General features: G+C 41.2%; 5 protein-coding genes and 1 long non-coding RNA gene across 8 annotated transcripts in view; 3 read left to right on the top strand and 3 right to left on the bottom strand.

Annotated features, from left to right (window-relative positions):
• The window catches only part of hnrnpub (heterogeneous nuclear ribonucleoprotein Ub), a 10,195-nt gene extending 5,927 nt beyond the window's left edge, over window positions 1–4,268 (bottom strand). The window contains exons 1-4 of the mRNA XM_020091742.2: window positions 3,595–4,268; window positions 2,084–2,198; window positions 217–296; window positions 1–69 (exon numbers count right to left, since the gene is read on the bottom strand). The exon at window positions 1–69 is cut by the window's left edge and continues 71 nt beyond it. Of these exons, the coding sequence (XP_019947301.1) occupies window positions 1–69; window positions 217–296; window positions 2,084–2,198; window positions 3,595–4,090 (760 nt within the window). The 5' untranslated portion in view covers window positions 4,091–4,268. The remainder of the gene's footprint in view (window positions 70–216; window positions 297–2,083; window positions 2,199–3,594) is intronic.
• A 2,643-nt stretch (window positions 4,269–6,911) lies between these two features.
• On the top strand, window positions 6,912–31,238 carry kif26bb (kinesin family member 26Bb). Its single transcript, XM_069515705.1, has 15 exons — window positions 6,912–7,695; window positions 7,887–8,234; window positions 10,896–11,372; window positions 12,979–13,100; window positions 13,208–13,379; window positions 17,647–17,856; window positions 18,281–18,374; window positions 19,974–20,245; window positions 21,050–21,227; window positions 21,378–21,516; window positions 21,698–21,857; window positions 22,027–25,138; window positions 26,396–26,565; window positions 28,931–29,081; window positions 30,003–31,238. The coding sequence occupies exons 1-15, from the start codon at window positions 7,645–7,647 to the stop codon at window positions 30,197–30,199; spliced, it is 5,853 nt and encodes a 1,950-aa protein (XP_069371806.1). The 5' UTR covers window positions 6,912–7,644; the 3' UTR covers window positions 30,200–31,238.
• Window positions 17,866–53,141, bottom strand: LOC109632458 (uncharacterized). Of its 2 annotated transcripts, XR_011239473.1 has the most exons (6): window positions 53,034–53,141; window positions 50,320–50,559; window positions 29,985–30,195; window positions 28,917–29,060; window positions 26,404–26,495; window positions 17,866–20,124 (listed from the first exon to the last, which is right to left on the bottom strand). It is a non-coding gene; the product is annotated as an uncharacterized lncRNA (long non-coding RNA). The 2 variants fall into 2 exon arrangements; XR_002202920.2 differs by lacking the exons at window positions 17,866–20,124; window positions 26,404–26,495 and having other exon boundaries at window positions 28,367–29,060.
• Window positions 34,434–52,499, top strand: cnstb (consortin, connexin sorting protein b). Its single transcript, XM_020091744.2, has 11 exons — window positions 34,434–34,737; window positions 38,389–38,921; window positions 40,509–40,618; window positions 42,716–42,746; window positions 43,960–44,046; window positions 44,167–44,275; window positions 44,977–44,998; window positions 45,096–45,165; window positions 46,197–46,477; window positions 50,027–50,171; window positions 50,327–52,499. Exons 2-11 carry the CDS (start codon window positions 38,834–38,836, stop codon window positions 50,533–50,535), a joined length of 1,152 nt encoding a protein of 383 aa, XP_019947303.2. The 5' UTR covers window positions 34,434–34,737; window positions 38,389–38,833; the 3' UTR covers window positions 50,536–52,499.
• A 369-nt stretch (window positions 53,142–53,510) lies between the features above and the next one.
• On the top strand, window positions 53,511–61,666 carry sccpdhb (saccharopine dehydrogenase b). Its single transcript, XM_020091523.2, has 12 exons — window positions 53,511–53,743; window positions 54,744–54,856; window positions 54,987–55,067; window positions 55,210–55,339; window positions 55,649–55,698; window positions 56,154–56,284; window positions 56,922–57,039; window positions 58,412–58,531; window positions 59,480–59,536; window positions 60,475–60,586; window positions 60,848–60,929; window positions 61,061–61,666. The coding sequence occupies exons 1-12, from the start codon at window positions 53,539–53,541 to the stop codon at window positions 61,155–61,157; spliced, it is 1,296 nt and encodes a 431-aa protein (XP_019947082.1). The 5' UTR covers window positions 53,511–53,538; the 3' UTR covers window positions 61,158–61,666.
• A 10,103-nt stretch (window positions 61,667–71,769) lies between these two features.
• Window positions 71,770–104,485, bottom strand: snap25a (synaptosome associated protein 25a). Of its 2 annotated transcripts, none has more exons than XM_069514817.1 (8): window positions 104,344–104,485; window positions 89,852–89,995; window positions 88,245–88,286; window positions 83,511–83,559; window positions 80,147–80,264; window positions 75,124–75,243; window positions 73,091–73,235; window positions 71,770–72,125 (listed from the first exon to the last, which is right to left on the bottom strand). In XM_069514817.1, the coding sequence occupies exons 2-8, from the start codon at window positions 89,921–89,923 to the stop codon at window positions 72,057–72,059; spliced, it is 615 nt and encodes a 204-aa protein (XP_069370918.1). In that variant the 5' UTR covers window positions 89,924–89,995; window positions 104,344–104,485; the 3' UTR covers window positions 71,770–72,056. The 2 variants fall into 2 exon arrangements, with proteins under 2 accessions (XP_069370918.1, XP_019947508.1); XM_020091949.2 differs by lacking the exon at window positions 80,147–80,264 and adding an exon at window positions 79,808–79,925.
• Between the last annotated feature and the right edge of the window lie 282 nt (window positions 104,486–104,767).

The raw sequence follows: 104,767 nt of genomic DNA, 5'->3' as shown, positions 1-104,767 counted from the left end.
AACTCTCCATTGTGAGAGATGAGGCACTGTAACGGTCCCGTGACACCTTAAAGTGCAGGTCGCAGTTGTCTGGTGCACAAGAAGAAGAAAAACAACGAATTCAACCATATGTATCCAGTGACAGTAAATTCAATTTACTGCTGTCATACCATTTGACTGTCATCTAAGTTTCAGCAAATACCATTTTGGACCTATTTTGGAATAGAGTTCACTTACAGGTATCCAGACAGACTTTAGTGTCATCAAATTCCTCATCTTCCTCCTCCAGAGGCGGCACAGGAGACTTAAATGAGGCCCTGAAAAGAGACACCAACCAGTAAATTAGAGGATTCATATGTCAGAGTGACTGCATGGAACATAAGAGATTTCTTGGGTATCACTTCCTGAAAAATATTGGGGGAAAGAAATGGAGAGAGACTAGGGGGGAAACAACATAAAGTAGAAAACAGTAAAATGAGCAAGCGAGCCTCCAAACTGTTTACATAGTCAGCTGTAATGTGGGCCATGGCAGACAACACTTACCTTGCAGAATCCAGCGAAATCTAAAATATGAAAGATACATAGAAAGAAAACACCTTCGTACTTCTGAATGGTGAAAGTGATAATGGGGAAAGGTCTGCTTTGATTTTTACTGTGCTTGTATTTATAGTCTCCAGGATTGCAGTGGGTTAGTCACAGCAATAGTGGTTGTGGCTATATTTAACCTCCCATGTGTGGTAAGCCAAATCAAACTGTCACAACTAGCTCAAACTGACCCCTTTAACTGTGCAGTGCAAGTTTTCACCATGCTTAGAAACTTGAAATGAGCAATAACAGTGCACTGAAACTTTGTAGCTTGATGTTATTTACCCAAATCTCTTGGGGGAAGTTTAAGAAACTACAAAAGGGACATTTCAGCAACACATCAGAGCTGTTCCACCTCAAGCAATGTTCTCACATTATCAGGTGGAGTATTTCTTTAGAGGAAACATTTTGATGAGTGGTGAATAAATGGTGTGCAGGGAGTTTTAGTAGCTCTGGAAAATATATCGTCAGATTTGGAGAACATGGTCAGTGCAGCCTGTACATTTGCTGCTACGCTGTGGCCATGTGGATGGCCAGGGGAACTGGGTCCACATAATTAACATTTTTGAATCAATTTTTATTGGGGTCTTGGGGAAAGAAATTTGATACGGAGAGAAAACAGGAAAAAAGTAACAATACTGTGGTGTCCTAGAATTTCCCCCAAAAATACTCAAAAAGCGATTTCATTCTCTTCCCGTCGTTTCTTACATTAAGTCTAAAGCGCAATGGAAACAAAACACTGACCAATAAATTAGCACATGTATGTACACACGTACACTCAAACGCCCATGCACACCATGCATGATGTCACCTGTGCAGGGGTAGAAAAGAGCCTTTCAAATACACACATCCATACTATCCCACCATGATAACATACACAACATGATACATGAGACAGAAATAGCATTTTGAAGTCATACAACCAGTGAGAAAAAACAAAAAAACAAACAAAAAACTAAACAAAAAGGACCATTGCGAGGTAAAACGATGGACGGTCGATAGCGAGCTCCTCCTTGGAAGTTCCAAACGTGGGGATTTTTGCTACATCCTTGTGTGCTACCTTGCAGCAGTGGACCCCTCCTCCCACACCTCTCGGCTATTCCTCCCTCCCCGCCCAGCCTCCATTCAAAAGTGCACATCTGCTACTTTCCTCAGGGTTCTCTTTGAGCAGCCTTGATTCACCTTGAGGACACAATGGGCTTTCCAAAACAATAAGTGGCAGAAGGAACAGATGTGAAAATTCACAGAGACTTGATAGATGCACTTCTGCTACAGAATGCAGTCCATTATAGACACAATGTGAGTGGGTAAATGGTAAGGCTCTTTATGTACTCAGGAATGACCCTCAAAACATGTGTGTGAACATAGGGCTGTTAATAAATAGTATAATAGTTAAAAATGAGGGTTTTCCTATTGATAGTTAAATGTGCATTGGCACTTAAAGCCAATACAGTTCAACAAAGCTATGGATGGCGCTTCAGGGATGCTGAAGGCCATTTTTGCTCTGTCCCATCCTTACCAGCTGTATTTGTTCTCTTCAATAAATTCAAAGTAGCCCCTTCCATGTTCCTCCCGGCGTCTCTTAACACCCTTCTTATTCTTCTGATCAGCATTCGTGTCTTTGTCCGCATCCCCTTTGAAAATAGAACAAAGATATAGAATGAGGTGCTCCTTTTTGTGAGAGAGGTCGGACTGGCAGTGGGGTTCTGGCCCACAAAGCCCGTTCATTAGTTACATTGTGTCGACCACAATCAACAATATTAAAGATTATTAAGAGGTAACACCTCAAATGTACACTTACACAATACAATCATATTTCATAAATTGTAACAGCACTAATGACCAGATGGTAATTTTAAGCTGGTCCAAATGAACAGTGGGAACAGTATTTGCTGGGGCTGGAAAAACAAGTCTCTGCAAAGTAAAGGGACTTTAATCCTGCATTAAAGGGCTTAGAATAAACTAATTTCGGTAAGTCTATTTCACTGTGGAGGACAAGTCTAATGTCTGGGACAAAAGCATCATGCACGGAAATGTGGAAACCTACTTACACCTGCCCCCTCCTCCCCATATGTAACCTAGATTACTAAAATGGCTGATCGTAGTACATCTATATTTTATACTGACCCAACAAGATGACTTTTTCTATTCAAACCAAGAACAGTCTAAACACGTGCTAGCTACACAAGCAGAGCCTGCCCCATCTTCCGCACAGCTGTGGCTCAGCTAGTTCAAGTGTTCCCGGCACTTCTGCATTCAAACACGCAGACTTGCTCACAGTTTGCCACAATCATCGTGTGTAGGAATTTGGGCCTAATTGAAATTTGGCTTTAAATTGCTATTTTCTCATTGGAGCGACGCAAATGTCCACTCATATCCTGGGATGATTGACATGGCCGATCTGGAGGCGGCATAACGACACTATCGCTGCAGCGGTGTTTAATATTTTACCGTCACGTTCTGTGATTTAAAAATGATGCAGGTAGTGAGATCTGAAACGATTTCGTGGCCAAACGTCATTAAGAGCAATGGGAACCATTGAACTAGCTAACCGGATGACGAGCTAGTTAGCGCTGCACCACAGACACAAAGAAAATAACGTTAGCCGGCAAGCTAACACGCTAACCAAGCGAAACGAAAAGCCAGACTGAGCTAAATAAATTTGTATCCCACCAATTCCTTAAATTAATTAATTAATTCTTGCTAATAAGGCGAGAATGTACGTGATATTAATAGTTTAATGTTGCAAAGCTACTGGCGTTAGCTAAACCGAAACGGACCGATGCTACCTTCCCGCTAGCTAACCGCTAACTGTTTCGGCTAACCGCTAACTGTTTCGGCTAGCCCGGTGAGGTCACGCTAGCTCTAGCTTAACATGGACGCTCTCCGTTGTATCGCATTTAAATCAGCCATCCCCAGCCGGCTCCCTCCCGCGGTAGCATTAGCGCTAACGAAATAGCAGAAAAAACGCAAGCCAGCCTCAGTCCATCCAGCCAGACACATTTTCAACCATCGTTCCAGGCGACTCACCCTCTGCAGCCTGGTCCCCGGGCTCACCATCCTCCGTGTCTATTTTCTCCATGTCGTCCACATCTCCCTTGAGCATGGGATCCATCTCGTCGTCTTCGTCCGCGTCCTCTTCCCCTTCCCCTTCGCCCATTTCTTCGTCCTCGGCAGCGCGATCACCATCGCCCCCATTCTCTGGTTCTGGCTCTACTTCTTGCTCTACTTCTTCTTCCTCCTCCTCCTCCTCTTCCTCCCCCTCGTTGGCCTCCATGCTTTCTTCTACCGGGCCCTCGCCCTCTTCTTCCTCTCCCATACACTCCTGGTCGGCGGCCTGGCCGAGACCCTCGCTCGCCGCGGCTTCCTGGTCCAGCGGGGAGTCTCCGGCGAAGGCCTCGTCGTCCAGCGCGGCCTGCAGGCGGTCCATCAGCTCGGCCTTCAGCCCCTTGTCCGAGAGATTTCGCTTTTTCAGCTCGTCCTTCAGCTCGTTGACTTTCAGCTTTTTCACGTTGATTGAACTCATTGTGACTATTTGACGACGATCTATTAAATAAAACGAACAAACGCGACGGAGAAATAAATTAGATGACTGCTGGAGCTCAACACTGCGCCAAATGGCAGCCGCTGTCCGAGCACTGTTTCCCCGGCAGAGGAGCTGAGGAGAGTGGGAGGTGTGGGGGAGGAGGTGACTTCCTCTACCGTAATTACCCAGAGTGCAGCGCAGCGTGGCTTATGTAGCGTCACGCCATCTGTCACCCGCTGCTGGAGCGTTTATACAAGCAGAAACAAAAAGCATCGTGGGGAAGAGAGAGAACCAGCGAGGAGGAAGATGATCCGAGTCCATACATGTGTTTTCAAGTATTAACTTCAAGATGCATTATTATTATAATCATTATAATGATACAATTAGGATCTACCAAGAGGGACAATCAGGTACTGCGTACCGTAATGCACAGTATTATTAATCAGATTCAGGTTTTATTGTCAAGTAGGTTTTATGTTTGTGCTGAGTATTAATATAAGAAATAGATATGCACATGTTCATGTGTATATGAACATTCGATTTTGTGCAATTGAGCGTTTAACACATGATGTAGGAAAGGGTTAGGGTTGAGTTAGATTAGATGAGATGAGATGAGTTGAGATGAGATGAGATGAGATGAGATGAGATGAGATGAGATGAGATGAGATGAGATAAGATAAGATAAGATAAGATAAGATAAGATAAGATGATCCTTTATTGGTCCCACTATAGGGAAATTTACAATATTAAAGCTGCAAGAGTCAAAGATAGGCATCAGTAAGTGATAATAAGTAAAAACAAGAAAATGATGTGCAATGTGAGAATATGTGCAGTGAATGGATACAAGTAGGGATATAATGTACATCTTGTAAACATTTTGTAAAAGTAATCTCCTTCAGGAAACACATTTTGAATGATTGATGTTCCACACATTCCAACAGCTTGCCATCTTAACATAATGGTGTTATTCAGGGCAGCCTAACTAAACCTTTACTGTAACAAAACTCTCAGAGGAATATAAAATATGTCTTGTTATGTACATTTTGTTCATTTCAACTGATATTACAACATAAATTTAGGCTGAGGCTACTGTTGACTGTTGGCCACATGTTGTCTGTCTTGTTGTAAATATTGTTGATATGCTCTGTTGCAACATCTCATGTGACTTTCTATCTTTTCCCCGTGTTAAAAACTTTAGTTTTTTAGGAAGTTTGCCCTCATATTTGTGAAGGTTAAAGACAGATGCCACACCTTGTTAAGCCCTATGAGTGCAATCATGATGTGAATATGAATAACACATATAAATCTTAAGTGATTTTGTTGCTTTGGCAAATAGGCTTAAATGTGTTTGTTTTTTTCCAGAAAACATAGATTTACTTTTATCACCTCACTGATAATGGCTGATGACTTGACTTGAACAACAAATGCTGTGAATTTTGAGACTGTTTTTCAGTTGATATGGAACATTTTGGTAGATAATTAATTTATGTCATTAGAGAGGCACTCAAAGGCTTTCAGTGCCTTTTGGAAAACACTCGGAAGCAGATTTGGTGTTTGTTTTTTTCAAACAACAATTTTCTTTTAAAATAATTCAATAAAACCAACTCTATTCATGGCAGTTTTTACCCCCCCTCCTGTACTTATGATAAGGAATATTAAACATTTCTCCTGCACATTTTCTATAATACAACCAAATTACAACTCTCTAGACCTTGTTGAAAATGACCACATTTTTTAAAATCTTATTTTATGTTTATCTTTTCATACTGAGAGTGGCTGATGGCCATATAACTCCTCTCTGTCTGCAAGGGAAATACCACATTTATAAGTAAACATAACAATAAATACAACACATGGTTGGAGATTATTATACATCCCTAATTAATGTCTGTAACTGAAAGGCACTAAAAGTTCTCAATCTATTCTTTTGAAAACACTCATTATCAAATTTCCTGTTTTTGATCAACTGTTTCCTTTAAAAAAAAAACTTCAACTAAATCTAATTTACTCATGACAGTTTGCACCTCCTTCTACTTCGCTTGTGAAAACAGGTTTAATGTCTTCTGTGTGTAAGACCATGGAGAAATGAAAGCTTCTGAATATTTAGAGTTTGACTTAAACTTTAAAGTGAACTCTACCACATCAATCTTGATCATTCTGTTTCATTTTAGTTCTTCTGGGTGCCCCCAATGTAATAGGAGTGCAATACCAAAGTGCTGCAGTGGCCCTTTTATCTATTTTCTAATGCAGCCTCTGCTTAATCTTAAAGTTTTATATCTGATATTTCCATGTTTTGCATACTTTAATGAAACAACTATCCTTTAAATACATTTCTCTTCACAAGTTCCCATTTTTATCAAACAACCATCATTTCCAATGTGGCCTCTGGTGTAACAATAGCAATAATTTCATAGGTCACATTGTATGAGCTCGATATCGTCACCATGATGAAATAATTCACTTGAACATTTTCTGCAACTGACAATGTTAAAGTACAAGTACTGCACAATATATTTTCAACATGCACCATTTTACCAGCTTTATTGTCTATCTATCTATCTATCTACCCACCCATAAATCTATCTATCTAATCTTTTTACTCTTATTTCTATATATGTATTAATATATCACTTGTCTTTCTACTAATAGTGTTTCTCTCATTTGTTTTTGGCACTTAAAGGTACAGTGTGTAGAATGTAGTGATATCTAGTGTTGAAGTTGCATGTTGCAGCTGAACACCCCTCACCTCACCCTCTCCTCCCAAACATGAAAAATAACCTGTGGTAGCTTCAGTTGTCATAAAAACTCAAAAGGTGTTTAGTTTGTCCAGTCTGGACTAATGTAAAAAACATGGCGGCCTCTGTAGAGAGAGTCTCCTCAGTGTAAATATAAAGTATATAATATAAAGAAAACTACAATTCATACAATTTAGATGAAACAAACTAGTGAAAACATCATGAGGATTATTCTACATTAAATTGCTGCTAGTAGTTCCCTTTCACCTAAATCTTACACACTGGACCTTTAACATCTTATTACTCGTCTGATTTTATACTTATTAATAATCTAATTTCTTCTCTAGTTTTGTATATTCATAATCATATGTTTTATTGCGTTTTGGAGATGTCCAGCACATGTCGTTGTACAAAGCAACGACAATAGAGGCAACCTATTCTATATTAATATTCTATTCTTTATTATGAAAGGAAAGAAATAATGAGTGAAAGTCCGTCATCAGCTCCCTCCTCCCTGCTGTTTGTCTGAGGACTTGCTCCTTACTGCCTCCCTGAGGAGGTCATAATAAAAAGACAAGTCTGTCCATGAAGTGTCCTCCAGTGCGCTCCCTCCTCTGTCTCTCTCCCCACTGGTCCACTGTCACCACGCCACCTCTCTGAGACACAGCCTCCTCCAGCCTCTTGCTTTGACTTATTTCTGCATTTTAGCCAAACATGGCTGAAGTTTTTTCCCTTTACATCCACGGAGCGCTGGGGAAATTAGATAAAAGCGCGCCCTGCCTTTGTTCGGGACATCTTTTTAAATATTAACAAGTTGTCATGTCATCTCTGACTGGGAGAGGAGCGCGATCGGGCAGAGGAGAACACTGGGTGAGTCTGATTTATTCCTTAGATTCACTCTTTCTTCACATTTGTAAAAGCCTGTGTGGTCTATGAGGACTTTTACATAAGAATAACATTGTTGCACTGGTTAAACACATTTGGGTGTGGTTACACTTAGCGGATGATAATTACGCACGGCCGATGCCCACACATCCTCCTAATAGAGATGTCTTTCTCAGAGCTCAGAGGTCCAGCGTCACTGTGACACACTCGGCTTTCCTGCCAGCGTTAGAGGCAAAGACCGTCCCGCTCCGGAGGGCTCCGGGGGCTGCAGGAGCGACCCGCACCGGAGTATGTGCCAGAGAGCGGACGCCGTCCCCTCCTACAGGTCCCTCCCCGGGTCGGTGGGGGACCGCATCAGAAGCACGATGTGGTTCGGTGCCGGGACCATGTGCAGAGGCTCCGTGTCCGGGGGTCCCGGCAGGACCGAGGGGAAAGTTGCGTGTTGTGAGAAGTGCTCAGCGACCCTGGTCTCTCTGAAGAAACAAGCTCTGAGTCTGGCTGTTCACCATCACTTCTCCTGCAAGGTCAGTGATGGAGCCAGTCACCGGAGCAGAAATGCACCAGTCTGCTGTCTCTGAGCCGGGCACTAATTGATATAGATTTTTTTAAATAGTCAGAATGTTGTTGTTGGAACTATAAATAAAGTGAACCCATGGAGTTCTCAGCAGGTGGAGGTATAGCGTCATATTTGACCAAATAATAACAATGCAAGAACAATCTACATCAAATATGAAGCAGAAAGGCAGCAAAAAAAATTAAATTACCCACGCAGCAGGAGTTTTTATCAGAAGCAAATATTTGATTCAATATAGAGCCAAATCACAACATCTCAGGACACCTTTCTGGTAAAGGTCAAGACCTTGCAAAATTATAGAGAAACCCAGCAGTTCCCACAACAAGCAGCAGAAAACTCTCTTGTACCTGGAAGAAACCTCTGGCAACCAGACACAACGTTGGCGGCCATCTGCCTGGGGTGAATGGAGAGAGACAGAATGGGGGAGAGAGGAGAAGTGGGTGGAAAAGAGGGGAGAGAAGAGAGAGAGGAAACGAGGCACAGTTGTGTAACCGTCATATTAAAGCTATTAAAGTCAGACTGGTTGATATTTATCGCACCAATTAATAATAATAATAATAAAGGTTGCTGTTGAGTAGTGTCAGATCTGGATCCTGCAGCTCTGGAGTCAAAGATACCTGCAAAAGGCAACAATGTGAATATGAAATGTAAGTATTTGCTCGTCTGCTATTATATAGTAAGCTGAGAATCTTGAAAAGGAATATTCCTACTTAGGCTGTCAAAATTTGTAACGTTTTGTAATTATTTAAAGAATATATAATTTTCAGACATTTTACAGATAACAAAATCTAATAATCCAAAATAATGAAATAAGTGATGACACATGTACATTTTTTTTAAAAACTGCAACTACACATTTCCTGAAGATATGTTTAAGGCACATTAATGTCCATGTGGGAACGTCATTCTTTATTGTGCAGCCTGTGAAAGGAATGCATGCCCCCACACTCCTGCATCCATCTGTACATTTGTCACCACCAACATCCATCAAACACACTCCAATCGACAAAGTAAACCATTGCCATTTCTGCGTGAGCGGTTTCAAATGGGCATGAATATTTCATCTCAACATGCCTGTGTCATCTCCACCGGGGGGAGCCAATTTATTTCCGTCCTCCTGAGTGGGACGGGGCACAGTAACAGTTAGCGTTGTGTTTTTAAGAGAGAAAGTGACCACAGTCCGAGCAGCAGAGAGAGAGAGAGAGATGGTATCCTGTGGCCACAGACATGGTCAGAAGAAATGTGATAAGCCAGCCAGCTCCTCGCAGCTTTATTGATTGAAGCATGGTTTTTCAAAAGCATCATGGCTCTGTTATGTCTTCTATTAGAAGGGTTTGCAGCCAAGATGGAAAGTCCAGTCTCCTATCTTACCACTATAGCATATTTCTGTTTTAATATATTGGTCATCAATTCTCTTTATTAAATGCAACATACACAAACGTGAAACTAAAGGTTGCAAGTGGTAGAATTTCACAAACAGCACTTGTGGCTCATTAATGTGTGGAAGACGTAAATGTGGTCCCTGATGTTTCAGCACTTTTTTTTGAAAGACTTTCTTTTATATAATAGTTGAGAGCTCCTGCTGTACTGTATTCCTCTGGGGGAATATGGGTCATTGGTGATGAGCCGGCAGGATGGATGTGGGAGGTGGACGGGAGGGGCTGGGTGGGTGAGTGAGTGCATTGGATGTTGGCGTCAAGGGCAGACCAAACAGGATGTGACACAAGAATGTCCAAGATGATGTTTTGTGTTTGGATGTTTATTTTTGTTGGATCTGAAAGTCTGAGTCCAGGCTAGGAGCTCAGATGCAAAAAAATTGATTTAAACCATTTTAAACCTCAGACTTTTCTAAATTAAATTGTATTATCTTCAATCTACGATGATATCCAGAATAGCTTTCAACTGAGAGACAAAACTGAAGCTTCAGCACAGCAGGAGAACTTCAAGTATTAGGTGCTAAATCTGTATAAGACAGAAAGACGTGCACAGCCAGTGATAGATATGTTTAGGAGAGGTGTTCTCAGAAGAGCTTGACAAGAATGTCTCTAACAGTTACACATTATCATTAAATTCACTCTGCAGAATAATAACTGCCAAACCCTCATTCACACAAAATACTCCACCAATGTTTTATTTTATTTCACCAAACTGTCTTGTAGCTGCAGGGAGCAATTTACTTTTCACATGAACAAATATTAGTAGAAAAACAAGCTTCCCTAACCGTTGCTGCATCAGAATATGTTGTTCTCCATGAATTTGTGCTTAACAACTGATTCTTGATTCATGGCACGTTTCATTTGCTTTAACAGTGAAGTAGGTTCAATTCGTGCTTACTGCACTTGTGGTAATTACATGGGTGGTATCAACAGTACTGACACCATGATTACTTTGCTAAGTGCTAAGATTGCCAGCAGCATCCTCCCATGACTCGATTTCCATATGGTCAAGCCAGATATCAAACAAAGCAAATTCGATTTTTAAGCTCAAATGCTGGATGTATGATCACATGATATTATGTGAAAACGGAGCTTAGGTCAAATAAAGTACAGTGTGAAATGTTCAACACCTACGTCTGATTTACAGTCATTGCCTTCTTTTTTTCATTTTGCAGGACTCAAGTGACCTGTCAGTGTTTCTTAATGACAACCTTCGTGTACATAGTCGCTCCACTGCTGAGTCTCGGGACAGAGAGAGGGAGCAGGGTCAGTGTTCAGCCTGTGGTACAAACCTGAACCAGCTCAAACATGAGGCCATCCACCTGGCTCTGAGCAGGGGTCAGTCATTAGCTAAGCCACCCTTTGAGCCCAGCCTCAGCACCGGCACGCTGCTGGGACAAAGTGAGACAAAGCGCAGCGATAGGGCTCCGAGGGAAGCTGACATGGCTGCGTATCAACCATACGGTCGGACCCACAGTCCTCACACTCCGCAGAGCCCCAGGACGCCTCAGAGGACCCCTCAAACCCTCAGACGGAGGGGGCCCAAGCCCCCCAACTCTGATATGGACCGCTGGGTAGAGGAGCAGCATCACCTCGTTGCTTGTAAATCTGTGTCCAATGCTGATGGTGTCACCATCCACTCTCTCCATCAGGTACCCTAAAAGCTTTCTCCTGCCACTAAATCACAACCCCACGTGTGCACCCCCCTTTTAATGAGTTATATGGGTAAAGTACGTCCTTACGGAAACATGTGTCAGCAAGGCAATGATTTATAGAGCCTAATCAGAGCCTATTTAGATCCCATGGCTGAGGACGTTGTTTAAAAGTACTTTTGCTAATGGAATGGAACTGGGCCATGATTTAACCCTGTCATAAAAGCCAGCAAGTCAAAATGTACTAGTGATCAATAGGGGGATGGTCATATTTAACAGGGTGGCTGGTGATATGCATTACTGTGATGGAAGCCCTGCCTCCCCTGTCCCCAATGAAAAGGCCTATAAAGGGAAAACTGTGTTATATGATGTTGTTGGTTGAGGTTTTTTCAAAACTCCTGATTCCTATTGACAAAAGAAAATAGATTGTTCTATGTTTCATGTACTAAAACTGTGACCTAGTTGTTAAAATATACAACAAAACATTTCCTAAACTGCTTCCGATGCAGACAATAGTTTCAGTCACAGCAGCAAGATGCATATCCATGCATAAAAGCTGACCTGGGTTAGAGGTGTACATGGTCCTTAGCTGATGGCTCATTTGGACTGAAAAAGGTCATCAGAGCAATACCGTAATTTTCCTGTTATTCTTAATCCACTTGTCTAATCAAATTTATCAAGATCAATACAGGTTTATGCAGCAATGGTGAAATAGTAGGAGAGTAGTGAAAGTAGAGAGGAGTAAGGAGAGAGGAGACAAAAAAATGAGGCTTCAGGAACACTGGATAAGAGAAAAGGAAATTAAGTGCTTAAGTTGACAGGCAGGAAAACGGTGGATGATGGAGCAGAGGGAGGAAAAGGAGAAAACAAGAGGCCGTATAAGAATGAAAGCAGAGAGAAATCAGGAGGGAAAGGAAGACAAAGTGAGGCTAAAAAAAGATAACAGCAGAGGGTTATCTTTCAATACTTCATCTTTACAGTCCTCCTTCCAGTCTCATTCCAAACAACTACTCTAGTTCTACTACGGCACAAATTGGTAATGCTGGATGTTATTAAAGATAACTGAGCAGGCATTATTATCATGCCCTAAAAATGGCTGAGACATTGATGAGATGTGGAGTGGTGCAATAGAGCAGCGTAATACAGACATGTTGCTTCTGAGGCCTGCGGCGCGGAGCAGTGACTTCATGTTGAGCAGCAGCAGATGCATGCTGAATGTGTCACACACACACATGGACACAGTATTATGAATGAGTGCAAAACACAGTGTAGAGCTACAACAGTATTGGAGTGGCTTTGTGTGTGTTTGTTTGTGTGTGTGTGTGTGTGTTTGTGTGTGTTTTCCACTCTGAGTGACATTTTAAACCCAGAGAGGAGTCACTGCTGCCATCAGAAACAATTCCTTACACTCCACTATCCTGGGCTGTAATATGACTTAATGGTGCATGTTTAACCCAGTGATGTTGTGAGCCTACATGCCCTACTTAGACAGACACACAATGTATTTCTCCCTAGAGTAATTCCCATGATAATACCCCCTTTTGGTGTGCATGCTGGAGTGCAATTACAATTTGGGATTTTTATAATGAGCCTAATCCCCTAGCAGGCTGCAGATGATCCAACCCTGGGCTGTGGTGGAGCTGGGACCGTGCAGACGAGCTCGAAGATCCCTCACATATCCAGGGTGGTGACCATCGCCAACACTGCTGCAATGTCCTTTTTGGCGAGGTAAATATATCTACTGTATATGTGAAATAAAAAAAATATGCAGCCAGTCTGTGCTGGTTTCATTACAAGTTTCCTACTGCCTCCCCTCCTCCCCTCCTCCCCTGCAGGGCGGCCGAAAAGCTCAACCTGACGTTGAGGAAAAAAGGCCAGGCTTCTGATCCAGCTCCAGCACATTTCTCCACCTGCTTCAGGGAGATCATCCAGAAAAACCCACCACCCGTCCCCTCCTGCCTGCTCCAAGCTGCCACCAGAACCAAAGACTCACCCAATGTTGGCAAGGTAGAGCTGCGAATTCCTGTAGACGTACATACGACTGTAATTCTTTGCAACTATCTGATTTTAATTTAACGGAGATGAGTTAAACATTATCAAACTAAATGAATTAAAACAATAATGATTGGCTGATGGGGCTCAATTTCAAATGAATGCAAGGGCAGCGTTTATACACAAAGGGTTGCTGTAGCCTAACCAATCATGATCTTCCATTACCCCCCAACTTGAACGTTTCTGCATCAAACCCGACATCTTAACCTGAGGGTTGATATTTCATCACTACACAGATTCTATACTAAATGCTGATCATTTATCATGCAGTTACTGTATGTTCAGAATCGCACCTTATTTATTTAACCTTTGCTTTCATTGTATCAAAAGTGGGAGCCTTCAGCCATTAGCTGTGCTTTCAAAGGTCAGCACTGCTTGGGTTTAAAATTCAACATATTCGAGCTCTTGACTGTGAGCAGCACATCACTTACATCAGAGCAGAACAATTGCAAGGAGAAAAAAGGACACCACATGCTCGATATAGGAAAATACACAGGCATTCAAAATATGAATAAAATAAAAATAATTAAATTAAATACAGTATCGTCCCACTAACAGTCACTTTGAGCTCCTTTTCCACTCATCAAACCCTTCAAACCCTTTTTTAAAGTGGATTTACTCCCACGTATACCCACTTATTTTGGTGTCGACAAAGTATTAGTGCAAGTACAAGTGCTTGCTGATACAAGTAGATGTATCGTTAGAAGACAACTACAGTCACTTCCCTGTCATGTGGTGTTACCTGGGCCACTTTGCATCTTGTATTGCCACATGTAAACAATAGAAGCGGTCTTGATTGGTGGTGTGTCTTTGAAAGACAGACAGACTACAGCCACACTCACAACCACCACCTTGGAAGTGTTTTCACCACCTGTGTTGCGGAGTAAAGACATCACAGTCAATTTGGATGAGATCCTATATCAGTCCTCCCTCACGATATACACTGTAATGTGGTGCTAATGTCTCCATCTTGTTCTTCCCCTCTCCTCCTCGGGGAGAAACTGAGGGGGAATCAATATGGCTGCCCACCCTCCCCTTGTCTCATCATAGATGGACTCTTGGGTTTAGTCTAGAGTTACAGATGAGGGCTCAGATAGACCCCGCTGCCAGCCACACCTGCCGGAGCACTCAGCTCTGTGTGCCTCTGTGTGCAGGAAGATGCATGTGTGCGAGAGCGGAGCAGGATTTCTTTTCTGTGCCTTTGAATGGGTCTCTTGAATAATTTAACCCTCATAAATAGAGTTTGACACATGTTCAATAGGGTTGCATAAGGAATTTGAATTATGAGGAAGGGAGAGCAGAAAAAAAATCTGTTGCAGACACTGGAAACTTCATGTGGCAGATGGAATATGGCTGTCAGGTTTTTAAATTGTCAGTGGCGGGTGATGTCATGATGTAATGGGGTGCCGCTGTATATCGACTGCATGTTGCTGTGCACAGGGCTATTTGCCATCTCGCTGACCTGAATCCTGATTATGAATTACTTTGTAATTTGTTTACATACTGTAATACAGCTCATTGTCTTTACTGAGGTAACCATTGTCTTGTCCTCCTTCAGACTAAGACCTTCGTATGAGTCTTGTTAAATGGCTGTCAGAGTCAAGGTCTAATTTAATTTAAAGCCTTAAAGCCTCCTTAAAGACCTGAAATTCTTGAGCTTCCTGCAGAGAACTGCATTAAGGAATTAATGTCATGACATGCGGAAATATAAAGCAGGAGGTTTGCATCACTGTACTGCTGTAAGTGTGCAGCTTCTGCACTCACAGGACCAACTAATATAGTAAAAATATATATATATATATTTTAATATATATATATATCTCAATGAAACATTAAACAACAACACACTGCTCATTTTTGTATTTCTACAAATCAATTGATGGGTTAAGCCAAAGTGTCTCGATTGCCATCCTGGTGGCTAGCTCAGTATGGGTCATACAGCCTGCCTCTTCCATGTTAGTGGATGGGACAAAGGTCAAAAATACACATTGTTATGGAAGTTTTCTGGAAGCTGGTGAAAGGAGAACTCAAACAGCAGCTGGTGTCTTATACAGAATATTTTAATGTGAGACCAGAAGGTGGAACAATACACAAATGCCACCACCAAGTCTGAAGATGTCTCCCCCAGCCTCCCCATATCTCTCCCCTACTTGTGTCACTCATTCTAACAGCACATCCATGAATGGCTAGAATTTCTGTCACTCTCTATGTTACATGTCCTTATATCTTTCCAATGATGTAATACACTAAAGGGTTATAGTTGATGAGAGTTGAAGTTGGTGCCTCTCTGTCTGGGGCATCTGAGTTAGATATGAAAGTCCCTGAGCGTAGACACAGTGTTCTGTTGGTTGGTCCTTTATCTATAACCTGACCTTGGTACTGCTTAGAGAGAGAAGGGAGTATCTGTGGAATTAGACAGGCACTCTTCTCCTTTACAGATATAGTGTAATAAACAATATTCCTAATTTATAGTGGCATATACAGTAATGTATAGTTCCGGTAAGCTTGGTTTGAATTAGTTTATTATGAAACATCACGACATGGTCATCATCATTGAAAGCTGAGACTGACTCACGATTGGTCGAATACGTTTCTTTGGGAACTCCATCCCCTGAGTACTACTGGGCAAGATGACAGCATTTGTATTCAGGATATTTTGGCTTCATTTCTGGATAGTGGAAGGAAGTAGAGATGTGACTTCCATCTTTACAGACAGTCTATTGCTCAAAACGAATCCTTTTTAAACATTTACTAGTTTACCTGCTCTGCCAAGGCTTCTCATGCATAAAATAATATCCCAGCCTCTCATACCTTTACAGCAGGGGCACAAGGTTCACTCTTTCATGCAACTAGATTTGATGTCAGGCTCTGGAGTAAAAACTCCTTCAATGTTTAATACACTGTAACTGACTTTAAACAAAGAATGTGCAGACTTAGCTGTATACAGTCTGTATATAAGGGTTTTCTTTAGTAATCTGTGTCCTCAGTTGACAGGATGCAAAGACTGTGATGATTGTAATGGTTAAATCTCCCTGAATTTGACATGAAGATATTTTTGAACTCATTCTTTATTCATAAATTGCATCCCGCTGGTGTTTATTTTCAGGAGGTAAAACTACATTTATGGCACTCACACTTAGCTGAATGCATCCCAGTCTTCTTCAGAAATCACTTACATACATGTTACTCTGTAAAAGTTCACTTCTTGCATTTAATAAATACATTTTCAGAGTAGTTTGAAATAGTTCCTGTTTGTTTAAAGTATGACTACAGGAGTAAGTTAAATAGTAGTGCTCATGCTTTCAACAACCCTTGTAAGAGGAGTTTAGTCAGTGTTTCTGAAATCACTCAACACATGTAGAGAGTTTGACACTTTTAGTGCTGAACGAGACTTGTTATACACTATATAGTAGATTTATGTACTGTACAACTGATGGTCAACAACTTAGCAATATATACCATCAAGCATTGTACTTGGCCTGAATGAAATAAAAATATTTGACAGAGGGAGTGGTGTATTATTTAAAATCCAAATTGTGTCATAAAAAGAAATGAATCATAATCCTCAGATGTAACTCAAAGCAAGGCAGTGGCAAACACAAGCAGCACAAACTAAAATGACACTAGCATAACTCCCCCAAGGCCGAATAATCTTACACATGATTATCTAGCTCTAAAGTATAAATATAAAAGAAAAGTAAAAGTGATCTAATAACCTTAATGATTTATTTGCCATAAAACATAGTTAAAGTGAAAAATAAAAAATACTAACCTAGTTAAAGTGGGCAGTGTCAAATAATTGAATTAATTACTCTACTGAGTGTAGGACAAATCACATTGTGATCTATTGCGTACTTATTAAGTTGACTTCTTGTCCCGGAACTTTCATTCATGAATCAAATGAGTGAACAAATACACCTTTCGATCTGCTTAAGGCATTCAAAGGGATTAAAGTTATCTTATTTCATTCACAGGGGACCACAGTTTTCATGACAATCCTTCTCATAGCTGATGAGACATTTCAAAATGGACCAAAGTGGTGGACATATAAACAGTACCATTTCTCGAACCATGCCACTTGTGCAGCTAAAAAGCAACAATGTATTCTTTAAGCAATCCTAAATTTGCATTTACCCAACATACATTTTTTTCTGGGTAGTTAATTATACACTAACTGTTAATCTCAATAATCCTTCTCTTTCCCATTTCCTTTGGAATACAGGTCAAAGTCGTGCTGAGGGTGAGCCCCACACCGCCAGGGGGCCAAGGCCAACCAGCTGTTCTCCAGATTGACCCATCCAGGAAAAGAGTCACCATAGTGGAACCAGTCAGCAAAAGCCAATCACACACTACACTGATACTAGGCAGGAATGGCAGAAATCAACTGAAGACCTTCAACTTTGATGCTGCCTACCCTCAAGAGTCACCCCAGGTTTGCGTCTTCATCCGGATTACTGATAGATATTATTTAAAATCATTTCTAATTGTTTATGCATGTTTAATACACATCTATCATAATGGATTTGTTCTACACTGATGGTGAAACACGAGTGTCTCACATTCGGTGTTTCCTCAAGAGTTAAAAATGTATTTTCCCTCTACACACCATGATTAGTTTGCTCTTTCTGTCTGATGACCTGAAAACTGATCTGGCCTGGATAACCACCACAATTATGCAGTCCATCAATTATATTCAACCTTCTTCAGGCTCCACTTACAGTATCTGAGCCCAAGGGAATCTGCAGAATCCGCATGCATCCCTCCCTCTGCTTCGGCTCTTTCATTTCATTGGATGCACTTTCCCAGTGTGGAGATGAATCATAAGATGCCTGCTGTTCTTTGTTCTGTCTGACCAGGCTGAGGTGTGTGCTGGCGTCTTGGCTGACGTCATCCGCTGTGTGCTCAGCGGCAGCGATGGATGCATTCTTGGTATGGGATGCGCCGATGTGGGTGAGTAATCGGTCACTGCGAGAGGCCACGGGTTCAAATCTGAAGATGGGAGCCTGATGCTTTTATCTTTGCTCAGGGGCTAATGTGCCCCAACTCCTCCTCCACCCCCCGTCCCACCCCTGCTATCATTCACTCTTTCATTTTCACTTAAACTTCACATCTCCATTTTGTCCTCCTACCAATCTTCATTCACATGTCCAGTCTTCTCCCGTGATCTATTGGTCCTCTATCAGTGGTGACCAATGCGTGTTGCCATCAACTCTTCTTCCTAGTCATTAATCTTTCACCTGTTACTTTGTAAATAAAAGCCTGTTCATTAATTATACAACACATGAGCGTTTTCTTTAAAAGCTCCCCATCGCCTGTTAGATGTTTCAGCATACTGCCAAAAACATATGCAGTAAGCATTTCGTGGTTTATTTTATTTTGCAAAACGACTGAGCTCAGAGGGGACTGTAAACAAAATGGACTGCAATTCGTTGCTATTAGAGAGATGGAACCTTGCACTTAGCGTCAGGGAAGGGGTTTAATACATTTGCCATACGTGCACACGCTCACACACACACACACACACACACACACACACACAGACACACACACAGGAGTAAGGACAGGGTCTCCTTGGAGCTGCTTTTTCACATGACGCCACTCTCCGTAAATCTGATTGAATTAGTTGGCAGAAACAGACTACATGTGGCCCACAGCCAGGGGATATCAATCTCCTCTACCGAATACTATTCTCTCTGAATAACAGCGGGTGGCTCCTTTAATTGGAGTAAACCTTATCCTCATTCAATTAGAGTTTGGATAAGACAAGACTGGATATAACATTACTCAAAACTAATGTGGGGCAAAAGTGCAAGAGGAGGAGAATGGCACCAATCCAAAAGAAAGTGTTTTTAGGTATGTTTCGGCCTTTGTACAGTATATCTACACTCTTTGCTTAATGTTATATCTTTTTATATGTTGTATTTTGTGTGTACTGTAAATACCCATGTTTCGCTGCAGTCTAACAAATATGTTACTCAATCATAAAATGTGTGTTTTAAGTGCACATACCGGAAATTGGCAAAATCAGTATATGTCTTGTACTGTGAATTGCTCAGTTCATTATGCACTTCACCTGTTGTCCATGCAGACTCTTTGCCTCAGCAAAGAGACATGTGCTGGTGCTACCAGACTCTTTCCTGCCATACATTTTAAAAGAGGATATAATGCTTGGGTGGTACACATAACACCCCCTCAGGCTCCACTCCCACAATGCATTATGATGGTGACAAGATAAAAACCACTGACGACCAGGCCAATTGTACCTGCTGGAACATATGGCCATAGTGCAGGTTCAGCTAGAGACCCCAGATAAACTGCAGATTAGAATGTGGTCGGCTTCCTCTGTTTCCTAAAAGCTTTACATACACTAACATAGTGTGATATTTGGACAAAGTGTCTCTCTAACATAAATCACATAAATAATAATCAATTGAGTTTCAACTGTGTGTGCACATTTTATATGGTAGTATGTACATGTACAGTAAATGTACTCTGTGTATGCACTGTATGTTACATGAATACCTCTACTTGCACTGTTGTGTGCCTCAGGCTCCTGGTCCAGCACGGTGGGGAGCGATGAGAGCATCCAGAAGCTCGGCCTCATTCCCTGTGCCATCTCCTGGCTGTACAGTGCCATCGAGCGGCGGCGAGAGAAGACCTGGACGGATCTGACAGTATCCGTGTCTGCTGTTGAACTCTGCTGTGGAGAGGAGGACACACTGAGAGATCTGTTGGGGGAGGTTGTTCCCTCAGTGGGCAGTATCCAGGACAGCCCAAGAGCCCGTATTAGACTCCAAGAAGATCCTGTCTACGGGATACAAGTAGGATGAAAAACATTTTCTAATTCTATTGTCTCTGTTCTACAGTCCGTATGTTTCTCTGCCCCTTTGGTAATCATTATCATCACTGATTATTATTAGCATCATTTTTAAAACTCTAATCAGCCAATCAAGCACCACATCTGGAAAACAAAGAACCAAGGCCATACTTTTTTATGCTCGACAAGTCTTTTTCTTAACTGGCAATGCGTCAAAGTCTCAATTTAAAAGTTAGCCCCAGGTAGGCCGAGGTATTATTTTACAGTGACCTCTTTGAAGCAGGAAATGTGCCCAATTGTCCTTTAATTTTCAGTAGGTAGCAGTGAAATCATGACTATGGTGTAATTACTGATTCCTGGGATCCCTTTAGGTTAGACTTTAGGGTTTGATCTCAAGCCGTGTCATAATTAATGTCCCTTTTTAATTAAGAGTCTGTTTGTATAGTGGTCTACACCATATGTAAGAAGATAATGCTGGTAATGAGTGAACCCTATTAGATTACACCTGATTACATTATGGTTGAGCAGCTCTCTCCTTCCTCGTACTGCAGTTTGCCAATTACAAGGCAGTACCTCATTTGTGCAAGGGTGGGCTTCTCTGTATTTCTTCAATTAACATGAAATCTACTGGAAGAAAGGAGGCAATATTCTCAAACCTTCTGTCATTGGGATACATTTATATTAACACTTCATTAATTTAATAATCTGGCTTCAACACAAGATTGAAGACAACAGTAGAATACATATGGCAAACAATTATGTCCACAATAGATTTTTTTAAGACTTTTTCCTTCTCTTTTCCTTCCAGCTACGTAACCACAATCGAGTGAAGGCCCCCACTGCTGAGCGTGCAGCTTCCCTCCTGGATGCAGCTATTGCAGCGCGTCGGCACAGTGACTTCATTACTTACCTGTCCCACACCTCCATCATGTTCTTCACGCTCCATGTCCAGCCCCCTCGTACAGAAAGCAGTACTATCGGAAAAGGTTGTAACGATATAACACCACAGATTTTTATTTAACCTTGAATTACTTACCATAGTTAATGCTGAATTTTAAAATGTAATTCAGTTTAACGTGTTATAATTCACATGCAAACTTTATTTGTTAACACTCTCCTCTGATCTCCCTCCTCAGGTTCACGGGGCTGCACGAAGTTGACAATGATAGATGTGTGTAGTGGTATGAGGGGTATGAACAAAAACAAACCTCCTCATTTTGAACTGGGCCCTGTGGTCTTGTCTCTACTAAGTGGACATAAAACAACCCCCAGCAAGTAAGACATTTATTTACTATCTTGACAGTGAACATTTCTAAGTAGTCCAATTATTGCCTCTAAACCCATTTAATACTGGCAAGACTAAGGCATTTCAATGGCAACTACAACAGCAGTAAAATAAAAATAATTGATCCATCCTTTGGGTTAATGTGTGGATATTTGCACCGTCTCTGAACAGGGGTAGTAAGCTGACTATGCTCCTTCGAGAGTCCTTGGGTCATATAAATTGCCACACCACAGTGATGGCTGAAGTTGCTGGTTCATTGGCACACCTTCAAGAGACCTTCTCCCTCATCCAGCTGGCGTCTCACATTCGCAGGACACAGAAAAGGACAAAGGTATTATAAATCATAGCGCTGAGTGCTTTTTCTCAAGAAAGGGAGAATTTTATTTTTTTCATTCAGAGCCATGTGAATGCTTCAATCGTACCTCAAAAATGTATTCATCATTTATGTTCTGGGTATTCCTGATACAGATCTAACTCCATGATTCATCTTTATTCAACAGCAATCCACCTCATGCTCTCCTTGTGCGAGGAGTTTAACTCGGGAAAAGAGAGGGCCTCAGTCCTTCTCCCTGCGGGCCTTCCACTCCACAGATGAGGTAGATGTTGACACCCATCCTTTCCGTCTTCGTGGTGAACTAGATGAACATTCCAGTAGTGACCAGTCCTGTGACACAGTCATCCAAATAGACTCCAATGGCTTCATCCGCTCTAAAGCTGCCCCAAGACTGACACAACCTGAATTTGTGCCCATCATACCTTCTTTGCATCCCAACAAAGCTGACTTGGATGACCCTGAGTTTACCGCTCTCCTGCAAGAGCTTCTGAGAATTCCTCAGCTGCAGGGAGAGAAGAAGGAGGAAACTGTTCAAGGACACATTGAACTGCTCAAAGCAGACATTAAGCCACCAGAGAGGGATTGTCTTAAATGTGAAACATTTGCTGAGCTTCAAGAGCGTTTGGGCTGTATCGATGGAAGTGAGGTGATATTGGATGTGCTCAAGTCTTCTGCAAAAGACCCTTCTGTTAACAACGTCACAACCAAATCACAACCCCAGAAAGAAGCAGGGAAGCAGATGGACACAAAATCATCAGAAACACCTCAGCCATTGAATCAGGGGTTAGGCTGCAGTCAGACATCTGATGGAGAAAGACAAACAGATGCAGAAAGTTTTCAGAGAGAGGATTCAGGTCTGTATGATTGTGAGGAGTGCAGTGGAACCAGTTCCAGTGAGGAACTCCTGAATCAAACTCTCAGTCTGAACATGACCTGTCGCGCTGAGCTTCCCAACACTGGAACGCTTAAGTCAGGTGATAAGTTCCCTGCTCAGCAAGGTATTGCTGTCACAAATCCTCCTCAGCCTTCAAGAAAACAGGAGAGTCCTGAGAGTGCTGACTGGTTCAAACCAGACAAAAGGACCTCACCAGTTGGCAAAAGCTCCACCATATCTCCTTCCTCCTCCTGCTCCTCTTCACACTCCCTGGCTACCAGTGTTATACATGGGGATGTCTTACCTAATTGCCCCACAGGGGATGGTAAGGAAATGAAGGCCACCATCACAGTGACTGTTCAACAGCCACTGGACCTTAAGGGTCAAGATGAACTTGTCTTCTCAATGGTAGAGGAGGTTACCATCAGTGGAGCATTGAACAGAGGGAGGACAGGTGGAAATATTATTTGTATTAGAGATGCTGCCGAGTCACAGGCACGTACACAACGCTCTGCCTGCTCACAACCAATCAGGATAATTAGCAATGTTAGTGAAGAATCTGTGGCCACAGGTTCCTCCACTTCAACTGGAGGCTCTGTTGTGCAGCCTGTAGCCACAGAGGCTAGCAATGACAAAACCCAGTATCAATTCAGAAGGGAAAAGGGGTTCTTGCCTTCATTTATTAATCCCATGTTGATCAATACAGATTACAATTTGGATGTTGGTAATGGAAATGAAAATATCCATAATACTAACACAAGAGTCAAGTCAGGGTCTGAACTTAAAAGAAATAATGTCAAATCTCCAGGAGATCGGAAGACACTTGAGAAGACATATGGCGTCTTTGCCTCTGAGACACAGATCAAAAAATCTGACAAGGTTTGTGACTCACCTTGTAGCAAACTTTGTTCAGATCCAATGGTGATGGAAGATTCAGCTTTCTACAGTGAAACTGCAGATGACAAAATGTGTGGAAAGAGACCAAGAAACACAGACAGGAGACACCCTAGAGACAGGGAACATGTTTACTCCACTAACTCTATAGGGTGCTCAGAGGGGGGAAAAATCATCTCCAGACATGTTGGAAATGCACCCAAGAGAATTGGTGTTTCACCTGGTTGCCAGGAAACTGCCCCTGCTTCCTGTAAATCAGGTAGTTTGCCTAGAGGCTGGCAAGATGCCAACCACCAGGACTGTCACATGGCCGACCACCGCAGAGACCCAAGGCGGGTGACATCATCCACCCCATGTAGCCCAGGGGTAACTCTGGAGAGGAGGCAGGGCAGACAGAACTCCTCAGTGAACCACAGCCTCCAATTCTCCTCTCCCTGGAAATATGGAGCAGAGTATAAACAGGAAGCATGTAACACCTCCAGAAAGGGTGTTGGATCTTTGCTCGAGAACTCAAGTCTAAGAATGAAACATGATGCAGTAAGTGGGAGGCTTCAGTCCCCCATTGAGAACAGTGGCAGGCTTTTCAGTGCCAAATTGGAGCAGCTGGCTGGCAGGACAAACTCCCTTGGGAGAGTCCCAAGAGACTTCCCAACTCTGAACAGAGGCAGCAGTAACACCTCCATGAGCTCTAAGGGGAGCTCCAAGGGAAGCATTGAAGGGGCTTGTAAAGGAGGTAATAGAGACAATAATGAGGGACATTGTACTTTACCAAGAGCAAGCAGGGGTCCCAGAAAGACTCATCGGTCTGATGCAAGTCATCACTTCTCTTCTGAAAGCCCTGTTCCTCAGTCTGCCAAGCATTCTCATCACAAGCTCTCCGCTGTTGGGAAACTTAAGATAGCTTCCCCCAAAGTCCGTCGACTGTCTGCCTCCAGCATCAAGAACCTCGGTCTGTCCCACAAAGGCATACGTCAGTCCACCAATCGCAGTGCCAGTCTTTCCCCAGACAGTAAAACTGTTAGCTTTGAGCGAACATCCTCCTTTCTCTCTTCTTCCCCTCCACAGTCTTTTCACTCCATCAGTCGGACTCCAAGCCAGAGTTCCACATGCTCGTCCACAAAATCTGTCATCCAGGGGTTCATCAACGGTCGGCTCTCAGACCTACTCAAGGAAACGGCCTCCAGCCCCACTTTAGGAGGAGTGGACGAAATGACCAGTCTTCCCTCACCATACAGTCAGATGACTGCTCCCCGCACGCCCGATCACCTGAGTGGGCATGCGAGTGATACCACGAGTGTGTTGAGTGGTGATCTGCCACCTGCAATGGGGAAGACATCCCTGTATTTCTCTCACAGGAACAGTTTGGTGAGCAGTGGCTACGACAGCATGTTGAGGGACAGTGAAACCACGGGTAGCTGCACCTCAAACAGAGACTCCGTCAGTGACAGGAGCAGCTCTCTGCTTAGCGTGGCTCGCAGCTCCCGATCGTCTCGGAGGAAAGGCAGCACAGGTAAAACATCTGGAATAACTGGCCTTTTATGAAATGTAATCCTCAATGTTCTCTGCTTGAAATATCATTGTGTTGATGATGTTTGGGACATAACTTTGTTAGTTTATAATCAAAATATTTAGCATCTTAGCACAAAGCATTTTAAACCTAACCTTTATTGGCTAATTGCAAGTGCAAAAACACTACTGCATCATATTTGATTTGATAATTTCTGATGGTATATTCTGATGCAAATTTCACTGTGGTCAAAAGATTAACAAGGAAAAGATGAATATAATATATGCTGTTTTAGATGACAAATTGTGGATTAATCTTCCATTTGTTTTTTGATTTTCATGATAAGACTAGTGATCATGTGTTTTTACTCTGACCACATAACGTTTTAATGTTATGTCTACATTAACTGTAGATGACGCACATGTACTCAGACCTTGTGTAGGAGGCCACATAATTAATACATGAACCCAGAGACGGCACTTACTGATGGAAGCATAACTGCAGAAAATTGTGTTTGGCTGATACAGTGAATTACAAACACGGATCTTTGCATACTATCATTTCATGATAATGGAATCATACAGAGAGGAACATTTTCATAGCATTTTTGTTCAAATCATGGTTAACAGTGTTTATACTGACAATGGGGCCGACAAAGATCTAGCATATGAATTAGAAGTTAATTAGGTAAATGAATTCTGCACTACATTAGTATTAAAAGATCCGCTGCACTTCCTGAACTGCAAATGCAGTAATTCAAAAACACACAAATTATGTGTCCTGCCTTGACTGTATTATTCTGGCTCTGGCGAGCTGCATTTGCCCTCGGGCAAACTGAAGTGCGCATGGTCTGGGTGTTGAAGGGAACTCAGGGACACATGCCTTAATTTATCATTTAGATTTATTCATACTGTGTCACATGATGCTTTTAGTGTAGACTGGTTTTTGACATAATTAATGTAGCAGCTCAAGAATACTCTTGTTCCAGCTTCATTCACTTTGTAGATACATGAGCACCACAAGCAGGATTTTTCATATGTAAAATATGACCTTAGAACAAAACCACATAACCTTACTTACCTTACCTATCTATTTTGCTGAATTTCACTTGATATAATCCCTCAAAATTAGATATTACTCCAACAATAACAATAGTTTTACTGTGTATATCTGCTATACTATGTATAGGAGAATGTTTCACAGAGGAAAAGAAGAGGAAAAAAAATCTTTAACTGCTATATCTGCCTCACCAAACTGTAGGAACTCACCAGCGTCGTCCTTCCCAAGATACAGCCTCATCCCTAAGACGCTCGGCTAGTGGTCTGCGCTCTCGCTGGGTGGATCTAGGAATCCCAGAGGCCTATGAGATCAAGGTCTATGAGATCGACAATGTGCAGAGGATGCAGAAAAGAGCAGGTGCTGGCAAACAGGTGCTGGGTTTCTTTAGGATTTTCTTTGGAGGTTAAAGGACATTTCATAATATATGACCTTTATCAACCTCAGCCAGCGACCCATGGAAAGATCTGGTAAACCAAATCTCTGCCAAACTTTTTCAAGGGTCTCTAAAGCCCTGTCTACAAACAACTGCATTTACAAAAAGTATTTTTTTCTTTTGCTGCTCGTTGCAAAAAGTATTGCAGAAAACATTCAGGTAGTTTAGTTAGTTTAGAAGGCTTCACCTCTTATTTCAGTGTGTTTGCTCCTGTTGTTCTCAGGTTGTAGCAGGTAATGGACAGAAATTAGTCAAAATTCAATTCAAAATGAATTAGTTTTAAAGCATAGTTCCTTTTTTTTGGTACATTTTTCAGTTAGTCCTCAGTTAGAACTTGACAATTAACCCAATTCGATTTGATAATAATTAGATTTAGGTTTAATAGCAGATTTGACATATCCCTATCAGATCACAAGGCCACCTTATAACAGTGCTGCTGCCATAATGTCATATATTACATACAAATGTTAAAAACATCTAAACACTTCATTGTTGCATTTTAATACTAAAACCATAACCTCATTTGAATCCAGCAATATTGCTAAAGTTCTGTGTGTTACCACAGCTTGTATGTAGACAAGGTAAAACATTGCTTTAATTCAAATATCTTAAGCACAACTCCAGTAGTGGATTTGCCTGAGTAGTTTGGGGGCAGTAGCTGCCTGAAACCTAAACATCACAAGTGTGCCTCTTTGCTTGCTTGGAAAAATAATCTGGTTGGGGAATTGAACGATTTCACTATGTCACAGTGTCCTTGAGAAAGGCACAACTCCAACAGTGGCCTCAAAGAAAGACTGTGGTCATACTGGGCAGCTGCCATACGGCTACTGTAATAAGGCACCATGTTGCTGAAAAACAGCGTCCTCTGGGAATTCACCCCGGGTAACTGAGGGTTAATAGTTTAAAGATTCCACCTTGCATGCTGAGTTGAATCGTGCTCGAAAAAACAAGACCGGGTGCATATGGTGACGTAATTTCCCCATGACGAAAGGTCTGGCCTCAGGAGACTACTCCCTGTCTCCATCAGTCTCAGACCTGGCAACTTTGATACAATTTTAATGACCACATGGGGGGAATTGGGTCAATGCTGCAGCTACGAACAAAGAACACTGGAGGTAAAACCAGTCCAACTCACTGTAGGTTAATTACATTTTTTAAATAAATAGTACATATGTAACATACATAACATATTACCTATATTTTATAATATTAATAGGTGTATGGGGGGGTTATTTTGTGGTATAACAATAGTTATACCACTGCACTTACTATTACATGCTAATATTTGAGACTTCTTTTTTAGTTTTCCTTTAAAAATGTGCATTTACTAAAAAAGTTCCCTCCTGTGTAATGAGGTTAGTATGATCAGAAGTAATTTTAATCTAGTACCCTGCAGAAATATCTGGATTCACTCCCCAGATGTGCCATCTGTGCCCTCACATGATGTTTACAAGGTGGTGGTGATGTGTGGAGAGATATAACAAAGGGGATGGGGGGGGGGGGGGGTTACTGTTGTTGATGCTACCTCTAAAGTGCATTTGTGTTGGTGTGTGTTGGTGTGGAACAGAGGTTTTCAAACTGTGAGGCCGGAAGGGAAAGGAGTTGAGGGTAAAGGAGGTGAGCCGGTGTGAGTCAGTGATCTAAAAACGCTGGGAAATTGGATATTATAGTTTGCTGATTTGGTTTGCCTAATTTTTTCCCCTTTTCTCAGAGTCTAAAGTCAAATCTGAACACAAAGCCATGATCCACATATTTTTAAGATTCAGTTTCTCTACATTTTCAAAGGACATACATTCATTTCATAAATATGGTCAGAAATTATAGAACAAGACAAACCCTCAGAGTATCAACTTCAGAACCATCCAAAGAATCATGACATTTTTACATCTTCACTATCAAAGTGATCCAGAGATAGTGATTATTCCAGTGGAGTAATCAAAACAGGAACTGCTAATAATTCATTCTACAAACTGTTCTTGAGGTGGGAATAGATTTGTCTGAGTAATATTTTCCAAACTATTTAAATATTTCAAAATAATACATTTCAAAAATCCTGTCTTGCTCTTCAGAGAAAAGTTCAGACTTTACTTGTTTGCATTGGTCAGTCTGGGTAATGTCTGTAGATTAGAGCTGAGGGGTTTGTAGATGGAACAAATGTCAAATCTTGCTGGCTTGAGTTTATGGATACATGACAAAGTGTCCAGTATCCAAGTACCCAGTTTATTTTTTTGTGTTCCTTAACTATTTTGCGCTGTGTGAACAAAAGGAAAAGACATGAAATGTGTGTACCTATGTGTTTACAGGGCCCAGCATGCTTCAGTGCCAAGCTGAAGTTTTTGGAGCACCGTCAGCAGAGGATGTTAGAGGTCGGAGCCAAATACAACAACCTGAGGAGAGAGCTGGAACAAGTCAAAGACCGCCTCATGCTGGAGCCTGCAAAATGGAACCGAGAGTGTCAGTGGAATTATTTGTTCTTGGAAAAATAAACAATAATATTTTTCTCCTGAAAAGCACAGGAGCTCAGTGCAGTTGTTTTATCATATTCTTTGTATATCTGTATAGAATTCTGTCATCCAGGTCATGGTGTCCTCAGGAGTTGCACCTATGGGTAACAGGAGCCAGTATCCTATGAGCACATGTTCAACTCCTGAACACATCCTTAGTAAATGTGCACAGATTTTACTGAATGCAAAGTAGAGACAGCTGCAATGTTTAACATAAATAGAATGTCAAAATCTCAACCTCTCAATTAAGGCGGAAAAAATTTGATTATTATTGATGATTTTGCAATTAAATCTATCAAATAAAAAGCATGCAAGCTCTTATAAAGCCTATAGAGAAACATGTTCGATAATATTTTGTAGGACTCATTGTCCCAAAACCAAAAGATATTGAATCAACCAGTATATATGAAAGAGAAAAGAAACAGAGGGGGAGGGAGGAGAAGCTGGAACCAGATACTGTATTTGTCATTTTGAAAAATGACTGAAATGAGTAACAGTAATAATAACATCAGTGAATTGGCAAATAATGAGCTTGTGGTATCACAGCATTTCCACAGGGGGCAGCATACTGCCATTGCTGGTGCTATATCCTATTATTGGTATTAAATTAAAGTTTTATTATATGTGTCTTGAAATATCAATAATTTGGGTAGTTTCATACCAAAACAGCATATATGTTGTGGATGTGGACACATCTCAGCATCCTGTGCAGTGTTTGTTAAAGTTACTGATATCATAGAATAATCCCATCACACCCTACAGAGTCACCATGGCTACAGTAAAAGTATAGTTCCCCTTTAACCTTCCTATAATGTTGTCGAATGCTTTACATTACAAACGGCTCCAACATTACCTCACTGTCCTCTTTCAGTTGACCTGTGGCAGACGTTCGAGGTGGACTCCCTGGAGCACCTGGAGGCCCTGGAGGTGGTGACGGCTCGCCTGGAGAACAGAGTCGATCGCTGCAAGGCCAACGTCATGATGGTCACCTGCTTCGATGCCGCCGCCAGGAGACGCCATAAGAGACGGCGAAAAACGCCAGAGCAGAGAACCCTCAAAGGAATCTGAATTGAATGGCGAGAACAGAGAAACATTTGATTAGGCATCTCTTTCCCTCAGACTCTTATGTATCATCAATTTATTTCTATTCATTCATTTATTATATTACACTGAAATCTTTGTGCCACTGACTGTCTTGTCGTTACACACACTTTATGTTCTTACCTACTCCATTATCTTTGGTAGCTTACTGTAAATGAACCCAAAGAAACAGAGTAGAGTCTTGTGTTATGAACACATTCACATGGGGTCAAAGGTTTAACTCTACAGCTTACAAGAATTAAAAAAGGGCTGACACTTGAACCATTCACTCTTTAGAGGTTCCTGCACATCAGACGGCTTAAAAGATTCACTCCTGTCACCTCAAAGAGTCAGTTTAACTTAGTGCAGCATCTAACACTAACAAGACATTTATATACGAGCTAAGGTGCTAGGCAGAGGAAAAAGTAGCCTCTCCTCTGTAAGAATCTGCTGAGAATTTAAAACATCAAAATTTAGTTGTTAAGGGATAATTCACCCAAAAATGCACTCATCATCTATTCACCACTGTGCCGATGGAGGGGTGGGTGAAGTGTTTGAGTCCATGAAACACTTTTGGAGGTGCTTAGTGACAGACAGCTACGCTGACCAATCATTTAATTTGGTTTGAACTAGTCGTGCTTATTTATTGATGGGATCATGAAGATAATTTCAACAGATAAGATAAAAATTGTTTCAGAAACAAATTACCATCCCTACCTATAAAACTGTAAAATATACTTAATATTGGATTCTCTTGCAGAGGCTACCACGTCTGTGTACTGGAGGCCCCAACGTTATGCACTTTTTGTAATTTATCTCATTTCACTTAGTTTCTGGTAAATTTGATACATACATGTACCTCAACGTCTTCACATAGATCTCAACTACACGCTGACACTCACTGATATGTTACAGACTTAGAATCCAGTTCACTGCACTTTATTTGTCCATGATCTTTGTGTTCTTTGAGTTTCCACTGATCAATTAATCAAACTGAGTAATTAAAATCTCGATTTTAATAAGACAACATTCATAACTGTGTGATTCATTTGAACAAGAATTTATGTTTTGCAGCAAAACGTCAACCCGTCTCAAGCTAATGAAATGATTCTGCCTTAAAAGTTGTTCTCTTTCTTATGAAGTTTGGAGTTCACGGTTATTGAACAACTGATGTTCAAAAGGGTAAACCATGCTAACCTGATGTGTAAATAGATTGTGGTGATGAAACCCATTATAAAGATAAAACCATATTTTAAATCTTTTGAAATGTCAAAAATACTTGAAGCCTGGTCCAAGCAGTTTCTGAGTAAGCTTTGACTCAATCAGTGACTGAGTCAGGCTAAAAGATGAGGGAAGGATTGAAGATTGTGATTTTGTGAGGATTTCTCCCTCTCTTCAGAAGATGAGTATAGTCTGTGATCAATAAACTGCTGAAATACATTAGTAAATGATCGGAGGCCAGAATGAAAAAAATGTGGCTTCTGCTCTCAGGCTAATGGAGGAGTAATTTCATTAAAGTCATAACGTCATTCTATCTGAAGAGCCCGGCGGCTCTGAGCCGATCTGGACCTCTGAGCCAATCAGAGACGAGACACTGATGCATAGTAATCAATAGACAATGTTGGGTTTTCTACCTGGATCGATTTAAACATACAGGGGAGACACACACACACACACACACACACACACACACACACACACACACACACACACACACACACACACACACACACACACACACACACACACACACACTGGATGTTTGTCTTGTGAATGTGATAAATCAGCATGTTGTATGTTACTGTTAATGCATGAGCTCAGCTCTTTCCTGTGTTTGTAGACGGTGCAAAAATTAAAGTTGTAAAGATGCTTCTGCTCACAGTTCCATCAGATGTTTGTCTGTATAAGCGATCAGTGTGTATTCAGTTTGTATGTATGCATGATTGTGTATGAGTGTGTGTGCACAAAGAGTGAAAATGATGTTGTCTTGTTGTGATCCAAAGCAACAGGATGACTTTTCATGTCATCCAGAGCAAATGAAAATGTGATGAGGAAAAGCAGAGTTCAGCCCTAAAGCGTCCCAATTATAAAGTCAAAGTCAAACTCAAAACACACACAAACACACATACAAACACAAACACACACACATAAACACACATCTTCCTTCCTTCCTTCCTTCCTTGACTTAGCCCATCCTCTCTTTCTGCTCCACTTCCTCATCATGCAGCCTGATCTGAAGTTCCTCTGTGTGTGCTCAGATTTGGAAAAAGGGAGGACAGGGATGAAGACACAAACAAACACTAGGATTTGTACAGAAGCCATGCAGCAGAATGTCCAGGGGCCGATTAAACCTGAATAATGCATGAGTGTATTTTAAACATGAGGAGAAGAAACATCATTTCTCATTATTTGGAGGAATGTAAGCATCTGGAAAGACAAATTGAACTGCTTCAGCCAGTTCAAACATTTAAATATACTTTGAGATAAAGATGTGGGAATCACATTTATGTTGTTGTATATGGGAGAGCAGAACGACATCCACTTATTTTCCCAACTGACCAGAGGGTTTCTTTGTTTGGCTCTGTCAGAATAAACAGATATTAACTCCAAAGATATTCGCTGTCCTGTCTCCCTAGACTCTCGTTAGATTTTAGTCTCAGAGTTGTCATTTGATGCTCAGGTGACTAAAATGGTGCATTTCTGCTTTAATCACTTCAGACAATTAACCAAGATCAGGTCATTTCTTTCCTCTGCAGATTTGTAAAGGTCATCTGTGATTGTATCTCCTACAGACTAGACTGCTGCAGTGTTCTCTACTCTGGTATCAGCAGGTGAAACTTACAAACATGCATATGTCTCCTGCCAGCCGGTTAACACATATTAAAGGAATTCTTGCTGCTCTTAACCAGCTTCCTGTACGTTTTTGAACTCACTTAAAGATTTGAAGATTTAACTGAATGGCCAGTCATCTGCTAACATGATAAACCTGATGGCTGCTTGAGATCCTCTGGCCGGGCCCTGCTAATGGTTCCTACATCCAGACTTGTCCCCAAAGGTGACCTTCCCTGTCTCTGCTGTCCAGACCCTTCAGCTGTGGGACTCCCTGCTGGGAGATCTCAACCAGGCTGCTCCTCTAAAACTCTCTTCTCAAAACTCTCTTCTATCACATGCATGGCTTTTTAATAACTGTTGGAATCTGCAGTAATTATTTAAATGCACTATAACTATTTTATATGTATAGATATAAGTTTTGGTTCTTGCATTTGGTGTAAAGAATGTTGTTTTATTATAAATTATCAGCATCCTAATATAATTTCCCCCTTTAGGATTAAGATGAAAAAATGATCCAAACCTGTTAACACTATTAAAAATCTAGTTATTACAACCCCTCAAAATTTCTGTATGTCAAACATTGTATAATGCACACAGTAACAGTAACTTTACTGTTTCACAATCAGCTAATTACTGGTTCAGTTCTATGTCATTACTGGAATACATGCTTGACACATTTGAAGAAATAAGGATTGATGAAAAAAATACTGCTACTAAACTAGTGACATTTGTCTCAAATCACAACCTTACTCCATTCATTACTGTGCAGTGGACATAATGACATCTAATTTATGCATTAAAGAGTTGAAATAATACAGCTACATAAATGTGATTTTTTTTTAAATTAAACTGACCAAATGGCGCACTCCAATTTTTATAGGGTAGGCCTACAGGTGATAGATACAGCTCTGGAAATGATTAAGAAACCACTGGAAGAAGATCCGTTTTTTACATTTTACATGTGAGTTAAAATAAAATGAATATATTTGTTCTGTTCTTTAAACAATTGACTACCTTCCACCAGACACTGAAATGAAATGGCTGCAGTATGTCAGGAGTGATCTCTTCATATAGAGATATATAGAGATATATAGATAGATACACATATACATATATCGTGAGTGCATGATGACAATGAAGAGGAGGGAGGAGAGGGTGATTCAGCTATAACAGGATATGCACCACCGTCATTAAAGTGACTGATCAGTCTGCAGACATGTAAAGGATTGAGATGTGTTTCATTCTGTTGATCTAATGTAACAATACAAAGCACAGACTTTGCACATTTTGTATTTTTCCCTTTGTAATCCTGTGCACGGTCTTTTCAGTTTAAACTCACCATGTGACCGCCTCATCTGTAGTTACATAACCGCTGACACAGCGCCAGGAGCCAGTGTGACACATCTGCCACAAGATGGCGGCCTCGGCCACATGCTTCGATCCAGATAAATAAAAAAAAGAAAGCGGCCACCTCGACGTGTAGGAACATGTAGGCTATCTGGCAATGAGGGGGAGGCGAGAGGCAGGAAAGGAGCCCGGGATCGAAGCGCAAACAAGCGGTAAGAGAGGCTGTCAGAGGCGGACAGATGCCGGAGAGAGGAGCCCGCTGTAGGAGCCTGGAGGACGGGCACAGAGGGAGACAGCTCCCCGCTGCTGCTGCGGAGCGTTGATGTCCAGAGGAGAAACATCCAGCAGTGAGTCCATCTCTCTCCTCCCTGTTTTATTTTGTGACAGTAACTTAGCATGGTGGAGGTTTGTTTCCTTGTTTAATTTACCACAGGAAGACGGCAAACAGAAGAAGTGATGGAATTATTAGAGACGATAAATAAACTGGATAATCTGCTTCAGACACGCCGCTTGTTATCAGCTCACATCGTGTTTACACCTTGTTCATACAGTTACATCACTGGCGCACTCATTCATCCTGACGGTTAATTGATGGCGTCAGAAATAACAAACATTAATTGATCGCGAGGTGCTGCGGTGCACGAGAGCGTCAGCTGCACGCGCCGTCGGTGCACGTGTTGACTTGGCCCCGCGCACAGTCGCGTGGGCGCGCACGCACGCACCCTCGACCACCCACTGGTGCGAAAAACAAATCGAAACAGAAAAAAGAGGAAATGAACGTAAAGCAGCAAACGACAGTCTAATAAAGAGGAAGACCTGTGAAGCTGTGATCACGTGTTAATGATGGCGGTGTGAACACAAACACAAGTGACAGCTGCTGACAAGCCTTCTGCAGCGAGCCAGGGGCGGATGCAGAGAGTGCATGGGCCAGGGGGGCACTGGCCCCAGCTGAAATCTAATTCGCTCCTGAAGTGCCTCTGTCCTGTCAGTAGACTTTGTTTTTCTCAATAAACGTACTAACAATAGCAATAAGGTTCCAGGTTCAAATCTCAGTTCAGCCAGCATCTTTATGTTTTCAGATATGCACTGAACTCCACAGTTCCTCCTTATTTTCTAAGATGCATTTGTGAACACAAATGACTGAGTGAGACTCCACTTTCTGTGGACTGTCTCTGCCTGGCCCCCAGTTGGCAAGAAAACCAGGAGACATTGATGTTCGAGCACACTAGGGGATCCCCTGGGTTCACCGCAAGCGAGTGGGGGGGTTGATGACACTCCTGACACGTGATTGACTCAAAAAAGAAATATCTCCCGGTGAAAAAAGTATATGCAGCAAATGAAATATATACATTAAAGATTATGTATTTGTCATGATATTATTTTACAAGGGTAAATGTGATACATTGCTGCTCTGATTTTTCCATCGTAATTGTTGTTTGATTATGGACTAAAGAGTTTCCAAACCATATGGCATTATTCAACAATAAGCAACGATATTTACTGCAATGGATTACTACAAAGTTTAAAGAATTAGATGTTCTGTCCAAAGGTAACATCTATATATCACTGTTAAAGCTCACCAGTCTACATGATGTATCTTGTTTGTTACCACCAACATGGATGTTAGTTTGTTTATTTGTCAGCAGGATTAATCAAAAAAGTATGGAGCTGATTTTCACCACACTGGGTGGAGGGATGGGACATGGGCCAGGAAAGTAAACATTATATTTTGGGGCAGGTCCAGTTAAAGGGACAGAGCCAGGAATCCTAATTGAATCACTTTACTTGACATCATCAGATGGGACATTTTGGGATTATGAGCTTGTATAATTTAGTACAAACAATCATCCTTCCATGTTGTGTAGAAGCTACGCAGACGTGTAGGTTTGTTTGGCTCCGGTGGACGTATGTGCTCTGCTGAGTGCATTTCAGTTCCACCCTTAAAAAACAGAGTTGTGGTTACACCTAACATTATGTGATGAATTATTTCTTGGCTGCATGGGTGCAGTGACTTCCTACATGCAGTGACTTGTTTGTTTGTTTCTGGTCTCTATGCTAAGCTAACCGCCTGCTGGCTCCGGCTTCCTTTTTACTGTGTAAATATGAGTGTTATTGATCTTCCCATATATTTCTCAGCAAGAAAGCAAATTAGCATATTTTCCAAAATGTCAAACTATTACTTTCTCTGTAATGTGATAGAGACTAATGGCTGCAGAAATGTTTGGCCATTGAAGAATTCTTTTTTGAGAGTCTGTCAAAGATTATTATTAAAAGCTAATAATCGTTCTTGTTATTACTCTTGTTTTAAATATATACAAAAAGTAAAATTTGATTAAAATAAAATACAGAACTGAATAAATTTCATGCTTGGAAAAAGACATTTAACTTAGCTTTGGAAAATGGGCAGCAATGAATAATATTGAAAAGGCCAAATATATGATTGCTTTTTTATCACATATTGATTTTAGGAAAATAGGTACAGTTTACAGCATCTGGTAATTTATAGGAGAAACCTCACAAAGGCAAAGTGTTGTAAGATAATTTAGCACAGTCCACACAAATCTTCATCTTCAGACTCCCCTGCATCATTCTTAATTTCATGCTACACATCCGCATGAGTCAGCCTCTGTTCCCATGCAATGTTTGTACTTTGTGTCACATTCCATGTTGCAGAATACAGAACATTCACATGACCACTAACACGCTGTGTGAACACAGCATCTCACAGCTCTCATGCCCTGAGACCACTCAGGCTGAAAATGTAGGTTTCATGAGGCAGAATTATATATATAAATATATGCGGAACATGTCAGATGCTTGTCTCACCTCTACCAACGCACAGAGATGGTGTTTGTGAACACATTTCTGATCTGGCTCCCACTGGTGAGGCTCAAACAGACGCACACAGGTGTGAATCTCTGAAGCCATAATTGAATGGAAAATAAATATTTAACTTGTGAAAACAGAAGATAAAATACACAAAGCCTTGACAATACTTTGTTTGGTATTCCTGATAATATTTACAGTGACAGGACTGGTCAGGGGTTAGTGACTATGCTTTAAAAGAGCAGCCCTTCTGATAATGTCAGCCCTGTGACAACAGTTAAATCCCTGTGAAATGGCCTCAGGCAGGTCACTAAATCCCCTCCTTGTCAGGTATTGTTAGTCTGAATGAAAACATCAGCAAATGGGCTGTGAATAGAGACTTAATTTCACGTGTACAATTTTACTTCATGCAATATGTGGTAATATATGGTTTTATAAGGTGTCTTGAAGATGAAAGTTTCCTTTTTGCATCACACAGAGTTTAGTTTAGAGAGAAATGCAAGTTTTTACATCGGGTAGAAACAACTAAAGCCCCTTTTACACTGGTCAAAAAACCCTCTAACATCTGGCTTTTGTCTGCAACGGAAATTAATTCAATCAGCATTCACTCCTGGGTCAAATGATTCTGCTGTGGTTACAGGTTTTGAATCGGCTCTGATGGGTGCGTTTGTGACGTTGAACATGAAGCACCAAGGAAAAAACAGATAGCTTTGGTGAGCTTAGCACAGCATCTAGTGCCATCAGTAACAGCTATAATTAGCATCTAGCTCAAAGCACCAGTGTCTTAACAGTCTCACATACATTAGATGCTACCATGGCTGTTAGGGGTGTAACAACTCTCCAAATCCATGGTTTGATTAAGACTTCTACATTGAAAAACGCAAATGAGACTTTACATAATTTAAAAACATCGTTATAAATAATATGTATCTATTTAACATACTCCTTGCTAATCATTCGACTATACTACTGAATTATTATTTTCAACCAAGGGTTATACATAATGGAGCACTCTACCATGCCTCAATGGACAGTCATGGTTCAGACACAAAGACAAGCCTTTCAGTCATTTCTAACAGCAATGCTGCTTCGCTTCTCTCCCAGAGCATTTTGCATGCATGAGGCATATGTTGTGTTCCCTTTTCAAAATGTACCTAATTTTTTTCTGACAGGGAAACAAATCTACACCGAAGAGAAAGCGGAAATAAACGCCAGTGAGGACGGCAGAAAGTCAGGGAGAACTGGGAACTATAGTCTCCTCAACTCAGCCCTCGAAGACCTCAGTGGACGTTTCAAATCTCTCTGTTCTTGGCCACCCATGAGAGGCGGTGGAAGATTAAATCACATGCTCCTTGAAGAGTGATCACAACCAAACCTTCTGAGACCTCACTCTCAAGTATTCGAGGAAGCCTTTGAAACCTTAATGGAAGCTTAGAGCGGCACAAACTTTCCTGAGTTATTCGCTTGTCCAGCTCAAGGGTAGTGTTTGACAGAGGAAGTATTTGATGCCGTTTTACTAAAGGCCTTCATCGAGAGACCCAGCCACTGCCCACTGCAGGGTCTCAGAAGCCTTTGGGTGCCACTGATCTGGAGAAGACTCTGGACGTGACGGAGGTGATGGGCAACAAGAACAGCAGCTTGCCAAAAGGTTCAGACACTGCGCTTGATCAAAAAGAGGAAGAGATGTTCATCGAGAGCACCACAGGTAAAATACTTATTCTTTAAAATAATATATGACTGTTGTGTGCTTTTTATGTTTGTGCACTTTAAGGAATCTACCTTTTGCTTCACTGTCTTCTGATGTGGTTGGAAATGACTATAACAAATAAACAGTATGATTCATTCACACCTCATTTAATTAAATGTCTTGCAGAGCTGTTATCTTTAAATGACAGTAGACTAACTTAATTTATCTCTTTGCACAGTAGAGACTCAGTAGATTAATAACCAACCTGCAGAGAACTGACTGAAAGCTGATCAGCTATCTGCTCCCACAAACTGCTGTACTGAGCCAGAAAAAAAAAACCACAAGCTTAAGATGATCAGGATGATACTAAGCTGTAAGGAAGCCCAGGCCTCTTCTGATGCGTATGATGTACTATACAGTTGGAGTTGATAAGCTACGTTATGTAAGAGTAGCACTGTATGGCTCCAGTTACGTTGCTGTTGCGTCATTGCAGATGCAACCAGAAAAAAGAAGAGTGAAACGGACAATATCCCCAGAATAATGTGCTTTTGGATATCAGAATAGAAAAAGATCCTCATTTCATAGAAAACCTCCATCAAAGACGTCCCTTTGAAGCTACATTTATTTATTTAGAAACAGCAGTAGCCACAAAACCTGGCTTCTCAGTAGGCGTCCTCACAGTGATGAACAGTAATGACCAATTTTGGCAGCATTAGCGTTTCAGTAACAGCAACATGTAAACAAACCTAACATGCACAGTCTGGTTATAGAATCGCTCAGTATGCCGTCTTAATTAACACACGCACTTTGCCTAGGATAGAGACTGTTCTACTGGTGTTTCTGTAACTGAACTGAGCAACATCATACTACAGCTTCCAATAAAAACATTCAAAGTATTTAATCTGTACAATAAACAACTATATATTGCAGTTTTACAGGTAGTTATGTGAAAGTGAGTGAGTTACTGGTGTCTTGTCAACTATAGTCAGACACAGACACTGGGCTATTCCATTTTATATAGTCTCAGTGCACAGTCACACATGTGAGTGTAGCAGTGGTGAACCTTCACCTCCTGATCACTTTCAATCTCTCCATTTTGGTGAACTTTGACCCAGGACATTTGCCTGTATTCGCCTATGTGTGAGTGTTAATCTCAAACTAAGCCAACAGGCTGCTGGCTCTAGCCATATACCAATCAACTGAAATCCTCTGTTAGATCTGTTATCTCAACAGAGACGTCAGGACCAGTCCTTCACAGAGCAGATATGTTTGCTGTAGCAGAAAAACATTTCTATTTGATGTGACATGGATGTCACTGTTTGTAACGCAGGCTCTGTTAGGATGCAGGATGTGGGGTCTTCAAGCCAAAGCTGATATTATATCATGCTTGTTTCCCCCAGACTGAGGAGTACTCAACTGACCATTATATTGAAAGTACTATAATGTACAGCATACACTTCCATATATTGTGTATTTCTATAACTCATGATTATGTCAGAAAAACACAGTAAAGATACTGTGATCAGAGTTTACGCATCAAGACAAACAATAAGTGAAAAGTCTTATTCACATGTTATTCTAGTGTGTTTGTGCTTTATTTTCCAGGAAGTGTCTCCAGAGATGGAGCGCTGGGCCTCACCCCTGAGCTGCTGGCCTCCCTGCAGTCCCTCGGAGAAAACAGTGACTACACTCTGCTTCCAAACTCTCTGCACCAGGTGTGTGTGTGATTGTGTGTGTGTGTGTGTAGATCTACTTTAAATGTTAGAGAAAGTTGGATGACATTTTTTCTCCTATATCCAGGGAGAAGATACCTCTTTTAGTACAGCCAGATACCTGAGATACACATAATAAATCCTGAGCTGGTATTTCTCAGACATATATAAGATTTGATTCGATTTTTACCATCATTATACAAATGCAACATGAAATGAACAAAGTTAGAGACTGAACGTCTTAATCATCTGCTGTAAACTTCATTGTTAAGAGGACATCAGCAGTTACTGAGGCAGAATATGACATTTATGCAACCGCTGTGCAGGTGCAGAGATTTGAACTAGCAGCCCTCTGCTCCTTTGTTCGTCTCCTGGCGACTCTCCTGCCTCAGATCACAATTACAGCATTCAAACAGACACACTAATTAGAGGTGTGATAAATATAGTTTGATTGTGTCTCTGTGTTTCGCTGGGAGGAATCACACAGAAAGATCAGTGGTTTCGTGAAGCGTGTGCAATACTTTGTAGGCTACGATTTCCAGACAACACTTAGAACAATGTGATTAATTATCTCAGCTCTTCTAGAGCCGTGAGAGATTTATAGTTTGGTTTGTGTTGCTGCCAACTGCAGTAATCACGGAACAAAGACAAAGCTGTTCAGCCTCAAATACTAAGAAAGGAAAAGGAGAGGCAAAGCACAGCAATCAGGGTCTGGCTAGTTTGACAGAAGCAGTTATATGGAACGTTTCTTGTAGCATGAAACCAAGTCACAAGAAGTTTGTGTTGGTCGGAGTGTTAGCACATATGACAGATCACTATGTTCACTTTGTAAGACCCCTTTTTATCAGAAACATGGTCAGTGTCTTTCATACTCTATCAGACATGTAGGTCCATATTTGGTCATAGCTGCTTATGCCTGCTATTGCTGTGTACCGAGTACTTCAAGACCTGAATCCACTACACAACTGACTTGCAACGGGGGGGTTATAACTCAGGAAAGATAACTTGATATTTGATAATTACTTTAATAATTTTTACTTTGTGTGGTTTGCAAAAGTCCGGGGTCACCTCATCACTTCATGTACGCCTCCGCCCATCCTGAGCCAGGATTAATCTAGATATTTAGCGTGCTGGAAATCGAGTCTCTCGAATCGCTTTGAAGATTTCATACATAGTGATTGGCGACTTCGGATTTTGCTCTGGCAGGGCCAGTTGCAAAATTTGTTGGCTAAAAAAGTATGTCTAATGTGAGACTCTTATGAGACTCTTTTATCAATAAGCTCAGTGAAAGGTAGGGAAGTCCCAATAGTGCTCCTTGATACCCATCTGAATTTTTACAATAGTAGTAGTAGAATGTAGAATACCATGTCTGCTATGCAAGATAACAAAAAAATGTTCTGGTTGTTTTCATCTATGGACATTGGATTCAACAAGAAAATGTAATTATTGTTCATATTCATCCTGATACATGTGACCTACCGGCCACTGAGGAGACAAATAAAAACCTTCTGGTTTTTAAGCTTTCCCTGATGCATACTGCATTTTACATCACGAACTGATAAAACGAGAAATCCAAATAAGGCATGTTCTGCTGTAGTGAAATTGTAATGGTAATTTTTCACATTTTATAGCACAAATGTCTAATCAATCTTGCTGCAGCCTGAAACTACCTGCTATCTGAGAATTATAGTGATATCTGAGGGGGAGAAACTACTCTAAATCATGTGGTCGACTGGGTGAGAGGAAGGAGAAAAAGTGTGCTGATGGGAAAGAAATCCCATAGACGCACGCTAATCCGCACCATAAGTAACAGCATGTGACTTCATGTCTCAGGTCGTCTGCCTCCTGGCATGACGCTGCCATGTGATCCCCAACTTTGAAGGAATTTGGTGAATTAAAAAAAAGACTATTTAGAGTTTGACATCATTTTCAGAGCACAGCAGCAGAGTTTAAGATCACCGTGTGCTATGATTTTTCATGTGTCGATGTTTCACACTGAAACTCTCACATAATTTGTGTTAGTTATTTTAAGCCACAGCTAATGAATCCTTTATTCAGTGTGAATTTACAAACTGTCTCTGTTTACCTTTTTCGTTTCAGATTGCAGAGGCCTACTCACTCCAAGAAGACTGTATCCTTTCAAACGCACTGTGACCTAATTTCTGTGTTTATAGGTATTGTAACATTTGCCAATCATTAGATTTTTCCAGCCAAGGCGTGACTGAGCCAGAGTGGTACTTTTGAAGAAAGCAATAGAGTGGTTTCTATTCTATGGAGACAGTGTTTCCATTTGTGGTGGCTGGACAGTGGTTTAGCTTCAAGGCCAGTCCTGGTCTGATGAACACCAGAAGGGTTTCAAGTTTACCCTAAAAGAAGCAATTAAAATGTTACCACTAAATGAAATATTCAATGAAATATTAGCAAGATCATAGGGATTTTTTTTATTTTGTCAATCGTCTTTATCGTTATCATTTTCCAAGTTTGTTTGTCCCTCAGTCGCTGGGTGTTTCTCATACTTTGGCTCAAAGCCCTGAGGGTTTGCAGTTGTAGTTTCCTATGGTTCTGTTTGTGCCGTTCTCCTGGCAACAGCTGAACGGCTTGCTGCACAGAGGATGGTATGAGTTGATGTGTTTACGTGTAAGAGGTAATAGGAGAGAAAAAGACAAACACAGAGAGGGAGGGAATGCTCCATGTACAGTGAAGGATGTTTTCAGAGATATAATGAGACAAATGTCTGAGATGTCAGTAACTTAACTGTATTGCTGCATTTCCACAGAAGGAACTTTCCCCAGGAACCAGGAGCCTTTGCAGGAGCTCAATTTAGACCAGGGTGCAGGTTAAGATCCAGGGAAATCCAAACATGCCTGATTGGTTAATTATTCCAGCATAATACAGCATTCTCCACAATAGCTTGCAAAATCTATTCAAGTCCTGCATTTCAGGTGTTTTGAATGTACTTCGTCACTGGTGCTCGTCTCTTTTCTGAAGTATGAATTGAATCTCCTCCATCTGTATTGTTCTTGCAGTGACGCTTGATTTTTTTTTAGCAATATCGCTATATTATATATCCACACACATTATCAACAGGTCACACTCCCAGTTTTTGTCATTGAATGGCTGCTGGTGAATCAATGCCTCAGTCCTACAGAAACACCTACCTTTATAGAATAAATATAAATATAACACCAGTAATAGACTGAGAGATGCATGTTTCTTTCAAATTACACACTAGGCTGTGAATTCTATTGGCTGTGGCAGCAACCTGTGTAAAATCTCTCTATATAAAACTGTAGATGGTCAGGGACATTCGGATTGAAAGTGTCTTTAACTCATGATGCTTCCAGACCAGTGGGCCATTCAGTTCCTACAGCTTGAGAAGCTCTACCATGAACGTCTGCTCTCCAACATTGACGCCCTGCAGGAAAACTGGGGTATTGCAAACATCTTTTTCTCGCCTTTGTGAAATATTACCACTGATCATAACCTACATGCAATTCTGTGCTATCCAAAAATAGAGTGTGTGTTTATTTTGTATGCACTTGTGTTCTCAGAGAGCCGGTGGAGAGAGAGGAACCCTGAGAGCAGTTTACCTGCAGAGACAGACGCCATCAGTGTGAAACACATCGAGACCCTGAGCCAGATCTGCAGGACACATCCCAGGTAAAGCACAACAATGTCTGATGATCCTTTTCATCAGAGCTGAAGCAGAGATACATGGGAAAGGAGTCTGGATTCATCAGGAGCCGTTTTATCTATGATCTGCCCCAAAAGTTCCCCCACAGGGTGTGGTTGGACACAGCAGGAGACTTTCTGCACTCCAGAATTTATTCAAACATGTCCACATGCCTCTGCTCCATGAGCTCAACCAGCTATAGCTTCCTCAAATTCCTCTCATTCCATTCACATTCTACTTGACCTAGATGACCAGCTGACAGAAACCTTTTAGCTCCCATTTCCTTTACCGTAATCGACTGTAATCTTTATTTTCCTTGAAGACATACAGAGGAGTCGCAGACTGATCTGGCACATGGATAATGCATGAAAATGCACAGTGGTAATTGTTGGGAAATTCAATATTACTGACAAGACAGGAACGATTTGTGCAGGATAGTCATTTCCACCAGACAGAGACAAATGCCGCAGGTCTGGATGCCAGACACTGCACCTGTGCTGTGACTCAGTATGTGATTGTAGCCCGCAGTTACTTTTGTACAGGTGGATTTGATATAGCTGGAGAAGAAATTAAAAGCCTGAAGAAGACCTGAGCTTTTTAATATGTTAAGTTACAGAGCAGTATCCTTGTCTGACCTTCCTCCTGCTGTCTGTGTGCTCTTTCCCTGTCTCTGTCTGGCATCACTCAGACCATCCATCAATGTGGAGGAGGTAAGACACAGAAACATTCTCTGTCTACTTTGCTCATAGAGCAATCTCAGACTTTTTCTAAATGATAAACTAATGTTATCTATGTTTGATTCAACAGAACAGTCTCAATACATTGCTGAGAGAAATACAGATCAAGCACCAGACACTACAATCCTGTCATGATACAGGTATGTTTAACACACACACACACACAAAAGCTAAATACTAATTGCATGCCAACAATACCACAATGCTAATACGAACTTCCTAAGTACAATCCATGTTTACAATTCATTTTGCATATTAGTATTCTGATGTTTACTAATTGTCACTAAGGACAATGTGCAGCAGATGCTGACGAGTCATTCGTTTTGCAGCTATTAAGTATTAATAACATTTTACATTTGACTTAAAGATGATTGAACTATTTGAAGTCACGTTTTAAACAGTTTTCACACCTAACTTGTTTGGTCCAGACCTTCAGACTCTCAGGCTCTAAGCTTATCTGGACAAGCCAATAAAAACATTTTTTGAGACCAAAAGAGTTGGTCTTGGTACGGATCAAACTGAGCCACGGTTTGGTTCATTTGCGATGGGAAAACACTTTTTTGGATAGTTTGAACCAAAAGCAGTAGGAAAAAGGAAGCAGAAGACTTTGCGGACATTCATTTGGCTCGTAGTGTTGAGTACTGTGTATTAGCTTGATGATGTGGGTAGTAATACCATAGTAACACAGTGGCAACGAAATTAGTGAGATGAACCAGTTCATTCATTTTCCGAATTGAAACAGAAAAAAACAACTATCCGCTGAATCGATAACACGCCGACCTCTACAAACCACTCAGTGGCAAGTGAAGATATCTGCCCACGTAGGTGATGAAGACAGGACATACGTATGTCATACAAAATCCTTTACAGCTGTTTTATAGCTAAATTGCAATGTAAAAACAGAACTCATTTGATCACACATAGACAACATAACAAAGACACCAGCCTTGGTTTCGAGTGTGAAAAACGCTCAAAATGGTGTTAACATGATGATAATCTGAACAGTATTCAGTTTATTGGTTAAATTTAAATTTAGACAGGGGGGAAGTGGAGTCACATATCAAATTACACATGAGCTCTGTGTCCATACATAGAAAGTTCAAACACAGGTCAGGTTTGAGTGATAATCCATAATCAATAGCCAACGTCCTGTATTACTGCACCATTCTAGTCGACAATCCTGAAACATCACACAAGGATGGAGAACAAGAGCAGAACGTGAACTCGGGATCAGTGCCAACCTCACCACAAACAGGCCGTGAGGAGGGAGGTGGGGAGGAGGATGGAGAGGAAGACAAGGAGATGTATGAGGAAGGACAGGAAGTAGAGGAGGAGGAGGAGGGGCCATGTGCGGAGACACCAGAGGAGGATGAAGAGGTCAAGGTGGAGTGGCCAACAGGAGTCCCCCAGGCCTCGGACAAGGACCTGGCCAAACTGTCCCACGCAGAAGGGGTAGGAGTCCAGTCTTTTCTGCTTGTCTTTCTTTTTCTGCCTTCATATTGTTATTGGACTGTTAGTGGACATTTTTATATCAAGTGTCAATGCAGTGTGAGCAACATGGATATCAGATGAATGTGACGGGTATAAATAGCTTTTCCTGCTCTGGATCCTTGCACCTCTCTTATCTTTCCTTCCTACTGCTTTTCCCTTCTCCTCTCCATCCAGCATCTCATACATGCATCTGTCCTTCCTTCCTTCCTTCCCCTTGCTGATCTCTTCTGTCTCCACTGTGTATTATACTTCCAGCCTGGACTAAATAAGACTATTTGTTTAAGTTTCCCAGTCTGACCCACATCTCTTTGTCTTTGCCGGGACACTACCACAGAGGATCTCTGCGCTCACTTAGTGACATCATCATCAAATTATTTTCTTTCAAAAACCCCACCCATGTTCGCTGGTGTGGCTTCACACTCGGGATGTCTGCTCTGCCAAAAAAACCCACCACATCACTGAGTCAGCGCCCGAGCAGGAGGGGCCTGGTTCTTCTTAGATTTGGGGATGAAATCAGACCTTTTCCAAATAAACAGCACCAGCTGAAGTCCTCACAATGATGGGGTCAGGTTTATGGCTGTTATGTAATCCAGCGGAGGTTTGACTGGGTGGGTCATGGGTGGGACTCCTTTCTTTGTAAATATCAGATTTTATGAGGGTTTTGCTGTTATTACTGGCACCATTTCCCCCTCTCTCTTTTTTAGGCTTATTACAGGTTACAAAACCCATTTTAAATATTACATACAAATTAAATATTAAGACCTGATCATTTCCAGTTTGCCTGAATTGCAAGGACTGTGAAAAGTCACTATAAATGTGTGAAATTTTTGCAAAACATGAAGGAATACTCTTATTTTTTTAGTTATTTCCTTGTGTCTGTCCACAAACAAGCCTTTTAGTCTGATGGTTCACTGCTCGTCCACTGCTCAGTCGGATGACACAGTGACCTGCTGGACAAAGCCGAGGCACAGGCAGCAGCATTGGTTTATGGGCTGTATAATAGATCACTTTGTTGACAGTGTGATATGCGAAAAGGCCACGGCTTGTCCTTTCGGTTGCCCTGGAATGGGCTCTGAGAGCACAATAAGTCATCACATATGGGAAAGACTTGTTCTGCTGTTGCAGACGAGTCATGTTTATGATGCTTTGTGGCTTTGAATGTTTCTCATAGTTCAGTCTGTCAATATCAGCTGGCTGGAGAACTTCAGTCACATGGGGTGGATCCAGAGGTGGGGCTGGAGGGCTGTAGAGCTAACAGTAAACAAGGCCACTGCAGTGACCCAGCTCACTACCTCAACTAATGTTCATGCATAAATACTACCTGCACTTACTCATAACACCTTTTTGTGAATTTCTTTTAATTAATTAATTTCACCACAAATCTATAATAACAATTAGTATTTTCAAGCCCTCTGTAAATGTGACAGATTATATCAGATGGATTCAGTGACTCTGTGGGTTACAATATTGGTCTGCCAGGCAGTCCACCAGACATTAGTGAACTCTTCTGACTATAATTGGTTGGATTGCTGTGACATTTGTGCCACACATTCATGTTCCCGTCAGGATGAACTCTAGCGACGCCCTAAGAAGCTGCTCCCTGCTCATGCTCACAAATGTGACCATATTTACATTTAACATAATTTAACATCATGTTCATCCAGCGACAGCATTAGGTACCTTTTTTAATTTACGCTTTGGTTTGTGACTAAATACTTGAAAAGAATAGACATTGCAATAATACTCAGCTGTACTTTGTGTTTACTTGTAAGAAAGTGCATGTTAACAGACTGAGTTAAGATGTTTTAGCATTTCGCTCAAAACACTGCTTTGCGTAAGTATAATATCACATTTGGATCTGATTATTCTGATATGATCATCAACCCGGGGCTGTTTACTCGGGCCTGTGTAAAGACTGGTTGCAGTTTTCTTTCTGAAACTGTAAAAGTGACCTGCAGTAATCGAGCCACAGCAAGAGCAGCTGCTCAGCCAGCCAATTCAGTGCAGCTCGTATCAGTACAGAGAACCTCAAACTGGAGAATCAGTTGTCGTTGAAGTGAACGCGCTGTTGTCACGATTGAGGTCATATATGTTGATAAATCCCGCTGTCGCCTGTTTATTCAAAGTTTATAAATAGTGAACATATCGCCTGTCCAAATCTGCCTGGGATGCTCACAGAGTCGCCTTTGTGCTCGTACCTTCCCACTTATCTATGGAGGAGCACCAGAGTTTACGTCTCAGCTGGGAGAAAGCTGCTCCCCGCTCACAAACATGACTTTGTCCTGACAGAGTTCTCAAACCAGGAACATTTACATTGAACATCACAATTTTCACAGACCTATACAGAGCTGTGCCTCAGAGTGCCCTGAGCAGTAGAACATGATGCACTGACGGGCCTCTGTACAGATGGTATAACCCACTGACCTCACTGAATAATTGACCTATAAATTATGGCAGCAGATGATCCCGACAGCTTGAGTGAGGACTCCGTTTGACTAGTCAGCAGATGACCACACTGTGTGTTATTGTTCCTGCTTCAGAGATTAAGATCACGGTCACGGTTTCTTGTCAAAAAGAATCTCTTGACGATAAAAAACAATGTTTAAATTCAAGGAATTCCTCCTTAGTTTACATACTGAGTTTACCCAACTATACTTTACAGCAGAAATACTGAACCAAAGTCAGACCGTGTGTTTATGCTTCGGTGTTGTTACACCTGTACTTCTGCAGATCTGTGTTTACTCGACTCAGCCAACTTTCGATGGCTCAGCTCCCGTTCAGCTAAAGTGCTGCTGCTGCTGCTCTTCTGTTGACTGATACCAAACATGCACTGGACATTGTCCTATTAGTTTGCTGATAGGTCACTGTGCACCACTGTGTGTTATGGTTTACTTCTTTACATTACCATGTGTGCTGTTACCCTTCTTATTTAATTAATATTCCTTTTTTTTTAAATGTTTTACAAGCTCTCCTTGTTTCAGACATTGAGTAAAATGAGCTGGTCTTCAGTTCAGAGTGGAATGTTGGTTTTATGGCTGTTGTCCAGACCCTCTTGCTCTGAGATGATGGCAGAGGAATTAAAGTTAAGGAGTTGCCTCCTGACCCCCTTCGGCCAGTTCCGCCCGAATAATCCGCAGTACCGGTCATTTATTTGTTTTGTCAGGTTTAAAGCAGTTTGGTTTGGATAAACAGCAACTCTTGTTTTTGGTTTCCTGCCTGAAATTGAGGTTTTATGGTGCAGGGATTGGGAAGAGGTCGACCTGCAGGTCAGGGATCTGGTTTCCCTCATCTTGGCTCAGTGAGACCTGGGATGTCCCCTATACATATAATTGATTTCATTTGTTTTTGACCAACCATTGACAATAGTAGAAATATAGAATATCACCACACAGAGCTGTAAAGTTCTACTAACAAAAGATGTTGGAACAAATGTCATACCAGTCCTTTACCAGCCGCCGTCGATTAAACAAGAGGAAAACACATTTTTTGTTTTTTCTATGGTTTCTGCAGAGTTCCTCCCCTGATGGTCTGGTCTCCATTCTGAAGAGGAGGAGAGCGTCTCTGGATGGACTCCCTCCCCCCAGTGACATTGCTACTAAACAGAACTCCAAACGCAAAGTTCGCTTCAGTGAACCAGAGGACGGCATCGAGCAAGGTACAGTTCAAGTCACCTGTCATCTAAATGCATTCATGACCAGAAACAAATATTAAGTATAGAACCACGCCAGCTGCAGGATGTGAGATCACTGTGCTACGTCAACTGACTTTATAAAGACGTATTAACTTTGAGTTGTATTTCTTACTTCTCAGATGAGGTGGGTGGAGACTCCTGCCTGATCCTCCTGCTGCTGTGTCTGGTAACCGTGGTGATCAGTGTAGGTGGGACCGCTCTCTATTGCACCCTGGTGGACACGTACTCGAACATTTGCACCGACTTCACTCAGAACGTCAACTTCTACGTCATGAACGTACGGAGGTTCTTCGAGGGGCTCGGTCACTGGCTGCCCCTCCGGACTTAACGCGGACGCTCGCAGACGTTGGTGCTGTAACAGACAGTGCGAGACACAGAGCGTGAGCACTGCACAGACATTCATGTGAGGCTGTCATCCAGAGCGTTTCAAGTTCGATTCCTTCCCCAATCACTGGACTTGTGTCTGAGCATAAGAGACTTGTACATTTGACCAAACAGTCTGAGATGTACAGTATGTGTCAGTCATCCGGTGCTCAAAGCAACACCAAACAGTAACAAACCAGATCTCTTCACCTCAGAGGACGTGAGGATGAGTACATGTTGATGAAGGTTGAAACAGCTTGTTTACTACAGTCTGAGTGGAAGCTTCATCTTCAAACTGAACCTTACAAGAGGGCTCCCAACTCTCAGCCATATTTATATTTGAACACAAGTACTTTATCTGTGTAGTAGTGTTTCCCTCAGAGTTTTTCTTCTTCTGGTGGTTTTATTTGTACAGAGAGAAGCTGTCTTTGGCATCATTAGGATCATTAGTGTGTGTCGTTTGTTTGTACCATTAACAGACCATGGGATTTTCGTTTGGATTTCATTCTGCCATTACTGTCTGCTCTTTTGACCCATCTCTGCTAAATGTGTTCATCAGACGCATTAATTTTTTTTTTTAAAACATCAGATTCTAAATATGAGCCTTCATGATCCTTTCACTGAAAAGGTGTTTACCTCAATACAAGTGGCTACTCTTAACATTCCTCTGATCACCTGACAAAGAGTATGATATGAAATTATAAAGGCATAGTTAGGTCAGTGTCTTATCAACAAAGCACAGCATTAAGTGAAGTAACTTACAACAAAATACATCATGATTAGCAATATGCAAAACAGTAATTCAACAGATGCTCACTCACCCTGTGTTTATATTTTCATCTTCATCATTTAGAGTGTGTTTCTAAAACTCCTGCTCAACAGTCGTCTCTTGCTGCGTGCTATGATATGAGCAACTATGATATTAAAAGCCCAATGCAGTGAGAAAACGCATTTTGATTGTGTGCACACTGTGGACACTAAATCTCAGAGAGCATAAACATCCATGAAGGCTACTTTATCGCTATATTGCATCATCTATTGAGATGTGATACATCTGCATCATTATGTGGATCTGCTGATCATGATCCCAGATATTAGCTCTCTATATATGCTTGATTTTTCTTGAGGAATTTACACTAATGTCTATACACTCCATATCTCTCAATGTAAAAGAACATTTAAAATAACTCCTGGATCCACATGGATGGAATACACTGTAAATGCTATGGGGTCTTCTTTGGTACTCATCCCACCCCTCCACCAGGTTTCAAGAAAATCAGTTCTGTTGTTTTTGCGTAATCTAGACAGAAATTAAATCCTGATCTCCTTGGCGGAGGTAATAAAAGGTCAGTGTATATCTTAGATGAGCGTTAACATTTATTCAAAACTTTATCTAAATGACCCAGTGAGTTATGAGCACAAGGTGTCTTTTATATGCACTGGGAGTTTAATACCTGGTTTACATAAGTTTTTATTATTTTTATTTCCTGGTTTGCTCAAGTTACACAAAAGAAAAACATTCATTATTTGAATGGATGCAAAATGAAAATTTCAGCATGTGTTTTTTTGAACTGATTTCTACTCTCCTTCAGAACTCCAGATGTTTTCAAAGTAGTGAATATTACCTCTGTATTGTCACTGTGTATATTGTTTACCAGCAAGTGTTGCATTATGCAATACATCTTTATATGTTTTAATATCTATGTTCAGTTGTGTCCACAAGGGAAATTTAAAAATATATTCAGATTTTCCATTGTGTTTTCGGTTTTAAGGTTTGTTTTAACCTGGGCATGGAAAAGACTCTCTCACATCTGTATTAAATGAGTCTCATTTAATAACATGGCACCAAGTAGAGTGCATTCCTCCACCAAGGCCAAACAACAGTCCCCTTAAGTTCAATCAAAGTGCATTAAATTTCACTTCTCCAAACATGCCTGGTTATTTCCCATCAACACCCATGAATCATTCTCTGAGAAATCACGATGTTGAAAAACCTCCGATCTAACAATGTTAGAAGCAAAATAAAAAGAATCCTGTACAAAATATAATAAACACAAACAAATGCAGAAGAAAACAAGCTCCATGGCAGTGCTTATCATTAAGATCGTTTTTACTAAATATTAAACTTTTTTTTCTTGACACAAGATTCCAAACGTGTAAAACCGACCTTTCCCCACAGGAGGCCGCTGTACACCTCAGAATGAACGGCCATTTTCTCTGCAGCCAGACCGAGCACATGGTTGGTAAAGTTATTAAAAGACTCGTTGCAACATATGAAACATAATTTACATTCCGTATACTTCATCTGATAATGCATTCTTGCATTTAGCGAACGTTTTAGCATCTGATCGCCCCGAGGTTGTAATGTTCAGTAAATAGTGGGACAACAAAGAGGCTGAATAAATCTAAATAAACATGTAAATGTGTGAGTGTTGTAATATTAATGAAATAAAGTCCTCTCACCACAGCAGCTGTGATTGTTGCACCAGCAGGTGCAAACACACGCACAACACATCAGCCAATCAGCGCGCACACAGGACCGGAAGTTCCGTCACCGGGCGGGACCTTGAACAGATTGTGCTTTCACGTGCAGTCGGAATAATCGGAAAAAGCAGTTCTCTATTGGGTGATATCACACGATTGTGATCTCAAATCGAAACAACAACTCACTTCCAAACTGTATAAACATCTCTGACAAGCACCTTACACATCTTTAGTCAATACAACATTTTTAAATGCGTGTGTGTTGATTATGTATTTGCTTTTCACACCCGATCCCTTTTTTTGCTTTTATTTATATTGCAAACATTAGGAAAAGGAGTAATTTTGTGATTTAAACTCTGCAAACACGTGGATATATAGTCTTTCTTCAAAACACATGACCACACACTAAAGTTTGAGCAACGACGATCAACGCGGGGGAAGCGGACCCTCAGAGGAGCACGCGAACGCACCAAAAAGCAAAACAATGGCGGCGTCCGTGAGCTCCGGCTCGCACAGGCCTCATCACATCGTTGTGTTCGGGGCCACGGGCTTCACGGGCCGGTTTGTGGTGGAGGAGGTGGCCCGCTGCGCCGCAGAGAGAACCGGGGGTGGCTCGCTGAAATGGGCCGTGGCCGGGAGAAGCAGACAGCGGCTGGAGGAGGTGTTGGAGCGAGCCGCTGACAGGCTGTGTAGGTGCAGACATGTCTGTTCAACAGACTGACACTGTGAAGGTTCACTGCGGACTGACTGACAGTCTGTGCTGCGTCTGGTCTGCTCATGTAGTCAACACTACAGTGATTTCATGTTAATGACACGCAGCTTTAAGCATTTAGAAAACAATGTATTTTTATTATATCGGATATTTTCAGCTCGGTTCGTAATAACTCAGAAATAAACTAAGCTTAAAGGGTAACAGTGTGTGTGTTTTATAGCTAGAGTCAATACTGACTGAAGAACAAGTAGATTTGCTGTATGCACTTACAAAAAGATATCATTCTGTTTTAATATCTGATATTTTCTACCTTGTTCACAATAACCCTGAATAAAATGTAGTTCAAAATTGCTTTGCTCTCAGTTCGTTCCTGAGAAACCTGCCTCTCAATTTAAAGGCCATGACTGTGATGATGTTTATCAAAATGCACTGGAATCACAGACTCTGGAGGTTTATTCTTGATTTCCTTTCCTCACATATGACTGTACTTTCTATAATGCACATTCACCGATTGATTTCATATGCATTCACTTTAATTATCCTTCTTATTCACAACAACTGGTTTAAAGCCCCATCAGACTTAATTTACGGGCTGACTCTAGCTCCTTCCTCACCTGGAACACTTTTCTAATAAGAAGACAGGACATCTCTATTACAGATGGACTCCTCTTGTTCTCTGGCCAGCCTCTGGCTGTAATGATTTATTAATGTGTCTGTTTCTTGTTTGGTTTTTCTGTTTATTCTGTTGCCTGTGTGTACATTGTGATATCTGTCGGGATCCCCTCTAAACGAGACGGCACATCTGAAGGGGTTTATACGAATAAATACATTTGAATTTTGAATTGAAAAATGCTTTTCAGATTACCCTCAGTACAAAGTGCTTCAACAGTTTCAGTCTGATGTGAACACACACCTTTTAAATCAGGTTTAAGCTGTGTGTTATATATGTGAAGGATTTTCTCTCCTGTTTTTCTCAGCCATGCCCGAGGTGAGGACAGACACTGAAATCATCGTTGCCGATGTGTCCATGGAAGAATCGCTGGCCGTCATGTGTCAACAAGCTGTGGTTGTTCTCAACTGTGTGGGACCAGTAAGTATTCAGTTTTGTCAGGGGGTTGAAACAAAGGGAACGTAGAGATGATCTTTGACATGTCACATTGGAATAAAACCCACAGCACTGTGATCATGTGTTTGAAACAATGCTGTCTCTGTTCCTGCAGTACAGATTTTATGGTGAACCTGTGGTCAAAGCTTGCGTAGAAAATGGAGCTCACTATGTCGACATCTGTGGAGAGCCTCAGGTAGCGTGTCTTTAAATGTCTTTCTATATTTCTCAGCTGTTGGTAAAAAAATATGAATACTTGCATCTGTTTGTGTATGACGTGCAGATACAATGTAAAACATTTGTGTTTTTGTGCATTGTTGGTCGTCCAATGTGAACAGTTCCTAGAGCGTATGCAGCTTGAGTATCACACGAAGGCCTCGGACAAAGGAGTGTATGTGATCGGCAGCTGTGGCTTCGACTCCATACCAGCCGACCTGGGGATTCTCTACACACAGAGGCAGTTCAAAGGTAGGAAACAGGAGACATGTCACAGAGGTCAATCATTCAATGTAAAAATCCCCAGCAACTAACCACAGAAAGAACACTTCAGTGTTTTCAGAGACTTGTGTTGATTTTTATATCGTTCTCATTTAACACATGCAGAATCATCTACTTGTACATAAATACTTGAATGATTTTTGATATATCAACAAATAATCACAAACTGGTTTTGTTTTGTTGAATACAAACAGTTACATTTTGTTGAACTCACACATTTGATTGTATTTTCTTATAAATTCTGACCGCACCTTATTTTTCATCCATGTCTGATTTCAGGAACACTGACGGCTGTGGAGAGCTTCCTGAAAATCAGCAGTGGGCCTGAGGTAGTCCTAACAACTACTGCCTGTGCACTGCATGATGGGAAATGTAGTTTGACACAGTTTCTTCACCCTTTTAAAAAGTAAAGGGATAGCTTCTGAGCCGTCATTAGAAAGCCACGGTTAAAGATATGACTAATTGTGGATAGTATATTTTAGAAAATATCAAACAGACATAAAGCTGAAAACATTTTAAAAATAAAATATGGTGTTTAACTTTACTTTGACCAAGTTTCACAGAGATAATCTAACAGAGGCCCCTGGGGTAATTGAGAGAGTATATATGAGAGACCAGATGCAGTCACAGGCGACTCTGATATTCCTTCATATGACAAATAGGTCTATATTTCACTCGTAAGTAATTTAACTTGCTGAAACTCTGAGGTGACTATTATCATTCAGTGTTGGTTTCCTGCAGATGACACCACGACAGAATTTTAAGTGCTCTCATTCCTTACCAGGGGTCGTGTGGTCATGACACCACTTGGCAGTCTGCTGTGCACGGCTTCGCAGACAGCGGCTCTCTTCGCCAGCTGAGGAAGAAGTTTGGCCACAAGCCGCTGCCTGTAGTGGGAGCCAAAGTCCAAAAGAGGTAAGATTATCACCAAGCAATTACTGTCTGGCTAAAACACTTCACTTTGAGTAATATCAGTTTTATTGGAATGTGGGGCTTGGCCAGCAGTAAGTTAAGAAAAGTGATGTGTCATGTTTCCTCTGCACAGCACAGAGAGATTTACCCTGTGAAACGAATACGTCTTAATTTTTATTCCTGACCTACATTTGAATAATTTGATTCCAAAGTGATTGATGGGAATAATATTTAGCTGAATAACTTCATTTAAAATATAGTGCAGTGTGAGCCAATGCAATCATCAGAAAATAAATGTAAGTTGATGAAATGTAATTGCACATAATGTGGTACAAATTCTACCTTAAAAAATTGTTGAGGTTTTGGAATGAAAACCTTCATCATCATCAAATTAGTTTAGTCTCAGAGGCTGAAAGTTGTAATTTGCAAACTGTTCATTTCTGTGTGGCTGCGACTTATAGTCAGTGAGATTTTATTAGAATGTGGGACCAGGCAGTGACAAGGAGAAAGATTTAAAGGACCATCAGTGGATGAAAAGAGCTCCAGCACTACTGTGCTGATGCTGCAGGGAGAGTTTGATTTGGTGAAAGTACACCACTTTGCTTTCTCTCTGTGAATTTGTGTGTGTGTGTGTCTCCAGGGGTTTTGTGTTTTTCAGTAAGGAGATCGAGCAGTACGCCATCCCATTCATGGGCTCTGACCCCTCCGTTGTCAAGAGAACCCAGCGTTTCCTTTACGATGAGGAACAACGGTTACCAGTAAGATTACAACGACAACACAGTTTCTCTATTTATTAGAGTGGTTGTTAACCCTAGAGACGTTTCCTTGTAAACACTGTTTACACTTGAGGCCTGCAGAATGCATTTGTGTCCTCATTAAACATTCAGCATAACTGAAACAAATATGTATCATGGATATTACTCACTATTTACAAGGTAACTGCACACAGTAACTTTGAAGCATGACTTAACAATTGAGAGAAGAATTACCGACATTTTCCTCTTGTGAAAACAGAAATTCATAAAAACCGAATTTCACTTTCCCTCAATTAAAATCACAGAGGAGTTTTGCTGCTTCCCCCTTTTTGTTGCTGTCTGGTATTAACAGTAGCTCATGGTTTGCTAATGTTTGCTGACTTCACATTGCTAATGCTGCGTTAGTGAGATTACTTAGTCGGTTTCAGAAATCTGCATTGTGATTCAGTAGCAGTCGTGTAGGAACTGGTGCCGGATTTCCACCCTGCACATCATCATGTGTTTGCGGTGATGTTGATGTAGGTCAAGTGCACTGTAAAACAATTCTATGTCCCCTGGCCAAGACAGTTCCACAAACTACACCTGCAATCGTTTTCTCCGAGATAAGAGATCTGATTGTGCCTTCCAACCCTGAGGCCCCATCACAGCACAGTTTACTACATTTCCATGTCATCAATAATTTGGCACGACCTGTTCCAGGCAGTGAATTGCTGCTTGTATCTCAGTATCCTGAGGAACACAGATATCGGTACGCTGCATTAAGTGACACAAAAAGGTTGAATATTTACAACACCTTGTCCTTCTTATCATAAATAAACATTATATAGTACGTGGTTGACTCTGCATCCTGCTGATGAAGAGCCAAGTGTCTGTATCCCTGGTGTACCTGTAACTAGGTCAGCCATTCCAGCAGCTGTCACTGTTTTGATCACAGCCAGAGACACAGTCGTTAATGAAAATATCTCATTATGTTGTTTAGAACGCCATCTACCAGCGGAGTGGAAATCTGATGACTCATCCGTAGTGATTCATCACTTTCCTCCCCGCTGCTCATTACTCCCTGCGACATCTCATCTCATCTCGTCCTCTCTCTTCCCTCCTTTATTTTCTTCCTCTGTTTTCTCCTCTCACCAGCTGCAACGTAACAAAGTGTGACAGGGTTTGAATACTTTCTGAATCCGCTGTATCTCCCTCATCCGCTGTATCTCCCTCACCACCTGCCCCCCCCCCCCCCCCCCATTTCACTTTCATCTCCTACCTCCTCCCCCTTCTCTCTTGGCGAACCACCTCTTATCTTTCCTCTCTCTCTGTCACCTTTAATTTCCCGTTCTTGCATCACACATTCTCCTTCTCCCTCTGCTGCTTCCATCCACAGCTCCAGTACAGCGCCTACGTCGGGGTCGGTGGCCTCTTCTCTGTGGTCAAGTTCTTCTGTGGCGGCCTGCTATTCTGGGTCATGGTCAAATTCAGCCTTGGCCGGAAACTCCTCACCGCGGTAACTACGTCATTATTGTTCATCTCCTGTGGTATTAAAGGGAAAATTCGCTCATCCAATACAATTGAAGTAACTGGGGATCGATTCGTCAAATGTAAAAAATCAACAGACAAAAAACAGAAAATGCCTCCATACTGTTCTTGTGGTGTCATCCAAGTGTCCGCAAGCCCCAACATTCAAATTCAACTTGAAACTAGGTCATTTACGCTAAGTTTTTAGCCTGTATGTCCACTGATATCATCCTCTGAGGTCACATTCGCGCTCACACACCAGAAAACCAAACACACGGCACACAAGCTCTCACCAAAGGTTGGCCTTGGTACGTCCGCTAGCTTAGCCAGTTCCAGTAGACGACTTTGAGGCTTAAAACACAGTGTAAATTACGTCGAATATGAATGTTGGGGCTTGTGGACACTTGGATGACATCACACAAGCAGTATGGAGGCATGTTCATTTTTTTTGCTGTTGTTTTATTATGTTTGAAGGAGTCACCTTGGCTGCAACACTGTTTAACCCTGAGACTCCTAAATTGTTCTGTGGACTCAAACACTTCACCCACCCCTCCATCGGCATAGTTGTGAATAGATCATTTCAATTTTTGGGTTAACCATCTCTTTAATGGTCCAAAGCAGATGTGTTTGGGAAAGTAGCACTTTGGATGTGGACTTGATATAATGACAGTGACAGCTTCAAGACACTGACTTAAAATGGTTATTCCAGCATCTAAATGTGGATGAATGTCACTGGAAGGTGTCAGTGTTTAGCTGAAAGGCTTAAAAGCTGCTCGTGTTAAATTCAGCAGCAGAGTGAGGTGACTACTGTGACGCCTTCAAGCAGAGAAATGATTCAAAGCAACTTGGATTATACTGTTTTAATACCTCATTCTAAACCAAGAAGAAGTCAGTGTGTTGAACATCATTTGATTTCATCTTCTTTTCTTTCCCCAAGTTTCCATCCTTCTTCTCCTTTGGCGTGTTTAGCAAAGCTGGTCCAACCATGAAGCAGGTAAGGAGGTTATGTTTTAATCTGTGGTAGTTTGCATGTTTGTTTGGGTGTTAATCAGCAGGATTACATGTTGCAGGTCCCAGACAAGTAACCATACAAACAGTTATCCTGATAAACAGGTCACAGGAGCAGAATGGACAACATTAGGCTGTTTCTGCATTGACTCCTCGTGGCAGTATTTAATTTGTGTTTCCATATTTGAGACCGCCCAATAAACATCTCTATAGCAAGCTTTCTGCTCAGTATATAATGATTAACATATAAGAAATTAACTGTAATGTTACTGGAGCTCTTGGGTTTCAGTCTAAGACTAAGAAAGAACCAGATATTCACAAGGTAACAAGTGAAGCCTTCATGCTAACAAGGCCTATAGACAGACAATTCTTACGAGAGCCTGCAGAATTATCATCCATTGGAAATGGTGAAACATTAACAAACAAATGTGATCACATCTTTTGTGTGTGTGTCACATATGCAAAAACTGCTCACTAGATTTTTCTTTAATGAAATTAAATGGAAGAGTTTACCTATGGCCAAAGAAACGATCGGACTGAGGATTTGTTTTTTCATTTTCTTTAATATGATGAGAGGGCGTTAGTCTTTGTGGAGGAGTGCACTCTCTGAGCAGCCTTCTTTTAAGAATTTATTTTCAAAAATGTGTGGTATTTAAATAATCCTACAACAGATGGTTTTACAGATGTAAATGAAAGTAAAAAACGGTTTATTCATTTAACAGCGGTGGTAAAAAGTGTATGATTACAGCACAAAGCACAGTGGAAAAAATGTAAGGGCTTTCTTCAAAGACAGTATATTCAGTAACAACCATTCTATTTATTTACTTGTTTCTTGGTACAGTGTGTTGTGCTGTCAAACACTGTTTGATTCTCCATCGACTCGTCAGCGTCCTCTCTCCTCATTCGTCTCTCTGCCTCTCTCAGATTGAAGACACCTGTTTCAGCATGACGTTTTTCGGGGAGGGTTACTCAGAGAACACGGACCCCTCGAAGGGCCGACCCAACGCTAAGATCTGCACTCAGGTCATTGGAGCAGGTAACACTAAACGACGCTAAATAAGATAATGTCTGTGTTGATGGTAACAAAGGAGCGTGTCTCAGCTTGGGGACTGTGGCTTAGAAGTTAGAGCGGGTCGCCCACTATCCACAAGGTCTGTGGTTCAATTGAAGTGTCCTCGGGCCAGATACTGAACCATAATGGCCCTAGTGTATAAATAGTGATAATATAGTATTCTTAAATGTCCTCGTACTATCGATGCAGTTTTCACATCTCTTACTCTCCATGTTTTGTTGACAGAACCTGGTTATGTAGCCACGGTGTCCGCGATGGTACAAGCAGCTGTGACCTTGCTGAATGAATTGCACTCGCTTCCCAGGAGGTCAGGTTTTTATTTCTTTCTTTTCTTCTTTCTCCCTTTGACAAAACTGAGAAGATTTGTTCTTTCTGTCTTATCTAGTCTCTTCTCTCTCTCTCTCTCTCTCTCTCCTCTGTGTCTCTTGTCATTGGCAGGGGGGGGGTGTACACTCCAGGAGCCGCCTTCTATAAAACCAGTCTCATCGACCGCCTCCAAACCCACGGCATCAAGTTCTCAGTCAGAGACCAGTAGCCTTTCAACAGTAACCAGTGGCCACAGTAAATGTCGCAGCATGTACCGATACAGAGTATTGTATTTGTCCTGATATCGACTGGGGATGATGTAAGACCTTTCCTCCAGTCAACATGATGACGTTTTACTGTTACTGTCATTTTTCATTTGAGCTGAGCCTCTCTCAGAAGTGTTGTTCGAGCAGCAGTTAGCAGAACCATGTTATTTAATGTCAGCTGAGGCTTCAAAAAACTCCTTTTCCTCTTTGTGTTCACCTGCAGATCCAGACCTTGTGTTTTCTGTCTCAGTGAATGAAAAAAAAAAGATAAACTCTCACTCTGCTGCTGCTTCTACATTCATATCTCTACATTTGTCCACAGTTAAGGAGTTTAATGCAAATGTAAAAATGTAACATGTGTGAAATGTGGTTTTATCAGACTATTAAGATAATTTATGAATCATAGACAATATGTACATTTGTACTTGAAATGTATAAACAGAGCAATAAACAAGACCTGCACAGTGTTCAAGAGGATGTTTGGACCAGTTTTCTCACAGTACAGACACACAACTGGAAGTCACCTCCAAGGTGTTTGAGAATGATTGAGCTGTAGGACTTCTAGATCCAGACGGTTAAAATGGAGATGGCTAACGAACAGGACATTGTGGTGGTTGTCAAATGTCATAAGGGAGTGGTGATAAACGAAGGGTTTCCAAGCAACATCAAGAAGAAGAAACAGGAGAAGCTCGGAAAACAACAAGGGCTGAAATATGAGCTCGAGATGTGAAAAGTGAAGGCAAAAGTTGTGCCAGTGGTTTTTACATATATCATGGTAGATATCATAACAAGTACACATATAGAAATAGTAAACAAATATAAATTCATATAAATTCACATCATCGTAATAGTAGATTAGCCAATAACATTAATTATCTAAATAAATTAAATGTGTGATATTTCTATTGATGAATATGTTATTGTAATAGTTATATTACAGATATTGTTTAATTGCCCAACCCCCAAACATTGTAATCTTCATATGCAATTTAAGTAATGTTTTAAGCATAGCAAACAACTTTAAATAAAGGTCAGTGGATTTAAGTTGCTCTACAATGAGACGTGGTCAAATTGTTATTGACTGTTTTTATGTGATATATGAGGATTTCATCATATTCAAGGTTGAGCCAATTTTCAGTTTCATGTGTTTTTCCACTGAAGATTTTCTTTGCTCCTGTATGCTCACACATGTAGAATCATGTTCAACACAGTATTCAAACACATTTAAACTTGGGAATAAAATCACTGAGGCTTCTAGAAACCCATCATTTTCTCCGACCACCAGGTGCCAGTGTTTGCTCTGCTCTCCAGCCCTGACAAATATTTACCCTGCACAGCCCTGCACGACAGCAGAGGTCATTTCGTGCCTTTGAGGACACGGAGAACGGGGCCTGGCCTTAGTCAAACAGACGCCATTAAAAAGCTGGTGAAACTGGGACACGGCCATGAGAAGGTTGTTGTGAGGAAGCAGACACCTCCGATGTGAGGAGAGGACGTGAAGGTTAAAGAGAGCTGGCAGCTTCTCTCTTTTCTCCTGGATGTGAGTCATTGAGAGTCCTCTCTCTGTCTCATGTGCCTCCCTCCCCCCTGCTGTCAGCACCACTCCAATAAAACAGCTCTTTCACAATAGTAGCACAAATATACAGTACACACACACACACACACACACACACACACACACCAGGTCTGTGTGTCTGCTGACTGGAAATGTCACTGGGCCGGTGTGTATGTTAAACAGTCTCTAAGTGCAGTGTGATGATGGGTGGGGGGTGTTTTTCTGTACAACAATGAGAGCGGAGGGGAAGAGATTGCAGTGGTTTTCCCATTGCGTAACACAGAGCGGCCCCACCCCTCTAGCTCGGCCATGCACGTCTCCGGTCCGCCATTGTGGCTGTGCAGAGATTCATGTCAGGTCTCTCACCTCAGCCAGCTCCTCGCCACTCTCCTCCTCCTCCTCCTCCTCCTCCTCCTCCTCCTCCTCCTCCTCCTCCTCTCCATTTGGATCTATCTTCACAGTAAAAGTACAATAATTCAGAATATCCAGCAACAGACCACATCCTAACCCTCCACACCTAAATGGGTGAACAGTATAGACAACACACACGTCTATCAAAATAAGTGTGTCATAAAATGTAAAAGATTGGAAGAAACATTCCTGTATCTAATTCCAGGAATACTCTTTGAAAAACTGGACATAGTGTTTCTAAAAGGATTTCACAATATTAAAGGGGAGACATATGACAAATTAAACTATATAAGAACATCACATGCTTATTTACAATATAGAAAAAAATCATTAACACTAAAAAGCATCACCAGATTCACAACTAGGGTTGCTGCTGTGTTATTCTAAGCTGGCTTAGTAGATAAATAGTTTTAAATATCCTGATTGATTTGCCTTTAAGTAGAGTAGCAATACTGATCGTTAACAAATATATATATATATATATATATATATATATAGTCATTAGTATAAATATTAGAAAGTCAAAAGTAAAAGTACTACTCATTAGTGACATATTTATGAGCAGCATTTTACTGTTGCATTTGGTGACTGTAGAGCTAATTTTAAAGTAACTTTAAAGTATATAAAATGCTGTTTGTTACTTTTACATATGCAGTATTTTAGATTTGCTTTTAACTTCATCATATGAATATTTCATGCATAAGAAATTATGAGAACAATAGAAATCTTAAAGATGAGGCGGATGTTGTTCAGTATAGTAACACAGTGTTCTGCTCTCCTACATCAGTATCAGCCTCTCCCCTTGGTAAACACACTTTTGGTTCTGTCTGATGAGTGTGTCACACTCATGATGTGTGTGTGTGTGTGTTTGAAGATAGAAGATATATCTGTCTTCACACAGGCTGCAGTGGGATGAGCTGCTCTGACTCTTCCTCTGGTTCTTACAGTAGTGTGCGGTGTGTTTTCTCTCTCTCTGAATCTCTCATCATGTTTCTGCTTTGTTCTCCGTCTCGCTTTGTTTCTCTTTGGCCTCTTTTCCTGCTTCCCTCGAGTGAGACGCTCTACTGCGCTCTTCAAAATCTCACCGTTAATTCACATATTAGGACTATTTAAAGCCACCTGTCATCTGCTCAACTATTTGTGGTCATTTAATTAATTATGCGTTTGTTTTCTAACATGTACAGTCGACATTAAAGCCCCAAAACAGCCTCTGATGGCATTTACACCAAATCTCGCAGCCCTGTATGTTTCATGATCATGTTCCGATACCTTTAAACATGACTTGCAGTATTTTTTAACCTATAGGCCCAATGTTTTTAACTTTGTAAATGAGTGGTACTTTCAAAAACCTTTGAAATCAGTCCAGTAGATCATCTCCACAGTGCGAACGTGCATGAAATTTCCATTAAAAGTTATTCTACTCACCAAGAAATGGCTTGAATAGCTGTTCTGGGTCTTTGCTATAAGTCTGGCAACATTACACATCGATCAAGGACAAGTCTCACAACCGTGCAGCAGCTCGTTGTCCCTCCTCTGCTCTCCTCTCTCTCCTCATTTGCTCTTCAGTTTGACGGAGCTCCTCTTTGGTTTTCTCAAACAAGTAAGAACGACCATCAAAGGTAATTTAGACGGTCTATATTTACACAGAGAGTTTTAATTACTTCTTCTCACAAGAATAATGAGTAATAGAAATAAAGATTACTACAAATATTACAAAAGACTGACACACATTCATCAGACCCGTTCATGATTGATTCATGAGCCATTCAACAGATACAGTTGTGTTGTTAGTGTTTCCACTGATTCACTTCTGTCTCTGCAGTAAACACTTTCTCCAGTTGAATCATTTATTAAAAGTGCTGCCCTCAGTGTTTTGCAGATGTCTAAACAATCGTCTGGTTCAGTCTCTGTGCAGAGTGTAAACATCTGGTCATTCTAGCAAACATACATGTGTTCCTCGGGAGACGTCGATCACATTGATTTATCGTGTTGTGGATTTGTTCCATTGAATGCTGCTGCTGCTCAAACAAGTGTGGTGGAGCTCATCTGTGGTTTCTCAGCAGTTTCTAGTCCATGATGCTGTTTGTTAGATCTCATGTTTTCATCAGCGTGAGTAGTATTGAACTGTGGAATACCAGTACATAGATTCAGGTGCAGATGTCAGCTACAGGTCAGCAACAAACGTGTTTGTGTGTGAGGATGTACTTTTCTTTAAGAAAGACTCACTCAAGATATTAAGCTTTAAAACTGTTACTATCGTTTGGAGGGTGCTGTAGTTTCTGTCTAATTCAAAACTGCGGTTCAAAGAAGACAATAATAATGCACAGTTTCACAAACTGAAGCGTTCAGCCTCTCTTCACCACCACAATAAGTTCCATACAGCCACTTATTAAAGGTGTGGTGTCCACAGACACTGGTGTGTGCAGTGTGTCTGTGGAAAATCATTGATTGGAGATCACATGTGCATGCCTGTTCCACATCTGTTCCTTTGTGTGTGTGTGTGTGTGTGTGTTCCCGCAGACTTTATTTGCTGACTACAACAAATCTGATCCCAGACGGTGTCAGGAGGCTGCAGACGCTGCTCAGAGCAGAGAGAAGACAGGAGGGATGAGTGGAGGAAACATGCTGATTAAAAAAAAAGAAAAGAGATGGTGCTTGAGCCGCCTCTGAGAGGAGGGAGGGGGTGGAGAGTCTGGGAGAATCCGAGGAGTGTGAGAGGAGAGCAGGATGATAAATGAGGCCTGAAAAAGCCGGGGTGTAGACAGTGATGGTACTGCTGGAGCTCAGGGGTTTGCCTGCAGACAAATACAGTATGAGCATGGTTTCACACTTACACTGCAACCTTAAGTTTAAATCAACCTGAACTCATCTCCAAGAGGGAACAGCCACACAGTACATTTATGCACACATTTCAAATTGCACACACTCATAAATATCAGTCTCCCAAACATGTATAATTGATTTTTTCATTAAGATTATTATTATTATTTTCTGAGAAATCAATAAGATGTCGCAAAACGCCAAATCTTACTATGTTGTGAAAAAGAATTTCTGGATCCTGATCTACACCAAAATCGAATGGGTTCTTTCTTGGGTTGTGTCCCACTCCTCCACATGGAAATCAGTTGAGTAGTTTTGCTCCACTAAATGCAGATGAAAACACACTTTCAGAGACTGCGTAGTGCACGTACCACACACACAAAGCACCGTGACGAACATTCACACACATCAAGAACTGTGATTAACACACAAACTCTTGTTACTCTACCTTCTGCACAGTCTGATGCTGCTACCTTTGTTGTTTTCACTCTATATTTCTATATATTTTTACACCTATATATATATTTATAGATAAATCCTGGCGTGAGAAGCCTCTTACGATTTCGTTGTACCTGAGTATGATGACAATAAAGACTTTGAATGTAAGGAAATCTTTTACATTTTGAAAAAAACGTGTGCTCCTGCTGCAGCTTTGTGATGAACCTGTTTACCCCCCACGATGCACAGTGTTGCATGAGTCAAAAGTGCTGCATCAACCTGCCTCCCTGCCCTCATGTGTCAGCACTTTAAGGTCAAGCACCTGTCTCATTTTGCCTCCGTGCATTCACAGAGGAGTAGCTTCGTGGCTAAATAAAACAAACTAACCTACGGAGCAAAGACCAGTGTGAGATGATGAGGCGCAGTTTCTCCAGAAACCAGAACAATCCATTATGTTCTTTACTGTCCCCTGGTCTCCTTCAAGGGTATTTTTGTTATACTGCTGAATAATGGATGAACCTCAGAAACAGAGAAGAGAGGGAGAGAGAGAGAGAGAGAGAGAGAGAGAGAGAGAGAGAGAGAGAGAGAGAGTCCTTGCGATTGAGCAGTGTTGCACCATTTGTTTTCACTGTCTTGGCCTCCTCATCAGTGCGGTTTGATCTGAAACTAAAGGAATCAGCCTAAAGAGGAAGGTTTTTAAACTAGCTCAACGTACTGGAGTAATTAGGATTTTTAATAACATGACTGTTTCCTTAAAAGAGAGGTTTCCCATTTGTATTGTCTTGATTGATGATAGCATTTTCTGGTGTTTTCCCTCCATTGTTCATGTAATAATGGCTTCATTAGCAAAGTTTCATCTCACAAAACAGAGCAGCACAAAGGAATGATACGGAAGTCGATGACTGGCTGCAAATTCTCCAGAGGGAGATGTTCTGAAATTGTCAGGTCTACATGTCAACATGCGCCACCTGCAGGAAATAAAAGTAATGGCAGAGTGGAGACCTGCAGACCGTAAATAAACGTGACCTCTTTCAACAAAACCCTTGCTGAGGTTGGTCGGTACAAACTCAAAAACACAAGACAATACCATGAGGAAATATTTAAGATTTCACATCCACGTCCCTACAGTCTGAGATCCTAGCAAACATAAAGGTCCCGCCAAACAAAAGACTCACGAGCCAACTGATCACCCTGATGAACCATCTATAACAAACTCCATCTGAAACTACTTCCTGACTTGACTAACCAAGTTGCACCATCCTGTTTTATAAGTTAACCCCTGACCTGACAATAGGGGCATCTTTTAAAACTAAACTGTTCTGTGGATATAATGATGGAGGAAATCAGCATTATCAACAACGTCATGTATGAGTGCGCGGTTTATATTTACTCTATTTTCAGAGGTTATGGGACTCCAAGGTGGTGAGGTAGGGGTTGGGAAAGGAGTTTGGTGGTGTATATTTTTTATATTGAATCAAGTTCAGACCTGAAAAGAACGAGTTCCACTTTGTATAACGAGTCTCAATCCAATTGTTTGCACAGTGACGGACTGATTCAACCACAGAAATGCTCCGGAGACATTGTCTTGAATTCACAATCCCTCCCTGTGACAATTTCCCTCAGAGCTGAACCCAAGTGCAACACACCAAACACAGGAGCAAGTTTAAAGGGTTTAGGTGAGGAGGGAGGTGTGGAGGGAAATGTCAGTTTGAGTTGGCAGTGAACAGGCAAAGCACCAGGCAAAAAAAGAATTGTAAAAAAACCACAGAAGCAAATTGAAACACACAAAGCAGCTGACTAACTGACAGACGAGCAGACAACCTGGTGACGAGCGGCTGCAAGGGTTTAAATACACTGCAGGGTGAGTGTAGATGGGAAGCAGGTGTGCGGTGAGGAGGGGGAGGTGAAGGTGGAGAGGTGTAACCAGGTAACGCGGAGGCAGGACCTGAGACTGATGAGACACGCCTGCCACACAGACTGAGAGACAAAGAGGAAGAGACAAACTCAAAGGGAATCACAGGGAAGGCTGAGATTGTGGCCATGGCCGTAACACTTCAAAAACTTAAGGTTCATCTTCAAAGAGGAAGTGTTACATCGTCAAAATCTAAATTGACTGGGTGTGTTTACTCTCACAACAGAAATGTTAAAGTCCCACTCCAGTAACTTATTGCACCTCCTAAAACTTGTTGGCTCCTCAAAATAACATAATCAAAACGTTAATCATGGAAAAAAAAATCTTACAGCCATCAAATGGCTTAAATGTAACTCTATACCTCATTTCATGACTGGGATCAGGTAATATGGCTCCACCCCTGCTCCGTCTCCCCTCACAGCTCATCTGCAGCTCAGGAGCCTTTTCGAGCCAAAACGCTGAGATTCCCTGACAGAAATTGTTCCGCCATCCGTGACATGAGTCTGCATTCAAACGAGGGTGGAGCGACAACTAAACAATTACTAGAGTTGTGGGGACCTAACACAGTCACATTATGGACATGTCTTCCTTATAGAGACACAAATCAAGTCCCCAGAATTTAAAGTATCACATTTTAATGTGATGACTTTAGGTTAGGTTCAGGTCAGGTCAGGGTTTGGCAAGTAGTGGTTATGACAGATTAAGTGTCCATGAAAGAAATGGAAGTCAATGTAATGTCCTCTGAAGCCACCGAGACATGACTGTGTGTGTGTCTGAGAGAGAAAAGTGTTGAGGAATGTATTTATCATATGTTGATCATTTATACAAATCAGAAATATCAGAAATCCACTACCAACCAATGTTTATAGCCCTAACAAGAGGTTGTTTATCATCGAGCCATTTTAGGAGGAGGTAATGAACATTTACCACTAAGACACATAGTTCTTTGTAGGTACTTATAAAGTTTTAGTGTTATATATGATCTCTCAAGGTGAAATGCACCTTTATTCTATAGTCTATACTCTTAAAAGCAAATTAGAGAGCAAGGGGTGACTGTTGATTTATAGTTTTTATTCTTTCTCTCACTTTCAGAGACACAATTTTTACCTCCAGCAGAGAGCAGATGTTATGTATAGTTACTCTGTTCATCCCTCCATCCTTCAGTCCTTCTGTCCACCCATGTTCACGTGTTGTCGTCTATGACCAGCAGATCTCGAAGTAAAGTGACTGGACTGATATTAAGTTTGGTGCACACACACACACACGCTCCCAACAGAAATAACGTTTTGATTTTCTGTTCGTAGCTTCTCATTCATCAGTGTGTCTCTTCCTTTGTCATTGCAGAGGTTAGATGTTTTTTGGTAGGTCTTATGCTACACAGCACTAACAGTTGTTTGTTTACCCATCTAACAGAAATGCTGCTAGTTCAGCATTTACACTTTGTTTACTCACCAAGAGCTCTCTCCAGCAGTGGAAGGAACATATTTCTCTAAAAATGTCTACTTTGCTTCTACTAAAGTTATGTGCCAAGACCAAACTGAGGTCGTAAGTTATATAATCAAGAACTGAAAACATTTTTTTGTTTGACATTTTGGCAAATCTGCATTTTTCTTTAGTTTTTTTTCTGGAGTTAGATGAGAAGATTGATGCCACTGTCATGTCTCTACAGTAAATCACAGAAACAAGCAAGACAAAGAAATGCAAAACATACAGATGACTATTTTCTAGTAAGTTGATGTGAGGATAACTTATAAGTTAGTTTATGAGGTTTCTGTATTTAGTTAAAATGGTTCAATTGAATGTTGAAAAAGAGAGATACTGCATATCTGATTTCAAACAAAGGCCACTGCATTTGAGCATAACTTGTAATTTGTTTTAAATTACCTCATGTTAATTGGATTCTCTACATTTCAGATGACAAAGATGATAAATCCTAATTATTTGTCCTGGTTATTTAAAGTATCAGAAGCTTCTATCTTCATGACTGTCAGTGAATTAACCATTTTGGTGACATTCCTGGACTTAAGGTGGACTGTCTGCCACATCCGTGATTATCTACCATCTGATTATGTATGAAACGATTAAACTGAAAGATATATTCTGTAAAAATCACCCTGGGATTTACAGAAAGAGACAAAAAGCCTCTGGACTCAGAGGAGCAATAAAGACAGACACGGGTGCGACTAGGGTTTATTACTTTTAATCAATTCAGCTAGCTACAAAATGTCCACCACTTCACACACTGACAGGATACAGAGAGGGAGTCTTTAATATTACATGCGTTGAGGACATCAATCTCACAGTTTAACCTATTGTGTCATTCAGGTTTAGGTATTTAATCACCTTACTCTAACTACTCAACATTTTGGCGATTTGGTGTGCATAGCTCTAAAGTACAGAAGCAACAAAAAACCCTTTTGTATGTATTTTTTGTTTCAGAGTATAGTTATCATTGTAATTCAACATTATCAGTATTTTACCAATAACAAACCACACGGGGGAGAATAAACTTACAGATACAGTCTTCTTATAAAAGTAAGGTCTCTCAGAAATATGCGTCTTTGCTTTACATTGCAAACGTTTATTTTTTTTCAGAGCATCCAAAACCTATGTTACAGTACACAACCAGTCCTTCTCTTTCAGCACATAATCAACATCTTCATCACTGAACTGCATAATCATTTAGAAAACAGGTCATTTTTTGCAATACAACCCCAAGTCCTCGTATTTTTCATCTTTAACTCACTTTTTTGATCCCTTTTGCATTATTGTACAACAAGATGGTCACAGTCGGTAAATATATCGAGACAGAAAGAGTGGCACTATTGCAAACTTGCAGGAGTATGGAACGATCAACTGTGTCCTAATACTGAGCATGCGTTTTTGTCAATTTGCTACTGCCATGTTATCATTTTTTATATATATTTTTCAGACGAGTTTTATTTATAAGACTAAAATCTACCATTTGTCATGCAGAGAACGCACAATTCACATCACTTGGAATGCAATGTCTAATACAGCTACAGAGAGTCTAGTTGCACATTGTCTAAACAGTAACTCAGTATGAACAGTATGATTGCGATGAAGGAAAATGTACCATCGACTGCCTTTGATTGTAAGTGCTCTTTGCAATGCCCTTCATCTGTACCGTCACTTAGCAAGTTCTCACTCGTGGTTTCCCATTGGTCGTCTCCCTTTTTTTGTGACAACACCAAAATAAGGAGCATGACAGTAGCCTAAATGGAATGACACAGTTTTACTAGGACGATACTGAGATACTGAAAAGGAAAACGAATAAAAACAAACAGCTTGTATAGCATTCCTATAATATACTTGTCATCCAGAGCAGTGTACATATATATATATATATATATTATATATGATATATGATATATGATATATAATAATATATGATATATATATATATATATATACTTTGATAAAGAGAATAAAAACTTCACAGGTGAGCTAGAGAGCCATCAAGTCAGCACTATATACAACCTTTGGAAAGAATGATATACGGAGTATAAGAAATCATCTTTTTACGAGGACAATCATCTTGAAAAAGCTCGACAGACGACACAGAACAACATTTACAATGGGGAAGGGAGGTGATATGTGCATGTGTGCAAACCTAGAAGGTCAATACCAAGATGAAAGCAAGTCAGCGCCTGTCGATGTGCGGCGCGGGACGCCGGGGACCATTACGCTGCAGGCTCAGGGCGTTTAGCCACTGCCCAGCATCTTTGTGGCACGCTGGTTGGCCTCGTCAATCCTGGTTTTGTTGGAATCAGCCTGGGTGAAGGAGAGAAAGAGAGAGGAGATTATTGTCAGTTTGATCCATATAATATAAGACATGATTTTTCCATGTATCGTCAAACATTTTTAAAACCTCTGTTTGACCTGAGGGGTCTGAAGGCCCCTGCTGGAATGTGCTAGATTAGATGTATGAACCTTGAGACTCTGAATCCTCATGAGGATAATGGGCATCTTAACTTGAATCAGTTCCATCCCATTAGGTTTAATACTGAAATGTTTCTATTGTCCTTTTTGTTTTGACTGTCGTCTCTTTCAACAGATCCATATTGAAATAAACTCATATATTCAAGTAAGGACAACTGAGGCTCACAGAGTTAATTCTTTTATTCACGTTATTATTTTTAAAACCTAAAATGATATAATGTTTTGGTCCAAATATTTTTGTTCCCATTTCCAATGTTCTTTCTGAAAGGGGTTTAAATGAATTTTCCTGCTGCTCTCTATATGATTGTGGAGGGAAAATGTATTATTATTAGAAAAGCTTATTATTTTAAATGAGGTGTCATAATAATGCTAGTGACTGCTGGTTTTGAAATCTTTCCATCTTATGATTAAAATATTAGTAGATTTAAATCTTGAGACATGATGAAGAAAGGAGGATCAGGGGAATCTGTGACGTGCACTTGTCTCTTAACAATTAACAGGACTGAGCAGCGCTCATATTTAACTGTGTGTTGTATAAAGGTATAAATACAGTCATCCTGTCTTTGATAAGTCAAGGTTAAATAATGTTGCTCAATAACTTTTGTCCTAATGCCAAATTATGATGAAAAAGAAACTACTATCAAATACATTAAGTAATTACAGTCAGGGGAAATTATTCTGTATGTGACATCCATCTTTACAAAATGCAATAAATGAATCAATGCTATGTTTATATGTATGCACTGTATGATAAATATAAAAAGAGCTGTTAAATCTTGATCCTGTCGTGTGTGTACCTTCTCCATGATCCTGTCGATCTGGCGATTCTGGGTGTCGATCTCGTTGCCCATGTCCAGGGCCATGTGGCGCAGGTTACCGATGATGCCGCCCACCTGCTCGAGGTTCTCGTCCATCTCATTTTCCCGGGCATCTTCTGTTACCCTGAACAAACACAGTCACAGTTAGAGGCCATGTCTGCATGAACACCGGGTCACACACACGGCACATATTTATATGTTGACCAGGTTCAGAAAGGTGTTGGCTTTTTCCTTTGTGACGTTCTCATCCATATTTCATCCATATTTTGCCTCTGATCCTCGGAGGAGCAGAGTCTGACCTCAGACCAGTCATCTGGACAGAAGGAGATTCCTCTGCACAGCAGTTTATATTGTCTTTTTCTGCTTAGTTCTCTCATAATACTTACTTTAACATGGATATTTACAACAAGCATCATGTTCAGTAACTCCATTTACAATTTTAAATAACTGATACAGGCTTAAACTGTAAAAATCTAGAATGGGAAACACCACAACATGTTTTGGACTGCAGTGACACCACATATTTTACTATGATACCCAGTACAGGTCAATTTACAGCTATATGAGCCTCACACACCATTTTGTTTATAGTGGAGAGGATGTAGACTGAGATAAGACTCAACCCCAGAGATTCATTACTTCACTGATCTGCCACGACTAGTGTCTGAATAAATAATGTAAACTATGATATCAAATTGTATATATATAAAAGACTGATGGTATCTGGGATAAGGCAGACTAATATAATACGTGCAATCATTTTGGTTAGCCAAAACATTGAATAGTGGTTAGCTGAACTGTAGCTGAACTGTCTCAGTAGCTTGTTGAAGCAAATTAAACAAACCACATCTCACCACAGTGACACGTTAGCTGAGAGGAGTCAGTGATGTAGAAATAAGCCGAATGAATTAATCTCTTCAACTCCTCATTTCCACTTAACTGCAGCCTTCTCCTGTGTCCTTTACTCAAGTGCACTGGCTGTTCTGACCTGCAGAGGCCATTTAGTTAATGCAGCACACCTACCCATCGATTCTTATGTTCAGTCCTTTGGCAAAAAGTATTTCTGAGTGATGTCACTATGTGAGTCGTGAAAAAAACTGTTAGATAATTAAATTCTTTTAGGTTTAATTACTCCATCAGAATTGATGTATTACCTTGTTCTTTTCAGATTTCAGACAGAGGACACATTAGAGTCAGTACGCCAAGACAAACCAGCACAAACTGTCCGTCACAAACCTTGTGGACAATATTCTTGGTGTTCTGGTTACATTACAGGACTTTGCTGAATTTGCTGCTTTGATGCTACATTATGTTTTATATTGTGCTAAGTTGACGGTGTAATGTCATTGGTTTACTATGATGTATTAACTTTGCGTAAGTAATTTTCCATTCATCATACTGGAGGGACTTTAACTCCATTAACATTCATATGAATATATCAGACATAGAAAATCCTGTCCTATATCTATCTGATTATAATCTTCTCTGACACTAAAACTAAAATACATTTTTGAAACAGAAAACATCTAAAGGGAATATGTAATGGTGTAATGATGCTGCCATTATCCCTAATGATTATAGTAATTATACATGTGGTAAAATATGCATATACAAGATTTATGCGCACCAAATTTTATATTACAGCTTTCTAAATTCACACAGTGTCATTTTAATATATTTTGCTGCTTTTGCGATGACCCTAAAATCCACATAAAGGCATTAAATAGAGATAAGAGGCAGAGTCAGACAGAAAGGGGACAGTATTAGATGAAAACATTAGAATATACAGTTGTTTTTTTTTTCTGCTGTTCGTCCCGTGGAAAATAAGTTCATTCTGGATTCACAAAGCTCACTGGTAAATGTGTTGTGTCTCATTTGTGTAATACAAGTAAAAAGTGAGGTTGTTTGGTTGGAAGTTGTTATTATATTGGGGGTTTTACTGCCTTTACATTTACCTCCTTCAGTCTTATTCATCCAGTTTTGTGCGTATCCACTTAAATCGTCAGACTTACCTGCGGATGAAGCCTCCGCTGATGGCCATCTGTTCACGCTCGTCCACCACGCGGGCGGGCTGGCTGGCCACAACCCCGTCCTGATTGTTCCCCCAGGCCTTGCTGGCTCCGCTCTTCATCCTGGCCACCGGCAGCGATAGGGAGGACGAGGAGGGACAGTTACTCAACTGTTGGACTGAGCGACCTGTCATTTTACCTCAATAACCAGGCTGGCTTCCTATTAGTCGAATATCTACAAAGAAAGCCTTGGATTTGAGGTACTGCAGCAGCATGTCAGTATGTAGCGTGATTGATCATCATGCATTCAGCACAGAAATATATGGTGGGGACTAGACTAAGTCAAGCAAAGCATAGCAGGCATGGACTGGTTGGTACATTGGGTTTGATACAGGCTCATTCTGTAGTTACACAAGAATTATGTGTGTGATGTTATATTTTTTATATATAACATACTGCTCAGAATCAGGCAAGCCTGGTAAGCCACATCTGTGTGTACTCTATAATCTAAGCATGCATTTCAGTAGCTGCAACATTTAGGATCCTATTGTTCAAAAAAAAGAATTTGTAACCATCCCCCCCGTCACTTCTGTAATGTTGCAATGATAAACCCCACCCCCACTCCCACAGTTAAATGTCCCAGTGTGACAGAAAACAGAGAAGATGAGCTTTTGGCAGACACACAACATAGAGTGTACAGGACTGTCACATTGTTGGGGGGGGGGGGGGGCGACGATTAATGTGGAGAACAAACTGCGAAACGACTTAAGGGAACAAAATAAAACAAGAAACTGGAGGGAGTCAACAGAGAGTAACACCATTATTAACTGTTCCTACATCCAGCGACCTGTGTCCCCACCCCCCTAAATCCTGCCCTGGTTTTGTCGTTTTTACACGTCACTGCCTTTCTTCCAGGTTCGGGCCACTGGACAAGCTGCGATGTCAGGCAGCAGTGAGGCAGAGGCGTGTGAGCCGAAGCTGGAATCTGTTTCTGTTTCAAGAGCAGAAAAGTGGACAAATACAGCTGAGCTAACACAATACACAACCACAGCTCGGCCGCGTGGCTTCGTCAACAATCAGATTCTGCATCTGTTTTGGCACAGAGTTGGGAAAAAGAGGAATATTTAACTGTTAAAGATTTTTAATTCTTTAGTTGCTGTTTTAGTTTGATTTCCACAATCTATCTCCAGAATGTTAGGCACTTTTTGAGGCAGAACATTCACACATCTATAAATGTTATTTTATAAGATGCTGTCATTTCTTCTGCAGTGTCAGTTGATGAGGTTAGTTTAACCTTGGAGGGCTGTGTGGATGTATTCAAGCTGTATCAGGGATGGCGATGGCTCAGCCTCCTACACTGCTTTTATTAATAGAAATGGACTGAGGCAAAGCTTCACTGAGCTCCCTGTCCCTGCTGACACACACCACTGTGGTAAACACACATGCTACCCTTGCCTGAGTCCTTTCCCTTTCTACCTACTTTGTTTTTCATTTTTTCTTTCTCGAACAGCGAACCTGTGACCGTTTCATTTCCCCTCCTCTCGCTTTCCTTTCATTTGATATCCAGTTTGTTCTCCTTTGCAGTTTGCTCCCCTTCAGTCTCGGAATGGATATAATGCACTTCCCTAATCACTTTTGCTGTGATTGAGCCGAGATGATCTGATTAGATGCTACGAGTACTGCAGAACCCATCATAAAACTCATTCTATCGAATCCATTCCCTGAGTGACCTGCGTGTTGAGCTATCTACCAATCAAACCCACTGAGTGGCACGCAGACAGCTACAATCAGAAGGCATTAAGTACAAAAAAATCCAACAGTCAGCTAATTCTGATAGACAGCCTGCACGCTGCAGGGATTTAAGAAATATACCAGCATGCATGATGGGATAACGTCTCACTTTCTGAGAGGTGGTGGGGAAATATTCTCTTTATCAACTCCAGCATCAATCTTTGTGTGCATCCAGTTTGAGTTGACTTCCCAGCAGGCTGTCATGCCTCTATCTGAAACGCTGACCTACATGTAAGCGAGTTCCCTGCAGGAGAGGGAGCTCAGTGAACAGCAAAGCTGAACAACCAGTGCAGGATGAAGTTATAGCACAGCGCTCTGCAGGAGAGGCGGCACTGCAGAGAAACTGCAGCAGAACCAGAGGGGGGGAGAACAAGGCAGCGGTGGGCTGTCACCATGCGGAGCTGTGTTCAGACGAGGGTACCACGCGCATGCCACATGCGCAGTTGCTTGATGTACCCATTTTACAGAACAAACATGTCTAGCTCCCAGAAAATGTCCCACTGCGCATGTGCTCTAACCCAGTTTCCAGCTCCTAGGAACAACACGATCACTCCTGTTTTTTTCTCTCTTCCTTTGGATGTGTCTTTGTTTTCACACAGTGTTCTCTTTTCTCTTTCTCTTTCTCATGCAAGGGTCACAATTGACAATGTATGTCTCTATTATTGCTTTAATATTTTGGACACTGAAACGCTTGCTAAATATATCACTTTTAATATTTTTGTTTTTATAAAACATTTTTTCTCCCCTGGTAGTCTGACCTTTTCAAAATAAGACAAGGCTTTTGTGCAGCTCGTGGTAAATAAAACATTTGCTCATCATCAACATCACCAACATCATTCCATCGTTAATATCGGCATCAGGATCTTAGCATCTCCACGTGTAGCATTGCTGTTATGAGTTGCATCGTCATGCATGCATGAGCATTCAAAGGGTCATGCTCGCCAGTCATTCCATGTCATTGGCGCTCAGTGGTTCAGAGATGGCGGTGGGGGGAGAGGGGGGTTAATAACAAGGTCTCATTTCCTGCGAGAAAGGTGAGGATCTACTGGATGTTAAAGCGGTGCGGTGGTGGTAGAGATCATGCAGATGAGGAGAAGTGTCAAACAGTCCTGGACCAGGCTGACCAAAGACATTTTGGAACAAAGATCACTGAATTACCAGACCAGGGTCAGGACATAAAATGATCTGAGTGCCAAGATGCTTTGGGAGCCGCAGCCCTGCTCTTTTAGAAGAATCTAATCTGTTAGGAAGGCCAACAGCTGAAGTTATGTCATTGTAGAAGTACCCATTGTCCCATCACTTTGCATTCATACTAAAAAACACTCTTCAGGAGGAATCAAATGTTACAAGAGGGACTTCTACAATGACTACACCTGCATGTATATGCCTCCCATTATAAAGGCGTTTGGAGAAGTGGAAGCTTAGAGAATAGGGCACTTGGAGAGGGGCACTTGGTAGAAGGGTGTTAAGAGAGGCACTTATTGATGAACCATGGCCTTTGCTGAGTGGAGGAGAGCTTATGTGGAGGACTGGACTTTTTGAGCTTGGGTTTATAGGATTTGGGCCTCGTCAGTCCATTTGCACATTGCACAAAGGCAGCAAGAAAAATATATACAAGTTTGAGTGTGTCTGTAATTTGGAAGCATAAACGTTACTTCTCAGAGGCCAATCAGGTAGCGATGGCTCTGATGGATGGACTCAGGTTGGCAGGTCATGGTTGCCAGTTGTTGAGCTATGAACTATGGGATACTGTATCTCAGAAGGCCAATCCAGTGGAGAGTCTAGTAAGAAACCCAAGGCTACTGCATGTGCCAGCAGATATCTACAGTGTGTGTGTCTGCGTGTACTGTGCAGTTGCATTCAAGTCGAACTGAAATTAAAAATATTCTTCGCTTAGTAACTACATCTTTTTGGGTTGAATAGTCTTTTGGTCAAATTTGTAACCATCAAAACAAAAGAAAGTTCATTTAAAAATGAGTTTGATTAGAAGTTTGATTGATTTAACTGCCTTGATACATCTCCATTACAGGAAGGGGGGACATTAACTTTTGGCTTCATTTCAGCACTGATCATTTGACAGCTAGAGAATCTGTGTGAGCAGATACTGAAAATCCTTTGTAAGTTCATCCCTACTGTAAACTGAGCACTCCATATTCTACGTAACTCTGTCAGGAAGCAAGTTAGTTACTCGTAATAATCATTTTATCTTTCTAATTGTGAGTGAGTGTTGTATTGAGTACGGACAACAATCAATAAAATCAATAAAAGAAAGAGACATCTAACGTTGGGTGGACCCTTCCTTTTTCTAATGTGTGATGAATATAAAACTCAATATATAGGAGCTGTCTATATTTAGCAGGTACTGAAAACACACAAAAATCTGTTGAAAAATGAAATTAACATTAACAAGTTAGCTTGCTAGCTTCCACTTCCACGAGGAGTTAAGAAACCATCCTAGGATCCTGAGGACATATGCTTGAAACTGATACCTCTTCTATACCAATCTTAGCAGGTATACGCAAGTGGTCATGTCCGGCTAGCTGCCTAGGTTGTTTTGAGAAATAGAAAATAATGTACATTGGCTTCAGTGTCAATCATGCCTGTCCTGACATGGAAAGTGAAAACAATTTAAATTTCAGTTCGACTTTAGATATGCTATGCATGTGTGTGTGTGTGTGTGTGTGTGTGAGAGAGAGAAAGTGTATCATATCCTCCTGTCCACAATCATATAGCTGTAAAAGGGCCAGAGTCAGTGGCTATTTGGAGCTGGAGCAGAGCGGACTATTGGCTGATGGCCACCGTGATGTCACTTCTACCTCTGTTATTTTTTAATTTCTTAGATATTTAGTCTCAGTCTTTTGAATGGCAGGCAGGCAGGCAGGCAAGCAGCACCTACTTGTTACATGGACAGGAGCAAAGACCACAGAATTTCCCTAGATCGTTCAAATTCTTTTCTGCATCCTTCATGTCCTTATTGATTTGGTCCATTCCCTCCTCGATGCGCTCCAGTTGCTCTGATTAAACACAAGTCATTTATCCCCCACAGAACGAAGCACGAGAAAAAAGAGAGGGAGGAAGAGGAGAGGAAGAGAGAGATAAAGAGAAGACAAAGGAGATAAGACAACAACTTCAGACACTCACTGTGACAAAATAAAGTAAAACAACAAAAAAAAAAGAGGAAAACTGGACGCCACCACATATGTAAAGAACCTTGAGGCACGTTGTCAGTACCTACTTGTTACATGGACATATGAAAAGCCCACAGCATTTCCCTAAATCTTTTAAATTTTTCTCGGCTTCCTTCATGTCTTGGTTGATATGGTTCATGCCATCTTCAACACGATCGAGTTGCTCTGGTCAGGACAAAGGGATGACAGTAGTGGAATGAATTTCATTGACTGATTGACAGAAATATGAGTTATTATGAGCAGTAATTCAGTCGTGTGTGTGTGTGTGTGTGTTTGTACCCTGGTGTGTTTGTGCATGTGTGAACTAACTTTCTACTGAATGTGTGGATTTGGTGGCATAAAATACAATTTTGTGCATTCACTGTTTTTTTTTAGGCCAGACAAGGTAATATAAAGCACAACAAATCAAATAATGACAGTGAGTATAATTTCTCAGTTTAAGTGGTTTAAAGTTAAAATATTAACTTTAAGGAATAGTTTTGCATTTTTATGAAATATCAGCATTTGCTTCCTAGCGAGACAGTTAGATAAACATGTGAGTAGCACTCATTTCTGTAGCCTACGCTAAATAGGAAGCAAGAGCCAGCTGCCAGATAGCTAAGCTTAGCATAAAACTACAAAAAGGAGGGAAGAGCTAGCCTGGCTAGAGCCACCCTCGCAAAAGGCAGAGGCAGATGGCCCCAACTAAAATTGAATTGGTCCCTGAAGTGCCCCTCTCCTGTTAGTTGACCACCTATGAAAATTGTACCTCCTTCATGGCCCCCGGATTGGAAAAACTTGTCCGAAGTTCTTAAAATCTGCCTTCTAGTGCCAGCTCATAGAGTGGGAGTATGTTGAACATAACAATATATAATTGAATATATACAGAACAAATATAGATGTTTCTCCGGTCTTTATGCTAAGTTTGGTATTTGCCTAACGGCTCTAGTGTCATATTTAATATACAAATGAGAGTGGAATCTCCCTGCTTAGCAAAAAAGGAAATAGGTGAATTTTCTTAAAATGCCTTACTATTCCTGGTCCAATGCTAAGTGTCAATGTGCAGTCCAAAAAAACTAGGATCTGTGCTCTATATTCAACAAATATGTATATTTTAAAATGTCATCAGACCAAAGCAAAGAAAACTCCCTTGTGAGCTGTTTACTTGCGCTGTGCATTACCTGACAGGTCTGTTTTTTCTCCGGTTGATATTTTTCACTGTCTCCTGATCTACAATCAGATTGTCATGATTAGGATGCTGAGTTAAACTTGTTCCTTTTTTGCTGTGAGGACAGCCAACTAAAAACGAATGTGCCCTTGTCTGCTAATTTGAAAACAATACGGATATATATGAACAGGTTTACATTTGCTTTATTCTGACTGAGCACTCACTGCTGTGGATCAAGGCATGAGCATGGTGTTGGACTGTTTCATAGTTATGGAACTCTTTAAAAGGCTGCTTAAGATTCTCAGATATCAGTTGTGGTGATTTACATTGCCTAATGTTGCTGCCACAATCAAGATGATAAAAGTGGTGTGTGTAACTAAAAACTGCCTGTGTTGCTTTGTCTGGTTTTGCATGTGGTCAAGAAGATGGAACAGATTTTAAGAATGACTGAGTTCTGGTTTATGAGCGTCAGGGCCTTCGTCAAGCTGATGTGGTGGATGGTGGGTTGGTGACGGCTCCACAGCACAGAGGATTTACATCCTGATTAAAGGAAACACGGTGCACGCAGAGTGTGAAAGGGTGAGGCACAGTTAAATATGGATTGAGAAACTAGTTCATTGACTTCTTCAGATTTGTAGAATCCCCGATTGGCATGCATTTTATGTAAATATATTCAACTAAGAAAGGAAGTGGGTTAATGGCACTCGGCATGCAGCGCTCATTTGATAGTTAAGAAAACATGGTCAGCGGCTGCAACTCTACACTACATTTGATTTCACCCGAAGTAAACGTCTTCACTCGTCAATAACTGTTTTCCAGCATCAAGTGCTTCACATCTCACATCTTTCTGCCTACACTAAAGTCAATAACACAGGGTCAGAGGTCAGCTCAGGCTTTTAGCCTCCTGCATGTTCAGTGAGCTGTTTCAATTGGTTTCGGAGTAGTGATCCTGTGAGTACAGAATACAGGAGGGTAGAGCTCTCATCCCTCTGAGCAACCAACCATGTTGGTACAATTATGGTTCCCTCCTACAGGATTGGTGAATTGGTCTTACAAGCCCCCAGCCAACTGGAGAGCTGAGGATCCGTGTCCCCCTCAGAGACAATCGAAGCTCAAGATATATTTTCAATACCAACTTTAATAGAATGAATGTTACCTGATTGATGTTACACATTATAAAACATTTAACCTAAAGTGGGTTCTGGGTTTGTTTGCTCATTAACAAACTGCATGTAACCAGGGATTGTACAAACTGGTATGAACTGACAGAGAAGTGAATATTTTTGTCTTTACCAGCTAAATCGATCGTTTCTTTTAAATCCACCTCTGGTATTTTTTAGATCTCTGAAGTGTCAGCAGTGTGGCAGGAACCATTCAGCTGTTCTCTGGCCTGTTTGAAACCTGTTGTGAGTATTAAACAAGTGGCCTCTGTCATAAAATGGAGCCTGTTAAGACTCATTCATTAACGTTGGGGTAAAATATAAAGTGTGTTGGCTTTGAATTCAAGGTTACTAATTCTGTGACACCAACATCCCAACAATTTTCATTAGTGATTTTGGAGACGGTTACAGCACCGACAGATCTCAGAACAGCCGATACATCGCCCTGCCACCAGCTGCCACAGGAACAAACACGCTAACCCAACTGGATCATGTAAGAGATATCATTTTTCTCGCTGATGAGCTGTCCTGTTTTGGCACTGCAGTGAGTGGCTGGCATTAAATATATTCCTCACTGGATTTGTTCATGTTTTGGCACCTTCAATATTTCTACTCGCTGTCTTTTGTTTGGCAATGACAGTAAACAAGCTGCTGGCAAATCAAATGCAGTTAGGCAAATCAAAAAAGGAGAAAACAAGTTAGCAAAAGGAAACAACGGTTAAAGGAAGCTGAAAGAAAGAAAATTCCCCAAAGTTAAACTGGTCCCCTTGAATGTGTTAAAACCCAAATCAGAAATAGTTACTTAAAAAAAATAAAAATCAGGAAAAAATGAATTAGTTTGGCAATGCATTTAAATAAAAACAATTAGGCAACTGCATATGAAGCAAATTCATTCATTCATTCATGTTTGATAACATTAACTTTACAGCAACATTTCTATCTATATATAACAGTGTCACTTGTGGTGCTGCTAGAATGTGAATAGCATTTAATGTGTTTTTCTACATATAGAATCATTATACCAGCTTTATTTAATGTGAATAGCTCATTATTAATAACTATGTGGTGTAACTAAACTCGCCACCCCTCCTCTTGCAGACTTACCTCCCTGCTCGTCCAACATAACCAAAGTCCTGATGCCGGCATCTTTGCTCTACTCCCCAAGGACAGGCAGGTGTGAAGGAGGGGTGCAGGGAGGGAGGGAAAACAAAATGAAAGAGAGGTCAGTAATGAGGCCAAAACAGCCGAGGGAATCAGCGGCTGGTGCTGGATAATATGTGCTGTCATAAGCCATTTCCACTTCTCGTTCTCCTTCTCTGTTTTTCACCACAAATAACATGTGATCAGTGTCTGGAAAACCATTCTCCTGTGCTCTTTCTCTCTGTTTTATATTATATATTGATATTAAAGTCTTGCAATGGAATAAAACACAGTGATTGAAGACAACTTAACATGCAGCGGAGGCTTTCTCTCCTCGCCTTCACATCAACAATGCTGACAGGGCTGGAGACTCAGTCGCTGATATTTCTCTTTCACAGCAGAAAAAAATACACACAACATGATTTTTTGGGTTGAAATGCTGATTTGCTTTCTTGCTGGGAGTTAGATGAGAAGATTCATGCCACTCATGTTGATGGACAACAAGATGGTTCCCCAAAAGTGAAGAGAAAGCTTTTTGATCGCCCACTGGTGGCTGGCTACAGTATAGGTCATTATCTCTGCCTCCTCCATGTAACTTGATGGGACATGGACCAAAATAAAAAGTTAGTACACAAATACAGTGAGAGGGTTCCAGGCATTTTAGGTAGTTGTCGTCACACAGAACAGAGAAGTCCAAGGTTTCATGTTTCTGATTAGTTTGGTTTGAATGACAAACTGTGAAACTTCATGTTGTATTCAGCATTTGTGTATCTGGGATATTTTGGTTTCATTTCTGGATAGCTGACTGCCTTGTACATCTTTACACAGACTATGGTCTGTTCACAAAACAAAATAGAGCTAGCAGCTTAGCTCAGAAACGGGGAAAACAGCTCCATTTCCATCTAGTCACTTAACTGACTAAGAGCTCTAACATGTAACTCGAGGCAGGCGAACTCCTTGCTTATGCAAAAGCTTATCTCTGAGAGAGGAGTATCATTTTCTTGGAGAGCTCTGGACAAGAAAGCTAATTAATTGTTGAAACATTCCAGGAAATATACACTGGAGGAAAACAGCACATATATTAAAATTCTGACTGAAGGTAGCGAATTATGCAACATGAAAACCCACAGTTTCTGGGAAAAAATTAGATTTCTTACGGCTCACTAGACGAAGACCTAACAGGTTCTAATTTCACATCTTGACGCTCTGTGGTCACGCATTTTTTTTTAATTTTTGCTCCCCCAACATCAGCATATAAGCTTGTATTGATTAGAAGGAGCAAAGGTCATTTCTCTATTTCACCTTACCAGGAAACATGGAAACAGCCACCAGGAGAATGGTAATGCTGACAGCGAAGGAGAGCTCTCATTAAAGGGAGGACCCCGCCATTGAATTTCAATACAAATTATGCAATTAATAACACAGGATCCCAACCCCCCATCCATCTAAGATGTCAGCAGCTGTTTGACATTTGGACCGTGCCTAAGTATTGCCTGTAAACTGTAAGAGTATTTAGTCTTCCAATGGAGGAAGATGGAGATTGTCTTTTTCTCTTCAGCTTTAAGAGTTTCATTTGAATAAGGGCATGAGGAGCCTGCATGTGGATTCAATAGTGAAGCTCTTAGTCACTGATAGGTCAGGTCAGCTGCAGGTTTTAATGCTGGTAGAAAAAACGCAAGTATCAGAAGGAGGATATTGACACTAAATGTAAAACTCTTCTTTCCCCTTGCTTCTTAGAAATGCAGTACTGCTGCACTAAGATGTGGCACCTGGCTCGGCTTGATAGCCATAAATAAGATTATGGTGTGTCAGTGCTACACACACACACACACACCATTACACACACATCCCCCTGCCTGCTCAGCAGTTTGGAAGGAAAGCTACACATTCATGTTCGAGAGGCAGGGGGGGAGCAATTATTCTGGCAATATGGAAAGCCTCTTTCCCAGTGAAATTCCAAAGGATTTGAAATGTGTCCCTCGGGATACACCCATGATCCCATAGAGGACTGTGAAGCCTACTCATGCAAATCCAGGAGCCAGATTAATACATTACGCTGCAAAGACACTTTTTTGAGTCTAAATAAAAAGCATATTTTTATGAGTTTTTTTCAGTAAACCATCATATCACCACACGTCTCAGAAGTTTAAATCCCGAATGATATCATGGACGTGACTGAATGCACTCTACAAGATGGAGACTTCCAGATGGTATAAAAAAGCGAATTGATAGTGAAGCCAGTCATTCTGCATTAATTTCCATATAATAAGGAGGAATTTGTATTCTGGACATCTTTCAATACCCGTCTGTCCTTCCTCTGTTTTTCTGACCATCTATCAAACTGAAGGAGCAGTAAACTTTCTCCCCCTGCTCCTCCTCTGTCTCTCGCCTTCACTACCTCCCCACCCTGCAGTAGAGTCATAGCGGTGGTGGAGCGGCGTTGTGAGATGTCAACTGATGATCAATATGACCTTGAGATGTGCGCCGGGAGCTTGTCAGGAACCCCCGCCCCAAGCTGTCCAAGCCTTTTCTCTTCTGTATCCTCCACTCTGCATTGTACTGCCTCCTTCCCTCTATCTTCCTGTTGCTGTGCCACTCTCAGAGCCTTTCCGTTCTCTTTCTCCTCATCTTTCACCCTCTGTTTATTACAGTGTTATTTATTGGCATGAATAAAAATAAGGGTGTGTATCGTCCGTCTAACTCTCTGATTACTTAATTCTCTATAATACATGCTATTCACGCAATCACTCAGTTGAGTCATGGTTCACTCAATCCTGCTCTACAGGCCTAATGGATTAAGGCAATTAAAACAGAACATTGATGCTTGTTTTAGAGGGAGTGCTAATTTGGATCCAGTGTCGGAAATCATTGAAGTGAGCGGCACTTCATCACAGGACCAAAAAGTAGTTTGTCAACAACAAAAGGTTTTCTTTGTTAGAAAATTATATTGTGGATTGAGAAAGAGACTTGATTCAAGAACCCACATTTTCTAGTAATAATGTTTTTGGAATACTATATTTTGTAGCTTTAACATCTATGCAGCAAATGATCCAGGCCTAAAGTCAAACCAGGAAAGCAGGGCATTAATTGCACCTATGTGGTGTGTGCCCTAACCATTCAGCTGTCGGAGAGTGCTCATCTCTATGCATTATATATGAAGCGGGAGTGTAAAACCCATTTAAACTTTGGTATTTGTGCAGATCTTATGGGTTTCACATAACTGAGTTTTAAAGTGTGCTGGTAGGTGTAGGGTCCTGCAGCAGGTAGGGTACCCATGGGTAAAGTTATGTTAAAGGATATAAAATATATTCATGTAAATTCACGGGCAAAAATTAAATTAACTTGAGCAGACAGTGGATGAGAAGTAAAGTGTGTTTTTTTAGAAATTTATATGATCATGAAGTATTTTTAACATCTATATATAAGCCTATATTAAGTCCAGTCAAGACTGTATTAAAGTCTATGACACAACATTTGACCCCTTCACTGCCACTCAAATAACTGCCTCTACCGACAGTGAACTAGAGGTAGTACGTCAAACTGGATCCCATAAAGAGAGAAAGAGTCCGTAGTCACAGATACTTTTCCAAGAACACAACTCAACCACCACAACAGGAGGACAAGGAGGCCGTCATCCAGTTGATGTGAGTGACTGTGTACGTAGCATGTGTGTTTAGTCACGAGTGATGCGTCGGGTCAAAGGTTAACGCGCCCAGTCAGATTTGGATTTGACTTGGAGATAACTGCGGGTAACAGGTTTGCATAATTGGGCCCCTGCAGGACTCTGGGTAGATGGATTTGGACAAAATAAATAGACTTGTAGACAGATACTGTCTTTGTGCTAAGCAAATGGTTTCCTAGTTTCAGCACTGTGTTCAATGCACAGACCTGGGAGTGGTGTGGAATCCTATTCTAGTGGATAATGCAAATTTGCATTGGTCTTTGTTTTGTTAAATATGAAATAAGGTCTCATCCTTGCCAAAACATTACATTCTTCTGCCATGGAGACCAGTAAACCTCCATTAGTTACAGATTTCTGTGTTTCTCCATGTATGTGGAGATGACAGAGAGATTCTTACTCCTCACTGTACCAGGACACAGTCAGCTCTGCTCCTGTAAGACAACACACACTTGTCCTCCTCTTGTTTGCTTTGTGTGTTATTGTGTTGTGTTCTTTGTTGAACATGGAGAATAATGTGGTGCTTGTGTGAAACTGTCTTGGGAATGCTGGCTCATCCACATTCACAATTAAGCCATGATTAAAGAATTTATTGTGATTGGTACTTTGTAAATACTCCAACAAAGTGTTATTATTACTCAATAATGGACTCACTATGTCAAAATATTAACATAAACTGCTCTTTTGTTGGAGTCACTCCTCCCTTACCAAACTGCTGAAATGAAAATATAATTATAGTAACAAAATAATAACACAGGAACAAAATTAAATACTGTGACAAATATTCAAACAAATTTAATAGAGTGCTTCAATTCCCTCATTATACGCTCCGGACTCGTCACAATAGATTCTTTCTTCTGCAGTTTTTCTAATAGATAGTGAATCACTCTGATCAGAGATGGCTGACTTCATTCACTTCCTATTCTTCATGTGTCATATTTTGTCTTAGGTTCTATTTATAAACTATAAATGAAACCTTTACACCAACACTGATCCATTATTCAAAGTGTCTTTCTTACCTCTTCCACCAGCTGCAGCATACGACGAGTGCTCTCCAGTGACTGTGGACAGACAGGAGATATGATAAGTGTCCATTTGTGATCACAGAACACATTCATACAACATTATACAAGTGTTTTTTGTGTGTCGCAAATAAACCTACACAATCATGTGTCTGTGTTCCCTCATTGAATTGTGCATAAGCGAGCGTGCATCACAACAAAGTGGAGTCAATTTGAACAATCAGCAGGACACCGACTGAATCAATATATGATGTCTATCGACACGAACTCAACATGAAACCACAGAGACGGAGTGTCTACAATATATGTATTGAATATGGAAGATCTTATGATGGGAAATTTGGTAGTACCAGGAACAGCCTCTGAATCAACTGAAGCTATTGAACTGCTTACTCTGGGCTACATGATGTGGATTTGGAGCTGGTATCAAAAGCTAGGTTTTAAGTGCTTTAAGGCATGTTCAGGATCCAGTAAGTCACCAGCCATGTTCTTCAGAATACAGAGGCTCTGTGTATAAAAATGACTTTATTGTAAAAAAGGCATTCTTTGATCCCTCTCTATCCCTTCCTCCCTGACAGTTGGATGTCTATTATTAGCCTGTGTGCTGATAGATATGTAACTGCACGTTCCGCTTCCCTCTCTAACAAGCATGATGCTGCAGAGCACAGCTTCCTAGCTGGAGCCACTCGGTGGGGTTGGCGCGCTGTGATATCTCGTCCTTCTTACAATGACACAGCTTCGCCTCGCTGTGCTCGCTGCGAGCACGGCTGATCTCCTGGAGCAGCGGGGGGTTGATAAAAAGGGGGGTTGGGTAAGGAATGGAATGAAGTGCAGCCTGGATTTGAGAAGACCATTTTGATGAAGCCAGTCTTCTTTACGTTTTTTCTTTCATCTGTCCCTTTCACCCATTTCCTTTGTTTTCGTCTGAAGTCAAGCCACCAATATACAATACGCTCGTAAATTAGAGCTCGTCCTTGTGTTCTTTGATGTGAAATGTGCATCACATGAGCTGCTGTCCGCTCTGTGGATCTGAGAGACCATGTAAGTCAGTGCAACGGAGGAGAAAAAGTGTTATTCTGACGCCGCCATTTTGTGCATGTCCTACGTTCACGCATGTGCATGTGTGTGTGTGTGTGTGTGTTAAATATTCTGCTCAGCTGTGCCAGTGTGAGTCATTTGTGAAGCTGGAGGGGTGTGGGCTGATCTGCTCTGGGCCATGACTGAGACTTTCTCTCTCTGTATCTCTCTCACACACAAATGTACCCACACACCAACACGCAGAAGCAGCATTCCTACACACAAACTAACACAATCGCACGCACACACACACACACACACACAGCCCAGGGCAGACAATAACATGGTGCTGTATAATTTCTGTTATTATTCATTCAAGGTCTGAGGGTATTTCTGCAACTGCTTTCAAATCATGTCGACATTATTCTATAAAACATCCTTCATATTATGAGAATGGCGTTAAAACGTAGACTTTCGTTTTCTTAAAAATCTCTTACCAATTTACTTTACTTGAATTTTTCAGTGTGTGAATGTGTGTAAATGTGTACGTGCCGTCATGTCGGCACGCCATCACAAGTCGTTCTCACCTCATCTGCGAGCTGGTCAGCGCGTTGCTGCATATCTGACAGCTCATTGCGCATGTCTGCGTCATCTGCCATGGCTGCTGGATGTGGGGGGTGGAGAAGGTCTCCAACAGGGAAGAGAAGATCCTAGTGGGAATCCGGGGAGGGCTGGAAGAGAGATAAAAAATAAGAGGAAAAGCCTTTAGCATGGAGAGCTGGAGTGGAAACAGCTGAATCCACCGAGGCTTAAAACCGTCTGCAGGCTTTGGAGAACTTGGATAATTTGATGTGCCACTGATGTTTCATCAAGGAATGAGCATGTACCAGTAATCACATGCAGGATCAACATCAACACAGCATCATATTAGCATGTTCTTCTCTTTGAACCTCCCTGCGCTCTCTGATGATGAGGAGGATTAGACACAAGCACCAGTGGCAGTGTGAGACTGGAGGTGGTTGTGACCAATAATTTGAAGCAACAGTTTTTGCAACAAAAGATGATTTACTGTTGCTAATTGTTTCACGACATATACAAGACAAACTCAGACTAATTTGAGGGCAATGCATTCCATTTTATCTTTGTAGGCTGTATACATCCGTCATCGGGGGAACATGTCCTGTTAAGACGCCCTTGAGCACGTCTGGCATCAAATCGCTCTGGATAAAAACAACAGCTAAAAGCCAAAGGTACAAAAAAGGAAAATGTACTGCGCAGAGGACGAGGAGGAAAAGAAGAGAACAAAGAAGCATGGGATGCAACAAATAAACCTACACAAAATGAGTGTGGATCATTCTTATAAAATCATAGTCAAAGAAATAAAACTGAGGGGTACCCAGTTGGGAGCTGCTGTGTCCCAAGCAAGTGTTTGCCATTTTAGGCGATATAATGGAGGATTAAGAAGATCTTACAGCAGCAGTGTTTGTTTATTGGGTTGTGAATGGAAAGGGAAAAGGCGGCTGAGGTTTGCAGAGAAATGCCAGTCTCAGACAGGCAGGATTGACTGGGATTTTGCAGGATTAGCCACAGAGAGACATATTCAGTTGTGTTAGCCTTCTAGCTGTGATCCTGTCCTACCCTCCGCGGGCCATGAGACTGGCATCACCAGTCAAACAGTGTTGCATCTGCAGATGTAGGATTACTGGGAGCAAACTCTGAAGATGATCTTGAAACAACTCGTCTTGTGTCAGATAAATTGAAGATTATCAGCGGATATGTCTGAGATGTCGTCGCAAACAAGCATCCAAAGATTTCAGGACAAATTATTAAAACCTCTCGAGAATCAAATTCCTTTCCACTGTTTTCTGGTTATGAGGTCATTCTGCAACAGCAATGGAGTCTAGTCCCGAGCAGGAAATAACGATGAATGACTGGCTAATAGTCAAAAAAGAGGGATCAATAGTTTTTGAGGATTATGGCTCTGGAGTGAATACTAACCTCTGAGAGCAAATCAGAACTGAAGCTGGTAGAGAAATAAGCACCCAACATGTTTCAGGGTCTGCTACACGTCTTTGTTTTATCAGCTTCAAGAGGTGTCAATATGTCAGTGTTGTGTTTACAGCCTGTTTCTACCTCCCACAAGGTAATTCAGCACTAGTGGGTGTGAAGGCGAGGAAACAATATTAGAGGGAACAAATATGGAAAGTTGACTTGCAAACCTTTGTCTGAATGTGCTTTTACATGGTACTACTCCAGTGACACACCTTTCTCCTGCTTTACCTAACTCTGTATGTAGTGATTAATGCTAATTGTGCACGTCGTCAGAAAAGTAAAACCGGTAAAGGTTTCATTTCCACTTCGTCGAGTGATGAAGATGACAAAGAGTCTTATGTGGCTACTGTATGTACATGTGTGCGTGATTGATTGTATGTGTGGTGGATCCCGAGCAGAATAGCCAAAGTTTATGCTGGTGCTAACGGGGATCCAAATAAATAAATAAAGTAACCAAAATGCATTGGTTGTGAAGATACTGGAGGAAGAATCATCTTAATAAGACCTCTGATTCTTACGCAAAACAGCCATAATCCTCTCCACAAATATATTACAGGGGAAACAGTCAGGATTTCAGTTGATCAAGTGCATTGGCGAAAGTCTGTGTTTCTTATTGGACAGATGGCTTCTTCCACCTGGACATGCATCATCCTGGTGACTGAGCGAGCAGCGTCTGGTTGATATTCTGCCTCGGATGTCCCGATGTACCCTCCGTGTTTGCTTCATCCACTTGTGTGCACAGAGATGTTCACATTAACAACATCTGCCAGCCACACACAGGATATGAAGGTTTTTTTTTTCTGAATCATTAAAGTCTCCCTGGGTTAGAATATAGACACATCGTTCATGTCTGTGGATGGAGGCAGTCATGTATATAGATCAACAGCTGTATCACAATGATTAAGTCCTGCACAGGCTCCTTTTTATTATCACATTTTAATGGAAGATCTTTATATAGATTGTTTCACTTTAGTCAGAAAAAATTATATTTGTGAATCAAATTTATTCCATCCCGCTCTGCTCTGATTTCTCACATCACTCCCCCTTTCCCTCTCGCTCTCCTGCATCGCTTCACAACAGCAGCGGCCATGTTGGGTTACATAAACCTCTGACCGGACTGTGCAGTGCAATGCTTAATGTCTGAATCGAGTCAAAACCTCTTCAGAGCGCCTCGCTGAAGGAGGAGAGGGGCATCACCACCCGCCTGCCTGTGCAGTTATGTAACTAAATTCAGGCAATTAAGTTTTAACAGGCCACGCTGACCTTTTACTTTATGTCTCAATTAAGCTCCGCATTTTTGCATCTTAGTGCCCTGAGCACCACCCGCTTCTGCAGCAGAGCAAGTTCATGAACAGAACAGACACAAAATACGAGTAGGTGTTACGTAAGAAAATGTTTTTCTTATCGGTGCATTCATCTGTGTGCATGTTTTTGGGGTCAGATTATTAGACTTAAATTGACAAATTTATTCATAGACTGGAAAAACAAAACAAAAAAATTCTAACGGAAAAGCCCAGGTTTTAACATGGAAGAGGACAGATTATATGAAACTGCATGCTATTACACACAAATGTACAGTAATTAGCCTATACAGTGGTATAGGTATTGCAGTTTGTTATTACAGAAATGAGGAGTAACATGCAGATATGTAGAAATGTAACCCCTCCTGGAGCTTTGGACTGTACTCTACTGCAACCTTCAGTGAATGACACAAGTCCTGTACAAGGGTCGTGTGATGACACTAAAGCGGGTTCTGTTTGAAGAAGATCATGGGATATGGTCAAAGCTATACGAGAAAATAGTTTTTGGTTTTTAAATAGATATCTTTAAGCCAAAAGTCATGTGAAATTTAAAGACAATAAATGGTTTGTTTACAGATCCATTACTAATACTTCTGTTATTGTATAGAAATAAATGCAACTAAAGCAAAAAATTGCCAGAATTGTCACCTCCAAATATACATGTGATACATGTTTTTTTTCCCAGGCTTTTCTGATTATTTGACAGAGACGCTGGGAGGTAAAGAGACATGCAGCAAAGACTGAGATTCAGACTCAGCCTTAATGTATGGTATACCACTCGATGAACTACTAGCAAATCCAAGTCTGCATGTCAACAACTTGTGCACCTGTGATAAAACTGTTAAAATATTTTCTCCTCTGGTCAGTATGTTTAATTTAACCATTTTAATGCACCGTCATGCAGCTCTGTGTTCGGCCGCAGTGCAAAATCACACTGTGCTCGCCTACCAAGTCCAATGTCTGGGATAATCTCTGATGCACAAACTAGAATCAATAAAACAAACAAAAGGTCATTTCAATGGGCATCTGAGCTAATTCTAGCAATCAACACCCAAAGGCTAAGAAGTTAAGAGTTAAAAACACATCTGACCAATGAGTGCAATATTGTTCATCCCTGATCCCATAGAACAATAGAAGGTATATATAGATAGATAATGTACTGATATATACATTAAGGTAGTGACCACCTAAAAGAGTTAAAATGCCACTGAGATTAACCGTGAGAAGAATTAAACTGGTGACCTTTGAGTTCCAGAATCTTTAACCAGCCCTGCCATCCATAAAATGCTGCCTCTCAAAGGACACTAATTTGTCTGGAGATTCCCGTCTGATTAAATGTTGGGCCGTCCAACTGAGAGATAATTTTTAATCACTCACACAAAGTCCTCTATCAGCACATTGGAGGAAGATAATAAACTTCTGACTGGACAAATCAGGATCATTCTTAATCTGGCTAAAGGAGGCCTCCAGTGTGCATGTACCATATTCATCACAACACGTGCCAAAACCAACTGTCCTCATAAAAAAATGTATTTTCCAGGAGATTTTATTTTCTAAATTCATGCTAATGTATATAAACTGGTAAATTACTCCCCTGCTCTCAGATGAGTAACTGCTTTGCTTATAAAACTACATAACTTAATTTTATCAGTAACAGTAATCCCTCTATCCTGTAATCAGACTTCAAATATCCAGTTTACAGACTAATTAACTACCTTTGCCAATGAGCTTATGTTTTACGTTTGTGTGTCTGTTTGTTAGCACAATTACACAAAAAGTTTACAGATTAGCATGAATGTTGGTGGAAAGATGTGATTTTTGCATGTAGGAATTTCTTTGTAACTTTCTTTAACATTGCAAGATAGGACCGAGAATAATTCATGGATCTTGATAAAAAAAAGAAATCTATGATATCAGAGTGTGTGGAATTTGATGCAGCTTGATTGAATTTAAGAGGATTGTTGGGGCTTGGCAGAGGTATGCGCTCTATCAAGTGACATTCTAGTGACATGTTGCTTTTCATTTGTATTAAGGAGTGGTATAGAAACTGACAGAATCCTTTAAGCATCTACAACTTTCAGAAACATCTCTAACCATCTGCAATAAATGTGGCTGAAAGGCCCTCATTCCCATTGTTAACACTGGGAGGAAATATAAAGGAAACCAGCAGCCACCATACACTGTACATCTCCTTTGTTCACTTTTATCAAATTGATCTGTGAGTGTGTCAGCCGCTGTGTGTTGACACACACCCAGACAACCTTTGCCCTTGAGTTTCTGTCACCTTGTCATCTTGTGTTACTCTGATGCTGACATTTATGACAGGAAATGGTGAGCACTGTGACCCGCTGTCCTGAATTAAACAGGGAGGTAATAAAGTCCGAGAGCAGGAAACTCAAAGGATAAAAAAAATCAAGCTCAAAGTTATTAAAATCAAACTACGGCTGTAGCATGGTGCGCTAAACACACACACCCAACACTGTCCTGTGTTTACTGGCACATACAGACTTTATTACATCCATGTTGCCCGTGGCAGTGTGAAGTTTGCTGATTGAAAAGGCGCTGTGATTTATATGTGTCTTGCGATTATCATAGATTTTAAGGCAGTTACGAGAATGAGGATGAGCACGACACATTCATCAAGTAAGTGAAATAATCGGCTGAACAATAAAAAATGGCTAATGCCTGCATTTATGTACTGTGGTACAGTTTCTGTATTAATACAAATATCCATAAATGTTTGATACAGCATCCATCTTTCAAGCTCCATCCGTCCATTAATCCATCCATCCCCCTGTTTACTATCACTGACACATGGTGTAATAACCATGGGGACAATAAAAAAAAAGATATGAAGATACCCTTATATCCATTCCCCATTTCATTCCCCCCCAGAGGAGGTGGATGGCATATTTCATACCCCGTCCAATCACATTCTATCTGCAGAAGATTACCAGCCCCCACCAGCTGCTCCTCCTCAACTCTCTCTGTCCTCTTCCTCTTACATATCGCCTTTGATAGCTTTCATTTCTCCTATATGTCTTGTTTCTTTGTTTTCCTTCCTCTTTAAAATTTGCACTTGCAACCACCAAATTCAGTCATCTAAACTGGATCAATAAGAGTGAATCTCACATTAAGATAATGGCAAATACTGTAATACATTACAGTATATGATCACCAGCTAGAACACGTCATGTTCCTTTGGTAAATGCATCTTGCTGAAAATGATAGGTCCTTAATTCGAATACGTGACTATTTCTGAGAATCTTGAGCAACTACTATCTTCCTATTTTGTTTATTAAATTCTGCCCTAGTTAAGCAGCTCATGATACACTCAGATTCAGAGACCAACAGTGTTCAAATGACAATAACTGGAAATAAAGGTCATCTTCAGGCCTGGCAGTTTAAAACCAACCATCTAGCTACAGTCAGCACAGTAACACATGAAAAACTCATGTGAATAGCGCCCGTAAAAAAGATCTTGGTACGTAAAAAGATTTAATTGTGAAGGTTCCTATGGTGCTTCTCTTATATGGCTGTTATCTCTCGTTACAGACGACCACGTTAACAAAAGCTGAAATAGATCACGAGGCCATTGCTTTTTAAATTGACATAGCAAATGGTCACAAATGACATTGCAAAAGTGAAATGGTCTCTAGTACTGTAAAGACTCCAGCGGCCATTTTGCGGCTTAAAAGAACACTAAATGATTCTGTAGGCCGAACTGCTTCTTCCAATCGAAAGCATTTTTGATTTGGATGTTTCAACATATTCTGACCATGACCAAAAGATGACACAGTCCTTCCAGGAACCACAGTGAGCCTCAACGATAACAGCAGTGATATGTCACATTACTCATCAAGCCCAAGTGTCACTACAGCCTCAGCTCCCTCTGTACCAAGGAGCTAGCATTAAGAGCTGCAGCGACATTCCAGTTGCTCGCTCTTATAAGAATACCATGAATTATTGACCTGAGGAGTCCAAGACCCCCATCACTTATTCATCCGGGTTCATCCTACTGTAACCAATCACATAACTCTGCTGGCGAACTGCTTCAGAGCGAGGATGGCATTTCAAAAAACTGAATTCATTTAGCCATTAAAACTAGATTTAAAAAAGGGAAAATTATTTTTCTTTTCATTAATTAGGGATGGGACCATTGAACCATGAACCATGAAAATAGTTAGTCGCAGCCCTTATAGGAATTAAAAATTGGAAAAACATTATTTAAAAAAAAAAACCCCACCACCAAATAAAACTACATACCATTTGCACACACATCTGCACTCAGACCTAAACTCAGTCACACATCATCAAATTACAATGTGATGGTGTCTAGATAAGGTAATTCACTCAAACAGGCTGACATCAGGAGACCATTTTGTCCTGAATGTTTGCATACAGAATAAGATAAGAGAACATAAGTGATGTTTTGCAGATCTATTAAACTAAGCAGGAGAGGCAGCTTATAGAAGAAAGTGTGACTCAATTTCTTATTGTAGGTTTGATCACCATAAAAGCCCTAGTGACTGGTCAGTGAGGAACTAACATGCTGTGCTCTCTATGTACAGAAATACTAACACTCAGACATAATCTAATCACAATATCCTACAAGGCATGTTATACAACACAAAAGCAAATCCTACAAGACACATCTTATCCATGCCTGTGGCAGTTTACTAAGCTATTTACAGAAGAGGCTGAGGGCAAAGCAGACAGATGATTTTACAATTGGAAATTAACATTGAGGTTTCTAATGTGTTTAAAGTGATGTTGACGGTTTCTCATCAGTGTGGAGTGTGTTTCTTGGATGCTGAGTTTAGTTTCCAGCTTTCTGGAAGCACCGTGTTCATGCTATTCCAGTCATATACCTCTACTCTCATTAAGTATCTTTCCAGAGAGACCGCTCACTCTAAACAGCTTGAGGGATGTAGCCACAAGATGATCTGTGTGTATGTTAATGTAAAAACTGCAGTGCGGCTCATCGATAATCATTCAGCGCTCAAGTAAAAACAATGTCATCCTCCTATTAATGGTCTCTTGAAGGTGGTGTTGCGGCTGCATTTTCCAAGAGAGACCAGAGAGTCTTTAAGGATGCTAGATGAATACAAGCCTGGTGATTTCCTGCATCCCTCTGCCCACTGCTGCGAAGCTGTCGCTTATCAGCCAGCTCCCTGCTCCTTGGAAACAAGCGGAGAGCAGAATGGAAAGGACAATAGACAAGACAGGAACATCTCAGTGGTGCAGGCTGAAGTGTTTATTTTCAGGCTAAGGTAGGAAGATGAGAGAAACGGAAGGTAAATACGAACAGGGATCAAAAAGAGAATAAAATGAGGCCATAATTTAGTATGGATCAATTACCACGCCCTTCAGCCCAGTGCTCACAGTCACCGTTGCGGTTTTTGTGCATGACAGGGGTTCTGGCTTCATCATTTCGCCCACTCAAGGGAGCACCCAGAGTCACATTTATTACAGTGCGGCTATGATGATTTGGCTGCTAGAGGGCCGTGGAGATATGACATTTGGCAAGCGAAAGGTGACAGGGAATGCTGCTCATGGGCTGATGCTGGCAGTAAAGTTGAAGGAGACAAAGCAGATTCAGGTTCAGATGGGGTGGAGGGGTGTTTGGGAGGTTGGTGGTTTTGAATTGGAAGCGCAGCCTCTCGTGTTTTACAATGTCATAAATGTCAGGGGGAGCGAGGTGTGAAGGCTCTCTTGGTGAAAAATGCAGCAGATGTTCTTTTTACATCTGTGATCTGTGTGTTAGATGGAATCTCAGGCAGGAAACGTTGAAGTATAAAGTGCAGAGTCAAAAGGAAGCATTCCTTTTGTTTTAGCAATGCAGCACTAAGAGACCAACAATCTGTTATGCCCTAATCAATATTGATGACTTCCATTACCCTTTTGGTCACAGCTTTTTAGCATGGAGCAGATTTGCACACTTGGGGATTATGACACGTGTTGCCAGCAGGAAAATAAATTCCAATCAGTGATCCCTTGAGGTTAATTTGGCAGTTCAACAGGATACATCCAATTCTCATCCAAGATGATTCTCTCACGGTGGCCAGGCCACTTCAGTGTCACATTAAGAGCCTGTTAAATATTTGAGGAGTCATAAAAAGAACAAGTAAGTGCACACAGCGTATGAGGGAAAACCTGACAGAAAACACATCAAAATATCAAATGACACCTCAGCTGCCTTCTTCACCTGTAGCCACTGAAGAACTGCAAAATACTTTTTTGTGGATTTCTGATACATCAGTGCTAAAAATCAGTTAATTGCGTTGTCTATTGACAAAGTCCAAAAAGTCCAAGAGTCAACAAAGAACAGTCATAAACCCAAAGATATAAGTCTCCTAGCAAAGAGGAAGATATTTCAATCTTTCTGTTCCTACAGTAAATACTGCAGTGCTGACCTCCAGTGCTGGTCAGTCTAAAAGAATCAATAATACAGATACTGCTCAGAAGTGATACGTGGACATCGATCCGAATGTGTTATGAATCAATCTAAACCAGCACAGCAAAAATATGTTGAAAATTTACTGTATAAGGTGAAAAGATTTGATAACCTGTGTTGTGACTGTATAGCTAAAAACTAATTACATGGTCAAACCAGATGCCTAATTCATAATAAATCAGACCATGCATTCCATTATGCCCTATAATGCATGCAGCTATTTATATTGTAATACAGTGTCTGCTGTACAATGAAGTTAAAAATGTGACAAAACTCAAATCAAACAACCTCTGACTGAACTATGAGACATATTAGACTGATAAAAGTTTATGTAAAAGCAATGCAGAGGCTGACCTGCACCAACAGGCCTGGTCAGCTGCACTGCAGCATCATAAATTTCCCAGCCCGACTGACAGACCTGCAGCAGCAACATCACCGAAAAAAGACACACAAAACACTCCACTGATCCTTGAATGAAAACCATCCCTACACTCCACTCGGGGTCATGTTTGCAGAAGACTGATACAGTCGTATTGTCCCCGCACCTGAGCACACCCGGGCCTTGCAGCGCAGAGCACAGACGGTGTATTCATGTTGAAGCGGGCAGATTAATCAGAGACATTATGCTTCACCGATGCAGGGATAAGATGTCTACACATGCTTTTATTCTGGAAATGGAAGCTTTAGTTGTGTAAGGGATGCTTAAGAATACAATGCTACCAAAGCATCGGCTAATGCTGGTGGTGGAAATGATATGTTTGAAGCTACAGATCAATGTGAAACAGGATGCATCATACCCTGCAAATGAACACACATGTAATTTCACTCGATCAGCTTGCCACAGCAAAATCTGACACCCTGAGTTTACTCCTGGGCATCTGGAATTTAATATATATTCTGAGGCAAAGATCTGATCTATAAAAACATTTGCCACTTTTCACTGCAGCCTTTCTTCAAAAGATTCAACCTGACAATCATTCCCTTTTGCACTTTCTCTCAAATATATATCCACATTTCAATGTTCTGTCTCTACACTCTTTTCTTCCTTTACTATCCACTTTCATTTTCTCCCCCTAAACTCATTTTATTAATCAAAAGAATTACTGTCTAACCCTGAGACAGCAGGAGAGAGAACAGATGGTAGAATGATGACAGTGCCCGTCTCATAAATGTACCTTTAAAAGGTAAAATCGTGGCAGACTTTCTGATTGTCGGTTCCAGAAAAGCTTCAAAAGCAAAAGCATCGCTTGGGAGATAATATTAACCACATCACGTCTGTGAGAGGATACAACTGATGTAAGATAAATTAAACTAAATTTAGAGAAGCTGTGCTTTTGTGCAAGAATTAATAGATTGATGCTGCTCATACCTGCTACCTATCTCCGTTAATAACCGTTTAACTACCCCACAAAGACAATGGTTTTGTCCAGACACGTTTTAGAAAACACATTTTCACACTTTCTAATAAAAACTTCAGTGTCATACTGAAACTGTGTTTGCTCCCAACGGTCCTGGGGCCTCAGGATTGGCCATTTTGTTTCTCTGTTTTTGTGTCTCTGAGAACATGAGAGGTAATGAGACACACAGATGACACACTGAAGCATTAGTTTGATATTTTAAGACAATATGCTTCAATGAGAATAATTGATGCCACTCACGTCATGCTAAATATGAAGCAAAAGCCAACAGCTGGTTAGCTTAGCTTAAACACTGGAAACAAGAGCATCCTATCCTACTATCTTGTACCAAAACGTAAGAGTAAAAACGACATGTTGTGGTGTTACAAGGACGTGTTATGTTATACAACCTCCATAAAATCACATGCTGTTATGCATTGAAATTTGTAAAGTTTAACAATAAGTGAACTCTAGAGGTGCTGGCTGGTGGATTTTGTTGTGTTTAGACAGCTCTGTTTTCCTTCTTTGTAATAAGCTATGTTAACTGGCTGGTAGTTTTTAGCTTAGCATAGCTTGATATTTAACAAAGAGACATCCAATCTCCTCATGCAACTCTTAAAAAGACAAAATGTTTCACCTTTGCTTTAATATGCATCAGCAGTAGATTCATCATGTCTTTGTGTTTCTGTCGTCTGATTGACAGTTTTTGCTCAAACCCCATCTAATGTTTTGGCTTTTGTAAAATATTATCTTATGTAGCTTAAATGTTATATCTGAGCCTGACAACCATTTCTTTTTCAAAGCTAAAGCCGTGTCGTCGACTTTGTCCTGAAAGGAGACAGCGCAGTACTTCGAATGTAACCCCCTTTGTGATGTTTTATAATCCCATGTCTCAGACCTCAGACAGAATCGCCATGTCTCCTCCGGCTCTAGACGATGAATTCGGAATTGGCATCACTGTTCAGGAAAAAAAGAGAGAGAGAGAACAGCCTGTCTGACCACCTCATTCAGGATAACTCAGAGCTGCTAATGCGACAGCAGCAGTAGGAGATCTGCTGAATCCACGAGGATGATTTTGTCTGTCATGCAGCTAAAGCCTGAACTGCACAGTGACAGTAAGAAACAGAAAAGGCTTTAAATTCACACTCCCAATCCAGAACACTTCACAAAAGAGGAAGCAGGACTGCTTCTGTGCTCAAGGAAAAAACAAACTTCTATTCATATATTAAGCTTCTTTTGTGATGCTGCACCTGTCCTTCTCAGGCCGTCAGTCATTTGTACAGTGAAACAGGGTATTTACTCTTGAATTCAGGCCAATGATGTAAAAAGGCAAATGTTAGTGCATGTGACGATACTAAAGGTGTCTTGATATGTCAACATTTCAGAAGCTCATCTAATGTAAAAAAATCTGAATGTGATGAAAACTTTCCATTTTAGAGAAGCTGTTGGAGGAATGCCAAAGGTCAAATGTCAAATATGAAATCCATATAGATTCAAACAGATCTTATGTGGCTGTAGCATGAGGGTGATATTATGTTGCTTATGTGCATGTACATGTGCAGACCATAGTGCAGACTTGAGGTGAATGGCTTGGTCTGTTAAAGGCCTTACAGAGCTTGGAAATTCTTCAGGCTGTCTTCAGGCGGAGAGCTGCGATAGACAGAGGTAAAAACCTGTACCTGCACCAAAGCGCGCAATGCGCAGCCAGCGTTCAGTATTCACCAGCATCGATCACAGAGGCCTTAGCTCCATTTCAGAACTGCTCGACACGAACATGAATAAAAGTGATCCTGTGAGATGAACAACGGCCGGGGTGTTTCTGAGAAAACAATCAGTGGATGGTTGACGGTGTTGTGAGTCACCCTTTTATCCACAGAGCAGTCCCTTCACAGAGTGGTCTGTACAGGCCTGCCCCCACTCTCTCCCACCACCACCTCCGACCCCCCCTCCCTGTTTCTGTGTCTCCCTCCCTCCTCCTCTCTGCAGTCCAAACGGTTCAAGCAGCATAAACGTGATATGGGATAGTGTTTATGACAAGCAGAACATCCCTTGGGGGAGTTTACTGTGTTCTCTATATGCTGTAGGCTATAATGGGCAATTGTCATGAATACAAAGCTGTCAGTGATCACTGGGCTTTCCTTTCTATGAACTCATAGCATTTGTTTACTTCTGTGTTTGAAATACAAATAAGGTCATTAAGAAAAACAACTAAAGGAACTCAAAGGTGCCCACTGCAGGATTTCCAGTGGTGTGACAAATCAACCTCAAGCATCTGCCAGTGACCGTGAGCCAGCAAGTCCCACCGCCCCATGTTCTAATAAACTGTAAAAGAATTCCAGATGCACCAGAGATCAATTGGACTTCACGATCGGATCTGCCGCATCGTCAGACGACAGGACAACCATCAATCCTTCTGTCTCTGTATCACCAGGCATGAGCACCTCTCACAGCAGCGGTGCATAACAGACAGCACATGGCGTCAATCCTCCACACATGAATCCCCACATTGAGTAGTGCTTGTCAACCAGGTCCTCCACGTCCTACCTGCAGACATCGATCACGTTCTCCGGGAGAAACGTGACTTCAATGTGGCTTATCTGAAATGGAATTTGGAACAGCACAGCTCGAAAGCCTATCCCGACAGCTCTTGTGTGATTTAGAGGGTGCACTCTTATAGGGCCACGTTTAGAAGCGTGTATGATCTTTCAGTGGCACCATGTGTGGCGTGTACGCAGGTTGATGCGTGTACGCAACATAAATGCAGCAAACACCTGTGGAGAGCTCAGCCATCGTGCGCCATGCGCGATTGACAAGACGGAGCTCATCGACGGATGCGTGCGTGGATTGTTGGATGAATGAGAGGGGGAGGAAGAGGTGGAGGGAGAATGGGGGAGGGGGTGTCATAGTGCGGGTTTCACCGCGGTCCTCCCCGGCGTCCCCCCCCACCCCCTTATTTCTCTCCTACCCCCACCGGCATAATTTCGAGCTCCCCTTCAAACCCCAAATCTAAGTCTTGCGTTAATGTAGCTCAGATTTCCCCGCTCGTGATGCAGACACTGCGTTAAGAGAAAACGAAAAGAAATAAATAAAAGGAAGAGGCGCATTCATGGAGCTGGATCATGCTTCATGCCCCCTCCCTCCTGTTTATATCGGCTGTACCCTCCTCCCACCCACAGACTTCACCATTGCGCAGTTTACTATTATTCCCTCACTCAGACATCCTCCTCTTTTAGACCCAGTGATGCTGTTTTGATTTGTCTTCTGGTCTTTTCTCTGTCTGACATGTGGACCACAGCCACGGTGATTGATTTCACCGTGTTGCTGCGACACCAGCGGTCTGTGGGCTGCCTGCTGCAGCTGTCTCGGTCAGCCACGACACGGGTTTGTTTAAGAGAACAACCCCCTTGTTCCACAATGGCTGATGGGGACATGGTTAGAACAATCACATGCTGCATCATTCCTCTCTGGACTCAGAATCAACCTGTGGACACGTTCCTGTTCTCTGTCCCTGCCGCTGTCCGTGGTGCTGAACTCACTGAAAACGCCCACATTTGATAATACGCATTATAGCGCACCGCATCCATCCCCTCGGCGATCCACTGCGCGTTTGAGATTTATCACCCCGGGGACGTCACTGCTTCTTTTCCTCCCTGCTCTCCTTCTTCCAAACCCCTTCTCTTCTTCACAATATTAACAGCGCTGAAAATCATCCACCGCATCCCCCTAAACGAGATGGAGCCCAGGAGCATGTTGGTATAACGCGTGGAAATTAAACAGACCTCCACAAGCATCTGCTGCTCCATAACGTACAAAAACGCAAAACAGGGGAAGCAAGACATGGAAAAGATAGAGTATAGAAAATGTTTCCTTACCTGAGCCTGTTGTCGGTGCCCTGCAGTCAGTATGGGAGGAAATGTCTGCGTATATCAAGAGCTATACCGACCCTCTCTCTCTGTGAGTCTCTCTCTCTGTATATGACTGGGATGCTGCAAAGGCACTGCGCGTCGACTCAGTCCTCCTCGTTGCTTCTTCTATTGGGAGGGGGGCGGTGATGGGGGTTGGGGGGGGGGGGGGCGGCAGCAGTGCAGCTCTCGTCAAAGATGGCGGACACTTTTGACGTCAGTAGCAGCTTTTAATAGATATTTGTCAGAGAAGGAGAGAGAGGGAGAGAGAGAGACTTCAGAAACTCTTTGTTGCAATGGGCAGCTGCACAGGACAGCATCACAACAGCTGAATATTTTAGATGGTTTTGAAATGAAGGCCTGCTGCTGTTGGGTGTCTCATATCACGCCAATG

Source organism: Paralichthys olivaceus, chromosome 19 (genome assembly GCF_024713975.1).
Source record: "Paralichthys olivaceus isolate ysfri-2021 chromosome 19, ASM2471397v2, whole genome shotgun sequence".
Lineage (NCBI taxonomy): Eukaryota > Metazoa > Chordata > Actinopteri > Pleuronectiformes > Paralichthyidae > Paralichthys > Paralichthys olivaceus.
The sequence above is the reverse complement of the archived record's forward strand: the minus strand, read 5'-3'. Positions and strand labels throughout refer to the sequence as shown.

Bases quoted from the DNA above. Each gene is read 5' to 3' on its own strand.
- kif26bb (XM_069515705.1), top strand. From the start codon at position 7,645: ATGTCATCTCTGACTGGGAGAGGAGCGCGATCGGGCAGAGGAGAACAC. The intron at 7,696-7,886 runs GTGAGTCTGATT...TGTCTTTCTCAG, and splicing joins CGGGCAGAGGAGAACACTGG to AGCTCAGAGGTCCAGCGTCA. The intron at 21,228-21,377 runs GTTGTAACGATA...CTCCCTCCTCAG, and splicing joins AAGCAGTACTATCGGAAAAG to GTTCACGGGGCTGCACGAAG.
- cnstb (XM_020091744.2), top strand. From the start codon at position 38,834: ATGGGCAACAAGAACAGCAGCTTGCCAAAAGGTTCAGACACTGCGCTT. The intron at 44,276-44,976 runs GTAAAGCACAAC...GGCATCACTCAG, and splicing joins ATCTGCAGGACACATCCCAG to ACCATCCATCAATGTGGAGG. The intron at 45,166-46,196 runs GTATGTTTAACA...GCACCATTCTAG, and splicing joins ACAATCCTGTCATGATACAG to TCGACAATCCTGAAACATCA.
- sccpdhb (XM_020091523.2), top strand. From the start codon at position 53,539: ATGGCGGCGTCCGTGAGCTCCGGCTCGCACAGGCCTCATCACATCGTT. The intron at 53,744-54,743 runs GTAGGTGCAGAC...TGTTTTTCTCAG, and splicing joins GCGAGCCGCTGACAGGCTGT to CCATGCCCGAGGTGAGGACA. The intron at 60,930-61,060 runs GTCAGGTTTTTA...TGTCATTGGCAG, and splicing joins TTGCACTCGCTTCCCAGGAG to GGGGGGGGTGTACACTCCAG.
- snap25a (XM_069514817.1), bottom strand. From the start codon at position 89,923: ATGGCAGATGACGCAGACATGCGCAATGAGCTGTCAGATATGCAGCAA. The intron at 80,265-83,510 runs GTAAGTCTGCAA...TGTCCTGACCAG, and splicing joins TATGTTGGACGAGCAGGGAG to AGCAACTCGATCGTGTTGAA. The intron at 72,126-73,090 runs GTACACACACGA...TCCTTCACCCAG, and splicing joins TCGACAGGATCATGGAGAAG to GCTGATTCCAACAAAACCAG.